Source organism: Physella acuta, unplaced genomic scaffold (assembly GCF_028476545.2).
Source record: "Physella acuta isolate Inbredline_101_S28 unplaced genomic scaffold, ASM2847654v3 ptg000339l, whole genome shotgun sequence".
NCBI classification, from domain to species: Eukaryota; Metazoa; Mollusca; class Gastropoda; family Physidae; genus Physella; species Physella acuta.
This window is the reverse complement of record NW_026731858.1, coordinates 422,069-566,247: the sequence shown is the minus strand read 5'-3', so window position 1 is coordinate 566,247 and position 144,179 is coordinate 422,069. Positions and strand designations below refer to the sequence as shown.

The following is a 144,179-nucleotide window of genomic DNA, read 5'->3' as shown; positions in this document are numbered from 1 at the left end:
TACCAGTGTCCGCCCCCCCCCCCCCCCCCAGAAAATATCAAGTGTTCCCCCGGAGAGAAAAGTCTGGAAGAAACACTGTCTATAGGGCTTAAATTCCTAAATGGTTACCATGGAATTGTCCAACCACGCGTGCTTAACGATAACAACTTGGACGCATAAGTTTAAAATTTAGATCAATGTTTGGACTGGTGTTGTATTCTTGGGAATATCACACGACCAATACGGCGCGAAACTACCAGGCCAATGCCACTTGATTTGTGTATGCTTACTTTTTTTTTCCTTTGTCTAGGCCTAACAAATTATGTCAACTTACTCTCCAGTCTGATGTATCCCAATCCGGGACCCGAACTCGAGACCTTCTATCGCCCGACCACACCGTGCAACACTATGCTAGGAAAATATGTGCGATATTGTTTTGTTTTTTAAAACCAATACATTTTTAAAGTGCTAGATAAAAATAAAATTAATAAAATATGCTTATTTTTGCCAAAAATCTTCTCTTCCTATTACCCCCTCCTAAAAAATCCTGATCATATTTCTAGTTAAAAGTACCTGCAAAAAAAAAAAAAAAAAAAAAAAAAAAAAAGCCGAATCACTGAGTATAATAAATTAATTATCCATTGATACAAGTATATTTGTTCTTGGTCTCCCGGGAAGGGCTCGTGGAAATAATACATTTGATGGCGGGGAAAAATCGTTGCGTGTTGACTCGGCACAAGCTGTGAAACAAAAGATCCACATCGACTCCTCGCCTAGCTCGACTCTCTGGTGGATTCATCTCACATTTTATTAATAACGTTTGGCAATTATTTGCGATTCGGCAGCGCTGATATTCAAGGGAACGATGTAGCATGATTTTTATAGTAGCGAGATCTCTTGCGATTTGATTGGGGATTTTACAGACGGTTTTTTTTTTAGTTTTCTGATGAGATTCGCAAATAAACTCAAAAAATTTGTAAATTTGAGTAGTACTATTTTTTTTTTTAAATTTTTTACTCTCATGTAATGACAAACAATAATATGTAATTTAAAAAGGGGACCAACTTGCACGCTAGGATATGAAAAGCTGTTATGTCAATATACGCCTTTTACATGGACGCACATGACCCGACACCAAGCAAACAAAAGCGTAATTTGGAGCAGGGGGATAACTCTGTCATTATTTGCCAAATTTGATTATCGCGCATTGACTGATTTTATAAACGGTCAATATATTGTCACTGACAATAGCAAGTGATATAACGCCACAAAATAATATAACTTGCTAGCTTAGACACACTGAACCAATGGACCCGTTTGTATTAACTAACAACAATAATAAGGAAAATTAGTTAGAAACATAAAGACGTATTATTTATGACATAGATTCTATGTCCTTCCTCTAAGTTCTAAGCCTATGTACATTGTGTCATCAGGGCGGATCCAGAGGCGTAGCGACCCTTTCTGGCGCCCGGGTGCAAACTTTTATTTTGGCGCCCCCTTTGGGAGCAAATTTTGAATTTGCACCCCCCACTCAAACTATTTATAATGCAAAAATGAAGCTAAAATGAAATTTGTTTTTACAACCCATTTTAGCGCCCCCTAAGGTCGGCGCCCGGGGACATATGTACCCCCCTGCCCCCCCCCATCGCTACGCCTCTGGGCGTATCAAATATAATAAAGCATTTGCATGGTATATAGTTCAGTAAACATTCTTAAATTAGAATGATCCTCAACAGTAAATTGACATATTTTGCTTCAGGATGTTGAAATTGAATACCCAGAAAACTTTGTTTTATTTACAAGTAATAAATATTTTAGTCATTAGGTTATCAAGTAAATTCTTATTAATTCTATCTTTCATGTTATTTTAGCCTTGATTTTTATCTACACTTGAATGAGAATTAATTAAAAATGATTATAATTATTTTTTTTTAAATTTAATGCTGGCTTAATTAGACATGTTTTTTTTAAGTAATACATAATTTAAGAAAGTTTCATGAAAAATGGTAGTAGATTTTAAAATAAACAAAACAATCAAAAAGTTTCTTGAAAACAGTTTCCATTTAATAAACATCAATATCAAAACATATAAATGAGAAGGGATTTTCAAGTTTAGCAAATATAACAACCAAACTTGACAAAAACAACTTGAGACTAGTATTGTTAGTTTTAGACACAGATCTCTACAGTCAGGTCATCAGTTTTATAAAAAGTAATTATGAAGTTGTCAACAGTTCTAGTTTTAGAATGTTGAAATATTAAGGAAATTTAATATAGATCTATAGACTAAAAATAAAATAAAAACTAAGTTAAAAAAATAAATCTAAAATGTTTCACTTATTTATTATTGAGAAAATCGTTTTGCCAATATTTTAATATTCCTGTCTATCAAGAAGTTGTAAAAATCTGTTTTCTTTAAAAACCTAAGCATTTGAAAAATTTGTTTGTGATTAAAATGTTCACAATCATATATACTGAATCTTCTTGTGCGATAAATGATAAAGAAAACACTGGTAATGAATTAAAATATTAAGATACTACAAAAGTTATGAAATAAATAAACCCAAGAAAATCCCTCAAAATAGCATATGATAAATTGTTTAAACTAAAACATTAAAAATCAAATGAAAAAAAAACATAACCATAACAGATGGTTAGCAAATGGGATTTGTGTTACAAAATTACAACATAAAAATAAAGGTAATATAAACAAAACAGTGCTAAAATTTTATTAGCACTGCTCAAGTTTTTTGATTTTGTAGCAAAAAATGTATGAGAATGTTGAGAAAATTAGTAGGTTGTACAATAGTAAAACAAAAGCACCAATAATTCAGAAAATATGTTTGTCATGTGTATCTGCATGTCACACAACAATTACATTTTTAGCCTATTGTTTCTAAGCTGAAATTAGAAATGCAACAGCTGAAAAAAATCTGATTTACAGTTAAATTACTGTCCCTGTCTACAGTGGGTACATGAGAAAGACGTCAGTTATTTTAAATCTTCCCTATAGCAAAAGATTCAGCATGCTAAAATAGTCAGCAGCGATAGATCAAATTTATCCCATTTGTTTTATGTTTAAAGCAGTACAAGACTTTGGTTAAAAAAAAATTAAATGAAGTAAACCAATTACATATTTGTAACTTGGATTTCATGTGAAAAATGTTAAGAAGTATTTATGTAGATCAAGGATTGTCAGTAAAATACATATTATCAAACTAAAAGAAAAGCATAATAAAGGCCTTACTATTTACATCAAATAATTGTTGATTTCACATAATATAGCATAAAGTAAACTCATAAAATGTTATGTAAACTGTTATCACACAACGTTTTTCAAATGGCCATAAGGTTTGAAACAAGTGACTAGAAATTAATTTTAGCACATAGAACAAACTGTACTAAAGTTCAAAAAAAGATTTTAAACTTTTTATATGACAGGCCACAATAAATTGCTAAAAATAAAATAATTTTTAACTTTTTTGGCATAGAGACAACTACAGAGTTTGACAAGAAGTATGTTTACAAGTCAAAAACAATTTTCACAAATGATAGAAGCCAAAACATGATCATAGAAAGACAAACACAATAGAGTTGATGATACAACCAGTACATTCAAAACTTAGGGGATGAATAGTAATACTGTTTAGTAAAAATATGGTATAGGATCATTTTAAAGCTTGCTAATGTAGTTGTATAGTGTTAAGTCTTGTTGTAGGACAAGGTAGACATTTATAGCAGTTTATTAGATAAAAATTTTATCCAACATAAAAAGTATAGTAAAAATATACATACAAAATAATTTAATTAAGTGGCATTATTAATTTGAAAGAAAAAGAATGTCAGATTTTACTTCAACAGTAATACATACATAGTGATCAAATTTATTAATTGCAAGAAAATGATATAGTTTGCATGAGTAAACAGGCTCCATAATTTGTGTATATAATCTTCCTTAATCTATTAACTCAAAGAATCATTAAGTTTATAAATGATTAACTAAGAATACACACATATATTTTCAATGATACTATGTTTAATAAAACATGGAATCACTAGCATTAATCATATTCTGACACAATCATAAAAATTTCAAGTATAGTGGAATGGTGCATTTACAGTTCATTGGCTTAGAGGAAACGAGTGGAGAAAAATAAAGAGCTATTGCAAAAAAATTACTCAAAAAAATTACTCATTTTAAATTTTAACATGAGGCGACTTTTACTATTTTACAAAAGAATATACATTCTGACAATATATAAGTCTTAAAAAAGAGACATTTTAAGAAAATGAAACACAATGTTTCTATAGAATACTCAACAACAGATTACAGGTTGTTAGTTGCATACATTGTATGAATCAACATTTAGTTTAAGAACAATACACAGACAAAAATACATTACAAGTTAACACTTAAAATTATCATTTACACTGAGTACATTTTATATTGACATAAAAATACTTCTTTGTTTTATCAACCTAACTACACAAATAAACTTTGAAAAGCTTTGAAAGCGATATCTTTTTTACTATAATAAAAAAAAAATTACTTCTCAAAAATAGAACAAGGCACAGATGTTTTTATGGCAAGCTAGATGTCATTGTGTTTGCACCTCCCACCGGTGGTTTTATTTGGTTAAGCAGCATTACAAATATTATTCAAGCATATTTCTATAATGCAACACGTTAAAAAAATACTCCATAAGACAAAGTTTTAATTTTTTACATTTAAAAAAAAGTGAAACAAAAAAAACATTTAAAAATTCAGATGAGTACAATAGTCAGTTAACCTCAAAGCTTAAAGCATGACAGCACAAAGCAACAAAATAACTAACAGTTAGAGTTGAAAAATGCATGGAATATATGTAGACTAGGAACAACTAGCACCAAATCCAATAAGCACTGTAAAGAATGTGAACATTGAAGAAGAAACTAACAATATTGTAGTATTCTTAGTATTTTGCAATCAAACTTAATTTGAAATCATACTTCAATTTTAAAACTACATAGCAGTAACAGTTTCTGTCTATCAAATTAAAACTGTATTTGAGAAGAACCTTTTTTTGTGCTGACAAAAATCAATGCATGAAATGAAATCCTGAAAACTGATAACTCATCCAAAATAATGAGTTTTACAACCAATTCAATTAGTTAAGTAATCCTCATAAAAAAACATCCGAAAAGTAAAATTACCAATTATTGCTTAAGATGGTGTATAAACTAACTCTTGAAAATACAAAATTAAGTCATTCTTGCAAAATTAACTACAAAATATTCATTATAAAGCACTAGAGTGTAAAAAAATACACACGTCTAATGAAAAGAGGAGATAATTAGTATACATACACATCTCTAATAATAAAACAGATGTTACCAAAGTTGCAATTTAAATTTCACACTATTAAAAAATCATTAGATAAGGCATAGAAGTGCTGCCTTAATGTCAATGAAATAGATACCTAAAATTGCAAATAACTTTTCATTATGATCAAAATAATTTTGATGCAAATAATAGTGTCATAAGACAACGAAAGTAAAAATTTATTGTTAAACTGACAGTATCTTTCCCAGATAACATATTAAGTTATATTTAACTTGTTTTAAAAAAGGTTACAGAACAAAAGAAATAAGTATTTAGAACAATAAATGTTAGTGAAAATAAAATACAGAACAAGAAAGCATGCTGCCCTAGAATGAATCAATGCATAAACAATGTTATAGCTTCTGCAATATAGTTTCAAATACACATTTTTAAGCAATAGAATCTGGGTGTGAAAAAATTTTTGTAAGTTGAAAATTTAGGTAACTTACAAGCCTCATGAATAACGCCTCTAACTAAATTCCATACAAACTTTGTTTGAGCATTTTCATACCAGCTGTATCAATCAAGGTGGCAACAAATGTTAACAGATTGTCTGAGCAATTAAAGCTGGTTGTTTAACTTTGTTGATTGTAGCGTCTCCATCTGGCAAGCTGATCTGTTATCTGGCCATCAAGTGTGCGTGCTAGCACTATACCAAGAATCTGAGGTTTAACATAAACTTGTAATTGTTACATTGGAAAACTGTTTTAAATATAATATTAGCTTTAACCTTTTTATAAAGTTAAAGATAATTATACACACAGACTAGACTAAAAATGATGCTGGACTGAGCTATGTGACCAAAGATGACATGGATAAAAACACATATCTTTCCTATTAGCATCTAAGGACAATAATAGGATTTACGCACCTAAATTGAAAACAAATTTCAGGCCTATTCAGGAGTTTTAAGGAGCACAAAGATAACTTTAAAAATATCTATTGTGTAATTGGATATGGCAAATAAAAAAAACAACAGGGCTTTCAATTAATATTATTGGGGGTGTTATGCAGTCCAAGTCATTTGAATAATTAGTGTTAAGATATGTACAGCAACCTAAATACAACAGCATGGGCACAATAATTTGATAAAACCTGCTCAGAAATCACTGGTCACTCAGACACATTAAGAGTGATGAAGGGTAGTAGTAGCAGATTAATACATTGTCTAACAGAGATGTACTTTTTAAAAGTCTTTTTTTGGTGAGGATTCCATGAGGCCCTGACATTTTAAGAGGGCATATGAACCCTGTAACAGCTATGAAACTATTACGTTGCTGTTTTCTTAGCCAAAACACTAGCAAAAACATTAGGCCACCTTCCATCAGATTACTATACAGTTTTCTTTTATAATTTATCTCTTTTGATCTTACTATCACTATAATAGCGTACATATATTGGAGTCCTGTTTTTTATTCAGTTAAATAATCTACAATGTACACAATCATTTTTGTCTTCATCTCTCTGTTCTCTCTCTAAGGCCTCTTAGGCTGAACATTGTAATTTTAATCTGCACTATTTTATCTATCACCAATTCAATTCCAACTTACCTGAGGAATGGCAAAACCTATGATAACACCCCCTACGATGGGGAGATTATTCTCAACCACCCTCATCACAGCAGAGACGCAGCCAACAATGTAAATATTATTTGTTGAGCTGTGGGACTGAAAAAAATTGAAGTAATAAAAGAATTTTTAGAAAGATTTTCAAAAATTATATAGAATTATACATCATAATACATGGGTTAAAATTTTGAATAAACGAAAACTGGAAAATAAATGTTTAATATTCTGCTACTACCTTTTCATCCAAAGAGTTGGCTCCACATAGAATGTTAGGGACTCCATTCTAAAATTTAAAGTTGAAAAAGATTCTATACATTAGGAATTTTTTTTAGCAGATATTAAAAAATAAATGCATAATTAGAGTTTTTTTACAGCATATATTGTTTTAAATTAAAGAATTACTAGCATATAAATATAAACAATTTAAAATCAAACTTCAGGGGAGATAAATATTTTCTTTACTAAATAAACATAATTTTCAAAATATTTCTTTAAAAAAGCATGCCCTTCTAAAACGCTTACTGCTATTTTAATACATATATGTTGAACTAATCAATTAATATAACTACTGTCCTACCTTAAACGTATCTTGTTTAGCACAACATGAATGTGGCACAGCGCAGGCTAAAGGACTTTTGTTTTCTTTTGAGCAGTTGTAGTATTGGTTATTGTTCCAGTCTTTGTACCCATCACCAGACATCCCACAGCAACCAAGCTGGTTGATACATTTAAAAAAAAAGAAAATTGTTACTTTTAGTATAAACTATGCACAGTAAGTTTTTTCTGCATTTTGCTGGCTTTCCTGTTTTCTATTCTGTAACATGCCAATAGAAAGAAAGTAATAGTTTATTTTGTACAAAGTGAGCACAAATTTTAAGAATGCCTGAGCATTTTATAAAATGCAGAGGTTCTTATGTTAATTATATCAGAGCAGTTTTATATAAGAGGTGGGGGTGATTACTAAGGGAACTAATTGTAAGGCAGCAATTCATCCTAGGGGTAATTGGCTAGGGAGGCAGGGGGGGATTGTAGTAGACCCTTTAAACTATATTATTGTAAATAATACACTATTAAACATATAACAAAGAACAGCAATCTTACTTCTTCTTGAATCCAATCAACAAGCATTTTTTTGTCTCCTCTTTCAGTATAAAGTGGTATAAGCTCTTCTTTCAATGTTTTAACAAACAGTTCTTTGAATTCACTTGATTTGAGAAAAACATAGACTGCACCACCAACTTGGCCCAGGAAGATTACACATAATGAAATGTAATACTGAGGAAATGATTTTTAAAAATGTTGAAATAGTATGAAAATGATGCAGGTGTCAGTTGGTACATCAGATCACCCACTCAAAGTAGCAACTCTCAGTAAAACAGCATATAAAATGTAAGTATCTTAATGAAACAATGTTAAGAAATGTGTGTGCAAATAATAAACAAGCTGAACTGACAGATATTAGGATAAATTACAATATTTTACTTTTATTTTACTTTTACAAAACAATATTTCACATGTAGATTTAAAACTTAGTTATCGAAAGTATTAAATTATAACACTTACAACTTTAACCAGACATGTATTTTCCCTGAGTGCACCTAAACATCCACAAAATCCTAGTAAAAACATAAGACATCCAATTATGACAGACAGGATTGATAGATCAGTGATAAAATCAAACACTGATCTCACATCATCAAATGAAAATCTTTCTTTTTCAAGATGTGCCCATGTACCAATAGCAAGAAGAGTTATTCCAGCAAGCTGAAAATAAAAGGAATGAGTAAAAATTAGGGTTGAAGTGTATCTAGCTAGATAAAAGCTGCAAAAAAGTCTGTAAATGGAATCTGCAAGATGCTTTATTAGTATTTTAAACTTGATTATTTTTTAATTATTCATATTGTTTTGTGTTTATATTTAAATTAAAGCAACAAGGTTGGTTGAGGCCAAACCAGGGGTTTGTTCTGCTAGGGATATAATTATAATACTACAAACAAGGGGTCAACTGAAAATATCATCTGTGAACTTTTAGGATCATTTAAAAAAAGGGTATAGGCTATATGTATATCCTATATTATAATAATGGACCTCAGAGCGTCCTATAGTTACGTATGTTAGGCCAGTAGTGCGTGTAGTGTAGTTGTTAGTAATAGTACTATTTAATAGAGTACTAGTAGTACTCTTACTGTATGACGTATGACGTAGCGTACCAAGTACTAGTAGATCTACCCTGTCTTGCTTCTAATCTTATCTTAAATCTAAGCCCTAGCCCTAATACCTACATCTAGATCTAATAGTAATCAGGCCTAATCTTAGAATCTAGAATTCTAGACCTAAATTAAAATTAGTAAATTAAAATGTTTAGATAAGCAGATGTAGATAAGATTCTTATTGATTCTATTAAATATGATACATTCTAAATTCTAAGTCATTCTTAATCTTATAATCTACTAGATCTCTATTTCATTTAACAAAAACAATGACATAGCCAATCAGTTCAACGGGTACTGTTTGCGCACTGAGAGTACACTCAACTCATTGACTCAACTGTGAGTACAGTAACAATGAGTGCACAGAGTACATAACTCCCAACTTGAAAATAAAACTTACCCAAAAAGTAAAATTAAAGAAAAACAATATGTATTTGAGAACTGGATTTACAAAGGTGTCTCTACTAGTACAACAGGCCATTTTTGTTTCGTTATAAATCTCTGTCTCATCCCATCAAATTACTTCATAGCTTAAATTAATCTAATCATATTTATTAAGTTGAAAATCTTGTATTGTAAGGACCGACTCGGTCCTTTATCATTTTTTTTTAGTTCGCGTGAACTATTTACATCACTTCCGGTGTCTAGAGCACTCCTCTCCGTTTAATGATAGGCCTATTTATATAGTGGGGCACATTATAGATTACATCAAATATTATCGAATTTAACACAAAACAAATGTAAAATAACAACAATAATAAAATTTTTTAAATGCCCCAAAAATAAATTAATTTAGATCTAGATTCTAGATCTTTATCATAAAAGCATTGGTCGCTAGTGTAGGCCCTAAAAAGCCTTGTCTTTTTACTTTCTCGTATATACGAAGTATAGAGAAAGTCTTGTAATCGTGCGAAAAAAAAAATCGAGATTTTTGCAAATCTCGACGTTTTGTATCTCACTGATACGGAAAAACATAATTTTGCAATCTTGTCCGTATGTCTGTGTGTCTGTGTGTGTGTGTGTGTGTGTGTGTGTGTGTGTGTGTGTGTGTCCGTGTGTAAACACGATAACTTGAGTACCGTTACAGCTAGGTTCATGAAATTTCATATATAAGTATTTAATCAAAATCGTAGATCCGTATCAACTTTTGAGCGATTTCCGATAACCGGAAGTGGTGCTTTTCCTACTTTGAGTTTTTCAAAAGCCAATAACTTGAGTACTATTTCAGATAGATAAATGAAATTTCATACGTAAGTAAAAGATCTAATTCTCTACCTTCTATTAAATTTTGAGTCATTTCCGTTGACTGGAAGTAGTACTTTACGCTACTTCCGATTTCTCAAAAAACTAATGTAAATTTTAAAAGTAATAATAATATTGCGCACTATTATGCGCTTTTTTTATTTCGCGTTCACTTGGTGTGCAATTAATTTGTCTAAGAGATTTTATTCTAGTTTTAAAACTTTAAGTATTTAAAATGGATTAAAAATCATGTCTTTTGCCCGAGTTCCCATCCCCTGTTATTTTATATAAGAATATTCGAGAAAGTTTAGGGGAGATCACTCCCGGTTTATTTTTTTGAGCGACCAAACCATATTAAATGATGAATGAATGAGTTATTAAAATATTAGAGAAGAAAGGGAATACGTTTTTTTTTTCATTACATTTAAACGCTTATTATAGGCTTTTAAAATGAATTAGACGTAAGGGTCAACCATAAATGACGTCACGCTTTTTTTGACGATTTTTCCCTCCCCCTCACAAAAAGCCAGACCCTCTCCCCTAAAATGACGTCACACCACAGCCAACAATTTCCCCCCCCCCCCCCTCAAAATTGCTGTTGAATTTTTCTTAAAACATCGATATTTTTCCAAAATCTTGTCAGAACTCTGTCAACATAGAGTATTTTGATCAAATCCTATTACAATTTATTAAAACCGCTCTCTAAAACCCGAAATAACGGCAAAAACTCGTTTTCGAGTGTGACGAATGACGTCACACAACTAGAGTGGAAGGCTTGGCACAAAAACAGAATTTTGGCGATTCTGCTTTTAATGGGCAGTTTTGTTTTTGTAAATTGTAATTTATGTTGACAGCATTCAGATATTATTTGAGACAGAAATTTATTTTAAAGAGGGTATTCCTTTAGCTTAATGAAATTGACACCACACGACTAATAGAAATACTTAAAAACCCCAATCAGTATGCCTAGCTAGCAATAGAACATATGGACTCAAAATTCCTAAAAGACAGATCTAAAATCTATCTAGAATTTAACCCTTTTGTCCGTGGTCTATTCCCTGGCGTGAAACCAACCATCCGTGACCAACAATTCACAACTGTTGCCTAATTTTGGTATCTGAATGACCACCACCACACTAAATGAAGGGGGAAGTGTTTTGTAATTATTATTATAATAATACTTCTGTTGTCCTCAGAGGCGTAGCGATGGGGGTGGGCAGGGGGGTACATATGTCCCCGGGCGCCGACCTTAGGGGGCGCCAAAATGGGTTTTAAAAACAAATTAAAATGTCATTTTTGCATTATAAATAGTTTGAGGGGGGGGGGGGGATGCAATCGAAAGTTTGAGGGGGTGCAATTCGAAAGTTTGAGGGGGGAGGGGTGCAAATCGAAAGTTTGCTCCAGAGGGGGCGCCTAATTGAAAGTTTGTCCCCGGGCGCCGGGAAGGGTCGCTACGCCTCTGGTTGTCCTAGATGTGCACTGAATCAAGAAAGCTTTATATCCCATATAGATGGGGATGCTTATTAATGTCGCACATTCCAATTTATAAAGCTATAATTTAGCATAATATGAACAAATACATTTAATCACAAAAACACACAAGTACTAAAAAAACCCAGCTATATGACTTGTGGAATTAAGATTTTAATTAGATGCAACATTTTTTTCTGTATTAAAAATGTGTAATGTCTTTAACATAAGCCAAGTAATTACATATTAAAATTGTTTTTAAACATTTGCAAGCAGAGATTCTATGTATGGATTAAAAATCTTAGACAATATTAACACCCTGTAATACAGCATCTCTTTTTTTTCAAGCCATGACAAAAATGCATATTTCACTATGTATGAACTAAAAATTAAGAGATGGTGTATTTCCTATAAGAAAAATAATCTGTAATGATAAATTAAATTGCATGGAACAGGAGGACTGAATATATAGATATATGGTTCAAGAGAGTAAATATGTAACAAAAAACATTTTTACATAGTCATAAAAATAACATAAACTTAACTAGTGGCCTGTAGATGCAAGTTGGTAAAAAAATATATTGTGCATATATTCAATCCATAGTACTTCATATGAGCAACTAATTTTAGATAGTAATTTCCTTAACTAAAAACTACTTTCACCAGATGTCAGCAGTAAAATTGTTTTAATATTGAAAAACCTTAGCTATGATTGTATTCTGATATAGTCCAGTTTGTGAATTATCTTAAATTATTTAAATATTTAAGTAATTAAAAATGTTCAAAGTTAAGAAAGTAGCCAAAACATACAGATTCTGAAAATTTTGTTCAGGAATTTTTTAAATGAATTGGAAAATGAAATTAGTTAATACCTGCCATACTAACAATTAAAATGGTATTGACACATATAAGAAATTGCCCTTTAACATTTAAATAAAAGCACTAATGATCAATTCAAACTTTTACAGCTAGTCATGTTTAAAAAATCATTAATAAACAGACAAAGCTGAGTATTTTATACCAATTATACTAACTTACTTTTTATTTATTGTAAAAATTAATAGATATCAAATTATATGATATTAAAAACAAAAGAATACAAACACAGATGCACAGCATCCATTAAACATGTGTATGACCTTAGGCACAAACCTTCTACATTTTGAATTGCAACATAGTTGTTGTAATGTCAAACAGAAGATCACAGGCTAACCAAACAATCCTAGCAACATACATCATCATACAAGCCAAAGGTGAGAAGAGATTGTATCATCCAGTAGAGAGGTATTCACCATATTTGACTCATACAAAACATGTACAGACAGTCATTTTAGCCTCGGGCCATTATATGAGTTACAGAGGTATACACAACACTTGCTTATAATCACTGTTAATCATTGGTATATACAGTCAATTCACACTCAAAATGTAATTGTGCTAATTAGCAATTATATCATATTGCTTTTAAATAGAACTAGCCTCTTTCTGATGCTTATGTACATATGTGCTGTGATAAACATAAAAATTTTGTCCAACTAGGGCCTAGTTTAAAAAATGTTAATGTACATACTCAAATATGTAATCAATGCAAATAGTGAGACAAAATAACAGACATAAAAGATTCAAGTCACTTTCCCCAATTTCTGCCAACACTTTGCAAAGTATATACACATAACTAACCAACCATTAAACAAAGGATTACACTGGGTAAACACAATCCTTTCAACATTACATTAAGAAAATATGCAGATCAGATATTTAGGATTCTTTTTTGCTGTACATTCATAGTTTATTATTAAACATAAGCTAAAAGTTATCAAAACTTTGCAGGAAGATCTGTACTATCATGTATATAGAGGAACAGAGAAACAAGATGTTCTTTTGGTCATTTAATCATACTTTTTTAAAACAAAAAATAACCTGATCAAGGTTTTGTGGGATAAAAATGTTTAAAAACCTGTTTTTTGGAGTATAGTTATTAAAAATCAAAACTGTTTTTAAAAATTACAATAGGATTTATAACATTGCACTTGAAGTAGATGCAGAGCTGCTCAGATGAAAAGGACAAGGGCCATCAGTCCACTGAAAATATATATGTAAATAAATAAAACTACCTAACTATTATAGTTGCTAGTAATATTTTAAGTTGGATAGTTTGTAAATTATACCTGTATAACACCATGTTCTGGCATCTGAGATGACTGGAAATGATCTTTTAGCAAGGCCTGAGAAAAACTGGTGTGCATGCGATAGCCTTCAGCTTCATTTACTGTGTCTCCGCATTGTCTGTACAGATCTGGAGAAACATGTTTTCATTATGCTAAGATTATAAGAATCTTAATTGTAATGCTTATTGCAAAAAAAAAGAGCAAACTGATCTGTTGAACAAAGGAAATTAAGAATCTATCTGTACCTTTAAGTAGGGAAGATGCCCAAAGCTGAACATGGACATCAGGTATTTTTCCTGCTAATTGCATTGCAGGTGTGACCAAGTTCATGGCTTCCTGTTAATTTAATAAAAATAAATAAAATTATACGAAAAGTGGAAAAATCCATATCAATAATAACAAAGTATACTTAGTCTATCCAGTTGTAAAACAACAATAGTGTGTAAGTTGCCTAAAACAATGTTTTCTAATTAATTTTTTTTTATGATTGAGGAATTCATTTGCAAAAACTGTAATATCACTAGAATAGTTTTGTGGAGAATACTACTTTCTAAGTCATCCAGTTAGTTAATTTTAAGATTTTACAGTTTTTACTAAACTTAAAGTATGTGCTTAATATATATATTTTTAAAAAGTAAAATATTGTAGAACAGCACTTGGATAGCTAGTTTTGTATTTGGACTCCTCATACGAGGATAACAATTGATGATACCGGTAGCTTATAGAAAACAATATTGAAATCAGTATGTGAACAAGTGGATGTGGCAAATAAATTTAAATATTACCTGAGTATTTCCCAAAGATAAAAAGATGTGACCTAACAGGACTAAGGAGCAAGATGTCAATCTATTAAGATCCTCTGCATTGGCCATCTTAAGAGTTTCTCTCAAACAACGTCTGCAGGAAAAAATTAAAACAATAAAATAATTTCAAAATAATGCATCAAATGAAAGTGCCAAAGTCTGATTATTTTACAATAATTTTTTTTTAAATAAAATTATAGATACTATGAAAAGCAATAAAACTTACTTGGCATCAGTAAAATTAGCTTGGAAGAAATACTGCAAGCCTTTAACATAGTATGATGCTGCTTTTAATGTGTGAGAACTGAAATAAAACATTTTCACGCAAGTTTAATTACACAGACATGTAGACTTACTAACTGCTCACCCATAATTGAATTTTAAATGCCCATTTTAAACTGATTCACCCAAACATTAATTAACAAACTATGTCTTTAAAGTTATTTCTGCATAATAAAACATAACACATATATTCTTTATTGGAAATACAATTACAAAATTATAAAAGAACTGCAGTCAATAACATGAACCAGCATTTATGCTACAATTTTCCCCTAAAATTAACATATAAATACTCAGTTATGTGGAAGATTTAAATACTAGGAAGTAACATATAAAACTTATAAAAAGGATTGTGTAAATTTCTGTTTTAAATACTTACGCTGTAGGTATTGTCTCTGGATTAATGGACTCTAAAAGTCCCATTAATTCTGGCTGACGATTTGTCCTCAGGTAGACTATGGCCAAGTTTAAATTAATGAAGTTTATTAAATCAACTCCTCCTGCCATCTGTAAAACAAAATGAAGAAATTTATTACAAGAAGAACAGGTAAAAACATTCCACGAGGTAACCCAATCAATACAAGTTAACAAAATGTTAATAAAAATACATTTAAAATTAAGTCACCTTTAAAGCTGTCTGAAACTGAGCTTCAGCTGCCTCCATACAGTTCATAGACATTGCATATAATCCCTAAAAAAACATTTAGAATTTTATTCCTTTTTTTCCTTTTAAAAGTGAGCTTGTATAAAGTTAACAAACTTAACTGCTATCGGTATCATTTTGTAAAGGTTTTCAAAATTTTACAAAACAAAAATAAACTTACAATCAAAGTGTGGATTTGAGATCCATGTGTAGTGAACAGTCTAGGCTGCTGTTGGCAAACATGACATGCTTGAAATATCTGGGAGAAAAAACAACTACTAATATTGCTGGTCATTAAAAGTCAAATTTGAGTGACATTTTATAACTAATTCTTTCAGTAGTTTGATAATTAAATGCCATATTTAAGAGTTCAATTAAAAACTTTGATAAAATTAACATACCTCATGTATTGCATTTGATTTATTCCCCATGATTAGCCGACACATTATGATGTGTTCAAGAAGCATCAATTGAAAGGATGAAAGAAGAGGATTGCTATCCATAACTGATAATAAACAGGAAATAATAAGCAAAAATGAAAATACAGGCACTTGAATTGAAATGTGTAGTTGCCTATAAAAATAATTTTTAGCCATATTTTCATGTTGGAAAAAAACAGAAGCCGGTTTCAAAACCGTGTTTAAATGGCCAGGCATCTTGAAAATTCTAACTCAAATACCATTATTAATCATCAGGTTGGTAAGCTTAGTTAACAATTAAAAAAAAAACACTAATAATTTTTTATAAAAACTTACATTTAAGTTTTTCAATCTGCATAAGGGCTTTATCTGTGTATTTTTGTGCCTTGTCCATATATCCTGCCTGCATAGAGTGCATGACTGTAACCTGATAACATTAAAAATAATTATTACTTTTCATGCACCATAATGTGAAATTATAAATGCCCAGATAGAACAAAAATGTAATGACTCCATAAATCAAGATGGATAAAGGAGATATTTTGAAAAAAGAAATTAGTAATAGCAGCTACATAATTAATGTGGTCCTGTCTTTTACTTACTAAATAGACTAGTATACACATGTGTTCTTTAGGTAACCATTGAAACATTTCTGCTTCATTTGTCACCACTGGCTCTAAAATAAAAAATATTAACAAATTGTCATAAATTTAATTATTTTAGACATTTTATCATCAATTCATGGAAATTGATATTATAAAAATGTTCTTACCATCATCAGAATGATTATGAGCTATTGTCTGAATACTCTGTTGAAGCTGTTTCAAAACTGGCTTCACACTTTTAACCTGAATCAAACATGTGAACTCTTTAAAGTAAGAAATAATCCATTTGGTCAATCATTAGATTATACTTTTTATTTTCAGCATTTTGAGATTTAACTGTTACGAATCACTTGATATCAATTAAGAAAAATAATGAATACTAATGATGACCATTATTATATCACAGAGAAATGTTAAAAGATTGAGCTGGCCTCTACATTGATATCCTTTTAAGAAATAAAATAGTAATGCTAGATTGCTTACCTGTCCAGCCATCAAATAATGACAAACTTGAAGTACTAAGAAAAACACCTTCAAATATTCTTTGTGTAGAGGGCTGCCTGAGAAGGATTCTATTAACTGACCAGCTTGGGTCATTGCATCATTCACACATGGTATATTTTTACTTATTAGTCCAATCTAGAAAAAAATAATACAGCTCAATACACAACTTACAACTTTTTAATTATTACAATGTATAACTAATAACATATATCATTGAAATGAAAAGTGTACATTGCATACATTTAATGCCCATTTTGGGAATTTGAAGTTAATGGTACCTCCTTCATACATCGGGAATACCCAATCCAAAATAAAGTCAGTTTAATAAAATTCACGAAAAAGTAAAAATCTTTTAGGATGGTGGTTTGATTAAAAAAAAGGGGTTTTAAAATAAATGCAATGGCAAATTTAGAATTTCTCGTACCATGCCTCTGCTCAACATAAACAGGAGTCGAGTATACTCCGATCTGACATTAAGAGCATAATCAGCACCTATCCCCATTATGTTCATAGCTGCTACCCAATCTTTTTCTGCTGTGTGAAGTTGCTGAGGAAAGATAGTAAGGGAAAAATAAATTCAACATCTATTGTTAATAGTTAATCTATGGATTAATATTTTAGACTTCGAAAATAAGTAAAAAAAAATTCTGTAGAACTTACTGCAAGCTGAAATAACAAACGGCAATGCCAGTATGGTGATTGCTGAGACAAATCAATACCTTTGAGTAGTATTGGTTTTGCATTGTGAGACATGTTCTGAAAAATTGTACAAATTAAATGCAAATGACAGTAATAGTTAAAACAATTTTAAAAATTCAATGTGATGTTTTCATCAATCTCATTAGATCAACTGTCCGTCTGATTCTACTTAAATTATTTACAGGCAAATAATTATAAAAATGCTAATGTAATATTGCTAAACCATTTCAAGTACTAAAACAGAAACTGACTAGAGATTTCATATTCTTTTACCTGTTTTTCTGTATAAAATTGGGCAAGTACACTAGCTGATTCAAATCGAACATCGTCTATATGAGGAATCTTTGCATGTGTTAAAGAAAAATTAAGCATAAAAAAACAGCATCATTTAGACTTATGTATCAATTCTTAATAATGTCAATTATATTGAATCTGTATTCTTCAAAGAAATAAAAAACTTGAGTTTTATCAATAGCTTTTGTGTTCAGCAAATATTTTTGCATAGAACAAAGGATACTGTTGATGAAATCGTCCACTGAAATTAAAAAAATATTGATTAAGAAATAACCATAAATAGTATTCAAAATGATTCAATTACCCTTATATAAGCACATAAAAATCTATAAACTTAATTTTTTTTAAAGTAATAAAAGTAATTATTAATTTTTTCTGAGTATGTTAATTTATAACTACTGGTTATACCGTTTTTTTTAAAAAGAAGCACAACCTACAGGATCAACTTAATGAGAAAAACCTGCTTTTAAATTGCTATATCTGAAGCTATTACTTTGTAATGAAAGAGGCTTGTTTAAAAAAAAAATCCTCACTAAGAGGTGAATATAGAAATACATGTTTGGTAAGGCCGACATTCAATAACAATTACTTTTTAAATTTAAAAAAAGCCTTATGGGTTAATTTATGTAGATAGTGAACTCAGTATCAGACGCTAGTAAAACAAATTTCAATACTCTGTTTTAATGATAGTATATTATAAAAGTGTTCATGAGTTAAACAATATTTCATCTCTCCCTTAAGATTATTCTCTGGTCTGACTGACTCTGTATAAATATGTAATGTATAACAATAAGTATAAATTTATAATGCATAATGGAATAGCCTTCTTAAATCATCCTCTTCATAATTTTACCCAATCAAGATAGATAGCTCCAGATCTATCTATTCTATTTCTATATCTAACTCTACTACTCTAGCCTACTCATTTCATGACAGTAGATTATAGAATCTCAGAAATACAGAGTATGGGAGTGCTGACATAAAAACAAATAAACAATTACAATGCATACACCTGCAGACCATTGGCCGGATGAACACATTGATTGTCAGACACTGGTATAAGCAATCATCGGGAAGTTTTAATGCAGAACCACAACTTTTGTCATTATGTTCATTTATAAACACTTCCTTATGATTTCGTTTTCAGAAAATGTGTCTGTTTGCAAACAGTGCTTTACTGGAATCTAGGCCTAATCTAGACTAGATCTAGATCTAGATCTCCAACAATTTTAAAATTTTACATTTTTTTTTTAGTTTAGAAAATTTCTAAATATTCAAATTCAAAGATTAAGTTTTTAGTAGTGTTGTGAAGTGCAGAATTATATCAGGAAATCTAGATCTATACTCCTGCCGCTTCGCATAAAATTGAATAAGATAGCTTATTTAACAATAAATGAATATTAGATCTAATTCTAAGGTCATAACTGTACACAAACAGAACAAACATAAAAATTTACCGCTTGTTCTAAATGAGTTCTTGCGATGTCTGAGTTTTTTGCGTGAGTCAAGAGAATATTTCCTAGCTGCAGATGAGTACGAGCTTCTATGTGAGGTGGAGGATTAAATTTGAAAATAGACTGTAAGCAATGAATGCATAATCTGATATTTGGAGGATTTGATGTTCTAAAATGTTCTGCGAGTCCCAAAAGCGAGACGTACCATGGCTGTTCGCCTGCGGCAGCAGTAGACGCCATCTTTTTTGTTGTGTATAAATGGACGATACTTGTATCGATAGAGATGTATTGTAGCAGTATTTGTCGATACGATTACTCGATACGCTGTTTTATTTATTTTTATTTGAAGAGTCTATAGAAGAGTATTTAATAAACAGTTTGCATTTCATTTCCAATCATGTATTTTTTATGTTAAATAAATATACTGGAATAAAAACTAGTCGAAAGGATGAGTAGGCCTATACCTATAGGGCTTGTAAGTCTCTTTGCTACTCTTACTTAAAATTTGAAATCTCGTTAGCCAGGGTCTGGTGAATTATCAAAGTATAATTATCAGTTTTTACGATTTTAAATAACCTAACAATAGCGTAAGTAACTTTATTTCTTTTTTTACCGATTTAATAAACATATTCTTAATTGGTTTGAAAAATACTAGCTGGCTAGTATGATAAGAAGTTGGTGACCTACTTACAAGCCCTATAATGTCTTTAGAGGCGGAACTATCGTGCAGCCAAACCACACAGGGTGGGGGAGGGTCGGAGGGAAGGCCATGGACCTTCTAATCCGACAATAAATTAAATTTATTTGTGCTTCAAAAAATAAAGCGATAGCTGTAGTCAGTTAATTAATATAAGGGGTCATCCATTTATGACGCCCACATAGAGGGAGGGATCGGGAGGTTGGGGGGGGGGGAATCGACTTTTGAGAACGCGTGTGGACTGGGGGCGGGAGGGGGGTTCGAGCCCTCGTGGAAAAGTCCACATATTGAATTTATATCGAAGTGCTTTCAATTTATAACAAACAAAACTTCTATCCCGCATTTAAAAAGTGAAATTAAGATGACAGTGCAGTGTGTAAACAAAGCACTGAATTTATACCTACACTGGGGGGGGGGGGGGCGGTCATCCATACCATGCAACGTACTTATTTTTAACGACTTTTACCTTCCCTCCTTCCCCAACGTCACTATTCTTCACTAAAAACCAAGACCCAGAACCTAAAATGAGGTCACACCTCAGCCTACCACTTCTCTCCTAACAGGGTTTTTTTTTTTCCTAAAATATTTAGTGAGCATGGTCAATGTTGGGTGGAACTAGATTGATTTTTATTGAAATTATAAAGAAAAATACCTATGTACAGCAAAGTGTTAAATTCTGTTTCTAACATTATTGCATAGCTATTTGTTACACTTTCTGAAATCCTCCTCCAGCCCATCCGGAGTTAAAGTAATTTATGGACGAACTCTAATAAAAATAATAGTACCACTTTGGAAAGCGAGCGATTAAGTAAACAGAAATGGGAGCCATGAACACGAGTAGGTCTTGCGACTTATTAATCTTATAGGTCTAAATGCTAGTATTAAACATTAAAATACATGCAACGGGTACAGAGAATGCTACTGTTAGCACCCCCCCCCCCCCCCACATGCCAATCAAGTAGGTTGATAATGGGGAAAATCCTTGAGAAAAAAATAGTTTTAATATTAGGCCTACTAATAAACATCGAAAATATTCAATCTATATGAAAATATCAAAGCCGTATATCAATACATAGGTACACAACACATGTTATTGAAATAGTAAATTGGTATGGACGTCATAAATGGATGACCCCTAATTGGCAAGTGATTCAGTGAAATAGCGAGCCATCCATTAGTAACGTGACACTTTTTGCCGATCCCCCCCCCCCCAAAAAAAAAACGCACATCGTCACACATAGCCCCCCTCCCCCCAAATGACGTTACACCTCAGCCTACCACCTCCACTTGCAGTTTCTTTTTTTAAACGTCGATTTCTTTCTACTGGTTTCTGTGAATTTTTCGCTTCTGTGAACTGTTTCTTTCAGAGTGAAAAAAAGTTTTGTACCGGTCCCTGGCAATTCTGCAGAAACGAAGTTTTTAATACAAGCCCTTTCTCAGATTAAAAACAAGTTAATAAAAAGTCTAGTGACAATTTAAGCGCAATTTCCTTATGTTAATAAGTAAATCATCCTATAAATATAAACTCCTACACGATGCTCAGTTTAAACCACACGAGCAGAGCTAGTTCCCGCCCCTCGCGAGATCTGCGCGAGTCTGGCCAATGGCAGCGTGTGTAGACGTTACCTCTCACTAGCGACTGCCTCAGCCGGTGTGCTATATTTGTATATTCTTAGTAATCTTAGCCAATACAAATTAGATCTAGAAGAAATTAATTTTTTGTGACCGAACGAAAGGATATTTTTGAAAACTTTCTTCGGCAATATTGTTCTAAATTATGGCAGGAATCGATTGGTAAATGTTTCAAGTCGCTAAGTTGTCTGGTTGCCGAGATATGGGCCAAAAACTGCATTTTTTCGAGGTTTTTTTGGCTTTTCCGGGAAATCCAGGAAGGAATTCCGGGATTTTTTTTGGCCCACAATCATCCTCTGAACTTGCTAACATATTTGCTTTTGGAACTAGTCCTCGATATTGCTTCGTTGAGGAGGAGATACGACTTAAAGCTGCGGACATCCATTCCCAGAAATGTCGAGTTAATAATCGCAATTCTCCAGAATGGAAATTGCGCTAAAAAAACAACCACACCATGAAGACCTTGTTTGATTTAAGGATAATATTAAATGTGTTTCGTTTTTTATTCGTACATCCTAAGTAGGACTCATTTTAAAATTGTATTTTATTTGTTTTGAGGATTTGACTTTAAAAAAAAGATAATGTACGTTTGTCCTTGTCGTAGTCTGGACATCTTGTGACAGTCACAAGAAATGGGCGCATAACCCTCCTAGTCCTAACCATGGCTTATTTCGATTCATTTAAGTAGGACTGCTTTCACTTTACAATTAAAGATTCTTATTTTAGTTTTGTTAGAGATGTGTGAAGATTTCCATGTTGCTCTTAGTCTAAGATTAGCAAATGCCTGTCGGGCTACGTTATTCGTCGTTTGATATTTTCGTCTGTTGCTCCCGACACGTTGACCCATAAGATATACGAAGTTATCTAGTTGTCTATGTTTTGGTTCTCTAATTCTGCTTCACGGTATTGCATATAGTTAATTTTTTATTTAAAAATAAAGTTTATTTTATGTCTCACGATATTTTCACTCTTGCTCAAAGCTATGACTTTCTCCAGTGTGTCTTAGAGTCTGTGGCAGAACATGGCTACATCTTCAGCAAATCCCAAGATCTCGTTTCTTAAAATTTTCGGGCGGGGGGGGGGGGGCGGTAGACTTTCTTTGGGGGGGGGGGCGGACACTGTTAAAAGTATATATTTTCTATATAAATTTCATTTCGTTCGGAATGGGTGGGGGGGGGGGGGGGCTGGCTGAGTCGTCCCCCCCCCCCCGAAGAGATGCCTGGAAGAAACTCTGAATGGTAACTGTTAATGTAACATAAACTTCTGCATGCAGACTTTTTAAAAGTAAAGTCCTTAGCGTCAGTGTATGGCAGCGAATGCTAGAAAGTAATAGTACAGCTTTGACCAAACCGTAACAACGTTACTATGGTCCCGCTTCATGTAGGGACCAACCAATTCAGAGGCGTAGCGATGGGGGGGGGGGGGCAAGGGGGGTACATATGTCCACGGGCGCCGACCTTAGGGGGCGCCAAAATGGGTAAAAAACGAAATTAAAATGTCATTTTAGCTGCATTTTTGCATTATAAATAGTTTAAGGGGGGGGGGGGTGCAAATTGAAAGTTTGTGTTTGGGGGGGGGGGGGGGGATGCAAATCGAAAGTATGAGGGGGGGGGGTGCAAAATTGAAAATTTGCTCCCGAGGGGGGCGACAAATTGAAAGTTTGTCCCCGGGCGCCGGGAAGGGTCGCTACACCTCTGAACCAATTACGTTTGTTTCCAAAAGTAACATATTAGGGTTCGTCCTTGGGGAATTTTCGTAAATATAACCTACATGACGAGGGGGAGAGAGTTCGGAAAGTGTGACGTCACTCTTTTGCACTTTTTAAAAAGTAATGTTAGAAACTGAATTTTATCCATTATTCTGCATATTTAAAAGACTGTTCTTGTTAATTGACAAAATAGGCTAATTGATTAAAGGCTAGATGTTGACCGCGCTCAGTAAGTATTTTAGACAAAAATCAACAATTAAAAAAAAACATCTGGGTGGGGGCAGCCTTTTAAAGGGGGAAGTAGCTTTTTGTGACTATGTGTGATAATTTGAAGAAGGAGGGGGGGGGGGGGGGTGTGTGAAATCGTTTAAAAAGCGTGACTACGTTTATATTCAATATGACTTAAATAGCCTTCTATGGTAGCGCTTCAACACGGCGAATGTGATTTTTACACGCTTTTATTTACTTGCTTCCTGTCTGTCGTCAGTCTGTCGTCATGGATCTAAACGGGCGAGAGATATTTCGGGCACTTCTAACTGACAGATTCGTTTTAAGGTCAAGACTTGAAGACAATGCAATATGACATTAAAGTAGTCATGCAACTCTATTGTATTAAAAAAAATAAAAAAATACTGAAAAAAATTGCATCAAAACGTTTTAATAACAAGTTTTTATGTAATAATGCACTAAAAAGGAGAAAGTAAATGATTTTCTTTAAATATATAACACATATTAGTAAATCGTGCGGCGTCAAAACGGCCAATGACAAAACGGCCCCGTCAAAACGACCCCGACAAATCGGCCCCGACATAAGAGCCCCGTCAAATTGACCCCGTCTAAATGGCCAGCGACATATGGACCCCGTCATAAAGGCTCCCGATAAATAGGCTCCCGTCATATAGGCTCACGTTATATAGGCTCTCGACAAAAGGGCTCCAGTCAATAAGGCTCCCGACATACGTTGTATTACTTAAGAGTGTTGGATAAGCTAACTCTAAAGAATATTGATTTAGGGGTCCCACTGGCAGGTGTCATATTCAATGAGACCGCTTTGACGGGAGACTTAGTCTCTACAGAAACGGTATTGTCAGTGGTCCTTTTGTCTGGAGCCAAATTGACAGGAGCCTTTTTGTCATGAGCCAAAATGACGCTAGCCTATTTGTCGGGAGTCGTAATGATGGGGGCCGTTTTGTGGAAAAAACTAAATGACGGGAGCCTATATGTCGGGAGCCAAAATGACGGGAGCCTATTTGTCTGGAGCCTTATTGACTGGAGCCCCTTTGTCGGAAGCCTATATAACGGGAGCTTATTTTTCCGGAGCCTATATAACAGGAGCCTATTTATCGGGAGCCTTTATGACGGGGTCCATATGTCGCTGGCCATTTTGACGGGGTCAATTTGACGGGGCTCTTATGTCGGGGCCGATTTGTCGGGGTCGTTTTGACGGGGCCGTTTTGTCATTGGCCGTTTTGACGCCGCACGAAGAAACACTGTACGCATAACATGCGTTACACAGGAAGTCAGAGGCGTAGCTATAAGATTGGGCGGGTGGTCGAAGTTAAGAAAATAGACCGCCTCTTGTCTATAAGGACTTAACTGCAGAGGCGTAGCGACCCTTCCCGGCGCCCGGGGACATACTTTCAATTTGGCGCCCCCCTCGGGAGCAAATTTTCGATTTGCACCCCCCCCCCCTCGAACTTTTCATTTGCACCCCCCCCCTCAAACTTTCGATTTGCACCCCCCCCCTCGAACTTTTCATTTGCACCCCCCCCCCTCAAACTTTCAATTTGGCGCCCCCCCTAAGGTCGGCGCCCGGGGACATATGTCCCCCCCCCCCCCCGCCCCCCCTCGCTACGCCTCTGCTTAACTGTTGTAGCTGGTAAAAAGCGCCCTCACCTATTCGAATTAGAGGGGAGGGGGTATTTATAACCAACGTGAATAACTTAATGGAGGGCGGGGGAGGGCGCGAAAATAAATTGGTCGCTACGCCTCAGTAGGGAGTCTTAAAAGGGGCTATCTAAAAAAAAAATACACAGTTGGACTTGAGTACATCATGCTCTGATGAGTATCTGTCTTGAGTCAAGGAAAGTAAAGGCGCATGGGCATAATCTTGATAGTGCTGGCCACATGACTATAATCTCATATGCAGAATGCAGGTCATATGAACAGTTCAACTTCTGCACCATATAGTGCTGTCTGGTTTGGGGGTGGGGTTAAGGGCAGTGTTTCTTCCAGACTTTTTTCTCCGGGGGGGCACTTGAAATCTTCGGGGGGGGGGGGGGCGGTAGACTTTCTTCGGGGGGGCGGACACTGTTCAAAAGTATATATTTTCTATATAAATTATATAAATTTCATTTCGTTCGGGGGGGGGGGGGGGGCGGTAAAAATTTTTCGGGGGGGCGAAGCCCCCCCGAAGAGATGCCTGGAAGAAACTCTGGTTAAGGGGCAGTTTACGATTAAACTTAAAGAGACGACCAACGTTTGTTGTAAGTACGCGACGTTCACTTTCTACTCAAGGTGGCGCTAGTGACCTGCTTACGTCATTGAATTAAAAAAATATTTTTTGTTTAAGGTACTGTAGTTTCTTTTTTGTTAGCGTTTTAAATTGTGTAGTTTTCCTTAACAAAGATAACAGTTTTACCTCCCATACGCTATTAGTGTTTCAAAAAATAGTTCACACAATCATCTATTAACATATTCAAAACGAAAACGAATATGAAAAAAAATGCCATCACATTAGAGACATTTTTAGTTTTGATGTCATATTGATACAATACGTTTATTTAATAATGAGACATTCAACAATTATTAGATCCAACTACTACCAAATGTAACCACAACATCCCTCTCTTTTTCTAAATCTATTTTTAATTTTAATTTTTAATCATGCTTCATTCACGTATCCTATTATACTATTAGCCTATTAAGAAGTTAAATTGGACACTAGAGGTATTTTAGGCTTATTTTATTTTAGAATAAAAAATACGATGATTAGGGTAAGATTGTTAAATAGTAGCACTAGTTAAAATAATATATATATATATATAAAGTTAAGTATTTTTATTTATTAAAAATGCATTTTGAAACACATAATGCGTTTTTGGTGTTTTAATATAACGTACTACACACTAACATTGTTTACAGTATTTGACCAGCAGTCCTAATTAACAATGTGTGACCTAGTTAAATACAATATGCCAAATTGACTTTTTGCATACACAATTAACTTTAAATAAAACAGTAATGGATAATTTTTTATAGTGAATACTTTACTGAATTAAATGTATTTTCTTCTATATTTTAAATATCTGAAATTCTGCATTTTTTATTTTTTTCTTAAAAGTTCAAATGCGTAATGTGTATAATTCAGAACTATCAATTTAACTGCACTTCTTTTGTTGCTCCTGCCAACATGTCGCCATGTTGCTAAATCAATAATGGAGGTCAACGATTGTAATATTCCCTAAATCTAAGTAAATAAATATAACTTAAATTTCACCAACCCCCCTTTACTTCTCTGGTATTTAACATATTAAAAAGTAAGTATATTTAAATTAAATGCTGGATTAACCCTACGCTTGCTACAGTCGAAAAAGCATTTCACTTCCTAACAGACCCGTAGTAAGCAGTGATAGATCTAGTAAGAAAAAGAAATGTGCCAGGATTTCTGGCAGGATGTTGTACAACCCCTCTCGCGTCCCCAGCCCTTGTGTACAGGCAGTGAGTGATGGCATTAAAACGCTGCAGCTAATCCAGTCCTTGTCATCGTTGAAAAACGATTTATGTTAGATTCTATAACAATTTAACTTAAGCCTTTTGGGTACAAATTAAAATTATTCAATGGGTTAGACTGGTAGACTAATATAATAATATAATAATAGCGTGTATTTCAAAAATTGAAAATTCGCTATTTTCGGGAGGAAAAGATACCGATCGACGCGTAATTTTTTACTGAAACTACTTTTTATACTCTGTGTGTGTCTAGCAAAAGTTTATTTAGCCTATTTCGATTTTAAAATTTTTGTGTTTATAAAAAATTTGGATTAACCTGCCACCATTATTTTTCCTCTTACATTAGGTATTCTAAATGAGCCGAAAAATTTAAGCCGGTTTTAAAAAATTTTGGTCGCGTTGCGGCATCGCGCGGCGGTCCGACCCCATAACACATACGCAATTATAAACCACTGATTTAGAAAGAAGAATGGTAGCTCTGTAAGATGGTATAACTTTACCAGCTGTATAATATAATTAAATGCTAAAAATGTTCAATTTAAAATTTTAAAATGTTTTTTTTCCATGAAAAAATAATTTTACAGCCGCCAAAGTTGTATATTCCGAAAGGGCATCCAATTTGCCATAAAACTGTTACGATTTAATGAACACTCCATGTATGGGGTCGGACCGCAGTAAATGAAACCAATGTATACAAATCGCGACGACCCGCATCTAAATTTCGCCGGCTTGAGTCAAGATTTTGTTGAATTCCGGAACACCCGACCTCGGTTCAGAGCAAGATTTTGTGTTTATTCGTTGATTACAGTGGATTTAAAAGCACGTGCAGGTAAGTTGAATGCACATTATATTACTAGCTATATTCTATTTATTTATAATTAACTGCTGCTTTAATACATTTGAATATTAGTGTCCGCTTATCGGTAATTGCTCCACGCTTAAAAAAAAAATTTCCAAAAAATTATCTAGCCTTTTTTAAAAGTCCGTTGTATTTAATTTATGGTCACTGAAATAAAAAAGGAATGCACAATTAAATCAAAAAGATGTTTAAAAGGATGATAGAATTTAATTTGGTTTAGTAAATTATGTTAGTTAATAACATCGGCCGATTAAACTATCCACATTTTGTCGATATTTCAAGCCGACTGTCCGCCATGTTTTTTTTTTACTTTCTCGTAGTGTTGGGTTCAACTATTATATTACCGCAGCGGTTAACAGCATACTTTCAATTTATTGTAGCATTGTTTTTTGTTGTCTTTCCTAGTTTATTAGTTAACTATTCTATATATGTGCAGTAGTTACATTAAATTTTAGAATATTACGATCTTTTACATTTTTAATCTCTAGATTTATTGTACAGACGACTTAAAATAAAATGTAGCCCCCCTTCCATAATAGTTTAGGCCAAAGTGGTTTCTAGATTTAGTCTAGATTCTAGATCTACTTAGATTAGTTAGATTCACCATTGCTTTCATGTTAATATTTAGTAGTAGAACTATCTATAGTGCTTACATTTAATATCTAAAAAGCATTGAGCAGCCTTACTTTTAATATTATTATTCTATTTACAGAGCAAGATATTAGCATAAAAGAAAGTGGAAACTGAAAGGCCTGCCAAAAAATATGTATTGTTTCTGTAAGCACCAACAGGACTCCTGAATACTTTTGAAGGAAACCATATGTCAAATGTTAGTATTGTATGCACTTTGCTTATTATTTATAATGATGTAATGTTACATGATTGATATCTAAGTTGGTATAAAGATATACAGGCCTGCTATATAAGTCAGTATATTTGAAATGCTAATTAATTGTTTTTATTCACAGACATTTTCTCTACTCTGGACCAATGGAAGGATCCCTTACTAGATTCCATAATTTGATGTGTGCTGCCAGTTCACAATCATTTATTACAATGCTACTCCAAACCTTGAAGAAGACAAACTCAACCAGGATATTGACTATTAATTACAATGCTACCCAACCTAATAGAGAACTTTCCCAATCAGGATATTGACCTGTCTTTTTGAACCTGCTCTAAGATTTCTGATAATTGTATAAGTTAGGACCTAGACATTTCCAGAAGTTGACTTTGATCAATAACTAACTAGAAGAAATAAATATACTAGTAACAAGTAAATTTATGCTAAACAAGTCATGATTAGGAACCAGAGTAACAAAACTAGATGAACATCACAACTCTATTAGTTATCTTACTTCGTCAGTTTTTAAAATGCATGGAATTTCTTATTATTATAGTATATAAGTAAAGTAATAGTATAGTTATTTAGTTTTTTTATAACAAATTAATGCTACCATGTATCCTACACAATTTATATTACTTTCTTAAAAGTAAGAACACTTTTTGCAAGATGTTAGGTAATGAAAATTCTTGATTTTGGGCGTTAAGGAAGGATGCCTTGTATTGTTTTGCAGAAGGATTATTTCATGTTTCTGTGTTTATTATATATTAAGAACATCATATGCTTTAAGTTGGTGTAAGATTTATTAAGATACCTTACTTAAATATTTTTAAATCATTTTTTGAAAAAGGATGAAATTTCAAATTTTTATAAACTGACCTTGCTGAATCTGGTCTCGCTAATTACTTTCTTTACTAATTCTTTACCTGCTTGTTTCATATTAACATGCTTTGAATTTCCTTTCTTAGAACATTTATATTATTAATGTGGCTTAATTAGTTGATTTTCTATGATTTTTAAAAATGACTGTAAATTAACTTTTTGTCTCCCTTTTCGTACTTCGTTAAAATTGTGCTTTGGCTCATTTTTATGTGAATAAATTTTCTATTTATATCGGTCTGACTACCTTGAAAAAAATTGGGTTTGCTATTTGTATTACTGGCTGTGTGTGCAAGAAATTTGAGAGTTCTAACTTAGTTATTGTAGAAGTTAGTAGGGGTCTCAAATAGACCCTTTACTGCTCAAAAAGCGAACGCATTTTTTGAGTTTTAAAAAATTCATAACTTTTTTAAAAATGGACATACACCAATAAATTTGGTGTTTCTGTTCTGATGAAAACAGTCTCTATCAGGTGGAAGTGTTAAATTTTATTTAATTTCATTATAAAAATTTCATTTTGAATACCTACTTACATTAAAAAAAAAAGTGTCTCCGATATTGGTAGTACACAACTTGATGACGTCATACGCGTCAAATTATATTTTCGGACTTTTCGTCATTTTAATATAAATTGTTAATGTAGTATTTTATTATGAGTTAGACTTATCAAAATTATATTTACTATACACAACTAGGCCTATTAATAATTGAATAAATTATTAGGCATAGGCCTACTGAAAACTTGAATTACAACCACCATGTAGTAGTAGCAAAATATTTTTTTTTATTATTAGATTTTAACATTTGTGTAAGCCAAGGCCCTACATGTACAACAATTTCATACCAATACCATTGTCTAAAATAGTGAAAATGTTATAATATAGTTTATATAGGCCCTCTACAAAGGTATTCAGCTGCTTCTCATAGTTAGGCCTATAGATTATCAATATTATTAACCTTGCTTGAACACATTATAGTAAGTTATACAAATTCATCAGTTAAGCTAGTGATACTAATTAATGGAACCATTATCTCTCACTATGATTATTTATTCATTCTAAATATTTAATATGTAATTTGGTGTCTAATACATATATTTATTTATTGACTGCTTACTTCCAATTACTGTTGTTGCGCTGTGAATTGCGCAAGTCTAGAGAAAAAACTTCAGCTTAAGCTTATTTTATCCAAACATGTATATGAAGGCTTACTCATTGCAAGTTGTTTTTTTCTAGACATGTATAGTATTCATGTGGTAAGTGCAAACATGGTGTTACTCTGACAGATCCACCAGTATAATTTCTTATACAAGACCTGGTTTCAAATTAAAACAAAAGATAAAAATAAAAAGAACCAAAATGGTTTGCTTTCCAAAAAATATTTATTTATTAGATTTAGATGCAATTATATAAATTTCAATTATCAATGAAAAGTACAAAGTAATAATGGGTTTAAGTTTAAGGTGTGAGTACAACAAAGTGATTTATATAACTATTATAACATGTTTTAGTTGATGCAAATTAAAAAATGATCAGGTTGAATGAAAGTCATCAGTCCAGAAAAGATACAAAAATCTGCAAAGAAAAAAAAAGTTATTTGATTTGTTTACACTATACTGAGTATCAAATTAGAATACCATAAGTAAAATATAAAAAAAAAGATTAAAAACATAATACCATGTCATTACATACCAACCTTTATTTTTTAACAAAAAATTTAGCGCACTTTTGAAAAAATAGAAATTATATACATATTGTAAAGACATAAATATTGCAATCATTGCATGTAACTGTAAACATAAAAATATATAACAAAGGAACAAAGCAAATTTAAAATGAAACATTAATTATTTTTTAAAGCTCAAATTTTTAATAATCATGCTGTCCAAGGATTAACAGCATTGACAAAGAGGGTTTCCACTTCTGTCAACACCACGAAATAGGGGATGGTTTACTGAGACATTCGATCCAGACAACACATCATAGATGGAATTTTCAGTATCTCTGCGTTTATAGCTTCCAACTTTTTCTTCATCTGCTTTATTCGAGATTGAATGCCTGTGTCTATTTTGTGCTGTAACTGGTTTGTGTCGATGACCCTGTCAAACTCCTCAATCAGTTTGAGATTCTCTGCATGAACAATGTCATTCTTTACTGAGATCTTGACCCTTTCTCCTCGTAAAGCATCATCTATCTCCTTCAATACTGTCATTGTCAGCAAATCCATCTCCCATTTAATACTATCAATCTTGGTTCTCAATTCTCTTGCTGAAGATGTCCAGTTGTTCTTTGAAACCTAACCTGCAATTTAGCATATTTTATGTTTGAAATCATCAATAACTTACCCTTTCATGCTGTTTCTGCACCAGCCAATACCTGCTTTGACATCTGTTGTTTTTTTTTCTTTTATATAAAATACTTCCTCTTCCAACACTGGATCTGTGTCTGCTTTCTCTGCAATGATTTAGTATCTTTTCTTAGTTTACTTATTGTAGAAAAATATGAATTATAAAGGAAGTTCTGTGCAACTGTATTTTATAGCTGTAAGTTGATGAATCAAGTCATGACTTAGTATACTAAAATAAACAATTAGTGTTAGAAAAAAGTCTGTTACATTAGTAGTCTATTACAAATTACTTACTTAATCCTCATCACTCCCTGTGGAGTATAGGGCAGCAACAAATCCCTGCCATTCCACTCTGTCCTGGGCGAGCCACTTTAGTTCATGCCAGGTCTTGCCAGCAGCTTGCACTTCTTCTTCCATCTCTCTCCTCCATGTTCCCAGTGGTCTTCCCCTCTTTCGTTTTCCAGTGCCATGTTGGGGGAGTCATCTTTTGCTCATGCGTAGGACATGGCCCAGCCATCTCCATCTCCTCATTCGAACTTCTGAAAATGCATTTGGAAAATTTAGATATTGATATCTAGGCATAAAGTTTATTTTAAAATAAATAGACTAGGCCTACTAGGTTTATTTCACACACAAAAAAACCATTTGTTTTTAAAATTGTGAGTCTAGTAAAAAGTTACTATTGTTTAGAGTTTAGAGTAGAAGTAAGTTAGAACTAGATCTACATTTAATTACTTAACACTAAATAGGTAGATCTATAATTAAAAGTAGTCTATAATTAATAATTAGGTAAATAATTATGATCACTTAAAGTACTGTCACTTATCAGAAAGATCTAACCGTGATTCCGATGGCTGAATGATTTCTCACTCAGATTTCTATCAAAGAGCTGCAAGACCACAGACTGAAAAAAAAAAGTAGATTAGAGATTCTAGAGTCTATATCTAGAAAATTAGATTAATTTTTTAATAGAGATCTAGATCTAGATCTTCTAAAATAATTTAGATTAGGCTTATGCCTTATACACTTAATTGTACTATACTATAGAATATGTATAGAATAAATCTACATCATCTAGAATCTAGATCTATTATTAAATCTAGAGATTCTAGGTTTCATAAATTGATCTAGAATCTAGATTCTTGATCTAGATCTAGTGAGTGATAGTGATCTAGCCTCTCCTAGTGATCTAGTCTAGAGTCTAGCTTGACGATCATCTGGATCTAATCTAGATTCTAGAACTAGATCTAGATCTAGATCTAATTCTAAGAATCTAGACTAGACTCTAGACTAGAATGATAGAATCTCTAGATCTAGATCTGGATTTAGATTTCTAGATAATATAATCTGGATCTAGACTAGAATTTCTAGAAATTCTAGGTCTAGTCTAGCTAGATCTAAATCTAGATCTAGATCTAAATCTACCTAATGACACTATTAAACCTTATTACTTTTTTTCGTAAAATAGTTTTTTTTAATAATGCTATTTTTAAAAAACTTATTAAATATACAATATTTTTAAAATCTTTTTAAAATAATGGCGGCTACAAAGCTATCGATTCAGACTTTGCAGGTACATTTAAACGACTTGTTGGTGGGAAATTAGCCGTTTTCAGACTTAATTTAAAGAAAATTTGCAAAACTCTGTCGAACTACCAAAATTTTAAAAAGAACTGGAATCTAATTCAAATAGAAAAAAAGTGATGAAATTACCTCTATTTTTGACAGCAATATTCCGAAGAAAGAAAAACTAAATTAATAAATATCGTCCGCCAAAAAATTTTCCAATATGTCAAGTAAACCCGAAAGGCAGAGAGCGTCAACGAAATGCCGGTTGGAACAAGCCGTTAGTCTATTTTTAGACTCACGCGCAGCGGTGACGGAAGCCTGGGACAAAAAGCGAAAAGGGAAGTCAGCGCCATTTCCAAAATGGTTGCCCTTAGAAATTACGATGCCGTAATACACGCTAATAATAAGTATAATTTATAATTACTAGGCCTAACAACTAGGCTATCCATATCACTCAGCCATAGGCCATATCATAATAAAAAAGAAATCAGTTGAGTTAGGCCTATTCTTCTACTGACTACTTACTTAATACTTAGTCTATCTCTAGTAAAGTACTAAAACTAAACAGAGACTGAACCTGCCCATACAACTATTAAGAAGACAAATGACAATATTTCAGGAAAATCCATTTTTGACAGTGTAGGAAAAATAGGCTTACTCCATAATTTTTGTATATAGGCCCTATACATATGACAAAGGCCTATACCCTATAGGCCAACTGTTCATTTTAGTTTGACATAGTGGCCTGATGATAAATAACTAATTTTAATTAGTTTCATTTTCAAGCCTGATCTTTTTCTTAAATAAAGATGTTTCTACTTACTTTAGGTGTAGACAGTAGAGTAAATAAAACATCTATGTAATTGCTACAGAGCGGTTTGTTCATTGATCTCAGTTCCATTTATTAGTGTCACATTCTTTTAATATTATATATTTTATTGGTCTTTATCATTTCTTTACAACACTTGGGCTACTAATAGCCAAATATATATTTAAATTTTCACTTTAATCAACAGAAATGTCTGATATGGAGAACACTGACAAGAAGCGTCTATTTGAAGCAACTGAATCTGAAACAGACTTTAACAAAAGTAAAAAGTGAGTTATTTTTAACATTACCTAGAATTTTTGTTTTGTTTAGTAACTTAAAAAACTATAATAATTGTGTATTTAATTAAATGTTTTAAATTCATGCAGCTGTTTTTTTTTATTTAAAAAAAAAAACCCCAATCTTTTTCAGGCTGAAGCTTGACAAAGAACTGAGGGATAAAACTTCTGAAGAAGATAAAATAACTACTGGAATGGAAAAAGAAAAGCCTTTAGATGATTCTGAAATTAAACATGATAAAGATGATGCCATGAAAGATGTTTTAAATGTATCTATAAAAGAAACAAAAAATGCATTATCTGTCCCTGAAATTACTAAAGATTCTGTTGATGAAAAAAGTCCTGGTAGTAAAGAAGTTTGTGAAAATAAAGAAGAAGAACCTGGAGTCCTTGAAATATCTACTAAGAAAGTTTCAAAACTGGCTTCACACTTTTAACCTGAATCAAACATGTGAACTCTTTAAAGTAAGAAATAATCCATTTGGTCAATCATTAGATTATACTTTTTATTTTCAGCATTTTGAGATTTAACTGTTACGAATCACTTGATATCAATTAAGAAAAATAATGAATACTAATGATGACCATTATTATATCACAGAGAAATGTTAAAAGATTGAGCTGGCCTCTACATTGATATCCTTTTAAGAAATAAAATAGTAATGCTAGATTGCTTACCTGTCCAGCCATCAAATAATGACAAACTTGAAGTACTAAGAAAAACACCTTCAAATATTCTTTGTGTAGAGGGCTGCCTGAGAAGGATTCTATTAACTGACCAGCTTGGGTCATTGCATCATTCACACATGGTATATTTTTACTTATTAGTCCAATCTAGAAAAAAATAATACAGCTCAATACACAACTTACAACTTTTTAATTATTACAATGTATAACTAATAACATATATCATTGAAATGAAAAGTGTACATTGCATACATTTAATGCCCATTTTGGGAATTTGAAGTTAATGGTACCTCCTTCATACATCGGGAATACCCAATCCAAAATAAAGTCAGTTTAATAAAATTCACGAAAAAGTAAAAATCTTTTAGGATGGTGGTTTGATTAAAAAAAAGGGGTTTTAAAATAAATGCAATGGCAAATTTAGAATTTCTCGTACCATGCCTCTGCTCAACATAAACAGGAGTCGAGTATACTCCGATCTGACATTAAGAGCATAATCAGCACCTATCCCCATTATGTTCATAGCTGCTACCCAATCTTTTTCTGCTGTGTGAAGTTGCTGAGGAAAGATAGTAAGGGAAAAATAAATTCAACATCTATTGTTAATAGTTAATCTATGGATTAATATTTTAGACTTCGAAAATAAGTAAAAAAAAATTCTGTAGAACTTACTGCAAGCTGAAATAACAAACGGCAATGCCAGTATGGTGATTGCTGAGACAAATCAATACCTTTGAGTAGTATTGGTTTTGCATTGTGAGACATGTTCTGAAAAATTGTACAAATTAAATGCAAATGACAGTAATAGTTAAAACAATTTTAAAAATTCAATGTGATGTTTTCATCAATCTCATTAGATCAACTGTCCGTCTGATTCTACTTAAATTATTTACAGGCAAATAATTATAAAAATGCTAATGTAATATTGCTAAACCATTTCAAGTACTAAAACAGAAACTGACTAGAGATTTCATATTCTTTTACCTGTTTTTCTGTATAAAATTGGGCAAGTACACTAGCTGATTCAAATCGAACATCGTCTATATGAGGAATCTTTGCATGTGTTAAAGAAAAATTAAGCATAAAAAAACAGCATCATTTAGACTTATGTATCAATTCTTAATAATGTCAATTATATTGAATCTGTATTCTTCAAAGAAATAAAAAACTTGAGTTTTATCAATAGCTTTTGTGTTCAGCAAATATTTTTGCATAGAACAAAGGATACTGTTGATGAAATCGTCCACTGAAATTAAAAAAATATTGATTAAGAAATAACCATAAATAGTATTCAAAATGATTCAATTACCCTTATATAAGCACATAAAAATCTATAAACTTAATTTTTTTTAAAGTAATAAAAGTAATTATTAATTTTTTCTGAGTATGTTAATTTATAACTACTGGTTATACCGTTTTTTTTAAAAAGAAGCACAACCTACAGGATCAACTTAATGAGAAAAACCTGCTTTTAAATTGCTATATCTGAAGCTATTACTTTGTAATGAAAGAGGCTTGTTTAAAAAAAAAATCCTCACTAAGAGGTGAATATAGAAATACATGTTTGGTAAGGCCGACATTCAATAACAATTACTTTTTAAATTTAAAAAAAGCCTTATGGGTTAATTTATGTAGATAGTGAACTCAGTATCAGACGCTAGTAAAACAAATTTCAATACTCTGTTTTAATGATAGTATATTATAAAAGTGTTCATGAGTTAAACAATATTTCATCTCTCCCTTAAGATTATTCTCTGGTCTGACTGACTCTGTATAAATATGTAATGTATAACAATAAGTATAAATTTATAATGCATAATGGAATAGCCTTCTTAAATCATCCTCTTCATAATTTTACCCAATCAAGATAGATAGCTCCAGATCTATCTATTCTATTTCTATATCTAACTCTACTACTCTAGCCTACTCATTTCATGACAGTAGATTATAGAATCTCAGAAATACAGAGTATGGGAGTGCTGACATAAAAACAAATAAACAATTACAATGCATACACCTGCAGACCATTGGCCGGATGAACACATTGATTGTCAGACACTGGTATAAGCAATCATCGGGAAGTTTTAATGCTGAACCACAACTTTTGTCATTATGTTCATTTATAAACACTTCCTTATGATTTCGTTTTCAGAAAATGTGTCTGTTTGCAAACAGTGCTTTACTGGAATCTAGGCCTAATCTAGACTAGATCTAGATCTAGATCTCCAACAATTTTAAAATTTTACATTTTTTTTTTTAGTTTAGAAAATTTCTAAATATTCAAATTCAAAGATTAAGTTTTTAGTAGTGTTGTGAAGTGCAGAATTATATCAGGAAATCTAGATCTATACTCCTGCCGCTTCGCATAAAATTGAATAAGATAGCTTATTTAACAATAAATGAATATTAGATCTAATTCTAAGGTCATAACTGTACACAAACAGAACAAACATAAAAATTTACCGCTTGTTCTAAATGAGTTCTTGCGATGTCTGAGTTTTTTGCGTGAGTCAAGAGAATATTTCCTAGCTGCAGATGAGTACGAGCTTCTATGTGAGGTGGAGGATTAAATTTGAAAATAGACTGTAAGCAATGAATGCATAATCTGATATTTGGAGGATTTGATGTTCTAAAATGTTCTGCGAGTCCCAAAAGCGAGACGTACCATGGCTGTTCGCCTGCGGCAGCAGTAGACGCCATCTTTTTTGTTGTGTATAAATGGACGATACTTGTATCGATAGAGATGTATTGTAGCAGTATTTGTCGATACGATTACTCGATACGCTGTTTTATTTATTTTTATTTGAAGAGTCTATAGAAGAGTATTTAATAAACAGTTTGCATTTCATTTCCAATCATGTATTTTTTATGTTAAATAAATATACTGGAATAAAAACTAGTCGAAAGGATGAGTAGGCCTATACCTATAGGGCTTGTAAGTCTCTTTGCTACTCTTACTTAAAATTTGAAATCTCGTTAGCCAGGGTCTGGTGAATTATCAAAGTATAATTATCAGTTTTTACGATTTTAAATAACCTAACAATAGCGTAAGTAACTTTATTTCTTTTTTTACCGATTTAATAAACATATTCTTAATTGGTTTGAAAAATACTAGCTGGCTAGTATGATAAGAAGTTGGTGACCTACTTACAAGCCCTATAATGTCTTTAGAGGCGGAACTATCGTGCAGCCAAACCACACAGGGTGGGGGAGGGTCGGAGGGAAGGCCATGGACCTTCTAATCCGACAATAAATTAAATTTATTTGTGCTTCAAAAAATAAAGCGATAGCTGTAGTCAGTTAATTAATATAAGGGGTCATCCATTTATGACGCCCACATAGAGGGAGGGATCGGGAGGTTGGGGGGGGGGGGAATCGACTTTTGAGAACGCGTGTGGACTGGGGGCGGGAGGGGGGTTCGAGCCCTCGTGGAAAAGTCCACATATTGAATTTATATCGAAGTGCTTTCAATTTATAACAAACAAAACTTCTATCCCGCATTTAAAAAGTGAAATTAAGATGACAGTGCAGTGTGTAAACAAAGCACTGAATTTATACCTACACTGGGGGGGGGGGGGGCGGTCATCCATACCATGCAACGTACTTATTTTTAACGACTTTTACCTTCCCTCCTTCCCCAACGTCACTATTCTTCACTAAAAACCAAGACCCAGAACCTAAAATGAGGTCACACCTCAGCCTACCACTTCTCTCCTAACAGGGTTTTTTTTTTCCTAAAATATTTAGTGAGCATGGTCAATGTTGGGTGGAACTAGATTGATTTTTATTGAAATTATAAAGAAAAATACCTATGTACAGCAAAGTGTTAAATTCTGTTTCTAACATTATTGCATAGCTATTTGTTACACTTTCTGAAATCCTCCTCCAGCCCATCCGGAGTTAAAGTAATTTATGGACGAACTCTAATAAAAATAATAGTACCACTTTGGAAAGCGAGCGATTAAGTAAACAGAAATGGGAGCCATGAACACGAGTAGGTCTTGCGACTTATTAATCTTATAGGTCTAAATGCTAGTATTAAACATTAAAATACATGCAACGGGTACAGAGAATGCTACTGTTAGCACCCCCCCCCCCCCCCCACATGCCAATCAAGTAGGTTGATAATGGGGAAAATCCTTGAGAAAAAAATAGTTTTAATATTAGGCCTACTAATAAACATCGAAAATATTCAATCTATATGAAAATATCAAAGCCGTATATCAATACATAGGTACACAACACATGTTATTGAAATAGTAAATTGGTATGGACGTCATAAATGGATGACCCCTAATTGGCAAGTGATTCAGTGAAATAGCGAGCCATCCATTAGTAACGTGACACTTTTTGCCGATCCCCCCCCCCCCAAAAAAAAAACGCACATCGTCACACATAGCCCCCCTCCCCCCAAATGACGTTACACCTCAGCCTACCACCTCCACTTGCAGTTTCTTTTTTTAAACGTCGATTTCTTTCTACTGGTTTCTGTGAATTTTTCGCTTCTGTGAACTGTTTCTTTCAGAGTGAAAAAAAGTTTTGTACCGGTCCCTGGCAATTCTGCAGAAACGAAGTTTTTAATACAAGCCCTTTCTCAGATTAAAAACAAGTTAATAAAAAGTCTAGTGACAATTTAAGCGCAATTTCCTTATGTTAATAAGTAAATCATCCTATAAATATAAACTCCTACACGATGCTCAGTTTAAACCACACGAGCAGAGCTAGTTCCCGCCCCTCGCGAGATCTGCGCGAGTCTGGCCAATGGCAGCGTGTGTAGACGTTACCTCTCACTAGCGACTGCCTCAGCCGGTGTGCTATATTTGTATATTCTTAGTAATCTTAGCCAATACAAATTAGATCTAGAAGAAATTAATTTTTTGTGACCGAACGAAAGGATATTTTTGAAAACTTTCTTCGGCAATATTGTTCTAAATTATGGCAGGAATCGATTGGTAAATGTTTCAAGTCGCTAAGTTGTCTGGTTGCCGAGATATGGGCCAAAAACTGCATTTTTTCGAGGTTTTTTGGCTTTTCCGGGAAATCCAGGAAGGAATTCCGGGATTTTTTTTGGCCCACAATCATCCTCTGAACTTGCTAACATATTTGCTTTTGGAACTAGTCCTCGATATTGCTTCGTTGAGGAGGAGATACGACTTAAAGCTGCGGACATCCATTCCCAGAAATGTCGAGTTAATAATCGCAATTCTCCAGAATGGAAATTGCGCTAAAAAAACAACCACACCATGAAGACCTTGTTTGATTTAAGGATAATATTAAATGTGTTTCGTTTTTTATTCGTACATCCTAAGTAGGACTCATTTTAAAATTGTATTTTATTTGTTTTGAGGATTTGACTTTAAAAAAAAGATAATGTACGTTTGTCCTTGTCGTAGTCTGGACATCTTGTGACAGTCACAAGAAATGGGCGCATAACCCTCCTAGTCCTAACCATGGCTTATTTCGATTCATTTAAGTAGGACTGCTTTCACTTTACAATTAAAGATTCTTATTTTAGTTTTGTTAGAGATGTGTGAAGATTTCCATGTTGCTCTTAGTCTAAGATTAGCAAATGCCTGTCGGGCTACGTTATTCGTCGTTTGATATTTTCGTCTGTTGCTCCCGACACGTTGACCCATAAGATATACGAAGTTATCTAGTTGTCTATGTTTTGGTTCTCTAATTCTGCTTCACGGTATTGCATATAGTTAATTTTTTATTTAAAAATAAAGTTTATTTTATGTCTCACGATATTTTCACTCTTGCTCAAAGCTATGACTTTCTCCAGTGTGTCTTAGAGTCTGTGGCAGAACATGGCTACATCTTCAGCAAATCCCAAGATCTCGTTTCTTAAAATTTTCGGGCGGGGGGGGGGGGGCGGTAGACTTTCTTTGGGGGGGGGGGCGGACACTGTTAAAAGTATATATTTTCTATATAAATTTCATTTCGTTCGGAATGGGTGGGGGGGGGGGGGGGCTGGCTGAGTCGTCCCCCCCCCCCCGAAGAGATGCCTGGAAGAAACTCTGAATGGTAACTGTTAATGTAACATAAACTTCTGCATGCAGACTTTTTAAAAGTAAAGTCCTTAGCGTCAGTGTATGGCAGCGAATGCTAGAAAGTAATAGTACAGCTTTGACCAAACCGTAACAACGTTACTATGGTCCCGCTTCATGTAGGGACCAACCAATTCAGAGGCGTAGCGATGGGGGGGGGGGGGCAAGGGGGGTACATATGTCCACGGGCGCCGACCTTAGGGGGCGCCAAAATGGGTAAAAAACGAAATTAAAATGTCATTTTAGCTGCATTTTTGCATTATAAATAGTTTAAGGGGGGGGGGGGTGCAAATTGAAAGTTTGTGTTTGGGGGGGGGGGGGGGGATGCAAATCGAAAGTATGAGGGGGGGGGGTGCAAAATTGAAAATTTGCTCCCGAGGGGGGCGACAAATTGAAAGTTTGTCCCCGGGCGCCGGGAAGGGTCGCTACACCTCTGAACCAATTACGTTTGTTTCCAAAAGTAACATATTAGGGTTCGTCCTTGGGGAATTTTCGTAAATATAACCTACATGACGAGGGGGAGAGAGTTCGGAAAGTGTGACGTCACTCTTTTGCACTTTTTAAAAAGTAATGTTAGAAACTGAATTTTATCCATTATTCTGCATATTTAAAAGACTGTTCTTGTTAATTGACAAAATAGGCTAATTGATTAAAGGCTAGATGTTGACCGCGCTCAGTAAGTATTTTAGACAAAAATCAACAATTAAAAAAAAACATCTGGGTGGGGGCAGCCTTTTAAAGGGGGAAGTAGCTTTTTGTGACTATGTGTGATAATTTGAAGAAGGAGGGGGGGGGGGGGGGTGTGTGAAATCGTTTAAAAAGCGTGACTACGTTTATATTCAATATGACTTAAATAGCCTTCTATGGTAGCGCTTCAACACGGCGAATGTGATTTTTACACGCTTTTATTTACTTGCTTCCTGTCTGTCGTCAGTCTGTCGTCATGGATCTAAACGGGCGAGAGATATTTCGGGCACTTCTAACTGACAGATTCGTTTTAAGGTCAAGACTTGAAGACAATGCAATATGACATTAAAGTAGTCATGCAACTCTATTGTATTAAAAAAAATAAAAAAATACTGAAAAAAATTGCATCAAAACGTTTTAATAACAAGTTTTTATGTAATAATGCACTAAAAAGGAGAAAGTAAATGATTTTCTTTAAATATATAACACATATTAGTAAATCGTGCGGCGTCAAAACGGCCAATGACAAAACGGCCCCGTCAAAACGACCCCGACAAATCGGCCCCGACATAAGAGCCCCGTCAAATTGACCCCGTCTAAATGGCCAGCGACATATGGACCCCGTCATAAAGGCTCCCGATAAATAGGCTCCCGTCATATAGGCTCACGTTATATAGGCTCTCGACAAAAGGGCTCCAGTCAATAAGGCTCCCGACATACGTTGTATTACTTAAGAGTGTTGGATAAGCTAACTCTAAAGAATATTGATTTAGGGGTCCCACTGGCAGGTGTCATATTCAATGAGACCGCTTTGACGGGAGACTTAGTCTCTACAGAAACGGTATTGTCAGTGGTCCTTTTGTCTGGAGCCAAATTGACAGGAGCCTTTTTGTCATGAGCCAAAATGACGCTAGCCTATTTGTCGGGAGTCGTAATGATGGGGGCCGTTTTGTGGAAAAAACTAAATGACGGGAGCCTATATGTCGGGAGCCAAAATGACGGGAGCCTATTTGTCTGGAGCCTTATTGACTGGAGCCCCTTTGTCGGAAGCCTATATAACGGGAGCTTATTTTTCCGGAGCCTATATAACAGGAGCCTATTTATCGGGAGCCTTTATGACGGGGTCCATATGTCGCTGGCCATTTTGACGGGGTCAATTTGACGGGGCTCTTATGTCGGGGCCGATTTGTCGGGGTCGTTTTGACGGGGCCGTTTTGTCATTGGCCGTTTTGACGCCGCACGAAGAAACACTGTACGCATAACATGCGTTACACAGGAAGTCAGAGGCGTAGCTATAAGATTGGGCGGGTGGTCGAAGTTAAGAAAATAGACCGCCTCTTGTCTATAAGGACTTAACTGCAGAGGCGTAGCGACCCTTCCCGGCGCCCGGGGACATACTTTCAATTTGGCGCCCCCCTCGGGAGCAAATTTTCGATTTGCACCCCCCCCCCCTCGAACTTTTCATTTGCACCCCCCCCCTCAAACTTTCGATTTGCACCCCCCCCCTCGAACTTTTCATTTGCACCCCCCCCCCTCAAACTTTCAATTTGGCGCCCCCCCTAAGGTCGGCGCCCGGGGACATATGTCCCCCCCCCCCCCCGCCCCCCCTCGCTACGCCTCTGCTTAACTGTTGTAGCTGGTAAAAAGCGCCCTCACCTATTCGAATTAGAGGGGAGGGGGTATTTATAACCAACGTGAATAACTTAATGGAGGGCGGGGGAGGGCGCGAAAATAAATTGGTCGCTACGCCTCAGTAGGGAGTCTTAAAAGGGGCTATCTAAAAAAAAAATACACAGTTGGACTTGAGTACATCATGCTCTGATGAGTATCTGTCTTGAGTCAAGGAAAGTAAAGGCGCATGGGCATAATCTTGATAGTGCTGGCCACATGACTATAATCTCATATGCAGAATGCAGGTCATATGAACAGTTCAACTTCTGCACCATATAGTGCTGTCTGGTTTGGGGGTGGGGTTAAGGGCAGTGTTTCTTCCAGACTTTTTTCTCCGGGGGGGCACTTGAAATCTTCGGGGGGGGGGGGGGCGGTAGACTTTCTTCGGGGGGGCGGACACTGTTCAAAAGTATATATTTTCTATATAAATTATATAAATTTCATTTCGTTCGGGGGGGGGGGGGGGGCGGTAAAAATTTTTCGGGGGGGCGAAGCCCCCCCGAAGAGATGCCTGGAAGAAACTCTGGTTAAGGGGCAGTTTACGATTAAACTTAAAGAGACGACCAACGTTTGTTGTAAGTACGCGACGTTCACTTTCTACTCAAGGTGGCGCTAGTGACCTGCTTACGTCATTGAATTAAAAAAATATTTTTTGTTTAAGGTACTGTAGTTTCTTTTTTGTTAGCGTTTTAAATTGTGTAGTTTTCCTTAACAAAGATAACAGTTTTACCTCCCATACGCTATTAGTGTTTCAAAAAATAGTTCACACAATCATCTATTAACATATTCAAAACGAAAACGAATATGAAAAAAAATGCCATCACATTAGAGACATTTTTAGTTTTGATGTCATATTGATACAATACGTTTATTTAATAATGAGACATTCAACAATTATTAGATCCAACTACTACCAAATGTAACCACAACATCCCTCTCTTTTTCTAAATCTATTTTTAATTTTAATTTTTAATCATGCTTCATTCACGTATCCTATTATACTATTAGCCTATTAAGAAGTTAAATTGGACACTAGAGGTATTTTAGGCTTATTTTATTTTAGAATAAAAAATACGATGATTAGGGTAAGATTGTTAAATAGTAGCACTAGTTAAAATAATATATATATATATATAAAGTTAAGTATTTTTATTTATTAAAAATGCATTTTGAAACACATAATGCGTTTTTGGTGTTTTAATATAACGTACTACACACTAACATTGTTTACAGTATTTGACCAGCAGTCCTAATTAACAATGTGTGACCTAGTTAAATACAATATGCCAAATTGACTTTTTGCATACACAATTAACTTTAAATAAAACAGTAATGGATAATTTTTTATAGTGAATACTTTACTGAATTAAATGTATTTTCTTCTATATTTTAAATATCTGAAATTCTGCATTTTTTATTTTTTTCTTAAAAGTTCAAATGCGTAATGTGTATAATTCAGAACTATCAATTTAACTGCACTTCTTTTGTTGCTCCTGCCAACATGTCGCCATGTTGCTAAATCAATAATGGAGGTCAACGATTGTAATATTCCCTAAATCTAAGTAAATAAATATAACTTAAATTTCACCAACCCCCCTTTACTTCTCTGGTATTTAACATATTAAAAAGTAAGTATATTTAAATTAAATGCTGGATTAACCCTACGCTTGCTACAGTCGAAAAAGCATTTCACTTCCTAACAGACCCGTAGTAAGCAGTGATAGATCTAGTAAGAAAAAGAAATGTGCCAGGATTTCTGGCAGGATGTTGTACAACCCCTCTCGCGTCCCCAGCCCTTGTGTACAGGCAGTGAGTGATGGCATTAAAACGCTGCAGCTAATCCAGTCCTTGTCATCGTTGAAAAACGATTTATGTTAGATTCTATAACAATTTAACTTAAGCCTTTTGGGTACAAATTAAAATTATTCAATGGGTTAGACTGGTAGACTAATATAATAATATAATAATAGCGTGTATTTCAAAAATTGAAAATTCGCTATTTTCGGGAGGAAAAGATACCGATCGACGCGTAATTTTTTACTGAAACTACTTTTTATACTCTGTGTGTGTCTAGCAAAAGTTTATTTAGCCTATTTCGATTTTAAAATTTTTGTGTTTATAAAAAATTTGGATTAACCTGCCACCATTATTTTTCCTCTTACATTAGGTATTCTAAATGAGCCGAAAAATTTAAGCCGGTTTTAAAAAATTTTGGTCGCGTTGCGGCATCGCGCGGCGGTCCGACCCCATAACACATACGCAATTATAAACCACTGATTTAGAAAGAAGAATGGTAGCTCTGTAAGATGGTATAACTTTACCAGCTGTATAATATAATTAAATGCTAAAAATGTTCAATTTAAAATTTTAAAATGTTTTTTTTCCATGAAAAAATAATTTTACAGCCGCCAAAGTTGTATATTCCGAAAGGGCATCCAATTTGCCATAAAACTGTTACGATTTAATGAACACTCCATGTATGGGGTCGGACCGCAGTAAATGAAACCAATGTATACAAATCGCGACGACCCGCATCTAAATTTCGCCGGCTTGAGTCAAGATTTTGTTGAATTCCGGAACACCCGACCTCGGTTCAGAGCAAGATTTTGTGTTTATTCGTTGATTACAGTGGATTTAAAAGCACGTGCAGGTAAGTTGAATGCACATTATATTACTAGCTATATTCTATTTATTTATAATTAACTGCTGCTTTAATACATTTGAATATTAGTGTCCGCTTATCGGTAATTGCTCCACGCTTAAAAAAAAAATTTCCAAAAAATTATCTAGCCTTTTTTAAAAGTCCGTTGTATTTAATTTATGGTCACTGAAATAAAAAAGGAATGCACAATTAAATCAAAAAGATGTTTAAAAGGATGATAGAATTTAATTTGGTTTAGTAAATTATGTTAGTTAATAACATCGGCCGATTAAACTATCCACATTTTGTCGATATTTCAAGCCGACTGTCCGCCATGTTTTTTTTTTACTTTCTCGTAGTGTTGGGTTCAACTATTATATTACCGCAGCGGTTAACAGCATACTTTCAATTTATTGTAGCATTGTTTTTTGTTGTCTTTCCTAGTTTATTAGTTAACTATTCTATATATGTGCAGTAGTTACATTAAATTTTAGAATATTACGATCTTTTACATTTTTAATCTCTAGATTTATTGTACAGACGACTTAAAATAAAATGTAGCCCCCCTTCCATAATAGTTTAGGCCAAAGTGGTTTCTAGATTTAGTCTAGATTCTAGATCTACTTAGATTAGTTAGATTCACCATTGCTTTCATGTTAATATTTAGTAGTAGAACTATCTATAGTGCTTACATTTAATATCTAAAAAGCATTGAGCAGCCTTACTTTTAATATTATTATTCTATTTACAGAGCAAGATATTAGCATAAAAGAAAGTGGAAACTGAAAGGCCTGCCAAAAAATATGTATTGTTTCTGTAAGCACCAACAGGACTCCTGAATACTTTTGAAGGAAACCATATGTCAAATGTTAGTATTGTATGCACTTTGCTTATTATTTATAATGATGTAATGTTACATGATTGATATCTAAGTTGGTATAAAGATATACAGGCCTGCTATATAAGTCAGTATATTTGAAATGCTAATTAATTGTTTTTATTCACAGACATTTTCTCTACTCTGGACCAATGGAAGGATCCCTTACTAGATTCCATAATTTGATGTGTGCTGCCAGTTCACAATCATTTATTACAATGCTACTCCAAACCTTGAAGAAGACAAACTCAACCAGGATATTGACTATTAATTACAATGCTACCCAACCTAATAGAGAACTTTCCCAATCAGGATATTGACCTGTCTTTTTGAACCTGCTCTAAGATTTCTGATAATTGTATAAGTTAGGACCTAGACATTTCCAGAAGTTGACTTTGATCAATAACTAACTAGAAGAAATAAATATACTAGTAACAAGTAAATTTATGCTAAACAAGTCATGATTAGGAACCAGAGTAACAAAACTAGATGAACATCACAACTCTATTAGTTATCTTACTTCGTCAGTTTTTAAAATGCATGGAATTTCTTATTATTATAGTATATAAGTAAAGTAATAGTATAGTTATTTAGTTTTTTTATAACAAATTAATGCTACCATGTATCCTACACAATTTATATTACTTTCTTAAAAGTAAGAACACTTTTTGCAAGATGTTAGGTAATGAAAATTCTTGATTTTGGGCGTTAAGGAAGGATGCCTTGTATTGTTTTGCAGAAGGATTATTTCATGTTTCTGTGTTTATTATATATTAAGAACATCATATGCTTTAAGTTGGTGTAAGATTTATTAAGATACCTTACTTAAATATTTTTAAATCATTTTTTGAAAAAGGATGAAATTTCAAATTTTTATAAACTGACCTTGCTGAATCTGGTCTCGCTAATTACTTTCTTTACTAATTCTTTACCTGCTTGTTTCATATTAACATGCTTTGAATTTCCTTTCTTAGAACATTTATATTATTAATGTGGCTTAATTAGTTGATTTTCTATGATTTTTAAAAATGACTGTAAATTAACTTTTTGTCTCCCTTTTCGTACTTCGTTAAAATTGTGCTTTGGCTCATTTTTATGTGAATAAATTTTCTATTTATATCGGTCTGACTACCTTGAAAAAAATTGGGTTTGCTATTTGTATTACTGGCTGTGTGTGCAAGAAATTTGAGAGTTCTAACTTAGTTATTGTAGAAGTTAGTAGGGGTCTCAAATAGACCCTTTACTGCTCAAAAAGCGAACGCATTTTTTGAGTTTTAAAAAATTCATAACTTTTTTAAAAATGGACATACACCAATAAATTTGGTGTTTCTGTTCTGATGAAAACAGTCTCTATCAGGTGGAAGTGTTAAATTTTATTTAATTTCATTATAAAAATTTCATTTTGAATACCTACTTACATTAAAAAAAAAAGTGTCTCCGATATTGGTAGTACACAACTTGATGACGTCATACGCGTCAAATTATATTTTCGGACTTTTCGTCATTTTAATATAAATTGTTAATGTAGTATTTTATTATGAGTTAGACTTATCAAAATTATATTTACTATACACAACTAGGCCTATTAATAATTGAATAAATTATTAGGCATAGGCCTACTGAAAACTTGAATTACAACCACCATGTAGTAGTAGCAAAATATTTTTTTTTATTATTAGATTTTAACATTTGTGTAAGCCAAGGCCCTACATGTACAACAATTTCATACCAATACCATTGTCTAAAATAGTGAAAATGTTATAATATAGTTTATATAGGCCCTCTACAAAGGTATTCAGCTGCTTCTCATAGTTAGGCCTATAGATTATCAATATTATTAACCTTGCTTGAACACATTATAGTAAGTTATACAAATTCATCAGTTAAGCTAGTGATACTAATTAATGGAACCATTATCTCTCACTATGATTATTTATTCATTCTAAATATTTAATATGTAATTTGGTGTCTAATACATATATTTATTTATTGACTGCTTACTTCCAATTACTGTTGTTGCGCTGTGAATTGCGCAAGTCTAGAGAAAAAACTTCAGCTTAAGCTTATTTTATCCAAACATGTATATGAAGGCTTACTCATTGCAAGTTGTTTTTTTCTAGACATGTATAGTATTCATGTGGTAAGTGCAAACATGGTGTTACTCTGACAGATCCACCAGTATAATTTCTTATACAAGACCTGGTTTCAAATTAAAACAAAAGATAAAAATAAAAAGAACCAAAATGGTTTGCTTTCCAAAAAATATTTATTTATTAGATTTAGATGCAATTATATAAATTTCAATTATCAATGAAAAGTACAAAGTAATAATGGGTTTAAGTTTAAGGTGTGAGTACAACAAAGTGATTTATATAACTATTATAACATGTTTTAGTTGATGCAAATTAAAAAATGATCAGGTTGAATGAAAGTCATCAGTCCAGAAAAGATACAAAAATCTGCAAAGAAAAAAAAAGTTATTTGATTTGTTTACACTATACTGAGTATCAAATTAGAATACCATAAGTAAAATATAAAAAAAAAGATTAAAAACATAATACCATGTCATTACATACCAACCTTTATTTTTTAACAAAAAATTTAGCGCACTTTTGAAAAAATAGAAATTATATACATATTGTAAAGACATAAATATTGCAATCATTGCATGTAACTGTAAACATAAAAATATATAACAAAGGAACAAAGCAAATTTAAAATGAAACATTAATTATTTTTTAAAGCTCAAATTTTTAATAATCATGCTGTCCAAGGATTAACAGCATTGACAAAGAGGGTTTCCACTTCTGTCAACACCACGAAATAGGGGATGGTTTACTGAGACATTCGATCCAGACAACACATCATAGATGGAATTTTCAGTATCTCTGCGTTTATAGCTTCCAACTTTTTCTTCATCTGCTTTATTCGAGATTGAATGCCTGTGTCTATTTTGTGCTGTAACTGGTTTGTGTCGATGACCCTGTCAAACTCCTCAATCAGTTTGAGATTCTCTGCATGAACAATGTCATTCTTTACTGAGATCTTGACCCTTTCTCCTCGTAAAGCATCATCTATCTCCTTCAATACTGTCATTGTCAGCAAATCCATCTCCCATTTAATACTATCAATCTTGGTTCTCAATTCTCTTGCTGAAGATGTCCAGTTGTTCTTTGAAACCTAACCTGCAATTTAGCATATTTTATGTTTGAAATCATCAATAACTTACCCTTTCATGCTGTTTCTGCACCAGCCAATACCTGCTTTGACATCTGTTGTTTTTTTTTCTTTTATATAAAATACTTCCTCTTCCAACACTGGATCTGTGTCTGCTTTCTCTGCAATGATTTAGTATCTTTTCTTAGTTTACTTATTGTAGAAAAATATGAATTATAAAGGAAGTTCTGTGCAACTGTATTTTATAGCTGTAAGTTGATGAATCAAGTCATGACTTAGTATACTAAAATAAACAATTAGTGTTAGAAAAAAGTCTGTTACATTAGTAGTCTATTACAAATTACTTACTTAATCCTCATCACTCCCTGTGGAGTATAGGGCAGCAACAAATCCCTGCCATTCCACTCTGTCCTGGGCGAGCCACTTTAGTTCATGCCAGGTCTTGCCAGCAGCTTGCACTTCTTCTTCCATCTCTCTCCTCCATGTTCCCAGTGGTCTTCCCCTCTTTCGTTTTCCAGTGCCATGTTGGGGGAGTCATCTTTTGCTCATGCGTAGGACATGGCCCAGCCATCTCCATCTCCTCATTCGAACTTCTGAAAATGCATTTGGAAAATTTAGATATTGATATCTAGGCATAAAGTTTATTTTAAAATAAATAGACTAGGCCTACTAGGTTTATTTCACACACAAAAAAACCATTTGTTTTTAAAATTGTGAGTCTAGTAAAAAGTTACTATTGTTTAGAGTTTAGAGTAGAAGTAAGTTAGAACTAGATCTACATTTAATTACTTAACACTAAATAGGTAGATCTATAATTAAAAGTAGTCTATAATTAATAATTAGGTAAATAATTATGATCACTTAAAGTACTGTCACTTATCAGAAAGATCTAACCGTGATTCCGATGGCTGAATGATTTCTCACTCAGATTTCTATCAAAGAGCTGCAAGACCACAGACTGAAAAAAAAAAGTAGATTAGAGATTCTAGAGTCTATATCTAGAAAATTAGATTAATTTTTTAATAGAGATCTAGATCTAGATCTTCTAAAATAATTTAGATTAGGCTTATGCCTTATACACTTAATTGTACTATACTATAGAATATGTATAGAATAAATCTACATCATCTAGAATCTAGATCTATTATTAAATCTAGAGATTCTAGGTTTCATAAATTGATCTAGAATCTAGATTCTTGATCTAGATCTAGTGAGTGATAGTGATCTAGCCTCTCCTAGTGATCTAGTCTAGAGTCTAGCTTGACGATCATCTGGATCTAATCTAGATTCTAGAACTAGATCTAGATCTAGATCTAATTCTAAGAATCTAGACTAGACTCTAGACTAGAATGATAGAATCTCTAGATCTAGATCTGGATTTAGATTTCTAGATAATATAATCTGGATCTAGACTAGAATTTCTAGAAATTCTAGGTCTAGTCTAGCTAGATCTAAATCTAGATCTAGATCTAAATCTACCTAATGACACTATTAAACCTTATTACTTTTTTTCGTAAAATAGTTTTTTTTAATAATGCTATTTTTAAAAAACTTATTAAATATACAATATTTTTAAAATCTTTTTAAAATAATGGCGGCTACAAAGCTATCGATTCAGACTTTGCAGGTACATTTAAACGACTTGTTGGTGGGAAATTAGCCGTTTTCAGACTTAATTTAAAGAAAATTTGCAAAACTCTGTCGAACTACCAAAATTTTAAAAAGAACTGGAATCTAATTCAAATAGAAAAAAAGTGATGAAATTACCTCTATTTTTGACAGCAATATTCCGAAGAAAGAAAAACTAAATTAATAAATATCGTCCGCCAAAAAATTTTCCAATATGTCAAGTAAACCCGAAAGGCAGAGAGCGTCAACGAAATGCCGGTTGGAACAAGCCGTTAGTCTATTTTTAGACTCACGCGCAGCGGTGACGGAAGCCTGGGACAAAAAGCGAAAAGGGAAGTCAGCGCCATTTCCAAAATGGTTGCCCTTAGAAATTACGATGCCGTAATACACGCTAATAATAAGTATAATTTATAATTACTAGGCCTAACAACTAGGCTATCCATATCACTCAGCCATAGGCCATATCATAATAAAAAAGAAATCAGTTGAGTTAGGCCTATTCTTCTACTGACTACTTACTTAATACTTAGTCTATCTCTAGTAAAGTACTAAAACTAAACAGAGACTGAACCTGCCCATACAACTATTAAGAAGACAAATGACAATATTTCAGGAAAATCCATTTTTGACAGTGTAGGAAAAATAGGCTTACTCCATAATTTTTGTATATAGGCCCTATACATATGACAAAGGCCTATACCCTATAGGCCAACTGTTCATTTTAGTTTGACATAGTGGCCTGATGATAAATAACTAATTTTAATTAGTTTCATTTTCAAGCCTGATCTTTTTCTTAAATAAAGATGTTTCTACTTACTTTAGGTGTAGACAGTAGAGTAAATAAAACATCTATGTAATTGCTACAGAGCGGTTTGTTCATTGATCTCAGTTCCATTTATTAGTGTCACATTCTTTTAATATTATATATTTTATTGGTCTTTATCATTTCTTTACAACACTTGGGCTACTAATAGCCAAATATATATTTAAATTTTCACTTTAATCAACAGAAATGTCTGATATGGAGAACACTGACAAGAAGCGTCTATTTGAAGCAACTGAATCTGAAACAGACTTTAACAAAAGTAAAAAGTGAGTTATTTTTAACATTACCTAGAATTTTTGTTTTGTTTAGTAACTTAAAAAACTATAATAATTGTGTATTTAATTAAATGTTTTAAATTCATGCAGCTGTTTTTTTTTATTTAAAAAAAAAAACCCCAATCTTTTTCAGGCTGAAGCTTGACAAAGAACTGAGGGATAAAACTTCTGAAGAAGATAAAATAACTACTGGAATGGAAAAAGAAAAGCCTTTAGATGATTCTGAAATTAAACATGATAAAGATGATGCCATGAAAGATGTTTTAAATGTATCTATAAAAGAAACAAAAAATGCATTATCTGTCCCTGAAATTACTAAAGATTCTGTTGATGAAAAAAGTCCTGGTAGTAAAGAAGTTTGTGAAAATAAAGAAGAAGAACCTGGAGTCCTTGAAATATCTACTAAGAAAGTTGAAAATGAAGACAAAACAGAAAGTGTTAAGGCCATTACTGAGATAGGTATTGAGGATTTGTCTGTTAAATCAAATACAAAGGAAAGTACAGAGTCAAATAAGAAAGATGTAGTCTCAGACAAAAATGTGAAGGAATTAAATGAAAAAGAGAAATCCGATAAAACAAATATTAAAACTGAAGAAGTTGCAATGGATGAAGATTCAGATGATCTAAAAAGAAATTTGAAGAAAGAGTCATCAAAAAGTGATGCTGAAGACCAAACAGATGACACTTCTACTGTTAAATCAGAAGGTAGTGAAAAGGAAAATATGGATATAAAAAAGGAAAAGGCTGATTCCCCAGATGTCATAATGCTATCTGATGAGGACGAAGATTCTCCTGATAACCTGTCACGTCGTTCACGCATATTGAAAAAAGTAAAAGCTTTACAAAACCAGCTGCGTAATGAAGAGGCTACATTAGTACTCCTTAAAAAGTTGAGGCAAAGTCAGATAACTCAGCCTCAGGAAACAGTTATACCACCTCCAATTCCTAAGCCTCAATCTCATCAGCTAAATCAGCAGCATGTAAGGCAGCATGGTGGGCCGCCACCATTGGTCAGAGGGAATCAGCCCAATTCTAAGACCTTACAAAATGTCAGTCAGAGCTCCCAAAACCTGAGGGGGCAACAAATGAACAATAACCAAATATCTCGCTCTCAGCAAGGTCCTCCACCTCTTGTACTGTCTGCTCGTTCAAACAGTGGTCAAACAATGCAGTCCCAACAGCATGGTCACAACAACTCACGTGGTAGTGCTCAGCACAGTATATCAAGAGGAAATGCAAACAGTCGCAGTCAACAACCACAGCAGCAACAACAAGCTGCTCAGAGGCAGACATCAACACAACAAGCACCTCAGCTGCCTCCACCTACACTACAAGACACCCAGACACCTGCACAACGACAGGCTGCTGCTAAGCAAGCGCTAAGAAAACAGCTAGAAAAGACATTGTTACAGATACCCCCGCCAAAACCTCCCCCACCAGAAATGAACTTCATACCTTCCTTGGCATGTCCTGACTTTATCTTATTACTTGGCCTTGAGGAAGTTGTGAATCATATGATAGACTTTCAACTCATTGCACGTGGTCAAAAGAATCCTGATGAGCGTTTTGTTTGTACCCCATTTACTTGTGTGCAGTGTGGCTCAGATTTTACTCCAGTTTGGAAGAGAGAAAAACCTGGATCCAAAAATGTAATTTGTGAACATTGTGTAACAAGCAATCAAAAGAAGGCGCTTAAGCAGGAGCATACCAATCGCCTAAAATCAGCATTTGTGAAGGCTTTGCAACAAGAACAAGAAATAGAACGAATGCAGGCTTCCACCCCAACACCAAGCCCACAACCCTCTGGTAGCAACACCCCTCAGCCACAGCTTCCATCGGCCCCAATGATCTCTGCTGCAAGTGCAGCTGCTGCTGCTGCTAGTGCTGCAGCCGCCGCGGCAGTGGCAAATTACAGACCAAGTGCTGAACAGCTTAGACAGCATCATAACTACCTTCAGGCACAGCAAGTTCAGCTTAGAGGGGGACAGCCTCTTGGTCTTCAAGCTTTCTCACGTGCTCCTTTTTACAATATCCCTTTTGCCAAGCAACAAGATATTCAGCGTCAGTTTCTACTAGACATGATACCTAGAGCAAATATGCCTTGGAAGCAGTAGAGCTTTTGGAGATACACAGCTGCGTGAGCAGTCATTGAAATTAATTTCTGTCTGTGCATACACGTTTGGAATTAGTTTTGGTTATATTTATTTATAACATGTTAGCTTGATAATATTGCAAGTTTTTTTTTTAAACTATTTTTTCATCTCTTTAAATAAAAGAAAAATGTCATCAGTTTGATTTAAAAATAATTTTATAGGTAATATAATTAACCTAGCATGTTTCTGAATTCTAAGTGTTTTTGCATTAACTAATTTAGATTTTTCACAAAGATATTCTACCCTCATGGTATGCATATTTTTTGTTTAACAATGTTTGGCATCAACTTTTTGTCATTATATTGCTTTTGCCTAAACTTTTGTTATTTTTATATTGAGAAAGTCATCATTCATATCCACCTCTTCAATGTAGTATCTGTAAGATGAGTGCACTAAATCTAAATGAACCACCACATCCAGTTAATATAATTTAGACATTCTCTTTTTGGTCACATAATTTGTATAAACTCAAGTTTTGAACTGGAATGTTAAGTGCCAGAAAGGTTGACTTGTGACTTTATTACAAAATATCATACTTCATGTTTTAGGAATTTATTCTTTCCTCCAGTCAATTTTGTTTGTGCTGTGCTTTAAAATCAGTAGCTTAGAAAATTAATATGTAATTTTAATGTAAATCTGTTTTTAAAATGTTTTTTTTTAATGTACATAGTTGTTAAGGGTATATTATTAAAATTTGTATACTTCACAGTGAGAATGACAATGGGTTTTGAAACTGTTTTCTGTTTACCATAAATACTTTTCATGAAGTTACAAATTTTTGGTTACATTAATTGTAATTTGTGTAATATTATATATAAAATGAAACGAAAAGATTAAATATTTTGATCAAATGTTCTCTTATTTTTTTAAAAATTGAACACAACAGTTTATTCTTAAAATTCCTTCCTTGCGATCACCAATTTTACTTTGTTATCAACAAATGCATTTAAATTTAATTGGCTTTGTAACAAACTAAATTATTAGGTTTCTAGTCCTCATAAATGAGAAAATAAAAACAAACTGTCAATACAAAATACATACAAGTAAATACAATTTTTAGAATTCAACTAAACATTTATCAAACATATATATTTAAACATCTGTTTAAAAGTGCAGTACACAAAATCAGTCCATGATTATTAATATTAGTAATAATTCCAAGTTCTATACAAAAAACTCAATGCATTTATTGTAACTGCTTGAAGGTGATCATAAAAGTGGTGTTCATTTCAAGATATTGTCTGCTTTCAAGATACTCAAGACACAAAAAGTTATAGCTAACTAAATCATGCTAAACAAGTTAGAAAATGTAATTACTAATAACCATTTTATGAGCACCTGCAAGGGCAGATGTAAGTACAATAATCTACAGTTAAATACTAATAAATAATTGACAGAATGACTGTTTAGAAAATGGTTAAACAATAGCAAATTCTACTGATTATAGTGAGCATGTGTTGTAGATTTTATAAAGCAATTATATTGGCTAAAATCAACTTTTCAAATCAATTAAAATTTAGATACCTTCAAGAATTTGCTTCAACATTATTCACTATTTTATAGCATTCTAAGAATCTCAAGTTTACAAATCTAAATCACTGAACTAAATAAAAGTAACAAAAGAATACAAGAAAAAAAGGTCAAGAGATTAAGCCCTTTTTATGAAGAACCTTAGCACGCTTCATTTTTTCAAAGGCCAGTTATGCTTACACTTACATATGTAATGGTAGCAGATGGATGAAAGTTATTAAAATATCAAATAAAATACATTTCTGAGAATTGCATTGAGACATCTCTCAGATTTGCTTTGAAAAGTGTAAGTGTTAGGTGGATAATCTTTAAAAACATCCCGGAGAAAATTGATTAAATAACAACCTATATAAAACTATTATTGATTTTATAAAAAAAAACAACCAATATTGAGAATAATAATCAAAAGTATAATAAATCCAGAATTAATTTTTTTTCACTCCATTATTAATTAGTACTGGCCACACCAGAAAATAAGAGACAATGCAACCTATAAATAATTAAGACCTTACATAAATCAAATTGGCTAGACTTGGTGTTAAAAGAAATTAAATGGTACATAAATTTAAAACTGCATGGTTAGATGAGTAAGTGCCGGAACCCAATTTTTAAAATTAGTCTATAAGACGTTAACTCTTTAACAGCTTGTGACAGGTTACCCTAAATCTTTTTAGTGAATTCCAATACAAATTTAAAATCTTTACACTTAAAAAGTGCAGACAAAAACATGCAATAATAAAATGAATTATTCCTCTCCATTCTATCTAAATCTTTACAATTTTATATAATATTCATTAATGCTCTCAAACTATTTTCATTTTCGAGACTAACTTAAGCATAACAATACACACAATTTTAATTAACATCACTTTTTAACTTTTATTTAATCTATTATTCATTATTGAAATGCAAATTAAATACCTCTTGTAGACAAAATGGTTTTTAAAAAAAATGAACTAACAAGTTAACTGTGGCAATGATGAAATCCAAAAGGCACAATTGACAATTAGTGCACTGTCAGATAAATGCATTGACGATTAGTTTAGTCTTGTACACAGAAATACGAAACAATCTACGACAAATTAATATTTAAAACAAAAAAACATTTTCATTTTTACAAATGTGTATTATCACAGTCATAACATAAGGGAAGGGATAATGACAGTAAACAAATGAAGAGTTACATTTAATAGAAAATTAAGGATTTGCATCCTCCAAACACTGAAATAAATAGCAATAGGTATTTTAAAGTTCATCTAACCTATCCTTACACTTTCTTGCACACTGGCAATATAAAAAATATAGGCAATAAATTGCTTAGCAAGTGAACAAATACAATTTCTTATAAGTCATGCTCTGGGATAGAAAAAATTATTTAAAAAATGAAAGTATTCAAAACTATGTGTCAAAGTCTAAGCTTAATATTTAAAATCTAGTAGTAAACCCCAATTACTAATTTGCAATGTGGCTTACCATCTGCGCCGAAATATATATATATATATACGAATATAAAACTAGAATGTTTATTTTGTTAAAAATACAAGGAAATAAGCTAAGTTATTAAGCATAAGCCATTATCAGAATAAGACCAAAAGGAGAATTTTGTTAAAAATTTGCCCTTGATTTTAGAAATAAATGTTTAACATTTTAATTGGGCCTACAATTTTCTGTATTTTAATTAAACATTTGAGGAAATTATCAGTTACAAATTATATCAGTGCCTTATAAATAAACATTTACCTTTTGAACTAAGACTTTTCTTTAAACAAGCCTATAATACATGTTCTACAAAAACAAGGCAAACATGAACATTTTTATAAATAAATCTACAATTACAATAATTACTTCATTTATGTTTTAAGGGAATGTTCTAAATTATTTAAATTCTTTTGAGTTACATCACAATAATACAATATTTAACTCATTTAGTTTCTTTTTAAAAAGTGTACATTTTACATATTAAATAGCTTAAAAGGTATTGTCACCCATATAATGATTGTAAAAGAGTCAAAATAATTTAGAAATGGAAAATATAAAAATATATGGGCACATAAACTGATGCATAATATTAATGTATCTGACTATAAAAAGGTGTGATTATATGTGATTATATGTAAGTAAATGTCACAACTCATTTTCCTTTTGTCCTAGTAGCTAGCATTGTTTGGAGATTCTGCTCTCACAAATAATAAAGCCCTTAGAGTTTAGAATGTTGTTAATGCAGGCTTTTTTAGAAAAGCAATTTAAGTGTTAACATTACATTTTTATGTATAATACATTTAAAAAAAAGAGATGAACAGGTTTAAAAAGATGATGTGGGGAACTTATAAAACATAAATTTTGTGCACTCATCCAAGTATAAATTTAAAAAATATTTATATTTATTTTCTCAGCTTAGATTCTCACATCACACTATATAACAGTTTTTTCACTCACAAGCTGTTTTCCATCAAAACCATGCTCAAACTCGACAGCACAAAGAAACAAAAAAATGGTGCTATTATGCAATTAATATACTAAAATGCATTAAAATTGCAACACATTTGACTTTCTGTTATGACCTTACAGTTTATATTATGTGGACATAATAATACAAATGAAAACATGTCACACACTCTATGTTTTCCCAATCAATACAAACCTTTATCCCAAATATTCCTTTTACAAACAACCAGAAATCCAACATAATTGCTTGAAAATAAATGTATCCAAATTACAATAAAAAAAAAGATTGTTGAATATGTTGCTGTAACATATATACATATGGAAGATTTACAAAAGTTACCAACAGGCAGACAATCCATTCTTACAGTGATTTAATCAGGCACCACAAATAAAGCACCAGTGTCAAGAGAGCTGAAAACATGACTCCTCCAATGCTTTTAATTTTCCAAAATGCAAAAAAAAAAAAAGAAACGGGTGTGACTAGAACGTAACTATTTTCATCAAACTCAGAAATAATTTTAAGAAAACCTATTACTTTCAAGGGTAAAAAACTATGTTAATATCATAAAATAAAAATATCTGATATTTAAAAATACAACCTTTCAAATATTTTATAGATAAAAAAAAAGTCCTGTTAGTCAACACCCTCAAATCCTTGTGTGTTTTCAATGGCAGTCATTAGCTTGTTTCTCAGCTCATGATAGGATGGATAAGGTGGCAAGTCTAGCCTGTTAAAGCTGAAATTAAACAATTTTTTTTCCTTAAATTTCATGGAGAAAATATGAGCTTTTAATTAGTCAGCAAATAGATAAAGTTGATTTAGAAAATACCATACATTTGAAACTTTTGTATAGCAATAATGTTCACAATTAACCAATAACACTCACCATGTGTGAGCTCTAGGGAACTTGTCTGTATCACCCCATTTCTCTATAGTGAACAACTGTGGTCCATTACTGCCGTACAGCTCAGCAAAACCATTCATTGGTACTCTAGAGGTGCCAGTTACAAACTGAAGAAGTCTGGACCTCATTTCATTGTTAAATGAATAAACAGCCTGAAATAAAATAAACATGATTACTAATTTGGAAAACTGAACAATCAATTTTATTAAAAAACATTGCATACAAAAAACCAACAAAGATTTAAGGAGAATATCAACAAATTACCTTCCAAAAGTTTATAATGACTGGATGATTAGGATTATATTCTCCTTTGTAGACAGTGTTTTGCTTCCAATTATTAACATCAACATCTTGTAAACCACACATTAACAGCTGGTGTGTAAAAAAAGGTTAGCATTGAGAAAAAGTAACAAAGAACTAATAAAACCATATTTTCAAAAATAGATATTCTTCTCTAAAAAAAGAGTTTGTCTTTAACTTTCAATAAGACATATTTTGTACAATGACATATTTATGAAATGATACCTCAAGTTCATTCTCATCAAATATCTGTAACAGATCTTGAGGAATAAGAGCATTAAATCCTTTCATAAAAGCTTTCATCTGACTGTCAACTCGTGCAGAAAACCTCCATTTTATAACACAGCTACAATAAAGAAATCAAATCTGAATTAAATGGTATCTTTAAAAAAGTATTGTGCAAGCTGTCTCTTTATGTATAGTACTGTTGTAGTTTATTTGATATTTTAAAAATTTCTTACCAGTCAAGAAATTTGATATTCAAAACATTTTTAATTTTTTTTGAAAGAAAAACTAACAAGGGTAGTCATTAAGGGAATAACTATAAAAAATAAACATAACACACTTGATATACTCATGCTTGTTTTCATTTGTGACAGGAATATTTCTCCCATTAGGTTTTAAGTCCTTCTCTTTTATCTGCAAGAAAATATCAACATTAGAAACACAACATTCAACTAAAATGTTATCAATAGAAAAAGTAAAATTGTGACAACATTCAGTCTTCCATTACAGCTTAAAATTATAAGTGAGAGAAAAATTGTAACATACATATTATTTAAAAAAAAAACTATACAAAAGTCTGTGGGTATATTTTCTGGTAATGAGCACTTACTTCACCAAACTGATCTTCTTCTACAGAAAAAAACATTTCCAACTCAGCTGGGTCATTATCTTGTATCCATATTAAAGAGTTATAATACTCGGAATCCTGAAAGAAAAGTATAATTTATCCTCATTAAAAAAAATTACTAAAAGTTACTTTAGTTACACCAAAAATACTATAAATACAACATAATTTAAAAAAAAAAAAAGATTAAAATGTGCAAATTAAAAACAGCAAGAAATTAAAAAGTTTAACATTAAAAAAAATTATAATGATAAAATAAGCCAAAGACAATGTCATGCTCATTAAAGTACTTACAACAGACTCCATGTCATTCAAAGTAATTGATTTCTTTAACATCATTTTGTAGAAGGGTCGGATGAAAAATGCTTTAAAAAATTTGTCATAATATAATGATTAGTATTAGATATTTTGGTTGAACTGTGAGTCTGAACAGAAATCACAACAAAAAATAATACACAATTAAAATGTCAAAACATGATTAAAATATTTGTGCATAGCAATTCAAAATATTATTGTCATTATTCAAATTATCCCTACCATCCAATAACTTTCCATGAAAAACTGCCATTCCAGCAATCCTTCCAATAAATTCAAAGTATAACAAATGTTCCTCATTCAGAAGCCCAGAGAGTGCATTTATTTGAAGAGTATAATTGTCACTACAAGTGAATAAAAACAAGTAAAATGATAGATCAACATATGTGCAAATGAATTGCATGTATTAAAGTACAATTGAATGAAGACAATAAGTAGCTGTTAAAAAATACCTACAAACAATCCCATTTTAATACACTTAATGGTAATTATTTAAAAGCAATTGGAACATAAATACTAGGTGAAATATGCTTAACAGTTAATACTCTATACCAGGGGTCTCCAAACTACGGCCCGCGGGCCGGATGCAGCCCGCGAGGTCCTCTCATCCGGCCCGTGGAGACTCTTTTGTTCACGGAAAACCCGTTTGTTGGTGATGGCGGAGGAACTTTGCCCAGAAAAATCAAAGACATTTCTGGAAGAAACTGGCCCCCGAACTGAAATTTGATAGCTAATGCGGCCCTCGGACTGAAAAGTTTGGAGACCCCTGCTCTATACTGATGCTATTTTCCAAATTCTAGATAAAAACCTGTCACTGAAATGTTAAGCCTGTTACTCACGTAGCAGAATATTCAAAAAGACCATAATATGGGTTAAACATTTCTTTGGAAAGCAAGTAAAACCATTCTCTGGCAACACCTCCATAATCCAAACCAATTTCACCATCAAATTCAATCCACAATCTGTAGAGAAAAAATTATAATCTAAACTAGTCTGTTGCTCTGATACATCATTTTTACATGACTACATTACACTTCTAATCAGTGAAAGTAGCATGCACAAATATATATATATATTGAAATATACCTCGTCTTAAGCATTTCTGGATTTTTCACACCCATAATCAACCTAAATGAATCTTCAAACACATTTCTTCTTGTCACTTTAATATCTATTTTATTAGGTAGGGAGCTCTGGAAAAGAAAATGTACATACATTTGCTAATGCAATTACTGTAAAAAAATTGCTTAAACTATAAAGATCCCCACAGATAACATGAAACATATTTTCAAGAAATCTAGTAATAAATTAAAAAAAAACACATGGCAGTAATAAAAATGAGCAAAGTAAAAGCTAAAACTTACAGGCTTTCGTAACTTTGATCTGAAGTATTCATATTTACGTTTATAATCTCTTGAATAGGGTATAGCCTACATTGTGAAAAAAACAAATACAAGCATAATAAACATTGCATTAAATGAAAAAAAAACAATAACAATTTATTTACATTGAGATGAAATACGATCTTGGTTTAATATAAAGTAAAAGCAGAATAAAGTGATACTTACAGGACCACCGATCTTTTGTAATCGTGGGTCCTCCCAGTGTGTTGTTTTATTATCTGCATGAAATTAGGTAAGCATGTTATAAGCAAAAAAAAAAAGGATTATGCTACTGATATTACAAAAACTAGACAGTCAATCTTAAGGAATAGTCTAAAATGTTATGAATAGAAAATATTAACTTACTGTGATCTATGAAAAAAACTCTACCATCTACATGTGTTCTTTCTTCCCAACCAGGCTAAAAGAAAATATAGAAAATATGAAGCATGTCGAGAAATACAGATATGTGTGTATTTTAAAAAGTAAAAGCATTAAGAAAAGTACTCATCAATCTTACTGGTAATGGACCAAGTTTATGAAGCAAATCCTCAACAGAAGATGATCGAAACATCGGACTTGGAGATTCTGTGGTTTTAAGAGATCCCCCACGATGCAGATTGCTTTTCCTAGGATCTTCCTTTATGGTCATATCAAAAAGAGAATGAGATTAGTTAAGTGAACTAGAATTACTAATTTAATATAGCATTCTAGATAACAAACATTTAAATAAAAATGCCATAAGCTATGTGTGAATAAAATGTATTACCCAGCTAGTAGCTCTAGTATTGTGATCAATAAAAAATGTTCTGCCATTTGGTGCTATACCTATGGCCCAACCAGCAGGGAGAGGTTCCTCTTCTTGATCCTCACTGCCATTTTGCTACATGATAATAAAATAACAAAATACTGCATAATAAAACAACAAAACACTGCAATGTAAATTATGATATTTCTTTCAAATGTAATGCTAATGACTTGAATTCAACACAAGAAAATTATTTTCTTTTACTTACAGAACCTGGCATACTTCGTCTCTGTAAATTTGAAGTAAAAAGATAATAATCAAAAGATAAGAAATCATCATTTTATAGTTTACAATAGGGGTCGTCCATAAATGACGTCACACTTGTAGGGGGGAGGGGGGTCCGTAATTTTGTGACGGTGTGTGATGAGGGGGAGGGGGGGGGGGGGGTTCCAGATGGTACGACGTCACACTTTTGCTTTATAAAAAAGCAATGTTAGAAAACGAATTTTAGACGTTATTTCGCATTTTAGAAAACTGTTTTAATAAATTGTAATAAGAATTGATTAAAATACTCTATTTTGAATGAGTTCAAACAAGATTTTAGAGAAATATCGATGTTTTAAAAAAAAATTCAACTGCAATTTTGAGGGGGGGTTGTAGGTTGAGGTGTGACGTCATTTTAGGGGGGGGGGGGGGGTTGGGGGTTGGCTTTTTGTGACAATGTGTGACGGAGGGGAGGGGGGGGGGGGGAGGAGGTAAAAAGCGTCAAAAAAAGCGTGACGTCATTTATGGATGACCCCCATAATGTATTCCGTCAAGTATCATAAAACACAACTACAATTTTCTTTTCATGAATGGTTGCAGCAGTGCTCATTAAATTAAGTTTGAATTCCCCCATACTATTTTTAACCAAGAAACATTAAAAACAGAAAGTGATAGATTTTAAATGCAAAGAAATAGATGACTCACCCTTCTCTCCTCCTCTCCATGTAAATTTACTTCACTGACTGAAGAAGTAAGACTTAGTGTGTCATCTTGGCTAATATGTCTACGATTTCTATACAACTGCTGTGCTTCTAAACTACGCTGACGTTGTACATCTATAGCAGAAAGTGAATCTGTTCCTCTGTTTATAAGTAGTGGTTATATAACTATCGGTATATAAATGTCAAAAACAAATGCAAGAGATAATTTAATAGAGTCTACATAACAAAAATAAAATCAAATTATCTTTCATTAATAAAAAGTTAGAAACTCTAACATTTACAAAAAAAAGTCTGCAAATGTTACATTTAAAAATACTTTAGGAGAAACCAATTACCCTGTAGGTCTCTCCCACTGTGTTGTTCTTGTGTTGTGGTTAACATAATAAAATCTACCATTAGCATCAGTACGTTCTTCCCATCCTGGAGGCAGGGTGGATGATCTACAAAATGATAAAGCTGTATGTGTTAATCCTTCTAAAAACACTGTCTATCTGGCATACATTAGATGTTTTATGTTCATGTATGGCCCATTAAAAAAATCTTCAGGAAAACAAACTTGCCATCAAGATTTAAGAAAATATTGGTTTAGTAACACTAAAGATGAGCTTCACAGTTTGCCGAGAAAATTATCAGCAAAGGATGTCACCAGCATACAGTATTTTACAAGCTATAGAGGTACTTAATTATAAGAAACCACTAACTCTGTAGGTCGATTCCACTGTGTTGTCCTGGTAGTGTGATTGACATAATAGACTTTTCCAGATGGATCCATTTGCTGTTCCCAGCCTGGAGGTAATGGTTGGTTTAAGTTTTGATTTGTTTCATGTTCATTTACAGTAGGCCCAGAGGCTCCTACATCTGTGGGTGTGGCTGCTTCAAGCTCCACAACTTCCCAGCCTGGCTGCTTGATGGTTAAACAAGGATAAAGAAATAATAAATAAATGACAAAAATGATACAGTTTTTGAGGACAAAATAAGTGGATAGAATTGTAGAAAATATGGATGGTAAAAGTAAGAAAAATCTGAATTGTAAAATGCTTTTATACCTCATTTGATGTGATTCCTGATGCTGTATCTGTATCATCTATTTCCTCTTCCTCTTCATTTCCACAGTATGCCAAGTAAAGTGATAAATGTCCCCGGACTCTTGAGCGAGAACTATACAAATAAACATATTACATTTTTAGTTCATCCTTTCAAATTTTATAAATTACTGTAAAATACATATTTTAAATCAACCAGCAAAATTAAGTTTTTAATTATAGAGTAAAACAAAGTTATCACAGCATTTGGTTTGCCTGTAGCTGACTAGATATTTTATAAATGGAAATACAAATATTGTACACATCTTGGCGTATTGTTTTACCAATAAGAAAAAATCTCAAGATTCTCACCTTCTTGGTCTAAGGACAAAGTTCTTGCATGTTATATCCCTACCAGCCCTTTCAGTTGAAATACTCATATGGTTGAGATTTAATTCAATTAATCCTAAGAAGTCATCTCGTGTCTGATTGATATAAATAATATTTTGTCTAAAAAATTTTTTTTTTTAAATCATGGACACGAACAAATAATTTTTAAAAGTTTTAGTTTCATTAAAAAACAATTTTAAAAACCACTTACCACTCGATTTGAATCAAATACTTCCAGAAGAATGATACAATTTTCTGGATTCACCTGAATAATAAAAAAATATACATATATAGGCCCTACTGGACAACAATGAAATAAAAAAAAATCTTGAAAAGCCATTCCCCACATTTTACCATTCCTAAAACTAAAAAATGAAATTTTTTTAAAACAAACTATTATGATGGTGTAATGATTTATTAAAATAAACAACTTGAAATTATTTTTAATGATTTTGTATTTATATCAAACTTAATAGACTATTAGTGCAACAATTCTATTAAAATAATAACACTACAAGCAAGTTTAAGTGATTGCAAATATAACAAACACAATTTTTAAAGAACTTTTGAACTTAACAATTCCATAAATAAATCCCCTCATACTAAATGATATTCTTAGACACCCCCCTCCACTCCACAAAAAAAAAAGAGTATTAATAAAATTATTATTTTGGGTGAATATTTTGATAACAACCTAGACCTGTTTACTATAAAGCAATAGTAATATCTACTTACTCGAAATATGAAATCTTCGTACCATTTTGGGTTGAGAGACTGAAATTTAAAAAAAAAATAATAATTATATTACAATTCTTTTTTTTTACAATTCATTTTTTATATTAGGTTTATAAATATCTAAAATTTAAAAATTAGATCTAATTAAACAAAAATTAACTGTTTCCAATTTCTTTTAACAAAATATATGGCAATTGTGTTCACTATCAGCAAAATATAAAAATAATGATAACAGGTGATAACTGGATTGACATTAATAGATTTAAAAAAATTAAGTTGTATATTAATTCCAATAATTTTCTAATAATAATTAATGGTTAAAGGCTTACCTTTTTCACAACATGAGTTTGTTTGGTATCAATAAGGATGCCTTTCTGAATTAATGAAATCTTTACATAAGGATCACTATAAAAAAGGAAAAAACAGAAAGATGTTTGAGACATTTTTCAATTCTAGAAAGAGTTAGTACAAATTTTATTCAATTTGGTGCTTCTTGATAAGTAAATATTTTAAAGACTAGTGATTACAATTTTTCTAAGAAGACAAAACTAGATTTTTAACCTTGCTCCAAAGATGTCTTTTTTAGCTAGATTGACTCCTTCTATAACTTTGATACGTATAAGTTTTACGTCACCATCATCCTGAAATAAATATTAAAAAAAAAAAAAACCTTTAATTTCTTTTTATTTGTTAAACTACAATTGAGTACAAACAAATGTTTAAGTACTTCTAGAAATAATTATCCAAAGTTCAATAAGATATAAGATGTGATTATTTTTAACCATTTATAATGCATGTTCTGTTTAGTTTTCTTAAAACAGCAAGAATATAAGTTTGTTTTCCCAAAAAGCATTGCATATGTTTAGTAAAGAGAGTGGAGCTTAAAATAATAACTGATAAGTAATGGATGTTTTGTCTAATTGGTTTAAAATCTGATAATAGTTAAATACAATCCTGAATATGGTTTACATTCAATAAGTGACAGTGATGGCTAAGTAGATGATCATTGCTAACTTTTAAAAACACAAACTACAACAGGCATAAGTGTAAGGGCGAATATATATAATGTAAAATTGTTCAAGTTGGCTTTTAATGCACTGTGTTCATCCACTTTTTAAAAAATAAAATAAATACTAAAGGTTTTTTTATTGCATAGCCTGTTTCCGCTGAAACACCCAAACAAATGGGCTTTACAGAAAAAAACAACAAATGATTATGAATGCTAATCTGGATAGATTTAGATAAGTGACAACAAGTGATTATGCTGAGAATGTTATGATAGCTACTAGATCACAAAAGCTATAACTATAAATTTGGTAATCTTTGCTTCAGGCTGAAGCTAGTAATGTGAAAGAAAGGTGACTAATACAATTTTAGTAATTATTTTACAATTTTAAGGGATTTAGGCCTATGTTTTAAAAGTTACTAAAATATTTTAAAATAATTTCTGGCCTATTTTGATATAATATTGCATTTGGTTTATTATTTTTTAATTATCTATTATATTGACAAAAAAAGATAACCATATACTTGTATTTAAGCCATATTAACTAATCACCTTTCTTTGACATTACTAGCTTAGTTCGCAGCTAAGCCAGCCAAGTCACATCACGCAAACAATCTGTCTTATTTTCCCCCACTTTCCATTTTCACCAGTCACGCGTTCTTGACCATATTTTGACACTTTCCCTTTTTCACAACCAGTCCCTCCAGTCTTTTGTCTACATGCTCTCTGACCAACTATACCAGTTATTACTCAGCCTATTATAATTATCTGTCTTCAATAGTGGGCAAATGTTTTTACGCATACAAAGTGTGTTTTTACTTTATAGAATTAGGTCACAAGATAAAACATATATCTAATTTATGTTAAAACCCTAAATACATATTTAATAAAAAAAATGTATACTGTTGCGGTTCACTCTAATGTGTGTGCCCAAAAAGGCCTAATATGTCAACCAACACCCCTTTTTTATTGTGTAAGTAGAAAAAACCCCATTTATGATGTTCCATAGATATATAGAAACATATATAGTAATATAGCATAGAAGCTACTTTTAGTGTAGCCTTTTAGCTAAGCATTGATTTGTTCAAGTTTTGCCATTAAGTCCAACCCTTGGTCACTTCATCTGTGGTGGTGTAAAAATAGAAATGTGAGTACCATGCAACATTTAAAAAATTCTTGAAAGAGAAAACAAACGGAGGTGTTCATAAATGAACAGTTTACGCGCAGGCGCAGTGGTTTTGCAAAACTTTTGCATAAAAGTCATGCTGATAAAGTTTCTATGAGCCAAAAATTCTAGTCTAGTCACTTCACTATTCTGTGCTCTATAATTTAATTTTTGGATTTCTAAATCTTGAAGATTTGAGTGATGTGTAGAATAGTGTACTAAGTGTAGTGTTAAGTCTTAAGTGTAGATTTACAAATTTACACAATTAATGGTAATCTATCGTTTTGGGTACGTAAAATCGCCCGCGACTTGCAATGTGAAAACCAGGTGACTCCTTAAATTTTAATAATTATTTTACATTTTGAGGAGGATTTATGTTTTTTAAAATACAAAAATGTTTCCTTGTTTCATTTATGTACCTGTTTTTAAACAATTGAATTAAAACTTTTCCGTAATAAATGAAGACTAGCGATGTTTCCAACAGATGCAACCATTCTTATTTACTATAGCAGCCATCTTGTTTAAGTTTTATTTTTATAAGCATTTAGCGGGCGATTCAGGGGGAAGCCACTCTATTTTACAAATGGCTGCTGTTTAATACTGTTTATATAATATATAGCAAATCTTGCTCTCAGACACTGCTGTTTAAAGTTAATTTCTGGCCTATATCGATATATTTAGCCATTGATTTAGGTTTATTATTCATTTATCTATAATATTTGACACAAACATATGACAATATACTCCTATTAATTAAATTATTAAAAGCCTTGACAATGAGGTAACGTATTCGTACATTAATAGCAGCGGGCGATTTTACGTACCCAAAACGATAGATTACCCAATTAATGAATTATTTAAGATTAGAAGTAGAAGTGACTAGATCTAGATGAGAGTATAGCTAGATCTAAATAAATCTGACTAAATTTAGTAAAGTCTCTACTCTAGATCTAGTGATCTCTAGTCTAGAATTCTAGTAGTAGACTACAAGTTATAAACTGTTATATCATCATCTCAGCAGCACTCATCACTCTGGTCACCTGGTGAGGTGAGGAAGTGAAAGAAATTTTATAATTTATGAACAATTTTATTTTAACTTTATCAGGACATCCCGTTGAAACTTACACAATCGACAGGCAAACCATAAATAGTTTGGCTTGCAGCCATATTTTATAAGCAATGAATAACGACTCGATCTCCTCTACAATTTAGGCTGCCGTTTCCTAAGTGGTCATAATAAAAACATCCTGAAGATGAAGAATCAGCCTTGTCTGATACCCATAGATTGATGACGAAATAAACAAAACATACGAAAACTCCCGTATGTAGGGAAGACAACTGTTTAAAATAGGCATAAGCAAAAATTATTAAGTGCTATAAATTCCAATACAAAAACAACTTGATTCAAAGGGCATTTTTTGCAAAAATTATCTTAGTGGGGTCTTCAAAAAAAATAATTGACTGCTGTGGTAAATAAAGAGAGGGGAGAGGGGGGGGGGGCTACTTTTGAGAGTTAAAGTAGGTTTGTCTGGGCGTATGGTTTTGAAAAATTAGTGTTTGGCAATCCAAACATTTTTTATCTGGCCATTGGCGATCTTATTTACAAACATAATTTGGCCAAATAAATAAACCTAATTTCTAGATCGCGATCTCTATTTGAAATTTTACTATTATTTAGTAATATTTAGACTACGTCGAGAGAATAACATGGAAGCGTCAATCTTTAGTGCTCTTGAGATCATTGCTGATTTCGATGACATATTTCATGTTAAAGATATTAAATGTAAAGAGTTAATTACTAAACATTTACAAAAAATGGATGCATTTAATTTCCAAATTCCAGATTTTGCTCCTGGTATTATATTTTATAATATTTATTTTATTAATTTTATTATTCTATTATATTTTTTAATAGGCTTATCACTTATCTTATACTATTTACTACGAGCAGACCCGCGGCATATCATACGCCGCTATTTAGTTGTTGTTTTTTCTACTTTTCAGTTATTCATAATTTGTGAATTCGACACTACCAACGCTGCCACTGAAAATATTTCTTTAATTAAAACACTATAAGTAGCTCGTTAAGGACGATACCCCCCCCCTCCGTTAAATTAAACTCCACTTAGTTACCCCCCACGTTTAAAATCGTTTCAAACCAAATTATCTGCTCATTAAGGACGATAACCCCACCCCCCCCCCCTCCGTTAAAGTAAACTCCACTTAGTTACCCCTCCTACGCTTAAAATCGTTTCAAACTAAATTATCTGCCCCTAATAGTCGTCACTAAACCCAGCTGTTTGTAAACATTTAGAGTGAACCACAGCTCACCAGACCATGTAGGGGTGGGGCTGGTAGGGAGCACGTTTACAGCTTATTTTCTAGCGTCTCCCAGAAGAGAATTATATATATAGATAAGATATAGAGTATATAGATCTAGGCTAAATTAGTAAATAAAATGATTTTAAGGCAATTTAGGGGTATTAAATTATAAATAGTAACAGTCTTCAACAATAGACTTTTTTTAAAATCATTTAATCTAGTCTATGTATTATGTAACTAATAATGTAGTATAATATTAGCCTAATAAAATTAAGAAAATTAACATTGTCAAATAATGCCATGCCATAAAAATTAAAATAAAATGGAATTATCCTGTAAAAAGAGTGCTGTACTAAAATTTTTAAAGTTGTAGACTATTGTTTATATTTTACTTAGGCACCATGACATGTTTAGCTTAATCATTTGTACTTTTGTAGTTAATGCTTATGTATTTATATTGGTTGTAATCAATTGTAAATTGTTTTTATATTTTCCGTTGCAGGTCTTGACTGGTTGAATGTTTCTTCCCCCTTGTCTATAAAAAACAACCTTAAAGGTCACATCATTGTTCTTGACTTCTTCACATATTGCTGTATCAACTGCATGCATATTCTTCCAGACTTGGAAATTGTAGAGCAGAAATTTCCTCATGAGTCAGGTGTTGCAGTTGTAGGTGTTCATTCTGCTAAATTTTTGAATGAGAAAGTGACAGAAAATATCCTAAGTGCAGTTTTAAGGTACAACATCTCTCATCCAGTAGTGAATGATTCAGATGCTATTTTGTGGCAAGTATGAATTGTCATTATATTTGTTTTTAAAATAATGTATACACAAGTTTTAAAGAATATACTAAAAATAAAATGTTTTAATATTCATTATTGATTTAGATTTCTTTAATTTTTATCCAGATACTTGATCTACCTCCTCAAAAACATTCTTTTTTTTTTTAAATTTCAGACTTTGTCAGTGTCTTGTTGGCCTACTTTAGTATTTGTTGGGCCAAATGGTCAGTTAATCTACTCTTTGGCAGGTGAAGGACACAGGGAAAAAATTTTGAAATTTCTTGAAGTAGCTACAGACTATTACTCCACACATATTCATCCTTGCCATTTACCTGTATGTTTAGAGAAAGATAAACATGCAGGTACAGGTCTCAGTTTTCCTGGAAAAATATATTATTGGGAAGACAAAGATTATCTGGTTATTGCTGATACAGGGAATAATAGGATTGTGATTACAGACTTGTCTGGTGTTGTCCAGGTAGAGCACACCTTTTTATTTGTTAAGAAAGTTTAGTTCATTTAATGTATGACAAAACTGTTTGAAGTGTTTTTCTTATTTAGGTTTTTCTTTTTTATAATAGTGAATAAAAACTATGTTACTTTTTGTTACAATACATTTATTTTAGAATGTTTATTTTAAACTTTAGAGATAAGTCTACATTATCTTTAAAATAACTATTGATTTTTAAGAAAAAAATCTTGTGTTTTTAAGGTTGTTGTTGGTAATGGTAATGTTGGATTAAGAGATGGTGATTTTGAAACAGCTGAGTTTTCGTCACCTCAAGGAGTAACATGTGATCAAGGGTGTATTTATGTTGCTGACACTGGCAACCATTGCCTGAGACAAATTGATTTTAATGTCTCCAAAGTAACGACTCTCTCAGGGACTGGTAAGCAGGGAGTGGACCACGAGGGTGGCAAAGTAGCAAGAGAGCAAGAGATTTCTTCACCCTGGGATGTTGTTTTAGGGACTACACAAGATGGTCAGTAGCTAATGAATGTTTTAGAATATTAGATACAATTCTGTTTCTCTATGGAAATATAAAGTGTAATGCATCTGCTTTTTTCTACACAGGCTTAGCTCCTGTAATTTATATAGCCATGGCAGGAACACATCAGATATGGGCATACTTTCTATCAGATGGTCTATGGTTAAAAAATGAGTAAGTCTTCACATTGAAATTTTTCCTCAGTACATTTAGTGCATTTAAGTATAAAATAGAACATGTCTAGAAGTATTTTGTTAATTTTACTTTCAAAATTAGGGAGTATTTAAAAAATTATCTTATAGCTTGTTGTGATTAGTTTATTTAATAGTAGCAAAGAGCTTTAAAGAACACATTAAATTTTCTTCATTAATTTTCATTTTTTTTTACATCTTTTAAATACTAGAACATTTCCAGCTCGGACCTGTGTAAGGTTTGCGGGTAGTGGAAGAGAAGAAAACAGAAATAACTCCTACCCTGAGAAGGCAAGTTTTGCACAGCCTTCAGGGCTAGCTCTGTGTTCAAAGAACAAGAAGCTTTACGTGGCTGACAGTGAAAGTTCCAGTATTCGTTGGATTTCTTTGGAAAATGGCAAAGTTTCTGGATTTGTTGGTGGAGATAAAGATCCAACAGTGAGTTAAGAAAAATATTTTTGAAGAAATGTTAATCTTTACAAGGTTAACAGAGTAAGTCATTGGTATCTTACATAGTGCAATAGCAAGCAACAAGTTCTTTAAGTTTATAAAGCAGTTGGCAATTTTAAGTTGGTTTTAAAAGAATGGGAAAGATAAATCCTAAGCAAATAAAAAAAGAGGAAAGTAAAAATATATCTAAAGATCAGATGGGTCAATACAGTAGGTGAAGTAGTGTTTCCAGTTTCAAGACCTCAGTATCATAAAGGAAAGTCTGGTCGTTATATTCCCAGCCACCTTTACTTCCCAAAATGTGAGTCAGGCACCAATCAGGTCAGGGACTTCTGGGGCATATCATGGCCTCACGCTTGGCAAAGTGAATCCAAGACTTTTGGGTTGGTTACCCACCCACACAAACAGTGCAAAATTGGAAAAGTTATTTTCAAATCTGTAATAATTTTAATAAAGCTCTGCAATTTCATTATACATTTTATTCTAATGATTTTAACTATTTGATTATATTTATTTGTTGCATAGAACCTATTTGCTTTTGGAGACGCTGATGGGGTAGGGATGAATGCAAAGCTCCAACATCCTTTAGGTGTAGCTTTATTGAATGAAGATCTCATAGTTGCAGATTCATATAATCACAAGGTATTAAACAATTTGTTAATCTTTGCTTTTTTTCAACAACAAACAGTTATAATGACAAAGTTATGATTTTTGTTTTAGATTGATCAAGTATACTGCACAGATCTACAACTATCTTTTTTTAACATATATAATGCATTTGTTTATCGTATGATGCAGTGTAGTCAAATGGTAGACTGCTAACCTGAAAATCTCAAGTTCAGATCGCAGGATGTCCCAGAGTCCACCCAGCTCTGATGGGTACCTGACTTCTGTTGGGGAAAACTGGGCATAGTACTGACCACTTTATCCCTTTCTATGTCAAGTTCAATGTAACTGATGAATTCTATTTCATCTGCCCCTAGTGTCTTATCAGTGACTGGAAAAATATTTATGTCTTTGCTTACATATAAAATAAAAAAGGTTTTTATGTTTAAGTAAATTTTTAAACACAACTGTTTTAAACTTGATATATTACCTAAAATGCATGAATGTTTTGTCTGTTTAGATAAAGATCGTAGATTTGAAAACGTCACTATGTCAGACACTAGCTGGCACTGGTAAACCTGGAGCAGTTATTAAAACAACAGACCTATCCTCTTGTGAGTTTAATGAGCCTGGTGGGTTGGCAGTCCATCCTGCAAGCAAGTTGATTTATGTTGCTGATACTAATAACCATGAAATTAAAGTCATTGATTTATCAGAAAAGACAATATTCAAAGTAAGTTAGTTAATTGTTTGTTTTGTTGTTTTTCATTTTAGTTTAACTCTTTATTTTGTGTCTGATTAAAAAGAACATATGGTTAAAAGTAATTTACATTAGAATGGTGAAGCTGATATAATTTTATTATTTGTACGCAATCCATTTACAAACTATAAATTTAAATAGAAATATATACAGTATATATACACACAACAGTATTTTTTTTGGCAAAAACTTATTCTAATCAGAATTTTTTACTCCCTTGTCTTAAAGTTTTAAAAATAATTTAAATTTTTTTTTGTATTTTTTCTAATTTCCAGCTACCACTTGTGTTTCCTAGAGGTGACAAGGTTATCAAAGAAAGTAAGGATTCTGTTGAACAAAGAGAGGCAACCCCAGAAAATCTGCTTCTTCCCCTTGATGATATCACAATACCAGTCAGCTGTAACTCAGTAACAATCAAACTGCCAGTGACGCTGTTGGAAGGAGAGCACATCAACACTGAAGCACCAAACAGTTGGAGGATCTGTGCTTTAGGTGAGTTTACACATTCAAACTTTGTGTGGAAGCACAATCGTTCATAAAATGTGTACACTTAAATTTGGTAGTGAAAAAAACAAAAAACAAACCACATCTATATTTCATATTGCAGTGTTGCTCCCAATAAAGATTTATGTTGAGTTGTTATTGTAAAAAGTATTATAATAGCAAGCAATCTTGCTGCAGCTTTTTGCTATCCTAATTTTTAATGGTTATGTATATTCTATATAGATGAAAGTGGACAAGCTCTACTCAAGTTACTCTCTGTATCAGAACAAAAAGGGAAACTTCATTCCATTACTTTTGAAACTGGCTCATGTTCTGGGTATGCAAGTTTGACTCTGAAAATCCCTTCACTAGCTGATGTAGGGAGGTTTACTATAAAAATAACTGCCCAGACATTTGCCTGCTTGGATAAAAGTAATGTTTGCTTACCTCCAAAACAAACACATTTTAAACAAGTGTTTTGTTGTGGGTAATAACAGAAAACTTAAATGAAAAATTTGAAGCTTATTTAATGTATCGCTGAATTATTGAACTGTACCACATTTAGCATGTTTTATATAAAGGACATTTCATCTACTGCTACTATATTTGCCTTGTCTTTAAAAAAAAACTGTGTTTATATATTTATTGGCTGCTGGTGCTAATTTTACTATGTTTTATACAATAAATTACCTTTATAAAACACAACTTTTAAGTCTTTGTTTTGTTAAAATTCTATTCATATTTTGGAATAACTAGCATTACAAATTTTGCTGTCTTGAATGTTTAATGATTTATCTCTAGGCAAATCTGATTGTTTAAGCAATCTTCTTCTTTGATCTTAATTGTAATACTGTATGGGATTTCCTTCAACATAATTACATATTACATGTCAACATACTATCTGCCACATGACTCTGACTTCAGCCTGCTTTTTTTTAATGAAATTTCTTTGATAGCATTTGTCAACCAGTAAACAAACAGCAAGGTAGCAGTTATTTAATTTTGGAGTTGTCTTTCTTTTTATAGGTTGCAGCCCCATCTCCCTGGGGTTCAAACTCAGGACTTCTGAGTTCCCAAACATCCTTATCCCGCCCAACCATGCAGTACCCATGTAGATTTACCTCCCTTACCATTAGCATGATGATTAGCACCAAGAGTATTCAGATGGTTCCTGTGTTGATTACCCCCCTTACCATATGCACCGAGAGTATTTAAATGTTACCCCATTTTTTATTTACCTCCCTTACCATTATTCAACTGGTCTTCCGCTTGAACAAGGAAACAGCAGCAACCGTCAATTTCACCAGTACAAAAGTTAATAAAACACTACATCAGACTAAAAAAACAATCAGACTAAAAAAACAACACAAGATTTAAAATTCGAAGTAAAACTTGAAAAATGTGTTTAATTTTTGGCATCATGGTGAGAGTTAGCCATTGCAGTACACAACTTTTAATGATAATACTGTGTATTGTAACACTAGTTGATGTGTGGATTGAAGAATAAATTAAAGAGTTATATTTACAACATTTTGTCTGTTAAGGCAAATGTTAAACACTTCAGAACAATTTAATAATCTTAATTTTGTGTGGCAAATTCGTTCTCTGCAACAATAGATGTAAACTAATTTTTTTGGGCGGTGTCGCTTGGGGTACCTCAGCTTTTTTTTGTGAGCTCTGCTGTTTCTTTTGGGAACCTCTGGTGTATGTTAACTGTTATTTTAAAAAATTACAAATTCCAAAGTTGTAAACATATATTATGATGAAGAATCTCTTTCAATCCAGTCACCTTTTAAACTGCATCAACTTTACAGATGGACAGTGGCGTTACAAAAGAGGGCCGGGTTGGTCTGTATAGGTGGCAACATTTAGAGGGTGACGCCAATTAAAAAATCGCAAAATTTGCAGAAAAAAAAACCAAGGTTTTATCCATTAATGAAAATTGCAAGGAAGGGGTTGACACAAAAACAAAAATATTGAGATGGACTAATGAGGGGGGTTACAGCACCAGGTGACACCCCTCCTAGTGACGCCACTGCAGCTGGAGGATTGGAAACGATATTTCAAAATAATTTTTTTTTCTGATTGGGGTACCAGGGGCTATGGTCTATCTGCATAGCTGGTGTTTAAGCATATTGGTACTTGCAACTCTCTCATGAAGAGAGCCATTATTTTAGGTTGCTCAAAAGCTATACTGTTGGAGATAATTGCTTCAAGCCAACCTTAGACTGGCCACTTGGTACCTCAACAGGCTAATTACATTGGATTTTTAAACTGTTTTTGGATTTTGTGGACCTTTTCAACTAAGCATATCGAGCAAATTGAGAGTTTTGATTGACAACACATTCACATCCAATACGCAGAGGGTACGTGGCGCTCTCCCATTGGTCGGTTATAAAAACGAGTCCTCGGCTGCTAATCTTCATGCATCTTCCTGGCACTCGCCTCAGTAAGATGATGTGGAACTGTTGTTGTTGGCACAATCCTCCAGGGGCGATGGTAGCTGTCAGAGGTAAGGAAATACAGGTTAGATATTAATGTATTGGTATCTGTCAGAGGTAAGGAAATACAGGAACAGGTTAGATATTAATGTATTGGTATCTGTCAGAGGTAAGGAAATACAGGAACAGGTTAGATATTAATGTATTGGTATCTGTCAGAGGTAAGGAAATACAGGAACAGGTTAGATATTAATGTATTGGTAGCTGTCAGAGGTAAGGAAATACAGGTTAGATATTAATGTATTGGTAGCTGTCAGAGGTAAGGAAATACAGGTTAGATATTAATGTATTGGTATCTGTCAGAGGTAAGGAAATACAGGAACAGGTTAGATATTAATGTATTGGTATCTGTCAGAGGTAAGGAAATACAGGAACAGGTTAGATATTAATGTATTGGTAGCTGTCAGAGGTAAGGAAATACAGGTTAGATATTAATGTATTGGTAGCTGTCAGAGGTAAGGAAATACAGGTTAGATATTAATGTATTGGTAGCTGTCAGTCAGAGGTAAGGAAATACAGGAACAGGTTAGATATTAATGTATTGGTAGCTGTCAGAGGTAAGGAAATACAGGTTAGATATTAATGTATTGGTAGCTGTCAGAGGTAAGGAAATACAGGTTAGATATTAATGTATTGGTAGCTGTCAGAGGTAAGGAAATACAGGTTAGATATTAATGTATTGGTAGTAGTCAGAGGTAAGGAAATACAGGTTAGATATTAATGTATTGGTAGTAGTCAGAGGTAAGGAAATACAGGTTAGATATTAATGTATTGGTAGTAGTCAGAGGTAAGGAAATACAGGTTAGATATTAATGTATTGGTAGCTGTCAGTCAGAGGTAAGGAAATACAGGAACAGGTTAGATATTAATGTATTGGTAGCTGTCAGAGGTAAGGAAATACAGGTTAGATATTAATGTATTGGTAGCTGTCAGACGTAAGGAAATACAGGTTAGATATTAATGTAAGTATTGGTACCTGTCAGAGGTAAGGAAATACAGGTTAGATATTAATGTATTGGTAGCTGTCAGAGGTAAGGAAATACAGGTTAGATATTAATGTATTGGTAGCTGTCAGAGGTAAGAAAATACAGGTTAGATATTAATGTATGTATTGGTAGCTGTCAGAGGTAAGGAAATACAGGTTAGATATTAATGTATTGGTAGCTGTCAGAGGTAAGGAAATACAGGTTAGATATTAATGTATTGGTAGCTGTCAGATGTAAGGAAATACAGGTTAGATATTAATGTATTGGTAGCTGTCAGAGGTAAGGAAATACAGGTTAGATATTAATGTATTGGTAACTGTCAGTAAGACGTAAGGAAATACAAGTTAGATATAAATGTATTGGTAGCTGTCAGAGGTAAGGAAATACAGGTTAGATATTAATGTATGTATTGGTAACTGCCAGAGGTAAGGTAATACAGGTTAGATATTAATGTATTGGTGGGTGTCAGAGGTAAGGAAATACAGGAACAGGTTAGATATTAATGTATTGGTAGCTGTCAGAGGTAAGGAAATACAGGTTAGATATTAATGTATTGGTAGCTGTCAGAGGTAAGGAAATACAGGTTAGATATTAATGTATTGGTAGCTGTCAGAGGTAAGGAAATACATGAACAGGTTAGATATAAATGTATTGATATTTGTGAGAGGTAAGGGGATACAGGTTAGAAATTAATGTATTGGTAGTTGTCAGAGGTAAGGAAATACAGGTTAGATATTAATGTAAGTATTGGTAGCTGTCAGAGGTAAGGAAATACAGGTTAGATATTAATGTATTGGTAGTTGTCAGAGGTAAGGAAATACAGGTTAGATATTAATGTATTGGTAGTTGTCAGAGGTAAGGAAATACAGGTTAGATATTAATGTATTGGTAGCTGTCAGAGGTAAGGAAATACAGGAACAGGTTAGATATAAATGTATTGGTAGCTGTCAGAGGTAAGGAAATACAGGTTAGATATTAATGTATTGGTAGCTGTCAGAGGTAAGGAAATACAGGTTAGATATTATTGTATTGGTAGCTGTCAGAGGTAAGGAAATACAGGTTAGATATTAATGTATTGGTAGCTGTCAGAGGTAAGGAAATACAGGAACAGGTTAGATATTAATGTATTGGTAGCTGTTAGAGGTAAGGAAATACAGGTTAGATATTAATGTATTAGTAGCAGTCAGAGGTAAGGAAATACAGGAACAGGTTAGATATTAATGTATTGGTAGCAGTCAGAGGTAAGGAAATACAGGTTAGACATTAATGTATTAGTAGCAGTCAGAGGTAAGGAAATACAGGTTAGATATTAATGTATTAGTAGCAGTCAGAGGTAAGGAAATACAGGAACAGGTTAGATATTAATGTATTGGTAGCTGTCAGAGGTAAGGAAATACAGGTTAGATATTAATGTATTGGTAGCTGTTAGAGGTAAGGAAATACAGGTTAGATATTAATGTATTGGTAGCTGTCAGAGGTAAGGAAATACAGGTAAGATATTAATGTATTGGTAGCTGTCAGAGGTAAGGAAATACAGGAACAGGTTAGATATTAATGTATTGGTAGTTGCCAGAGGTAAGGAAATACAGGTTAGATATTAATGTATTAGTAGCAGTCAGAGGTAAGGAAATACAGGAACAGGTTAGATATTAATGTATTGGTAGTTGCCAGAGGTAAGGAAATACAGGTTAGATATTAATGTATGTATGTATTGGTAGCTGTCAGAGGTAAGGAAATACAGGAACAGGTTAGATATTAATGTATTGGTAGTTGTCAGAGGTAAGGAAATACAGGTTAGATATTAATGTATTGGTAGCTGTCAGACGTAAGGAAATACAGGTTAGATATAAATGTAAGTATTGGTAACTGCCAGAGGTAAGGAAATACAGGAACAGGTTAGATATAAATGTATTGGTAGCTGTCAGACGTAAGGAAATACAGGTTAGATATAAATGTAAGTATTGGTAGCTGTCAGAGGTAAGGAAATACAGGTTAGATATTAATGTATTGGTAGTTGTCAGAGGTAAGGAAATACAGGTTAGATATTAATGTATTGGTAGCTGTCAGACGTAAGGAAATACAGGTTAGATATTAATGTAAGTATTGGTACCTGTCAGAGGTAAGGAAATACAGGAACAGGTTAGATATTAATGTATTGGTAGCTGTCAGAGGTAAGGAAATACAGGTTAGATATTAAAGTATGTATTGGTAGTTGTTAGGGGCTTTTAATAAAAGAATTGGTAAACAACATGGCGCGAAACATGCGGGGATGCGATAGAAATAAAGCAATCCAATATAAATCGCTAGATGTAATTACAGAGATTTGTAATGACCAAATAAAAGCTACAGTTCTGAGCATGATGTCTAGCACAATGCCCAGACACATTTAATTGAGGACTGCTCTTCTTTATGAAACTCATCAGAGATGGAAGAAATCCAGCTAGTTATAAGAATATGAACTCGTGTATAGTAATAGCTAATGTTCATCTATTCTCTAAAACACAATAGATACTTAGGGCGTTAATTACAATTATGCTTTACATAATTTCCCCTTGAATATGAACACTGAAAAAAAAATATTTACGAAGGTTAAAACCATCCGATGAGTCATAGCGCAGTAAATACTTTTTTTGATTCAACAACACTCTTTTTATTTCTCCCAACACCAAACAGAAAAAAATCCAGTCAATCAATTAATTTAAAAAAAACCCACCTGGTTCGACCTTTTTAGTCCATTTAACCTATTCTCGTCAAAGCTATCTGTACATGACAATAGGTTCTACAAAGTAAACTTGTCGTTTCGAACTTTGTGATCCATTGAGCAGATTAAGTAGAGTTCACCTGTTTCTGTGTTTCTGTAAATTCGGCATATGAAGGGATAGTATGGTCAGCATTATGCACAGCCGCCTTTACTTTCCCTAACGTGAGTCAGGTACCCATTAGAGCTGGGTGAACTCAGTGAAGTCTTACAGACTCAAGCCGAGTGTGTGGATTGTCACACAGAGCAATATAACTACTTGTTCTACATACAATAACAACCATACATCAAGTCGCCATACAAATTATCAGAACAATATAACTAGTTGTTCTACATGATCCAAGAACTATACACCAAGTTCCCAAACAAACAATCAGAACAATACAGACAGTTGTTCTACATTATCAAAGAACTATACATCAAGCCGCCATACAGACTATATTCGACAGACTCTCACGTAAAATAAGACTTACATTGACCGGGAGTAAACAGACATCCGTCCTGGAAGTTCGGGTTGGTGTTTCTGCCGTGTCCGCAGATCTTCTCCGTCAGGTACCGGGGGAAGTAGTTGTTGTCCAGCACGGTGGTGTGGACACAGGTCGTACACAGACTGACGTAGTTGGTCTGGTCAATCAGGTTGCCTTGTCTCTGACACGACTCGCCAGACACGGTTATTCCTGCATGTAGGGTTACGTTTATTTTATACAACAAATGGAGATGAACTTTTGTGTCACTTACGCTGTTTGTACAAGGCCGACTGCTCGTACTACTTTAATACATTTTCTAGCAATCGATTTTCGAACGTCTGTCATTCGGGCAATCACATTTTTCATGCAATCACATTTTCATGCAATCACCCACTTGAGCAAAAGGCCAAAGAGCCAGTGTTTCTTCCAGACATTTTTCTCCGGGGGGGCACTTGAAATTTTCGGGGGGGGGGGGGGGGCGGTAGACTTTCTTCGGTTGGGGGGGGGGGGCGGACACTGTTAAAAGTATATATTTTCTATATAAATTATATAAATTTCATTTCGTTCGGGGGGGGGGGGGGGGGCTTTGCCCCCCCGAAGAGATGCCTGGAAGAAACTCTGCAAAGAGCATGTCTTTTAAAAAAAAGTAATAGTCGTAGAGCTTTTGCTTAGAAATATCAATGTTATAAATTGTAGGAGATAGTGACAGTAGTCCTTGTCTAGACGTTTCCAATCTGAAAGGCGCGGACTAATAATGATAACAAAATTGATATAGTAACAATAAAAATTAATGTTATAACGGTAACAATGGCAGGCATAGAAGCCTTTTTTTCACATTGGTCTATTGCTAACGGAGGCGCGAAGGTTTTATAGAAGTGTATAATTTATATGAATAGAAACAATTTTCAGATATATGAGTTTATGTCAAAAGATTAATTTCGTCTCAGTGGACTGTTCAAAATAATTATTAATTTCCTAAAGAAAGGACCAGCAATAAAAAAAAAACAACAACAACTGAAGTATTAAGTTCTGTTGAATATAGGCCTAAGTGTTATCATCCCTTGTTCTAAACCAGAAAAAGGTTGATTTACTTGAACACTTTCAGTGCGATCTTAATTTTGGCTATTTAGGTTAGTGTTTGAAGTGGTGCGGGTGGGAGGGGGGGGAATTGTCATCACAATGATATAGTCATACTTTCAATAAGTCATTAATAAAGTCATGCCCCAGAGAGATAATTTGAATACACTGGCATAGCACCATCAGAAATGAGGTACTATGGCAACGGACAAATCAACAACCAGCTGAAAAAGAGATCCTCCAGAGAAAATGGAGATCGATTTGCCACACACCCAGAAAGCCTGTATCCAGCATAACAAGACAAGCCCTCACCTGGAATTCACAGGGCAGGAGGAAAAGAGGCAGACCAAGAAAGACCTGGAGACGTGACCTGGAAGAAGACACCAAGAAGATTGGATACACCTGGGGACATTTGGAGAGACTAGCTCAGGACAGAGATGCCTGAAAAGCTCTTGTCAGCGGCGTGTATCCTATTAGGGCAAGAAGCTAACCTATCTACCTTTTAAAGATAGTATTTTTAAAAAAATGAAATAGCATATCCTGTTATGAAATCCATTACAAGCTGCAACTCTTGTATACATTTTAAAACTACTTAACCGTTAATATCAAAACAATAAGAACATACTTTTATGAATAAAGTAAAATATACTACAATAAGAATACTGACCTGTAGCGCTTCGTTTGGTCCGTGACTTCATTTGATTCCAATTCGCCATTGTATCTAACAGTGGGTCTTGCACCGGCTCAGTGACATTGGCCGAGCTCAACAGCTCTTCAAGATAATTTACGCTGGCTATCAGAGCTTGTAGGCTTCCAATGACCTCAGTGATGTTCTGCTTTAGATCTTGCTGCAACCAGGTTAAATTATACCTCACGATGATGTCTTCTGCTGACGCGTTCCAGGTCGAGCTCAAATATTTGTCGTCTGGAGATAAACCTGACGATTTATCCTGTGTTGGGATTTCATTTGAAGCTTCAGAACCAGGTAGTTTTCCATTGTTTAAAACTTGGTGTAGCCCTGTCTTTAAAAGTGACAGGGAACTATGGAAACCGGAGACAGTGTCTTGGAGAAGACGATGCAACTCTACAATGTGGTCTGATCTTTCTTTTACCGTGTTCACTGTTTCTAACAAATCGTCGATGGCCTCGTCATACACCGTGTTGTTTAAATTATTGACGTTGTTGTCGGTATTGTAGTTGGTGGTAGCCTGGTTATTGAGTTGGTTTGTTCTTGTATTTGATAGGTACTCAGTGCGGGAGAGTTGTTTTTTAAACTGTGATCCCACAAAAGTCAAATTTTCTGCTTCCCGCGCGAGCTTGACACACGAGTATGTCAGGGCGTGAACATCGAATTCGTTGAGAACTTTCAAACTTGTGTTGACTGGGCACACGTTAGCTCCAAAGGTTGAGCTCATTGTGTCAAGTAAAGAAAGAGCTAAAGACGATATGTCTGTGAGGCTGACGAGAGAGAGATACTGGCGGACGTTTTGACGTAGATGATGGTGGTGTTCGCGTAGATGATGCAGGACGTTGTCTAGTTTGGAGATAAGTTCGGCCGAGTTTTGATTGAACTGTACCAATCGTTTAGAAAATAAAAGAAATAGTTCAATTAAACGATATTTGATAGAACTGAATCAATCGTTTAGAAAATAAAAGAAATGGTTCAATTAAACGATATTTGATAGAACTGAATCAATCGTTTAGAAAATAAAAGAAATGGTTCAATTAAACGATATTTGATAGAACTGAATCAATCGTTTAGAAAATAAAAAAAATGGTTCAATTAAACGATATTTGATAGAACTGAATCAATCGTTTAGAAAATAAAAGAAATGGTTCAATTAAACGATATTTGATTGAACTGAATAAATCTTTGTTTTAATTTTTTGTTACATTCTTCATCTATTTTTCTGAATAATTCTTTAAAAAAATAAAAGGAATGATGATCAAATCCAAGACGTGATTAATTTGAAAAAATCATTCAGAAATTTAAAGAAATTGATAAACTCATCAACTATAATGTTCGATTAAACTATTTGAATCATTCAGAAAATAAAAGAAATTGTTAAATTCACAAAAATAATGTTTGATTAAACTAGATAAGTCATTTAGAAAATAAAAGATAGTGTTAAATTAATGGTTATTTGATTTAAATAAAACATATTTTTTTAGAAAATAAAAGAAATTGTTAAATTAAAAGATATTTGATGGAACCGAATAATAATTTAAAAAATGTGGTTGAAATAAACTTATTCAAATAAAGAGTTATGGGTCGTCTTTAAATGACATGGCACCTCAAGTTAAGTAAATAAAGTTCCCCTGTTAGACATAAAGATCTATCGGGCAGATGAAGTAAAGTTCATGTTTCTTGACCTCGGCATCTGGAGGTATGGTGGTGTGGTCAGCACTACGCCCAACTGTCCTTACTTTCACTAACATGAGTCGACTACCCGTTACCGTAATTCCCTAGGTGTTCTCTTAAACCGTAAAATTCGTACTTCAGCTCAGTGGCGTAGCGAGGGGGGGGGGGGGGGGGGCGGGGCGGGGGTGGATGAGGGCCGCACCGGGTGACACCATTTAGGGGGGGGGGGGTGACACCAAGGCAAAAAATAGCAAAATATAGAGAAAAATGATAATTCCACTTAATTAAGTGATTAATTCGAGTGTTAAATAGTTTTTTAAGAGCAAATTTGACAATGACAAATCCCGACAAGGGTGGAGGGGAGGGGGGTGCGAATCGAAAGTTTGAGGGGCGGGGGTGCAAATCGAAAGTTTGAGGGGGGTGCAAATCGACAATTGAAAGGTTGATCCGGAGAGCGCACGAAATTGAAAGTTTGTCCCCGGGCGCCGGGAAGGGTCGCTACGTCTCTGACACCCGACCTCGCTACGCCACTGCTTCAGCTACACACACGGATACTCACCCACGGGGAATTCTCTAGCCCCGACAACCTCAGATGTCCCGGGGGTTCGGCAGACATCAGATCACTGATGATGTTTCCCCCCTCATTGCGCAACAGTCGGACCAAGTGCTGGGCTGTCAGATCAGACTTGCGTAGTTGTTTCTCGTTGCATGGTAAGTTCCGCTCTACAACTTGTGGACTGTCCTCATAGCAGAGTACCCCGGCTATGTAGGAAGGTATTAGATTGTCGTATGGCTTATTATGTTAAAGAAGTAAAAAATTGTTAGTCTGTTTTTTTTATAATTTTTTTTCTTTTTTTACAGATACAGTATTCAAATATTTGTTTTCCATTGCTATGTAATTACATAAAATAGGATCATAATTTAAATGTAATTACCTAAATTTGGATCGCCAGTTTCCGAGCTTTCGCCTGAAGTTCCTGTGCTCGTGGAAGAAGACCCTTGTTGTGTTGATCCTGCTTGTGACCCTGCTTGTGACCCTTCTTGTGACCCTGCTTGTGACCCTGCTTGTGATCCTGCTTGTGACCCCGATTGTGACCCTGCCTGTGACCCCGACGGTGAACCTGCTTGTGACTCTGCTTGTGATCCCGATGGTGACCCAATTTGTGACCCCGATGGTGACCCAGCTTGTGACGCCGATAGTGACCCCGCTAGAATGGTTCTCAGCGTGGTGGTGTCTTGTGCCACAGGGTGAATGCTGGGCGCTTGGCTGACATGAACAGAGCCCGCGCCCCCACTGTTGTCCAACGAAATGCTCACCGACGCCGACTCGTTGGCGACTCCAACATCGACGCTTACAGACGTCTCCGGCTTCTGCGGAACAGCGCCGGCGTTGACGGGATTAACGGCAACATTGATGCCGGTATTGAAAGGATTAGCTGCAACATTGGAGCCTGTGTTAACAGGATTAACGGCAACATTGGCGCCGGTGTTGACAGGATTAACTGCAACATTGGCGCCGGTGTTAACAGGATTAGCAACTACAAGGGAGACATGTTGGGTGGGGATAACGGGTATGTGTATTGCTGCTTCGGCCTGATGACCGTGTTCCTGGGCAGATGCTACATCTAATTTTGGAGCTGCGAGAGTAAAAATAGGCAAATGGAATACGACACAAATCTTGTATATATATACATATATATATATATATATATATATATATATATATATACAAATCTTGTATATATACATACATATATATATATATATATATATATATATATATATATATATATATATATATATATATATATGTATATATATATATATATATATTATATATATATATATTAATATATATATATTAATATATATATATATATATATATATATATATATATATATATATATATATATATATATATATATATATATATATATATATATATATATATTATATATATATATTAATATATATATATTAATATATATATATATATATATATATATATATATATATATATATATATATATATATATATATATATATATGAGGATAAATAAAAACCCATTAAAATTTTTAAAAAATTATAATTAACGATTACAAAGTCAGAAAATTCGATAAAAAGATATTTCTGGACTGTTTTCTGTTACAAAAATTAGCCTGTTGACTCTATTAGAGCTAGTAGAAGAAGGATTAAATGATGATATGATAAATTGATCAATATATATGTTAGTCTGAACCTTGAGACCTCCACAAAAGTTTTTTTTTTCAAGATGGCCACTGTAGCAATGGTAAAAATATTTTCAGAAGAGTCACAGTTGTATGCAAATATTTTCCCTTAAGTACCACACCAATAAATTAAAAACGGCTTATTAATGAAGGAGTTTATTCGGAGCCTAACCCTTATGTAGCTGACGATGTGTACAAGAAAACACACTCACAATACGAAGCAGTCTCCACGAGGAAATAATTATCATTAAAAAAGTTTAAAAAAACCCACGTTTTCTGATTGAACTAAAAAGTAGAAAATAAATGCTATACATCACAATAATGCAAGCGATCACTCTACTATAAGCGATGAAAAACGTGCGCGCCGAAGTAAAAGTTTTTTATCGGTCATTGTTAATATAAGATGTAAAAGTTATATTACTATTGATTAGATAATACTATTGACTTTTATTAGGGAGCTTGTAGAGAGTCAACAGTATTAGAAACTGTAAGAAAATCACGGCGCCCCACGTTTTTCATCGCTTATAGTAGAGTGATCGCTTGCATTATTGTGATGTATAGCATTTATTTTCTACTTTTTAGTTCAATCAGAAAACGTGGGTTTTTTAAAACTTTTTTAATGATAATTATTTTCTACTTTTTAGTCTTTGTCTGTTTGTTTGCTTTAAAATCTTGCTAAAGATGTTATCTTTTCGCATTCACTTTTTTTTTGGGTAAACGAAGAGAACTCGTAAAAAACACGTGCCTTGAACCCGTGTCGAGTGGGTTAGCAATCGTGTGCCCAACCACTCGACCATATCGTCTCCCCCATACTGGCCACCAGTTGTTACGTTCTGGTTGTTTGTACACAAACACCGCGTGACAACTACTCAGTAAGCAAAAAGAGGGAGAGTACCGAACCTTGTTTTCATCAAATTACAATTACTGGGTTATGTCCCTTTCCCCCCACGTTTTTTGTACAATTATATAGCGGTCTAAAATGATCAATAAAATGTTTCCATGTATCTATTTAGTAATAATAACAATTGAATATTCTATTGTCATCGGAAACAAAGCTTCCCTGAAAATTTCAGCGCGCTAGCTAACTGGGAAGTCCCCGAAATTTCGATCGCAAGATTTGATTGGAAAGACGCGAAAGCAAGTTAAAGAAAACGTGGGAAAAAGTAGACAAGGGATGAGAATCCTGGAAACGTGACTTGCAGTGCCACAGAAGAAAGATGGGTTACGACAGGGACTAGTTGGAGAAACAAGCACAAGAAAGATGGGTTACCATTGGAGAAACTAGCACAAGAAAGATGGGTTACGACAGGGACCAGTTGGAGAAACTAGAACAAGAAAGATGGGTTACCATTGGAGAAACTAGCACAAGAAAGATGGGTTACGACAGGGACCAGTTGGAGAAACTAGAACAAGAAAGATGGGTTACCATTGGAGAAACTAGCACAAGAAAGATGGGTTACCACTGGGGACAGTTGAAGAAACTAGCACAAGAAAGATGGGTTACCATTGGAGAAACTAGCACAAGAAAGGTGGGTTACCACTGGGGACAGTTGGAGAAACTAGCACAAGAAAGATGGGTTACCATTGGAGAAACTAGCACAAGAAAGATGGGTTACGACAGGGGCCAGTTGGAGAAACTAGCACAAGAAAGATGGGTTAACACTGGGGACAGTTGGAGAAACTAGCACAAGAAAGATGGGTTACCACTGGGGACAGTTGGAGAAACTAGCACAAGAAAGATGGGTTACCACTGGGGACAGTTGGAGAAACTAGCACAAAAAAGATGGGTTACCACTGGGGACAGTTGGAGAAACTAGCACAAGCAAGATGGGTTACCACTGGGGACAGTTGGAGAAACTAGCACAAGAAAGATGGGTTACCACTGGGGACAGTTGGAGAAACTAGCACAAGAAAGATGGGTTACCACTGGGGACAGTTGGAGAAAGTAACCCAGGATGGAGTCTCGTGGAAGCCTGTTGTCAGCAGCTTATATTCTAATAGAATAACAGGCTAACTGCCACTAAAAGGGGAACATTGTTTGTATATAGAATTAATGACTTGGTGTTAGTTTGTAAAGGTTAAAATAATAAGCAAAACGGGAGATTTAACGTTCTGAATTTAGAAAATTGAGCTGAGCAAGAAAGTAAATGTCTACAAATATCATAATTACAGCTCTATAAAGGTAACTGGAATCAAGTACTTACCAGCCGAAGAAGTGTATCGAAGGATTGTTAATACAATAAAGATAATTTGCCATTTCATTTGAAGTTGTCTTTCCATTCTTGTATTTTCTGCTTCACCGATTGTACCACTCGCACCTAGCCCCTCAACCTCAGTTTAGTTTGAAACTGGTCTCCACAAAATCCTCTTTTAATTCAATCTATATATAGACAAAACACCAACTCGAACCAAAGCCCAAATAGCATGTTTGTGTGAGTGAGTGTGTGAGTGGGGTGAGGGGGGGGATGTTAAAGCTTCGTAAAGAAAACAAATATTGTATAGATAATTGATGAGAGCAGTTATTTTAACTTGATCAAACATTGACGGTGAGCAGAACCGAAGCTTCCTCGTCCGCTCTCCCCGCTGACCTAAGTGTCCTAGTTGTTTCAGTGCTGACCTAGAATACTTAATTTGATGTAGCCATAAAGAGCTAATGGCGTTTTAAAACATTTTTAACCAATTAAATCTTTGTTTTCGATGGGCCGTGTTCTTAAAAAAGAATAATTGACGTTATTTTTAAAAATTTAATTTCTTGTTTTATTTTAAAATAATTACTAATTACATTTAAACTCTCAGAAATGTGTTTTTAAAATAAAAGATTTTTTTTTTAAGCGCGACTATTTTTTTTTGGAATTTAAAAATAACTTTAAGAAACTTGCATAATACTGCATCTCTGTTAATATTCTGATAACTGCAGTACACATGTTTCTTTAAAAAAAAACACACTGTATTTTGCATTACTAGTTGAAATGATAAAAATAAGTTGGATAATGTTTGAATGAATAAGTATTCATAACTAGCATTAACTTACATGAACAAGACTGCGTGAATACAAAGCAGAACATCGCTGATGCTTAAATGATATATTTCCAAAACATTCTGCGAATTGAGACTGTTTTATTTCTTATAAAACAAAAACAATTTAAATATAACTTCTACATGCAAACATTTCATTGTTAATCTTTTACTTTCTCTTCCACCCTCTCCTTCGCCCTCTCCTCCGCACTCTCTGTCATCCTCTCCTACACCCTCTTCTCCACCCTTTCCACCCTCTCCCCCACCCGTTCATCTAATTAGAGTATCAGAATAATTTTCTCACGTTTCCAACCATCCATGTTGAGTTTTTAATCAATACACCCAGGCCAATGATTTTGTTTTCTACAAGTCCAGAGTTGCTTCTTATCAGAAAGTCAACAAGTCACTGAGTTTAATTACAACTCCTTTTGGCTATATCGAAAACAATTTCTTTAATGGATACTTGCCTGTTCCGTTTTCATATAACCTTGTGGATTGTTTTGGACATTCTGCAACGTGCATTGTTGTGTAGTACGTTGTAGTATAGTACTTTGTTGTGTAGAACGTTGTTGAGTAGTACGTTGTAGTATAGTACTTTGTTGTATAGTAATTTGTTGTATAGTACTTTGTTGTGTAGTAGATTGTTGTGTATTGTACGTTGTTGTAGTGTAGTACTTTTTTGTGTAGTATTTTGATGCGCAGTACTTTGTTGTGTAGTACGTTGTTGTGTATCGTACGTTGTAATGTAATGCTTTGTTATGTAGTACTTTTTGTGTAATACGTTGTTGTTGTGTAGTACTTTGTTGTGTAGTACTTTGTTGTTCAGTAGTTTGTTGTAGTGTAGTACTTTGTTGTTCAGTAGTTTGTTGTAGTGTAGTACTTTGTTGTTCATTAGTTTGTTGTAGTGTAGTACTTTGTTGTGTAGTACTTTGTTGTCTAGTAGGTTGTTATGTATTTCGTTCTTGTGTAGTAGGGTATTCTGTAGTACGATGTTCTGTAGTAGGTGTTTTTGTAGTGTGTTGTTGTATAGTACTTTTCTGTGTAGTACTTTGTTGTATAGTAGCTTTTTGTGTAGAGCATTGATGTAGAGTGCTATTGTGCAGTAAGTACACTGACCCAGATCGATGAAGGAGAAACAAGTGACATTCAGATAAAAAAATCATTAAAGCGATTATTTAATAATACTGTCGCGACAGCCGAGAATCACGTAGGCATGAAAGCGATACCAAGGGAAACAATCGAAATAAAGTTATCGATCCTTCGCTCATTTATATAAAGGTAACACGAGGATGAAACGTGCACATAGTATTATATAAAGATAAATTAGTTATCTTTTATACTTAGTATATTGGGACGGTGGTAAAAATCAATATAAAATAACACTAGTTTAGATTTATTTGTCTCTTATAATATTTCATTTTTTTCCTGTTAGAATGGTTGAATGATTACACTTTTAAATCATCATGAGCCGAGGGGACTTAATGATTTTTCTAATATAGTTGCTTCATGTGTTTTCTATTAAATGAAATGATTTCAAAGTCAAAAGACAACGACATCACATCACACCAACCCAACCATCCACGCCCAATTAGTAATGTAATCGCTAAATTAAAAGTGGGTCAAAATGAACTCACAATGATTTGCTACAAACCCACAGACGGACAAAGTGACAGACAATGTGAACTAAATAAGATCTTATAAAAACAGAACATCTGCTCAATAAAATCAATAAAACATTAAGAACGAATTAATTAATAACGTGCACGAAATTAACACTCAAAGTTTTACAACACAATGTATTTCTTGAATGGAATATTAATACTAAAAGTTTTACAACACAATGTATTTCTTGAATGGAATATTAATACTCAAAGTTTTACAACACAATGTATTTCTTGAATGGAATATTAATACTCAAAGTTTTACAACACAATGTATTTCTTGAATGGAATATTAATACTAAAAGTTTTACAACACAAGGTATTTCTTGAATGGAATATTAATACTAAAATTTTTACAACACAATGTATTTCTTGAATGGAATATTATTACTAAACGTTTTTCAACACAATGTATTTCTTGAATGGAATATTAATATTCAAAGTTTTACACAATGTATTTCTTGAATGGAATATTAATACTCAAAGTTTTACAACATGCACAATGTATTTCTTGAATGGAATATTAAACCATTGAAGAGATTGACCCAATAGATCGTTAGACCGCTGTGTCAGGATGACCTATAAAAGTATAGTACTGGTTATCTTTCCATAATAATTTACTCGTGTAAACTGGGCATCATTACGCCTGTGAATAATTAAGTCTAATTTGCCAAGGTATTAATTAATTTGTAGTTACAGAATTATAAATCGCAGCAAAATAATTCTGAAATTCCGCGCTACGTCATGGAAAATTTAGTCCAACTTTTTAATTACTCAGCTCTCATTATTTATTTCAAACGGGGACATGTATCATGTATGAATGATCTATTTTTTGTGTTATGGTTGCCATGGGTCACACGTGACATAAACATAGATGTGTCCATTGTGTCTGAGACTTAGGACAAAGTACGAAGAGGTGAAGCATAGGTGTGTCCATGACTACGGGGACGTGTGTCTAGGACAAAGTTCGAGGAGGTGTGTTTAGTAAGCATAAGTGTGTCTATAACAAAGTAAGAATATAAGCATAGGCGTGTCCATGACAAAATACGAGGAAGTATTATGATGAGTAGGGACGGAGTGGTCTAGTGGTAGAGAGCTGGACTGCTAACCAAGTAAGTAGGCCGTCCCTGAGTCTACCCAACTCTGATGGGTACCTAACTCACGTTAGGGAAAGTAAAGGCGGCTGGGCATAGTGCTGACCACACTATCTCTTTATGTGCCGAGTTCACAGAAACAAGTGAACTCTACTTGACTTGCCCTATAGATCGTCAGGGTTTGAAAAGAGAACTTTACTTATTATGATGAGTCTTAGATAAAATCAGATAATTTAATTAGGCCAATTTTTCATTTTATTGTCTGCAACTGGGCCAAAACAATGTAACTAAAAAATAAAACACCCACCAATATTTAAAAAAATTAAATTTTAAAATTTAAAAGGTCCGAATACCTAACTAAGAATTACGATTTCTCGTGGTCTGTTTTACTATCAAAAATATTAAAACAGAAATAAATTGTAAAGAGAGGTTTTGTAAAGTTGATATGAAATGTGTAGACCCACTAGGCTACTTGCAGACTTTTGATAACTACTGAGGTTTCCAAACTTTACAGAACTGAAAACAAAAGTTTTCCTGCCTGAAAGAAACTCTAATATACACCCTTGAATTAAGCCTCGATCTCACTATGAAATACAATCCTATTTTAAAATCTTTAACTATTTTTAATTGTACGAAAGTGGACCATTTATCAGAAAACAAGGCCTTAACAGACAACGATGACGCACATACATCATTTAAAATGTAAGAGAGTTAGTTCAGAAAAAAGTAAAACACAGTTTAAAAATCTCATTTGATTTCACTTGATACGTGGCCTGATTAAAAACGCTTAGATTGGTAAATATTTAATGAGATATTTTGTTTTTCCTCAACCACGGCCCAGTTGTCGGTCAGTGTGATATGTTCCTTGTCTCCGAATAAAGATGGCGAGCAGGTTTCATTCACAGTCTGTTCAGCTAATATTGACACTGAAACAACGCCCACACCATTCTGAGCATATATACATTTGTTATAACTTTTATTATTTTTACAAGCTTTTAATTTCAATAAAATAATTCATTTAACCGTAAAAGCGTTGGTTGATCATATGTTTTACAAAGATTTCTTTAGAAAAATGGTTGGTTGGGTTCTCTCTGGAAATGCTCTCTGCACTGTGTTAATTTTTCTTCAATCAACGTTAGATTTAGTGCGTGAGTCTCAGTTTGTGGGTTCGTGTAATGCAACGATGTCGTTCAAAATTTTTTATCCGATAAGAATGCCAGGAAATCTAAATTTTAAAATAATTATAAATACTAAATTAGTCATTTAAACTTTATTTAAAGATTATTTAGAGATAACTAGATTTTACATGATCAGTCGTGCTAGCTGTATTCACGCATCTTAGTCACGGAGTGGACTAAGGGGCAGATAATTATCGTTTAGAGTGCGAACGAGATACAAGGCATATATGTTTTAGTTGCGTGTGTCAACATAATTAAAGTTAAACGAATAAAAAAAAATAGGGCTTAAAGGTGGTTCTGAGTGTTATTAAAACTAAAATATCTGTTTACTCTTGTATCTTTACAATTTTTAATTATTAAATACTAAAAAGTTAAAAATAAAATTAGTTTAAAAAAAGTGTTATTAATAATTTCCTTTTAAATGCACTAAAAAATTAGGAAAAAACTTTCCCGTTTTAGTAAAAGCATTGGTCACTAAAATGTGTAAAAGGTTTCTAGAGATACCAATGCTTTTACTAAAGAGAGTTTTTTTCCCCTTTTTTTCAGTACATTTAAAACCTTATTATTATAATTGTTTTTTAACACTCGTTTTATCTATCATCAGCTCACACTTGTTTGAATTTATCGATTATCAACATTCCAGCAGAACAGAGAATCCACACTTGTATCGGGGAAAAACACACTTCTCTCCCCTTAATGGGTGGACTATTTTTTTTTCTCTTAAGATCAGCTGACTCCTAACCAAGGGAACAGCCAACTAATAGTACAAACCGTTTATGGCATAAGAAACTTACTAAGTATAAAATTGAATTTAAACCCACCCCACCGTCCACCGATGTAGTCTGTACAAGTGTTTGTTTGAGGCATCTCTCCGGGATACGTCCACCGCCCCGCCCCCCCCCCCCCCCCCCCACCCCCATCGCTGGATGAAATAGAAAATACATGTAATTTAAACAAAAAAAAATACTTTAACTACTGTCCACCCTCCTCGCCCATCCCGAAGAATTTCAAGTGCCCCTACCCCCCTCTCCACCACAGATAGTCTGAAAGAAACGCCTGCCCATAAATATGTGACGTCATATATTACCTCTGATGCTTAGGGCCTACACACAGAGGCGTAGCGACCCTTCCCGGCGCCCGGGGACAAACGATTTGCACCCCCCCCCCTCAAACTTTCGATTTGCACCCCCCTCAACATTTCAATTTATTTTTCCAACCCATTTTGGCGCCCCCTAAGGTCGGCGCCCGGGGACGTATGTACCCCCCCCGCCCCCCCCCCCCTTCGCTACGCTACTGCCTACACATTATGACTAAAATATCGCGGCCTCTTGTGATAATACAACTTTTTTTTTACTACACTTTAAGACATACAAATCTCAAATGAACAAACATAAAAAAGAGAAATTCAATTTTAATTGTAAAAATATTTGAGAATCTAAAAATTGTTTTGATTTATAGTGGTTTTCCAACAAGTTGTTTTAAAAATATTTTTTTTACCAATATGTGATATGTTACTATATTTAAATAATAGCCAAAAATATTTTTTTAAATAAAGCAAGTTAAGAACTAATTAATTTCCTGTTCAAAACGTAAAGACACATATTAATAGTATAAATTTTACAGTAGTATTAACAAAAATGTAGTAAGATACAATAGGAAGACATTGATTCGTTGTTTAACCTGCCAGCCAAGTGTTGCTGTTATTGTAAAACATCAACTTCTGCAGTTACTTACAAAACAAACATTAGTATAATCTTAGATTACATGATTTTTTTCCCAAAACGTTTATGAATTACTATATTTCTTAGATAAACTTGAACAAAAAGTAAGAAAGTAAATTTTGTTGTTTAAAACTAAAATACCTAAACATCTCTACATGCACTCTTAGCATAATATGTACAACCAGAAACTTTGGCACATATGGAATAGTGCAGTTGATTTGTAAAGGCATGTTAAGAAAGTTAAATATATAATCTACATTTGAATGAATGCTGATTAATGGCATAGTGTAAAGTTATTTCAGCCTTTATATTTGATCTAAACAAAAAGAAAATAAATTCATGCAAATTTTGAAAACAAAATGGTGAATTTAAAATTACTTCACTGTAAATACATTGTTTATTTTTAATTTTAAACTCAGAATCTATTAACTGTAATAATTATAAAAGATTTTAAAAATACAAAATAAACACCTTTCAAAAAGCTTTATAGAAAATAAAAGCTATAAGGCAACTTTGTAAAAAATACATCAATATAAAACATTAGCACCATAAGAAGTGAAATAATGGTAGATAACCTTAAATAATAGCACCGTTTTTAGACAAAAAAAAGTATATGCATCACTTGTTTTCTGTTGATGTAATTAATGCCTTATTGAACATTAGTCTGAAATACAAGAGAAACTTTAATAAATTACTTATTAGAATTAGGTAAAAATGTATATAATGCATGCAAATTATACCTTTTTTTAGTTAAAATGAGATTTAAACATTGTTGGGTAAAATCAATCTAGTAGCTGTAGTAACATTATTGAGTCATGAACTCAATATTTTTTTTTTAAATTAATAGGTTATACCTTAATTTAGTTGATGACCTTGATCCTAGCCTTGGCTGTGTCTTCATTATGTGAGTTAATTGCTATGCAGGTGTAGTCCCCTTCATGACGCTTCATCAGCTTCTCAATCTGGAGCCAACCTGTGACCTGGTACTTACCTGGCCCACCCCTGGAGGCGGTGACAACATGGCTGTCATCACCTGTGAAGTACCACATTCAAAATTATATTCTACTTATCTAGTAAATAATATATCAGTAATATAAGTTATATTTGTAAAAATAATTAAGGCATAATGAAGGTATTTACTTGGTTTAGTAAATATGGATATATATTATATATGTTCAACAAAGTTAATCTAGTTACAAAGAGGTTTCATTACCTGGCATTTCATAGGTTTTGCCATTTGATTTAGTAACATTCCACTTAATGATGGGTGTGGGGAAGCCAACAGCCTCACAAGTTAGCACAATATTGTCATTTGTTGCATTACGGACGTATTCAGGCTTGGTCACAATTGTGGCTCCTTAAACGAAACAATAGATTGAATTTGAAACTAAAAAATTAAAAAGAAACTCTAAAACAAGTAATTAAATTTTTTTTCTTATTGCAAAACATTTTTATCACATTTAAAAAAACAACTAAAATCTAGATATGTAATGTTTTAAAAAAACCTATTGTTTTGCACACTTCTGAAATAATGTTTCACAAGTTTTTAAAAAACTGGATGCAGCTAACAATTTAATGTCTGACCTGGTTCACAAGGTCCAACAGATTTGACCTCAAGAGTGTCCTGTTTGTTCTCTCTGACAGCAGCAGCAATCATCTGGCACAAGTTGCTGAACAGAAAGAAATACATGATAAGTATATACAGTACAAATGTTGTAGACTAATAAACAATGGAATTCTTGTAAAGTCTGGTTAGTTCCTGTTTCATATTCTTAAATACAATACACTCTTAAGGGGAAATAAATAATTATAGGCCTATATGATTGTACACATGCAAAAATATTCACAAACACCTACACATATACTTGTATACATTCATATATGTATATATATATATATATATATATATATATATATATATATATATATATATGCCTCTATAGGATCTTCTTTGAGTAAAAAATGCATGTATATAATGCCTACATATAACCTCATCAGTTTGTTGTAGATATTTTTCCACTTTGAATTACCCATATGTATGTCCATTGTTGGCACATACAATTTCCTCCCAGAGACACTGACAGATGTTGCCTCCAATGGTCTCTGTACACTTGAGACCATCACCACATTTGCCATATTTCAGTGGACTATCTGGCATATCACACTTTTGGCCTTCAAACCTGGAAAACATTATTTTTTTAAAAAAAAGGGGAAACAACTTTATAATATTTACATTTTGAATGTGAGTAAAATATATAAACAACAAAAAAGAAATATATAAAAAGCACAAGTAATAAATAATACAACAAAACAACTAAGACAATCTCAACACTTTTGTAACACTATTAGATAAACTTACCTAGAGCAAATATCACAGCAATGACATTCAGGATCCAAATCGAAACCAGCCAAACAATCTGTTCTTTCAATGACAGGGCAGTTGGCACATTTGTATGTGCACTTATCTGCTATAACTGCCACTGCCAAGGACAGCGCCACTAAAATAATCTTCATTCTTAATGTTTTCCAATTTCAGCACCTAGAATTCAATAAAAAATTTTGCTAGTTAATTAGCTAAAAAATGAAACCTGGGATAATAATCTATAGAACTACATTGGCTACATCAATTATAGCATAAAGTCCAGACAGTGTCCAGTAACGACGTGGTATAATGTTTAATATACCAATTATGAAAAGTCTGAAACGAACTTCGATTCTATAGTAGTTATCTTATCCATACAAAACTAGCGTAATGTTGTTTTTTTTTTACAACAAAAAGCTGAGAAATAATTTTTCCTTTTTAATATGGGGGAGGGTTTTAAGTGAAAGGAAACGCCCTTAAATTAGAAAAAAAATGATTCATCAGCATGCCACATCACATTCCGGAAACAAAACTCGGCACCGTTGCTCAACTCAAAGACTCAGAAAATAATAGATGGACTTGTAAACTAACAGTAAATGTTACCACTTATTTTATAATTACATTTAAATCTATGTTAATATGATATTTATGCAGAGGATGGAGGTATGTAAAACTAAAAGAAACCTGAAAGTAAGTGAATAAATTTACCTATTTACTGGACTCAGCAGTTCTGTGTTACGTCTTGAAGTTAGGCTTGCTGGGTACTGAGAATGTAGGCCAGTAGTCGTACGTGGCGAGTTAAAAATAGACATCTGCCTGTGCTCACCGTTTTCGTTTTAGGGTGCAGTCTTTCCTCACGCAGGCCTTCATACTCGCCCCGATGATTCTCAAGCACTCCTGTCTTTTCGCTCAGCGCGCAGATAACCCGGATATAACAGTTCACACAGTTTGAGAACTAGCACTTCTTCATATCATGAAGTTATTTTGTTTGCTAACCAGCGCAGTGAAGGGTGTAAACAGCTTAGCATAGAATGATAAGTCTCATATTAGTCATATACACATGCAATAGATTTGTCTATGAGTTACATAGAATGATAGTAATGGTAGAATCTGAACAACAGTAACGAGATGCGAATAACAATTGGAAATGGTTCATTCAGACATGGGTAGGCCTTTACGGAGCACGAGACCCTCTATGTGTTGATTCATTAACGGCGATTTAACGGGATTAGCTCCTCTCCCACGCAAACACTCACTTTCAACAACACAAATTCACACGCTATTATAACTGTATAGGGCTACAGGGTAGTCTATATAAAAATAAATAAATACAGAGTCACATTCATACTAACATATATATATACACACACACACACACACACACACACACACACATATATATATATATATATATATATATATATATATATATATATATATATATATATATATATATATATATATATATATATATATGTGTGTGTGTGTGTGTGTGTGTGTGTGTGTGTGTGTTTGTGGGTGTGTGTTATATACGTATGTCAGCTTGGCATAAGCCGCCCACATTAAGAGCCAACATACTTTAAAAAAAAATTAAATTTTAAATTCTAAATTTAAAACAGCATTGTCGATTGTGGGCGTCCATCTTAAGTAGATGAATTTGGGTTGGGTTTGTCTAGATATAGTCTCACGTACTTAACTCTAGGTTAAACTTCGCACGGTCAGTGCTGTGTTAAAGAGCGATATGTGCAAGGGGGGGGGGGGGTAAGGCGCATTGTTTATCTTAAGGCTGGAGATTGTGCTCGCGCGCGTAATGATTCTGTGGTGTGCAGCGGCTAGGAGTAGGGGTGATGGGGAATGATAAAGTGGGGCATACAATACTAATCAGAATATTATAAACAGTCCTTTTCGGCTCATTATACAAAACTATAGGCTATTAGTTTACCAAAGCAGCATTTTATTTCCTTAAAACCTTATTAACGTTGTTGATATTACCTAATTTATATTAATAAAGTGCCAGCAGAGGCGTAGCGATGTGGGGGTGGGGGGGGGGGGGGCGGGGCAGGGAGTACATATGTCCCCGGGCGCCGACCTTAGGAGGCGCCAAAACGGGTTGTAATAACAAATAAAAATGTCATTTTAGCTGCATTTTTGCATTATAAATAGTTTGAGGGGGTGCAAATCGAAAGTTTGAGGGGGGGGGGGGGGGTGTGCAAATCGAAAGTTTGAGGGGGGTGCAAATTGAAAATTTGCTCCCGAGGGGGCGCCAAATTGAAAGTTTGTCCCCGGGCGCAGGGAAGGGTCGCTACGCCTCTGAGTGCCAGAGAAGTTCTCTTTCTTACAGTGTAGCCGAACTCAGTGGTAAAAATCAGACTGACACACGAAAGATAGTTTCCGAGACTACGACTTTAGTCATACTAACAATATAGCAATATATTATTTCAAAAACCTTTATAATAATAGGGTTTTCAATGCACTAAAAATAATAAAATAAAATAAGTGTATTTTCCGTAGGATATAAATTAGTTAGTGATGTAGCAAGGTCTTTTGTCACCCAACAATGAAACTGAAGGTGTCACCCACCCCCTCTAACAATGTTGCGTTTTTCGTTTGGTGTTGCCCCTCTCCTTGACTACTGTATTGTTTTAACTGGTAGTAAAACACATTGTTTTGAAAGTAAATAATGCGATCTTTCGATTTGGTGTCACTCGATAAATTGTGTCATCCGATGAGGACCGCACCCCCCCCCCCCCCCCCGGCACATACTACGCATTGTGACGCTACTGTTAACTCAAAAGTAATAGGCTACTTAGTGTATGCGTACATTATATTCACCCCGCCAGTTAAATTGGTTAAAACGCGCGAATCATCTAAGTGTTTGGTGATAAACATCTATAAGCAGCTGGGTACTGAAGTAACATTTCAATCTCAGCATTGGGCCTGAGGTTAGTCAGGTCTCAGATTTTTTGTTTTTGTTTACATTATCCCCGCTCAGCAGTGTTTCAGTAGTCGTAGAGGTCTAATTTGAAACCAGCCAAACTCTTTAGTCACATACATGCACAGAAATGTTAAACATACACCTACAGAACATGTTAAACATACACCTAGAACATGTTGAACATACACCTAGAACATGTTGAACGTACAGCTACAGAACATGATGAACATACACCTAGAACATGTTAAAGATACACCAACAGAACATTTCTAAGATACACCTAGAACATGTTAAACATACACCTAGAACATGTTGAACATACACCTAGAACATGTTAAACATACACCTAGAACATGTTGAACGTACAGCTACAGAACATGATGAACATACACCTAGAACATGTTAAAGATACACCAACAGAACATTTCTAAGATACACCTAGAACATGTTAAACATACACCTAGAACATGTTGAACATACACCTAGAACATGTTGAACATACACATAGAACATGATGAACATACACCTACAGAACATGATAAACATACACCAACAAAACATGTTAAATATACACCTAGAACATGCTAAACATACACCTAAAACATGTTGAACATACACTTAGAACATGTTGAACATACACCTACAGAACATGTTAAAGATACACCTACAGAACATGTTGAACATACACCTACTAAACATGTTAAACATACACCTACATAACATGTTGAACATACACCTAGAACACGTTGAACATACACCTAGAACATGTTAAACATACACCTACAGAACATGTTGAATATACACCTACAGAACATGTTGAACATACACCTAGAACATGTTAAAGATACACCTACAGAACATGTTGAACATACACCTAGAACATGTTAAAGATACACCTACAGAACATGTTAAACATACACCTACAGAACATGTTGAACATACACCTAGAACATGTTGAACATACACCTACAGAACATGTTAAAGATACACCTAGAACATGTTGGACATACACCTAGAACATGTTAAACATATACCTAGAACATGTAGAACATACACCTACAGAACATGTTAAAGATACACCTAGAACATGTTGGACATACACCTAGAACATGTTAAACATACACCAAGAACATGTTGAACATACACCTACAGAACATGTTAAAGATACACCTAGAACATGTTGGACATACACCTAGAACATGTTAAACATACACATACAACATGTTGAACATACACCTAGAACATGTTGAACATACACCTAGAACATGTTAAACATACACATAGAACATGTTAAACATACACCTACAGAACATGTTAAACTTACACCTACATAGCATGTTAAACATACACCTACAGAACATGTTAAACATACACCTACAGAACACATTAAAGATACACCTAGAACATGTTGAACATACACCTACAGAACATGTTAAAGATAAACCTACAGAACATGTTGAACATACACCTAGAACATGTTGAACATACACCTAGAACATGTTGAACATACACCTACAGAACATGATGAACATACACCTAGAACATGTTAAAGATACACCAACAGAACATTTCTAAGATACACCTACAGAACATGTTAAAGATACACCTACAGAACATGTTAAACATACACCTACAGAACATGTTAAAGATAAACCTACAGAACATGTTAAACAAACACCTACAGAACATGTTAAACATACACCTACAGAGGATGTTAAACATACACCTAGAACATGTTGAACATACACCTACAGAACATGTTAAAGATACACCTACAGAACATGTTAAACATGCACCTAGAACATGTTGGACATACACCTACAGAACATGTTAAAGATACACCTAGAACATGTTGGACATACACCTAGAACATGTTAAACATACACATACAACATGTTGAACATACACCTAGAACATGTTGAACATACACCTAGAACATGTTAAACATACACATAGAACATGTTAAACATACACCTACAGAACATGTTAAACTTACACCTACATAGCATGTTAAACATACACCTACAGAACATGTTAAACATACACCTACAGAACACATTAAAGATACACCTAGAACATGTTGAACATACACCTACAGAACATGTTAAAGATAAACCTACAGAACATGTTGAACATACACCTAGAACATGTTGAACATACACCTAGAACATGTTGAACATACACCTACAGAACATGATGAACATACACCTAGAACATGTTAAAGATACACCAACAGAACATTTCTAAGATACACCTACAGAACATGTTAAAGATACACCTACAGAACATGTTAAACATACACCTACAGAACATGTTAAAGATAAACCTACAGAACATGTTAAACAAACACCTACAGAACATGTTAAACATACACCTACAGAGGATGTTAAACATACACCTAGAACATGTTGAACATACACCTACAGAACATGTTAAAGATACACCTACAGAACATGTTAAACATGCACCTAGAACATGTTGGACATACACCTAGAACATGTTAAACATACACATAGAACATGTTGAACATACACCTAGAACATGTTGAACATACACCTAGAACATGTTAAACATACACATAGAACATGTTAAAGATACACCAACAGAACATTTCTAAGATACACCTACAGAACATGTTAAAGATACACCTACAGAACATGTTAAACATACACCTACAGAACATGTTGAACATACACCTAGAACATGTTGAACATACACCTACAGAACATGTTAAAGATACACCTAGAACATGTTGGACATACACCTAGAACATGTTAAACATATACCTAGAACATGTAGAACATACACCTACAGAACATGTTAAAGATACACCTAGAACATGTTGGACATACACCTAGAACATGTTAAACATACACCAAGAACATGTTGAACATACACCTACAGAACATGTTAAAGATACACCTAGAACATGTTGGACATACACCTAGAACATGTTAAACATACACATACAACATGTTGAACATACACCTAGAACATGTTGAACATACACCTAGAACATGTTAAACATACACATAGAACATGTTAAACATACACCTACAGAACATGTTAAACTTACACCTACATAGCATGTTAAACATACACCTACAGAACATGTTAAACATACACCTACAGAACACATTAAAGATACACCTAGAACATGTTGAACATACACCTACAGAACATGTTAAAGATAAACCTACAGAACATGTTGAACATACACCTAGAACATGTTGAACATACACCTAGAACATGTTGAACATACACCTACAGAACATGATGAACATACACCTAGAACATGTTAAAGATACACCAACAGAACATTTCTAAGATACACCTACAGAACATGTTAAAGATACACCTACAGAACATGTTAAACATACACCTACAGAACATGTTAAAGATAAACCTACAGAACATGTTAAACAAACACCTACAGAACATGTTAAACATACACCTACAGAGGATGTTAAACATACACCTAGAACATGTTGAACATACACCTACAGAACATGTTAAAGATACACCTACAGAACATGTTAAACATGCACCTAGAACATGTTGGACATACACCTAGAACATGTTAAACATACACATAGAACATGTTGAACATACACCTAGAACATGTTGAACATACACCTAGAACATGTTAAACATACACATAGAACATGTTAAACATACATCTACAGAACATGTTAAACATACACCTACAGAACATGTTAAACATACACTTACAGAACATGTTAAACATACACCTACAGAACACATTAAAGATACACCTAGAACATGTTGAACATACACCTACAGAACATGTTAAAGTTACACCTACAGAACATGTTGAACATACACCTAGAACATGTTGAACATACACCCAGAACATGTTGAACGTACACCTACAGAACATGTTAAACATACACCTACAGAACACGTTAAAGATACACCTAGAACATGTTAAACATACACCTACAGAACATGTTAAAGATACACCTACAGAACATGTTAAACATACACCTACAGTACATGTTAAACATACACCTACAGAGCATGTTAAAGATACACCTACAGAACATGTTAAAGATACACCTACAGAACATGTTAAACATACACCTAGAACATGTTGAACATACACCTACAGAGCATGTTAAACATACACCTAGAACATGTTAAACATACACCTACAGAACATGTTAAACATACACATAGAACATGTTGAACATACACCTAGAACATGTTGAACGTACACCTACAGAACATGTTAAACATACACCTACAGAACACGTTAAAGATACACCTAGAACATGTTAAACATACACCTACAGAACATGTTAAAGATACACCTACAGAACATGTTAAACATACACCTACAGAACATGTTAAACATACACCTACAGAGCATGTTAAAGATACACCTACAGAACATGTTAAAGATACACCTACAGAACATGTTAAACATACACCTAGAACATGTTGAACATACACCTACAGAACATGTTAAACATACACCTACAGAACATGTTAAACATACACATAGAACATGTTAAACATACACCCACAGAACATGTTGAACATACACCTACAGAACATGTTGAACATACACCTAGAACATGTTAAAGATACACCTACAGAACATGTTAAACATACACCTAGAACATGTTGAACATACACCTAGAGCATGTTGAACAAACACCTAGAACATGTTGAACATACACCTACAGAACATGTTAAACATACACCTAGAACATGTTAAAGATACACCTACAGAACATGTTAAACATACACCTAGAACATGTTGAACATACACATAGAACACGTGAACATACACCTAGAACATGTTGAACATACACCTCGAACATGTTAAAGATACACCAACAGAACATTTCTAAGATACACCTACTGTGATCCTAGATTAACTATCTTATAAAGATGTTCCAATTATATTGGCTAGCAAGTTGCCTATGAGTTTCTAGCCCAAACTGTGAAAGCAAGTGAAGATGACACTAGGTTGTGTACCGGGTACACACAAGTTAGTTACTTATTTTCTCCAGCAGGTACCGAGCTATAGAACCCAAGGACAGTAGAAAATTAACCAACATTTAAAAAACCCAGAAACAACTCAAATCAGTCATGACAAATTATACACTTTAATTGTAATAACTGGAGAGAATAAATTTTTATTAGTGGTTCTCAACCTTTTTTGGAGGTACCTGAGGTGGATTGTAATGACTGACGAGAAGCCGCGTTGGTTGTTAACAGCCTTTATTATGTACAGACGCCATGATGCGAAGAGAGAGAAAGCAGGTGGCGAGAGAGAACTATTTATAGATAACAACATGTAAGGGACATCACTCAAGATAACAATATAAATATAATACTAATACAGAGAGTGAGTTCCCTTGACCTCACAATTATTTCAATCTATTACATCCCTTTACCCTTAGAACACAATAACACATCTCTCAATAGAACAATTGATAGTATCCTAAAATCACCAATTATATTGTAACATGAACACTATGGTAGATTACATCCTTACAAACAATGCACAATATGCTACAACATAATCAAAATACAAAACAATAATGTCAAAGTCCTTTTGACCTTTAGAATCATAGGTCTAACTTATTTGGGACTTTGATTGTCCTGCCTGACCTTCTCAGTGGCTTTTGATTTGGTGACTCAAGATTCTGACCATTTGGATTCTCTATCTCAGGAGGTCTAGGATTTAAATCATTAACTCCAGAATTTACATTTTCTGACTCTAGACAACTTGGTTCACTCATATCAACAGAACTTGGTTGTGGAACAAATTGAGTTGGTGTGAACTGTTCAGCTTTAGTGGGATTGACAGATTCACACTTATTATCTGCACAAGTTATTTTTAACTTTATAAGACACAGGTCCTGTACATTGAACAATTTGACCTGGTATCCATTTTTCCTTTCTCCCATGATTTCTTAGATACACATTCTTATTAACACCAAATTCTCTTTCAATGAATGTTTGTCATGATTTAATGGAACTATTTTTGAATTGGCATCTGAAAGTATTATGCTGTTATTCAGATCCTTGACTGACATAGATTTCTTTGATTGATCAATTTCCTCAGGTAACCTGATAGTGCTTTTTTGGTAACCAAAAATACTGTTTATGAGTAATATTCTGGACCATATCACTTTGCAACTGTGATCCAGTATTTGAAATGGGTGTATTAAATGGCAAAAATCTTTTTTTTCTTTTGATGTTACCCTTTTAGTTTCTTTTAGTTTCTGTAAGTGCTAATGATGTTAGCAAAGTTGTTTGATGATCACATTCCTTCTTACTAATGTATTCTCTTTAAAACATTTGAAATTGCCATAACACCATAATCATTTATGAAGTTACAAATACTTTGTTTAGGCAACTCTGACTGATAATGGACTGCATCTTCTCCATCTTTTATATTATCTTCACAAAGGTTTTTATTTCTTATTTTATATGGCTTTAAGTCATCATTCACTGACTCTTCAGGCCAACCATTCTTACAGTACTCATATACTTTTATTAAGCACTCATCTTTTTGTGTTTCTCTTTTAATATCATTCACATTTATATTGGAGTTATCCATGATAGTGAAGAGAACAAATACATCTTCTGGTACATAGCTCAGGCTTTGGTTTTTTTAAAGGTAATCTACTTAGACTATCTGCACTATTCTCAGATCCAGGTTTGTATTTCAATTCATAATTGTATGCAGTTAGTGTGATAGCCCATCTTTGAATTCTTGGTGAGGCATGCTCAGGTAGGGTTTTGTTTTCTCCAAATAAACCTAGCAATGGTTTATGATCTGTAAAGATGGTGAACTTCCTACCAAACAGAAACTTATGAAATTTCTTAACACCAAAAATGATGCCTAAGCCTTCCCTATCTAACTGAGAATAATTTTTCTCAGCCTGGTTCAAAGATCTACTGGCAAAAGCAATGGGTCTGTCACCCTTCTCATCCATGTGGGACAAGACTGCTCCTACACCATCTGGTGAAGCATCACATGTTAATATAAGTCTTTTCCCTGGGTCATAGTGAGTTAGTAAGGTGTCAGAAGACAAAGCCTCTTTTGCTGTATTAAAAGCAGTATCTTGTTGTTTACCCCAGTGCCAAGTTGCATTTTTCTGTAGCAGCTTGTACAGTGGTGATAGTTTACCAGACAGATTTCCTATGAACTTTGCATAATAATTTATCAAGCCCAAAAAAGCTCTTAGTTGTTGGGTATTTTCAGGTTTGGGTGCTTCCTTAATGGCTTTTGTTTTCTCAGGTTGAGGTCTGATGCCTTGCTTGCTCAATATATAACCAAGAAAACTAATTTCTGTCAACATGAATTGACATTTATCTTTGTTTATCTTTAAACCTTTTTCACCAACAATTTTTAATACTTTATCAAGTGTTTTAAGATGTTCAGTGTCATTCTTACCAGTTATGTACACATTGTCAAAGTACACACAAACATTTGGAATGTCCTTAAAAATACTGTCCATGACAGCTTGGAAAATTCCAGGGCTAGATGATATGCCAAAACATAGTCTTTCATATTGGTAGAGTCCTTTATGTGTGTTTATTGTCGTATAGACTTTTGAATCTGGATGCAGTTCTAGTTGAGTGTAAGCATGACTAAAGTCTAATTCAGTGAATTTGTCTCCTCCTGCCAAATTCAAAGAAATTCCCTCAATGTTAGGTATAGGGTACCTATTTAGCTCTATTTGCTTATTCAGTGTAGTTTTATAATCTCCACAAATTCTTATAGAACCATCCTTCTTTAACACTGGCACAATGGGTGTCGCCCAATCGGAATAGTCTACCTTCTTTATAATGCCATTAGATTCCAATCTACTTAGCTCATTTTCAATTTTATTCCTCATTGCATAAGGTGGAACTCTAGCTTTGCAGTATCTTGGATTTGTGTCTTTAATGCTTAACTTCACTGTTCTATCATTTAGTAAACCTGAATTACCAAAAACACATTTATTTTCAGATATAACTTTATCTAGTGAAGTAAGACTAGATTCTTTTACATTCTTCAATGAACAAATACTCTCCCAATTTAACTTAAGATCACTTAACCAGTTCCTACCTAGTAATGGCGGTCCATTTCCTTCAACCACAAGAAGAGGAAGTTTAACACTTTGACCATTATAACTTACATGAACCATACACTCTCCTATTACCGGAACATTGTCACCAGTGTATGTTGTTAGACACTTGTGGCATGGCTGTAGAGGCACTGATCCTCCTGTGACAGCGTCAAAATCTTTCTTTGTTATGACTGTTAGAGATGCTCCAGTGTCAAGTTGGACGCTGATGCTCTTACCGTTGATATAAACTTGTACATTGATGGGAGCATGACTTATTGATTTAACAGAGAACAGGTTGAAATCCGGCTGCAAATCAGTTTGAGCATTTTCACAGGTAGAGTGGTTCATTGGTTGGGTTAGGTAGTCTTGGTGAGAGTTAACATAGTGCTGCCTTTGGTTGCGGTACTGTCTTGACTGGCTAGATTTAGCAACAGACGAAGACTTTGCAAAGCAGGCCTTGGCAATGTGACCTTGCTTACTGCACTTATAACAAGTTGCAGACTTGAACTTGCATCGATGAGATGCATGGGGACCTTTGCATCGATGACATTTTTGATAATTATTACTAGATTTAGATCTAGGATTTGAACGAGCAGGCTGTTTAGCATAAGTTGGAATGCTCTGTTGGGGTTGATGTTTATTGACTAACCTGCTGTTTACTGCATGGATCCCTGAAGGCGTAAGAGATTTCGCCGCATCTGATGACTGCTGGAATGAAGTTGCAAGTTGTATTGCTTTTTCTAATGTTAGATCTGACTCGAGCAGCAACTTTCTTTGAATATCAGGACTGTTTACACCTGTCACAAACTTTTCAAATATTCTGTCAGACAGCGTGTCTCCGAATTCACAGAATCTACTTAAATGACGTAAAGCAGCAACATATTCTGATATTGACTCGTTTGGTTGACGAGTCCTACTGTCAAATCTAGCTCGACATAGAAACTTTGATGGTACAGGCGCATGGTGGTCTGTTAGCAATTTGCTCAGCTCGTTAAAGCTCTTGGTAGTTAGACTAGCTGGTGCGCATAAGTCCTTTAGTAGCCTAAATTGTTGAGGCCCTATGACTGTTAACAAAACAGCTCTCTTTTTGGCTTCTATCGTCACGTCGTTAGCTTCTAGGTAAAAGCTTAACCTCTCTAGGTAATCTTGAATGATTTCATCATTCGCATCAAATTCTTTTATTTGGCCATACAGCGCCATAATTCTAGAAATAATTAGCTAATAAGCTCTAGCAAACCTCTTTTTTGCGTAAGTAGGTGCTCTTTCTAGTAGATGTTTATCCTTCGTCGCCAAATGAGGTGGATTGTAATGACTGACGAGAAGCCGCGTTGGTTGTTAACAGCCTTTATTATGTACAGACGCCATGATGCGAAGAGAGAGAAAGCAGGTGGCGAGAGAGAACTATTTATAGATAACAACATGTAAGGGACATCACTCAAGATAACAATATAAATATAATACTAATACAGAGAGTGAGTTCCCTTGACCTCACAATTATTTCAATCTATTACAGTACCAAATCTCATCAGTTTCATTTACGCATTCATCGAACACTTCTTTTAGTTCTATCGTTCGCGCAGACAAAACACGATCGTGAATCATATGACAAGTCGGGTGTGTGTCTTGACCTCCGCCGAAACATTTGATACTGACTCACTGAGCCCCTGGGGTTTGATCGTACCCATGTTAAGAACCACTGATCTATACAGATGAGTGGTTCGTGACGGTTCATGCCTGAAGATTTGAGGAATTTTAAATACTTATATTTAAAGGGGTTGTAACGATCGCAAGTGAGATGGCTTTATGACAAAGACAAGCGCTTTTGTTTGTTTGTCTGTCGCTCCGCTAGGCGCATGGAAAAAAAATGACATTCAATGCATTCCTTAAACAAGACACTTTATTTATGTTTTATGTAAATGTCTGGGTGATCGGTCTTGGTGGACAGGTATTGGTAACTTCGTTAAGCTCTTACGTTAAGAAAGGCGGTTGTTGTTCTCAATTGGTATGTTTACATTTTTATGTAATAAATACCCTACTTTGTGACAATGTCATGAAAATTTACTCAATGAGTGATTTTATATTTAAATTCTATTTTGTTCGGGAGGGGTGTGTTAGGCGTGCTTCGGCGGGGGTGGGGCAAAGTCCCCCAAAGAGATATCTGAAAGAAACTCTAGGATCAATGGGAGGAGAGTGGCGACGAATCAGCATAGACCTGTTAAGCTCCATGTTTTAACGAGAGGTGTAGCTAGGGGAGGGCGGGTGGGGCGTCCCCCCACCCCTTGCGCCGACCATGGTGTGGCGCCAAACGGGGTAGAAAAAAAAAAATGCCCAATCTGGTAGTATTACAGCAGTGGCGGAACTAGAAAAAAAGGGCCACCCCGCAAAGAAATTTTTTGGGCCCCATATATGTATAATACATATATATATATATATATATATATATATATATATATATATATATATATATATATATATATATATATATATATATATATATATATATATATATATACATATACATATATATATATATATATATATATATATATATATATATATATATATATATATATATATATATATATATATATATATATATATATATATATATATATATACGAAAATACCAACACAGAATTCTCATTTTGGGCTTGTTCGAAAATTTAAAAATTAAAATCACTAAAAATACTTAGTTTTTATTAAAAAGTAAAAACAAGTTACAACAGCTCATTTGTGTGACTGCTATTAGTCTGTTTTGAAATCTCTGTTTTAACATGTTTTATTGTTTGCTATGATGCCTCCATGAGTAAGACGGTCGAAATAATATAAAGCATGAAAGCTGTGTATGTGTAATGGTTTCTCGCCTTATGTTTATTTTTATGTTTTTTTTAATTATATTATTAGCTTTAAATGCATTTCCTTTTATGCTTTGTTATTCTTTATTATGTATTTTTAAAAAAAATAATAATTAAGAGAAGTAATTGCTTTTTAATTTGTTTAGTGCAAATTTATTAAAAGGTGCTTAAGAGCACACATATTTGACTATTTAAAAAAGGGAAACAAGTCATGGAAGTGGTTTCAACAATTGCGTATCTTTCACGCGATGGGTCTATTTTCAAAAGAATTTTGCCGACAACAGCGTGTGTTTGATTGTAGGAGAAATGGGACTTGAGATGGTGTCTATAGAATAAAGATAATCCAACCGCAGCTGCAGTATTCTTTTTACAAAACAACCATGAAGTCAAAAATGAAAGAAGATTATTTTTTTTTAACTGTAAAAAAATGGATTATGGTCGGCTGCGGGCCCCTAAACGTCCCGGGCCCCCCCGCAATGCGGGGTCTGGCGGCACTGTAGTTCCGCCCCTGTATTACAGTCGAAGTTTTAAAAACAATAGACTGCATATGGCTTTACGGACTAATATAAACGTTTTCTGCATCTATTGTGTGACACTAAAATAAAAACTGTTGAGAAGGGGCGCTTTTTTTTAGTCAACGTGATTAACTATTTATAAATAGGGGTTGAGGAGGAAAAAAATTCGCTCCCGGCGCCGGAATAGGTCGCTACGCCTCTGGTCAAACATTATTTCAGTGGGGTTTAGATGTAAGACTAACCACTAGTTATTAGCTGAACCCCTTCACTTAATGCTTATTTAATTGTTGGTTGTTTTTAATCTCATATTTATTAAAAATTCGTTTAATCCAATGCGATAATTTCGGTTTTATTGACTAATAGCTAGGCCTATTAACGTTTTATTAAAATGGGACGGTTATTGTAAACGCGATATTATTTTTTAAAGTCATGTACCGGAAGTTAAAACAATTTCCTTCTATACGTGTTTTCCAAAATGTCGGACAGAACTAAGAAAGAAAGCACCCCTCCTCCTTTGCTGCTAATGCCAGCTGGGGGCGGGTTGACGCTTAATCCACCTGATCAGTCCAATATTTTTATGCCTGTTGTTCAGTCAGTTCCCACTATGATAGATCCCGGTCAGTATGACTTGTAAAATATTACTTTGTCCAATCGGTCCTCTGTCCGCCCTGTTCTGAAGTTGAAAGTCTAAAATAAAAATTATAAAAATAAAAATAAAAACAACTAGCCTAGGCCTAAAATCTAAACTGAATAGGTAGCCTATTTAAAATTTAATTTATTAATTTCATCTTAAACTCATTTCTGATGGAATTTTGTTAGTTAGGGCCTAACTAATTGTTAGCATCTAGGCCGCCGGCGCCAGGCCTAGATCTACTCTATGAGTATTTTAATTTTCTAGATTCAAGTAGTTTAACTTTGTAGATTCAATCATTATGTGATGATTAAGGGTACCCAGTGATTAATCAATTCAATACAATACGTCCTAAAATGTTCTATGATTACAAAATCTCACACATTTTAAAGTGGCATTCTCCAAATTAAATTTATCCAAAAACAATTATCTAGATCTAGATCAAAATTCTATTTCTAAGTATGAAATGATAAAGACTCAGCCTAAATTTATCTTAAAAACCATCTGCTTTTTAAAAACTAGATCTACAAACAACTGAACTGATAGATCTATATTTGTAACAGAGAGATCTAATTTTTTACATTACTTTAGGCTACTTATTAATAAACCTTAATTAGGCCTAGGCCTACAAAAGTATAAAATAAAGAAAAGTGAAACGTATAGATCTAGGCCTAAATAATCTCTTGTAATGTATTTGTAAAAAGTGTATATGGTCATTGATATAGGCTATATTCAAGTCAGTTGTTTTTTCACAGAAGAAGAAGCTGAAGCAGACAGTTTTGTAGGACAATCATCAGGTCCTCAAACAAAGCCTGGGATACCTAACTATTTCCAGTCAACAACAAGTAGTGGACATGACCCATTTTCACAGATAGGACATGCAGCTCCGCCCCCTTCAATAGCATCTACATTTTCTCCCGCAAATGTTATATCTAGGAGTGCAACGCCACCTTCATCTAATCAATCACCGTTAACGTCTGCGGCAACGATAGCTACACCACCTGTTTTACCAGCTAACTCAAGTATGTCAGGTTTATTTTACATTTTTAATGTTCATTATATTTATGATAGCAATAACAAATACTTAAATTGGCTGAGGTGTAAAATGTATTTAACGTTTTTCTTTAAATATTACAGATACTGGCAACATTTACAGACATCAGGGTGGCCGTCCTCAATATGCTCAACCACCAACAAGCTTCTCTCCCCTTACCCAGCCCACACCACAGCCCCCTTCTGCTATGCTGCCTCCCATGACATCCCCATCTAATTCTTTCCCTCCTCACAATCATTCTATGAACAGCCCTCCTTCTGGGCCACCCTCTGGCTATAGTTCTCCAGCTGGGCAGGATGCTGCTGGACAGTACACTGGAGGGTTGTACTATCAACCTGTCAGGCACCATTGGTGCTATCAGCAGAATCAGGACGGCATGGAGATTTGGAGACCATTTTCTGTGGTGGACAGTACACAGCTAGAGTTGGCCTTTAACGCATGTAATATTATTATTTATATTAATAGCTTTAAATATTAATATAATTAATATAATTATAAAATTTTATTTGTTATTGTTTTTAAGTCAATTATACTTTTTCATAGTAGTCAAAATACAGTATTTATTGTAACTTCTGTGTTTTGTAGGCTTGCAAGAGTCTTCCAACCATATTGTAAACACAAATGGTGGTCGCTATGATGTCAATGTTGCTCAGCGAAGGCGCACACCAGTTTATTGGGTGGGTGAACCTGTTCCAGTTAGGAGGTGCTCATGGTTTTATAAAAGAGAAGGAGATAATAGATATATTCCTTATGATGAAGAATTTGCTTTCAAATTGGAGGTAATTTATAAAACCTGATTTAAAGGAGAAATAAACAAGTATTGAAATAGGTTTAAAATAATTATAAAATAGTTGGTGCAAGTAAAAAAATTTCTAGGAAATTTTGCTTGGATTTAAATTAAATTTATTTGTTGTAATCTTTTGTTTTTCTATAGAATGAATATAAAAAAGCAATGGAGACCAATGGCTGGCACCGCAGGCTGGAATTTCCAGGAAATGTTGTGATTGTGATGCACAATGCTAATGTTATTGTTCAGTTCCCAGCTTCTTCTGCCCCTGATGAATGGGGAAATGTGCAGGTAGGTCTTGTCTCCCTTTCCCATTGTTCTTTTACTTAGCTTTGTACTTTAAACAGCAGTGTTCTGTAAATACTACAATTTTTGAAGCTAGAAAATAATAACTTAGCCTTTCTAACTTAAATGCATGAGAAGTATAGTCAATAGTGTGCTGCATATTTGGTGAAACATTGATTGCTTCGCAGGAATATTTCTAGAAGCTGAAAAGCACTAAATGAAAAGGAATGTAGTTTTTTTAAAAATAAATCTCAACAATAGTATTTAGTTCAAAGATTTATTTTAACTTCAAGCTGACTTATCTTTTGATTCCTTTTCACTTTGTCAATTAGAATGTTTATTCACTAACGGTGAGTGTTAATCTAGTATACAAAATTGTCTGGCCTTTTTTTCACTCAACCATTGATAAATGTATATAGAGCTTTGTAAAAAAAAGTTTTCTTTTTTACTTTAAAAAAAAAATCTGAAATACCTTTTTAGTAGTAATGAATGTTGTTTTAGCATGCTTCTTTTGGCTGTACTGTGCTTTAAACATTTAACATAAAATTCATTGTGTTACAAAATATCTACAAAATCTATTGTGTTTGTTTAATGCAGGGGTCTCCAAACTTTTCAGTCCGAGGGCCGCATCATCTATCAATTTTTATTTCGGGGGCCAGTTTCTTCCAGGCATGTCTTTGATTTTTCTGGGCAAAGTTCCTCAGCCATCACTAACAAACGTTTTTTCCGCGGACAAAAAGATATCCGCGGGCCGGATGAGAGGACCTCGCGGGCCGCATTCCTCCCGCGGGCCGTAGTTTGGAGACCCCTGGTTTAATGCATCATAATGATCCAAAGAGTGAACATTTTAGGGTATTTGTAGCATGAAGTTTATTTTTACAAACCCAGATCTTATGATGCACAAACTGTATTTAAATGTGAAAAATCATATTATATATTTTTTTTGCAACTACAATCGCTTATTCTGTATATAAATAAATAATATTTCTGGAATGTACTTTACTTAATTTATTCAAATTTATCAGGAAAAATAGTTTAAAAATGTTAGTTGATTTTTTCATTGTTGTAATAAACAATAAACTAATTTTTTAAAGTAAATTTTTTACTAATCAGTTGTTTCTTAATTTCAGTAAACATTTTTGAAGTTTCTTATTAACAGTTGAAATATTAATAAAAAGTTAAATCTTTAGTTATTATCTGCTAAGTAGTTTTATTTTATTTTGGACAGCTGTGTATTTCACTTAATTTTAAGTGAGCTTAAAAATTGTAAAAAACATTTGTGTTTCTATCTTATTTAGTGTGATAAACATTCTACTGTTAAAGTTGTAAAAATAAGTATAGCATGATGGATTTTTAGTGTGTCTGTTTAAAATGTTTATATATTTTATCTTTCCAAGGGAGATCAAATGAGACCAAGAGTGGTGAAAAGGGGTGTTGATGATTTTGCCACAATTGAATACGGTAATAGAACATTTTTTTTCGTTATTTATATAATAATACATTCTCCTAAGACTAATTTGTGCAAATGCTGTTTTTTTTTTTTGCTTTAATAATCTTTTAAAAAAAATTTACCCACACAAAGTTGTCTCTAAAGTTCAAATAATTCAACATCAGCTTCATATTGGGGAAAATAATATTCATTTGTATCTTTGTTCATATAGGAGAAAGAAAAGAAGTGGATCATCTTGTGTTTTTTGTTCCTGGTATTGAGGATATGTCCAGCAAAAAAGGGAGCTCAGTGGAGGCATTAGGTTAGTTAAGAATTCATATTGCTGCATAATTTATCCCCCCCCCCCCCCCACACTGTTTCAAATTTGAAATTAAGTTGATGTAACGTAGATTTTCTTTGAGGCATTGAAATTATTGTTTTATTTTACTGGGATTAAAAAGGTGCAACTGGGTGGGGGGGGTTCTGGAAAGTAGCAGATCAATAAATTGAGTTAGAAAAAGTTAATTATTTTAATAACTTTATCACCATCAAGTCATTCTTTGCTATATTTGCTATTTGAGTTTCAAGGTAATATAAATTTGTTTATTCACTATGAATATTGTTTTCATGATTGTCTCCCCTCCCCAGTGGATGGTTTCCGCAGCATATCATTGTCCCTTGTACAGTCCCACTTCACTCAAGCCTTTCAGTCTCAGTCAATCAACAGGGTGGAGTTTCTCCCCATTGTCTGGACACAGGCTTTCCAAGATGGTGCTTCAGCCCCTAAAGAGTAGGTCTCATTTTTTACTGTTTAAAAATTAAAAGCCCTTGATAAGCCCTCAAAACCTTACTCAACTATTTGAAAGTTTTTTAAGCCAAATTACAATTTTGTTTGTTAGATAGTATTAAGTTTGAAAATTAAATTTAAAAACACGACAACTATCATATAGTCTATTTTGTATTGTATTGTATTTTCCTTTATTCTTAGTAATATTATATTAATATCTACTTAGCTACAAAAAACAACTAGCTTTAAAGTTTAGAGCTTGGAAATGGCTAACTTTTTTTGGTGTTAAACTAACTGAAATTTGTTATAAATTAACTGCTGTTAAAAATATCTTTGCTTTTAAAAATTCTTACAGCAAAATTAGCAGTGTTACATTACCAAGCACCTCAAAGTTGCGACACTTTATCAACAACACCTTAGTGGACACCATGTTTTACACAAGTCCTTTGTTTTGCCAGGTAACAGCATAATCGTAAGGAATAGAATAGTTTGACTTTTAATTAGGTTTCTTTAGTTTCCATTTACATTTGGTTTTATAGTTTATATATATTTGTACAAACAAAGGGTAGTGATTGTCAGATGGAGTTAGGACAATATTTAACCACACATTATTTTACCATCAGAAAATCTGTGAAGCTGTGGGTATTGAGATGAACAGAATGTTCCAGATATTTTTGGAGAGAAATACATCTTTTAGTGGAGATGTATCAGTAGCAGGACACAGTCTTGGTAATGTATTAACATCTTTCACAAGTTTTATTTATCTTACTTAATTAACATAAACACTTTTAATAAATGTAAGATACCATGATTGACCTACAATTTCAGAACTTAAAAAAAACTAGTTTCATTTTATTTTTCTCACTTTATCATAGGTTCTGTAATCTTGTTTGATCTGCTGTTAAACCAAAGACAGCCTGGAGATGTACTGTCAAACAGTGTAGAGCCTAATGCCCTAACACAGGTTAGTCAAAGCTTTTTTTATATCAATGATGTTCTTGTTAAATCATACTCAAATAATGTAGCAATAAATGATACATTTTGGGTATTAAAATGCAGGGTCATTTATTATTTATCAAGTATACATACTAATAATGAATATACACATTCAGATTGGTATCCACTTAGTTCTGTTTTTTAAAACAGTTTTAAATTTCCTGACATCTTAATACAGCGTAACAGAATAAGATTTTAACTTGAAAGTCCATTTTTAAAAAAAAATTGTTTATGCCCACCTATTTTTTTCATCATTAGTCCACTCCAATAGATTCAGCCCAAGAAGTGAATGGCAAAGAGGATTTGTCACCAAGTGATGAGGCAGAAAGTAATGAAGTGATAAGCCTTGAGTCACTCCTGTCAAAGGTGGGCTTACAAGACAAGGCAGATTTGTTTCATGCTGAACAGATGGATGTTGAGTCTTTAGTAAGTCTAACTTATATTTGTTTTATAAAATAACACATCTTAAGTACTAAATGATCCTGAACTATTTCTATGCCTTGAATTTTTGTAAATCACGCTAATTTTAGTTAGTTTTCTGTAAGATAAATTCCAGATTAATAACTTGTTGAGTTTCGTATCAGAAAGAATTAAAATCTATTTAGATTATGTGCACTGAACAAGATCTGAAAGACATTGGTCTTCCTTTAGGACCTAGAAAGAAGCTTTTGGGATATTTGAAAGATGAAAAAGAAAAGAAGGTAAAAATTGTTATTATTACTTTTTGTATAGAGTATAATATTATTATATAACTATTATATAACCTCTTTAATGAAGGTTATTTACATTTTCTGTCTTTTTAAAATCTTGTTTTATTAGCATAATTAGCATGTGTGCTCTAATACCTAATAAAATTAAATTGAATTGTGATGTGAAACAGAGTTATGCACATATTTTGTATCTATTAATATGATTTTGATATTGGTCTAAAGGATTTAAAAGAAAAAGAACAAGCTGAAAAGAAAATTAGGGAGGAAATTGAGAAGGCTCAAAAACTTGCCAACCTAGCAGCTGCTTCTAATCAATCAAAAATTCTTGCCCAGTAAGTTTTTATTTTATAATCTGTTGCTACAGGTATTTTGATAATAAAATAACTAGATGAAAATTGTAAAATATGTTATGTTCTAAATCCTATTAGAGATAAAGAGATTGTGGCCAAGTACATACAGGGGCAGAGTGGAGCGGGGCAGTTGAAAGTCTCATACCCACAGTTGGACTTCACACCTAGTGCTCTGTTTGCTCTAGGATCTCCTATAGCTGTCTATCTATCTCTGAGGGGTGTTCAAGATCTCGGAGAGTTCTTTCAGTTGCCAACATGTCCAAGAGTGTATAATATTTTCCATCCTGTAAGTTTATTTGATAATACTACACTTGTCTATGCCATATCTAAACAGCACTTAGATCTTTCTGTTTAGCTTTTAGTAGAAAACTGATAACATCAAGTTTTAACTATAATATTTATAATTACTGATAAAATTTCCTAATAAAGATTTAATGATTATATAAAAATCTTCTTGAAGGAAGTGTTTTATATTGAACTATAGGTTATTTCATCACTTTTAATTACAAGACTTCACTGGTCTGTACACAATTTTATAATAATTGTAAGATGTTGATTTTAAAAAAAAGATTTCTACACAGTTTTCATTTATTTTATTTTTGTAATCTATTTGCAGTTTGATCCCATGGTAAGTACTTTTTTTTGCATTTCAATTTCAGTGTAACATAAATATTTTTATTGCTACTCAAAATCTTTGATTAATCCACCATGAAAACTAATTAAAAAAAACATTTCCTAGGCCTACAGACTTGAGCCTTTAATTAGGTCCAATACTGCTACAATAAAGCCAGTTTTAGTACCACACTACAAGGGTAGAAAGCGATTGCATTTAGGTTTGTATGTTTGAAATTTTATTTGGTAGCTAAAAAGTAAATTTTGACGTCACTAAACATTGTAACTGGATTAAAAAAATATGCTTAAAAACAAATACTAAATAGATCAGTAGGGTTATAATTATTTTTTTTGTTATGAAATATTTGTTTAAAGATAATAAGTGTCTTGTCCATAAAATCTTAATCTCAGAATTTAAGGAAGCTGTGACAAGGTATGGAACGGACATAAAACAAAAGATAATAGATTCCTTCAAGAGTACATGGAACACAATCAATGATTTCGCTCGTGCACACAAAACTGATGCATCCAAGTCTATGGAAAAAGAAGTTCAGTCAGAAATGGATCAGATGATGTCACACATAGCCCAACAACAGGCTGAGGATGATAGAGCATGTATGTATAGTTTTTTTATACACCTTATTTCTGTTTTTAAAAAGAAAACGTATCAACTTAAAAATAAAGTTTTTTTTGGGGAATATAGTTTTTCTTAGATTTTCACATTAATTTAAGCAGTTTACTTTTTGAAATTAATTGCTGTTGATATGGCCAGTATTAAATTTTCAAATAAGTAATCTGTTTTTTTCATTTGTGTGATTTTTATGGAGACGATTGTTTTTGTTCTAGCTGTTTCATCTATGGCTGAAGAAGAAATTCACATTGGGCAACTTAATGAAGGCCAAAGAGTTGACTATGTTCTACAAGAAGGACCTTTAGAGAGCTTCAATGATTATTTATTTGCTCTTGCCTCTCATTCTTGCTATTGGTAAGTTCAAATCCCCATTGCCTTTTTTGATAAGAGATATACTTTTATATGAAATTAGTCTTAATTATAGTATCAATAATCATCCTTAAAGTAAAGTATAGATCTATACTTTCTTGATAAATATGTGGAATAATTGTGAAGCAGATAAGCGTAATAGATTAATAAAATAGAAATATACTGTATACACCGAGATTTTAGCTTTTGATCTTTAGAATATGGCAGACTGTGTTTCTTTGTGAAATTTAGTCATGGTATATATAGCAGTCATAAATTCTTATAACCTCTTGTTTTATAACTTATAACTAAGTAAAATACTTTTGAAAAACTTTATAAAGAGATTTAAATTTATTTTTTTTGCAGGGAATCTGAGGATACTGCTTTACTTCTGTTAAAAGAAATTTATTCCCCACTGGGATTCAGACCTACAATGCCCGGCGCAGATGGTGGAAAATCTCGTGAGACATCTCTGCCACCGCGTCACACACCAACACTCCCATCGACCAACAACTACCAGGCACCCACTAGTCTCTACCAGCCAGCACCAGCTTTTTCACCCCCGACCTCAAACATTCAAAGCCCCCAGGCAGTGCCCTTTATAACTCCACCCACACAATCAAACTACGGACCATCTCCACCCACTCAATCAAGTTTTGGGCCACTTCCACCCACACAGTCAAATTTTGGGCCACCTCCACCAATGTTTGGTTCCCAGGGCATGCCTACATATCCTTCTCCTGGGGTGAGAAAATCCCCATATGTACCCCCAGATTTTTCAAACCTTCCCGCTAACCAACCAGCTGCACCATCTTTGCCACCCATGGGCCCAGCTATAGCAGGGGGCTATCGTAGAGCACAAACATGATTGCTTTCTCCTTAATGTTTTTAAAATAGAAATTATCTCACAGCCTGACTAGAAATAACACACCAAGCATTCAAAAAACCATTTAGTAGCTTGTTCAGTTAAAAATTCTTTTGCTAATTAGACCAACTGTGTAGGCCTACTATATTTTTTTTATTGTTACTGAAATTAATGATCACAAATGTAATATGTTATTATTAATTTACAAATGAAGGAGCCCATCTATGTTGAATAGTTAAAAGCTATAAATTTGTTTGGGAACACCAAACATGCAATATGTTCTGTTTTAGCTTATATTTACAGTCAATTAATTGCAGGAAACTATTTTTATTATTGAGCTGTAAATGTGAAAATAATTCAGTTTAACATGATTATAAGAATTGCAATAAGTTATGAAGTTAAAGTTGGTAAAAATGTGTGGCATAATGGTATGTGGTGTGTGGTTTAAACAAACAGAAAAAAGCTCCATATTAAACACTTTCAGAGTAAGGTTATAAAGATACTTTTATTTACATGTAAATACAAAACTTGTTTAAAAATCACACTACTTTAGCAGTTCACAAAATTTTATTTATGTTGGAACTCAAGTTGAGAATTTTCACCAACTGGATTTTTTTTTCTGTTTATTGTAACAGTGGTGTAATAATATAGAACTCTGAGAACAATTCGTCAACTCAAAAATGTATAAAAAAAATATTTCTTGATAGTGTGATCATTTTCATTTTATTTGTATATAAATGGACAAACCCTTTTTTAATTTTGAAAACAAACATTTTTGTGTTTAAATTATTGTGTAATAGTAACCCCTTTTAAAGAATTATTTTAGGCAGAAGACTCAAGATCTATGTAATAAATTTAAGTTCTAGTCAGTTATTGTTTTTTTTTGAAAGTCTAGTTCAATTTCATACCTTTCTTAGTAGTGTTGTAGTTCTGGGCTAGGTTTATTTCTTAATGAATAAAAATAATTTTTTTTTTGTTTTACTTAAAATTTTCCAAACTTTAAAATACTTCATTGCTCGTTTTTTAGAATTGAATCTGTTGTATAACAAAAATGAGATAAAGCTAATGCAAAGTACTTCACATCAATTGTGATATCAGTTTGAATAATTTATAATTATCAAATATTGCCTCAATTTGAACCTACTGTATTTGGATGTATAGATAATCTTATAAACTAGATCTATAGGAAAATAGAATATTACACTTTTATAAACTATCCACAGTCTAGTCTTCCTGTACTATTTGTTTTATATTGGTAGGGAATTTAAAGCAATGTAATTTTTCTATAATTTTAAATCTTTTTCTTTAAAAAAAAAGCGAGCCGATTTATAATTAGTTTTCAACATGAGACTATATCATGATCTGATTTTTTAATGACATATTTATATAACCACATAAGTCAGACATGAAACTGTTGAGATATAATTAATAAAACAAGATCAATTATATCTCTTTATCTTATTAACATGTCATGTTAAATTTGTATTTATTTAATGGATGAATGCAATGTTTTGTCTTTTTTCTGTCTGTGATTCTCATTGGTAGTGGTATACATTTTTTGTGATTGATTAAAACTCGGAAAATTGTTTCAAACTAATTTCTAATACTCTCATTAAGGTAAAATTTTGAAAAGTCTGTTATTAAAGATAGATATTGAGCACAATGTTGCATTTTTCTTGGAAATATCGGAAAATAAATAGAATATAAGAATTTATGAACAAAAATGTGTTGTCTTATTTATTTCTCAGTCTCTTATTCCAGTTAAATGTCTAAACTACTCTAAACAGTCCAAAAACAAATAGGCCTGATATATTATCACAAAGCTTAGAAAGGTCAACCAGTGAAGTAGAAATTAAAGCCTTAGAAAATTAGTTTAAAATTAAAACTGAGTGTTCAAATAACAATAATAAGTGGTTACTTTCTAGTTTCTAGTTACTGTTATGACTTGTGTATTACAGTAATACAGATCTAAGTAGGCCTATAGCCTATAGTATATACTATATTTGGACATTATTATTAAATTATTAAAAATAATCAAGATCTATAAAGTAAAGGCCTATATTGTGTATATATAAATCGACATATGTATAAGTTTATATGCAAGTTACATTTATTCGAAATTTTAAAAATAGGCTAGATCTAATATGTTAAAAAAATGCATAGATTAGACCTCTAATAATATTTAGCCCAAAGTACTGTCGAATACCCCTTTGCCAGTTTAGGCGTAGGCCTATGTTTGATAGACGAAATATTTATATTCCTATTACGCAAAAGAGCTACACATTCTTCTGTTGCTAGATTCCGGCGTCACAATGGCGTTCGAACCACTTTGGGAAGATCGAGATGTTCGCTTCGATGTTAGCGCTAGGTAGAAATGTCTTTCAGCTAGCTATCTATCCTTTTAGTAATCTTTATTTAGATCTATATAATATATTATTTGATTAATATTTATTTAATTAGGCCTAAACATTAAAATAACAAACAATCCAAAAACAAAAAACAAAATAAAAAAACTATCTCAGACACAGGCTGTCTAGTGACTAGTGTCTAGTCCAAACTGTAGCTACTAGTCTAGATTCTAGATCTACTAATCTAGCTAGCACTAGTGGCTCCCTTGGACTTACTTAATGGCATGTACTTCGTCTTAAAACAGCTAGATCTAGAACTTAATAATAAAAAAAAGCGTAGGCCCTAGAGACGTTGGTATAAATAATAAACTATAGCCTATAAAAAATATATATAGGCCATAGGCCTAATAATTATTAATTAACAAGGCCTATCCTATGGACTAGAGTTACATTCTATAGTTATATATAGTAGTCCTATATCTTAGTTTACTAGAATATCTACCTAGCTCTCAAACACTTAAAAAAACATTTAAAAAATCACTCGATCTTCTAAAAAACTACTACTAGATCTATATTCTATAGGCCTATCTTTATTAATTAAAATATAACTATTAATACTATACTCTTCTTTATCTCCTGCAAGTAGTAGAAAACAAATATTAATTAAATACAACATTAACTACTACTACCACAAAATCTAGATTCTAGTACCACTACTTGAATTTACTAGTAGATCAAGTACAAGTTGACTGCTACTAGATTTAGCACTTCTACTACTACTAGTGATTACTGCCACTGCTACTTAACAAAAAATACTTAAGAAAATGCATTTAAACCCTTCAGCTGTCTGCCTGTCGTAATTATGCTACTGCTTGATGACAAGGAACTATTACCCACTACATAAAAATAATTATTAATTATTATCCTGGCTTCTTTGTTAAGTTTGTAAAAATTGTATGCATTTGCTGATTCTTTTTTATTACTCTTTTCAATAGTCAAATGAAACTAAGAGCTGGTGAAAAACTCATTGACAGACTGGATGCGGTAGAAGATACAAAAGGAAACAATGGGGACAGAGGTATTTTAATAGTATGAACATTTTTGAATGCTTATGGACCTAGTTAAATCTCAGTAATAAAAAAAAACTTAGCAAAATGCCTACTGACTCCCAACATAATGCCAAACACATTCAGTATTTAATAACACAAATCCCAATATAATCCTATCCCAATATTTTTATCAGGTACGGATGATTGATTGATAACAAAATGTTATAAATTTACTGAAACTTTAAATTACTTAAAAATTTCTCAATGTTTTACAGGACGACTGATGGTAACAAACCTGAGAATAATCTGGCATTCCATAGAGATGCCAAGAGCAAATCTAAGTAAGTAAAAAAAATAATTTTGAGTGTAGCAATCATTTGATGAAAATAATGTTTAACATAAAAAAAAACTTTTTTTTCCAATTATTTTTTCAGCTATAGGATTTAACTGTGTTATTTCAATATCAACCAGAACAGCCCAGTCTGTAAGTTGTTATTATATTGTCATTTATTTGAGATTTTGATCATCATCTCTAAAATAGAGACTTTATGCATAGAGTTAGAAGATTATTATGTTATCTGTTATTTAGTTATACAGCTCCTCTAAAAATATTTTTCCTTGCATCTTCTGTTTTCTGTAAACCAGTCCTAATGACGTTGTAACATATTACTCATTGTACAATTACATTTCCATTTTAGATAAATACTATAATGAATTTTACTTAGCATTGGATCAATTTCTTATGATGAAAATTTTATTAAAAATCTTTACCACTGAGATTATTTTTACTTGGAGGATGTACAAATCTGACAAATTGATTTTATATACCCTGGCAGAAACTTCGAGGTACAGTTGAAGCTTTGTACATACTCTGCAAATGTGGCTCAACTCGTTTCGAGTTTATTTTCACAAATCTGGTAAATCTTCATGTTTGTATTCGTAAGCTTGTTAAAAAAAAGTTGAATTTTCAAAAATAATAAAAGGTAATTTTGATTTATTCTGTTTAAAGGAATAACAAGATTACTTAATCAATTTAATGTTAAGTTAAGTTTGTAAATATTAACAGTTTTGCTACATGCTTTTTTTAAAGGTTCCTGGCTCACCCAGGCTTTTCACTTCAATAATGTCTGTACATAGGTATGACATTTTTTTACTTCTATTATCTTATATAACACATATATATATATATGCCCACTTTAAAGCATAACAGCCACTCATTGTATAAGTTCTGTTGTTAAAGATCTACCCTACATGCTATAAACTAAAGTTTATAGTCACTTGTACTTTAGTATTAGTCTAAAGATTATTTTTTATCCGCTGTAGATTTCAATAAAATTTGACTCCTTGCATAAAATTTACTACTGTCTGGGTTATGTTCATTCACATATTTCTCAGGTACAATATAGCCACATATTTTTCTCGATTATGTTAATCTTTCTGTTAGCTCTTTGTAAAAAAAGTCACTACCTCAAGCCAGTGGTTTGAAAGAAGCACTCCTTAGTTATGTAACTGGCTTAGGTTAGATATGAAAGGTTTTAATTCATTAAAGTTTTTGTTTTACTACTAGAGCTTATGACACGTCCAAAATGTACAGAGATTTAAAATTGCGAGGTGCTCTAATCAAAGACAAACAGATCCGTCTGCTGCCACAAGAGCAGGTCTATGATAAAGTCAATGGTGTCTGGAACTTGTCCAGTGATCAGGTACAGTTTGATTTGTACCAACAATAAAAAAAGGCCGATTCTAGTCGGAATAAGATACGCATGCGATACGCATGTGCAATGGAGAGAAACTACGACTTAGCGGCGATGTTTTCGATGGTACTGCGCAAGCGTGTGTTTACAACAGCAGAACCCTAATAGGCTAATACCAACCCTAATCCTATCCTTAACCCTATCCCTAATCCTATCCCTAACCCTAGCCCTAATCCTATCCCTAACCCTAGCCCTAATCCTATCCCTAACCCTATCCCTAATCCTACCCCTAACCCTCATTCTAGCCCTAACCCTAGCCATAGGTCACTGCGCATGCGCAGGACTATCTTTTGCCGAAAAATCTTATTCCGAGTAGACACTTCGTAAAAAAAATTATCTTTCAGTTTTTTGAATACGGCAAATTAGAATAAATTTTTTTCTTCTCAGGGAAACCTCGGCACATTTTATATAACCAACGTGAGGCTCATGTGGCATGCAAATATCAATGAGGCATTTAATGTCAGCATTCCATATCTTCAGATGGTAAATAGGCTGTTTGTCTACAATTTTAAAATAGACTTGCACAACCAGATGATTTTTTAAATATGTTAATCACTGTTTAGGAATTCTAATCTGTAAAATTATATTTGTAATGTTAGTAAATAGAATATTATAATGTAATTTTTAATTTCGTTTAAGAAAATAAAAATATTAACACCTTGAAAGTTGTAAAAAGATGATAGATATAAAGAGCAGCTTTGGTAGTGAATAGTTTCAGAGTATAGATAGCAATCTCATCACTTTTTATAATCCTTTAAGATAAAATATATGGGATGGAGTGGTCTAGCGGTAGAGAGCTGGACTGCTAACCCGTAAGTCTCGAGTTCGATTCCGGGTTCAAGTCAGTAGACCGTCCCTGAGTCCACCCAACTCTGATGGGTACCTAACTTGTGTTAGGGAAAGTAAAGGCGGCTGGGCATAGTGCTGACCACACTATCTCTTCATATGCCGAGGTCACAGAAACAAGTGAACTCTACTTCACTTGCCCCATAGACCGTCAGGTTTGAAAGGGAAACTTTACTTTTTTTTTTTTTTTTTAAGATAAAATATATGCTTAATATTTAGATTTGGTTAGGCTATCTAGTTCATCTTTGTTAAGCCTCTTAAAAAAAATAGAAAAATGTTTAGTTGTTTGTCAATCGTACAAATATTTTCAGAAAACAGTCAAGGTGCGAGACTCCAAGTTTGGCATTGCTCTTGTTGTGGAGACCACACAAATGGTGAGTTGTCTGGGAATACATAATTGTACATTTTATGAGAGTACAGAAAATAAGTGATTAATGTTATCAAACTAGTATCTAAATATAATTTACTGAAGCTCTGGCGTTTTGTGAGAGAATTTTTCTGTTATTGGTCTTTACTAACCCGATTTAAGAGGGAGATTCAGTGTAAGCAGATTGTTGATAAGCATGTTTGAGACTGGTTGACCCTGTGCCGCTAAACTACTTGCTTTGAATGTTATGAACATTGTCATAGAGCACGCAAGTATTAATCTTAAAGTCTCAAATTTGGTTCCCTCTGAATGGAAGAAAAAAAATCTTCATGTTTATTGTGGGTCTAGGATATCCCCCCCCCCCATCAAGTTAATTACCCTGCCCCCCATCCTGAGGAACTGTAACCCCAACCCCCAGCCACAAACCTTTGGCCAACCCTAACCCTAAGTGGGCGGGAGGTAATTGACAGGGAGTGGGGGTATAATGTCCTGCTCCGTATATTGTTAATATTGTTATTCTAAAGTGAAAGCTCAATGAACACCTTGTATTGTAGAGTGGAGGTTATGTGCTGGGGTTTCGTATAGATCCTGTTGAGAAACTACAAACTACAGCCAAGATGATACAAAACCTACACAGAGTCTACAGTGCTTGTCCTATCTTTGGGGTGGAGTTTGAAGTGGATGATAAGGTAACATTTGCAACAGTAACAAGTGCTGGTTTTATATGGAGTGGATGATAAGGTAACATTTACATCAGTACCAAGTGTTGGTTTTTTTTATAGAGTGGATGATTTGGTAACATTTACATCAGTAACAAGTGTTGGTTTTATATATTGGTAACATTTACATCAGTAACAAGTGTTGGTTTTATATAGAGTAGATAACTGGTTACATTTACATCAGTAACAAGTGTTGGTTTTATATATTGGTAACATTTACATCAGTAACAAGTGTTGGTTTTATATGGAGTGGATGATTGGTAACATTTACATCAGTAACAAGTGTTGGTTTTATATGGAGTGGATAATTGGTTACATTCATTGACTGTCAGAGATGTTTTAAGGATCTGTTGATGAAATTAAAGGACAGGGTTGCTTTTCTAGAAGGTTCCCTTTAAATCCTAATGACAAGTCTAGATTTTATTTTGATGTGTAGTATCTAAGTAAGAAAAAACATTCAATTTATTATTTTGGTTAGAAAACAGCAAGCTTCTCCACCAACTATATGTCTTTGTTAATAGCTGTGCTTATAAGTTAGTTACTTTTTTACTGTAGCTTGTAGATAGTTTGTAGTCTGTAAATGTTGTTGTAGTTGATGCTTGAAGTCATTGTTTGAGAAGTGGCCAGATTTTTCATTAAAGTGGGTAGAGACCAATAAACACGAACAGAAAAGTTTCCTAAATTATGTGTAACTAACATGTTAGTGAGAGTGTATATATTATTTCAGCCTCAGACTACAGATCTGGTGACCAGGGAAGTTGTCCAGGATGATATAGAGGTGGAGAATGATGGACAAACTGATGCCTTTGCTGTAAGTACTTCTACAAGAACTCCAACTTTTGAACTTTTTGTGTGTTATAGTTTAGTTTTGCTACTAGCCCAAACTAAACTAAATAGTGTCCATTCTAGGCAAGGGAGTGAATCCATCCATTTATTTTACAACCTTGATGTAAAGAAAACACAATTGTCCATGTTTCAGGCTTACTTTGCTGATGGCAATAAGGACCAGGATAGAGAGCCAGTCTACTCAGAGGAGCTTGGGCTGGCCATAGAGAAGTTGAAGGATGGGTTTACAATAGCTGGTTTGTGGGAGGTCATCCCATCTCAGTAGTTGAAGGATGGGTTTACAATAGCTGGTTTGTGGGAGGTCATTCCATCTCAGTAGTTGAAGGATGGGTTTACAATAGCTGGTTTGTGGGAGGTCATACCATCTCAGTAGTTGAAGGATGGGTTTACAATAGCTGGTTTGTGGGAGGTCATACCATCTCAGTAATTTATAACTCAACTATTGGAGGTCCCCCCCCCCCATCTCAGTAATTTATAAGTCAACTATTGGAGGTGCCCCCATCTCATTTATATGTCAACTATTGGAGGTCCCCCCCTTCTCAGTAATTTATAAGTTAACTATTGGAGGTCCCTCCATCTCAGTAATTTATAAGTCAACTATTGGAGGTGCCCCATCTCAGTAATTTAAGTCAACAACTGTGATATGTTTGTTACAGTTTTTCAATCTTAAAGAGAAAGAAAAACTGTGGCTGACTAATTTGTTTCATATGTGATAAATATTTTTATATTCCTGCAATGTATAATTTCTAAACCCAAAAGCAACATCTGTTACAACAGATACAACATTTACCATCTTTTATCTGAAACAATAGATTGTTGTTGTGTTTCTGTGAAGTTGTACAAAGACCTTTCTAGTCTCTTGTGGGTTGTTCCTGATAGGCGGAGAAAATAATGAGCCATAGAACTAATTAACAAATAGCTCTGTCTAAGTAAAAATTTGATTAAACTCGTTGTTTAATATCATCAGGCTATTATTAAAACAATTGTATTAATAATTAATGTTTTTTTACAGTTTTTAAAAAAAAAACATTTTGATAAATATAAGTAAGTGCAGAATTTTAAATAGGACAAACTTACAAGACTAAAATTATCTTAAAAAATATTCACCGGAAAAACAATTAATTATAAATTTTACGAGGCACAGCTAAGTCATCCCATATTTGTTGTAATCATATTATATCTCATTGTAATATTTTGTAATTAATAATGCTACTATCATGACAATTATTGTTTTTGTATTTTGTTCTAATTTGTTGCTCTAGAGAGCATGTATTAATTTGTATGAAGAAAGAACATCAAGACAATATTTGTTCTTGAAACAGATTTGCTTGACTCAGTCCACTGTGCGTTGAATTTAAATTAACACTTATATTTTTAGTTTAGAGATTAAAGCATTTTAAAATTAACCCAATAAATGGGACGGTGTGGCCCAGCTTTAGATTTAGAGCGCTAGGCATGAACGTCTGGAGTTTGAATCCAGGTTTAAGTCAGTAGAATGTTCCTGAGTGCACCCAGCTCTGATGGGTACCTAACTCATGTTAGCAAAAGTAACGGCAGCTGGGCATAGTGACCACATTATTACTTCATATGCTGAAGTCACAGAAACAGGGTCTACTTCACTTGCCCAATGGACTGTCAGGTTTGAAAAGGGAACTTAACTTATTTCTACTTAATGAATAAAAACCTAATTTGTTGATATTAATTTTAGTGTCATTTGTGAACTAGCTTTAAGATTTCGGAGAAATTAAAGACACTTAATTGATCTGTTTTAAAACACAAATTCATGTTAGGTATACATCCCTCTATAGATCATAACAAGTACTCTAATTAATTTATCAGTCGTTAATTTTCAAAATCATTACAAAAATAGATTAAATGATGAGGGTGTATAAATACATGTATCATTTGAGCTCAGCAATAATCATTTTTGAGGACCCTTGAACACGTTTTAGCTTAACACTTGATGACTTGGGGTGGCATCTTGTATTGATGTACGTTTCAGTAGCTGGTGCCAGATTTATGTGTGCCAGATTTATGTGTGTCAGTAGCTGGTGCCAGATTTATGTGTGTCAGTAGCTGGTGCCAGATTTATGTGTGTCAGTAGCTGGTGCCAGATTTATGTGTGTCAGCTGGTGCCAGATTTATGTGTGTCAGATTTTTGTGTGTCAGTAGCAGGTGCCAGATTTATGTGCGAGTGGATGTCCATAAAACTTGACCCTCTGTTGGAAGATGTCTACAGACTTAGTTGTAAAAATATATCTGATCAGATAAACTCAAGCGTGAACGAGGAAGAAACAAAATAAAAAACTAAGATCAATTGAAAAAGATCAGTTTTTAAATGAAACAATGTTTAATAAGCTTTTAATTTTAAGTGAGAGCCTCAAGAGTTTTTAAACTGACATTTAAAAAAAAAAAACTCCCAAAAAAATTAAAGGAAGACATGCATTTTTTAAACTGGTATTTACTGTAAGCTAGACATCACTCATCATCTTAGCCTAAAGTCTTATCTGAAATACAAACCCTTCATAATTAAAAGTATGTTACTTCGATTTACACTAGCCTGCTTAAAGCTATACAACCAATCTATCGATACAAAGTTGCTGTTATTGATTATATGACGGCCATCAAAAATTGAGTAAGCAAATAAATGTCTAAAGAGGATGCATGTACTTCATTTAGTAAATTTATCCATGACTTTCATTGGCAGATTGTCTAAAGCTGATAGCAGAAGGATGAAAACAACGATTCATGGCAGTGTTATTTTTAGTATAGAGCCGTATGAGGTCATTATCACGAGTTTACTAATTACGTATTTTATATGGATAAGGGTTCGACTTATGTAAACATTTTAAAACTGATTTATCTACAGATTGAGGTGTGAGGAAAAAAATGCGTTCTACCTTGTTTCAGTAGTTCAAAGATTGGCTTTACATTTAAGGGGTGTAGATGCTTTACCTTTGATTGTGTGGATGTTTTTACATTTAATATGTGAATGCGCTACAATTATGGTGTGATAACTTTACCTTTAGTCTTTAGTGTGTTCAAGATGATACATTTTTCCCTTTTTGCAGTCGGTGTGTCCCCCCCCCCCCGGGTGATAGCTTTAATCTGTGCACACTTTAATAACATTGTAACAATGTTATCTATAGATCTATAGTCGGTTATTAAAACAGTTGAGTGTAGCTATTTTCGGGATCATCTCCTTGTATTCACGACGCCCATTGTGTGGGCCTAGAATTCTATGTGTGGTTCCTTTACTGTGTGGTTGTGTCGCCACGGATGTGTCACCTATGCATGTGTTATCATCATAGCATGTATGAAGCTTTCTGTTTACTGTATATTCTAAATGTATTATTGTTTTGTCAACGTGGGTGGAAACAAACAAATCTGGGGTTCTCTAAAGTAGAAGAGTTGTAATGGTGTTACAGGTATAAGAAAATACCATGTAACATACCTAAAGCACTTAGGAAATTATAATTTTTAAATAATAATTAAATAGTAAATAAATAAGCAACTCGAAATAGATTTGAAATTTATTTACTGAAATGTACCCAAACGACAGCAACTCTACTCTTGTAGCATTATAAATTATAATACAGATCACAGATTTCCCCTATAGGAAGAAGTTTTTCTGAAAGGTACAAGGAACATGTTGATTCAGATATTACGTGTGCTTCTTAAAATGGCAACTCGTATCTCACAGTAAAATAAGGCACTCAAAATTTCTTTCACAGAGGTGTAGTCAGGGTATGGCTACATGTTGGGCTTAAAAAAATGTCTATATATATATATATATATATATATATATATATATATATATATATATATATATATATATATATATATATATATATATATATATATATATATATATATATATATATATATATATATATATATATACTATTTGAAAACTAAAAGCACAGAAAGGGATTCTATACAAACTATATATTTGTTTCGTCCAATTGGGGAGAGAGGGGGGGGGGGGGAAATCAACTTGCTGCGGGGTGTGGGTGATGTGTGTGTGTGTGTGGGTGGGGGGGGGGGGGAGTAATGCTTTAAAAAATCCTACTCAGCCTGGGACTTGAGAGACCCACACCTGATGTTTCAGATCTATCTAGGGCGCTAGGCGTGTACCTAAACTTTTGCAATTCACGCTGTTATTTTCTAAACTGACTCATTTCAACAACAGCTTTCAACACACACTGAAGATCGATGAAAAAAAGAACTTGAAAATTGCGAGCCACACGCCATACCAGCTCTACTTTCGATTTCCCCTACTTTGCCTGTGATTTAACTCTAGCTTTAAACTATTCAATATTGACAGCTGGCGACAGATGTTTTGGAGATTGTCGGCAACAGCTCAGATATTAACAGATTTTACAGTTTAAAAAAATTGAAAAAATATTTAAGGGCACAGCAGCTGAATATTTATTTTGCTGTAGTGTGTTTTTAAAAAAAAACTGTTTTAGTGTTTAGGTCTGAAATTAGTTTTGTTGTGGTGTGGTTGTTTTGAAGTAACATCACACGCTCGACTTTTGGGTACTTTGTTATTGTCTTTCGATTAAAGTTAACTTTTTAGTTTAATTTTTAAACGTTAACGAATAGGTCCATTGAGGAGCCGACACAGAATATATTTTTATAAAATGTCACTAATTAAAACGGTACAAAGAAAAATGGTACAACCGGTAACGGTACAAAGGAAAATGGTACAAATGAAATAGATTCTTGTGACAATACATTATGCACGAAAATGAAGCTATTTTAAAAATCAAATAAGGTACAAAACGGTACAAAGAAAAATGGTACAACCGGTAACGGTACAAAGGAAAATGGTACAAATGGAATAGATTCTTGTGACAATACATTAAGCACGAAAATGAAGCTATTTTAAAAATCAAATAAGAAAAAATGTACATATGAATAATATGAATATTTTTCATTAAAATATGTTCAATATAAATAAATAAAAAAATTGTGTTTGCAATTGGTTTTTTGAAGAAATAAAAAAAAAACAACAAACTTTACAGTATCTTTCGGTGTTAAAAAAACCACAAATTGTTAAACCACTCTTAAATTTTTTGTTTGTTTGGACGCCTTAAAAAATTACAGGAAGACATGGTTATTCAATATCTCAGTTCCCCAACATCTGTGTCAAAATGTCCAAATTCACAGAGTACTGCATGCGAATTAGATCAGTTGTACTCCTGACGTAGCATCTTTGACTCTTCCTCCCTGAGCTGGGAGTAGCCACGCCTGTAGTTGGCGTACAGATGGCGTCGGTACTTCTTCAGGCCCACGTAGGCCACCGCCACCAGCCCCAACACCAGCACTATCGTCATGGAGATGAGACCCAGCAGCATGGTCCGGTCTGTGTCCACTCCGTACGTCTGGTTACAGCAAGTCATTGGAGGGTGGGGAGGGGGGAAGAAAGAACAGTAGATAGAGAGATAAAAAACATCTACACAACCCACATGCCTATGATAATAGATATCTAATTATAATAGGTTAAAATCAAGTATAACTTAAAAGTGTCGGATAATTTATTGTTGGTGTACCTATACATGAAGCATATACTGCTCATGCGATAGGACAGACAATGACAGACAATGACAGACAATGACAGGCAATGACAGACAATGACAGACAATGACAGACAATAACAGACCATAACAGACAGTGACAATGACAGACAATGATAGACATTGACACTTAATGACAGACAATGACGGACAATTGCAGACAATGACAATTACAGACAATGACAGACAATAAAAGACAACGACAGACAATGAAAAACAATGACAGACAATGACAGACAATGACAGACAATGACAGACAATGACAGACAATGACAGGCAATGCCAGACAATGACAGACAATAACAGACAATGACAATGTCAGACAATGACAGACAATGTCAGACAATAACAGATAATTACAAACAATGATAAACAATGACTAGCTTAAAGTTCAGTGCTGGTAAATTGGTGGGATTAAATTTTAATAACGTTTTTACTCCATCCAACCCAAAGCTGTTGTAAACAGATAGTCTACAGCCCCCCCCCCCTCCCCTAACGAAATGGAATTTATATAGAAAATGTATATTTTTTAGTGTCCGCCCCCTCCCCGAAATTTTGTCCGCCCCCTCCCCCCCCCCCCCCGAAAATGTCAAGTGCCCCCCTTCCTCCCCGGAGAAAAAAGTCTGGAAGAAACACTGGTTGTAATAAGACAAACAAGGGAACACTAATCTATCCCAACTAACCCAGGGCTGTTATAGGCCTACTAGAACAATCAATAAGCACCAATATATCCCCACATGTACATGAACCCTCTACAAAATGAGGCATGGTGCAAATTAATTTTTTTTTTATTTGTTCGCATCTAAAGCATGTAACACTGATGAGATTTTTTGTAGCGCGTTAAAAAAATCCTGAAAAAAAAGAACTCGCGTAATAAAACAACTCTCACGTTACAGTTCATAAACCGTTTCCATCCCTCAAACCGGATGCTGGACGCCGCCCATATTTCAATGGCTGTCTAGATTTATTATGTCATTAGACATATACAGTGTTAAGTCGACTCAAGTTAGTTATTAAAAAACAATTGCAGGAAATAACTCACATTTTCGTTATTGATTTCCGAGTTATCCCCAGCGTATTCGTCTTGGTTGAAAACTTTAGGGTTGACCTCCTCGTTATTTATGAAGGCTGGGGTTGAGATCTCGGCATCTCCGAAAGCTGGGGTTGGCTGTTGGGTGGAGAGGTCTTTGTCCAGCTTCTCCAGCTCTTCAACCAGCTCTTCCAGCTCTTGCTCGTAGTCCTTGCTCAGGTCGTCGGAGTAGTCGCCGTAGTAGGAGGGCGTGGTGGGCATGAGGGTCTGACACTGGTAGGTGATGTTGCACTTCAGTACCATAGAGCTGGCGTTGGTGGAGATCACTCTCCAAGCATCGTAACTTTGGGTACAGAAAGTTGGGGGTAGAGGCGTTTACAGTTGTGTAATGAATTAAAGAGTATACGAGATTTTTTTTTTATAATTGTATGATAAATATATAAGTTGAGGCATTTGTAACTGTTTGATAAATATAAGAGTAGAGTCGTTTATAATTGAGTAATAAATATACGAGTAGAGGCGCTAACAGGCTATACCAGGTTAGGCGTTTTGTAATTGGGGGCGTCCATAAATGACGTCACACTCGTAGGGAGGAGGGGGGTCCGTAATTTTGTGCCGGTGTGTGATGAGGGGGAGTGGGGGTCCAGATGGTGCGACGTCACACTTTTGCATTATAAAAAAGCAATGTTAGAAAACGAATTTTAGCCATTATTTCGCGTTTTATAAAACTGTTTTAATAAATTGTAATAGGAATTGATTAAAATACTCTATTTTGACAGAGTTCAGACAAGATTTGAGAAAAATATCGATGTTTAAAAAAAAATTCAACTGCAATTTTTTGGGGGGTTGTAGGCTGAGATGTGACGTCATTTTAGAGGGGGGGGGGTTGGCTTTTTGTGACGATGTGTGACGGAGGGGAGGGGGAGGTAAAAATCGTCAAAAAAGCATGACGTCATGTATGGATGAGCCCTTGTGTAATAATATACGAATACAGTCGTTCAAATTCATTGTGTGATAAATAAGGAAGTAGTGGGGTAATGCAGCTGATTTCTAATAATCCCTTTTTGGGAATGTATTGAATACAATTTTGATAGGATTTAGCTGACCAGTCGGCTACACCCAGCAACTGTTAGATTTTCAGTGCTCAACTTTGAAGTTATGAATGTTCTATGTTACATTACTTTACTGCCAAGTGTCGACTTACCTTTCCAGTAGAACCCTTTGGTCAAAGTAGCACACATCGTCCGCACAAAGGTAAGTTTTGGTCATCTTGAAATATGATGGACACACACAAATTACAATTTTGTTATCAGGGGGTAGGAAGATAATTATCATCTTTAAATTAATTAACCAAAAAGACAACTAATGTTTACTGTAACAATCTAGTCGGAGACAATATCTACATGAAAAAAAACATCTTTTTTTGTATTACATTTTTAATGACTTAGACATATTTAATTATTAGAGCCACTTATCATAATCACGATAAATAATATAAAAATATAATGTAATGTAATATAAAAATTTCATAGAAATGCTTTTAAATTATATAAATAAACTTTTCACATACTTTAAATTATTTCTCTTCATATTTCAACCCCCCCCCCAATGTTTATAGAACGACAACGGTACACACAGTTGATGAAATAAATAAAACAATTGTTTTAAAGTAACAAATCATGATATAGTCACAACCTACCTGAACTTTGTATTCATTGCAGTCATCGTGGGCCAAAGCTTCTTTTTGCTGGTGGTGTGGTAGGATAAGATGATTTAGGATAAGGCCACATTATGGGATGTGTTGACATTACAGAATGAGGCCACATTATGGGATATGATGACATTTTCACATGATGTGGCCTGATTCTGTAATGTCAACATATCCCATAATATGATGTCATTAAAGAATGAGGCCACATTATGGGATATAATGACATTACAGAATGAGGCCACATTATGGGATATGATGACATTACAGAATGAGGCCACATTATGGGATATGATGACATTACAGAATGAGGCCACATTATGGGATATGATGACATTACAGAATCAGACCACATTATCGGGTATTATGGGACGGATAAGCCTAGCGGTACATAGCAAGACCGCTAACCCGAAATTCTCGAGTTCGAAACCGGGTTCAAGTCAGTAGACAGTCCTTGAGTCCACCTAGCTCTAACGGGTACCAGGTACACCAATGCTGTTGTGTAGCTTTCTTTCTATCCAGACCTCCACCAGAGATACAAGGCATCACAAGCGTGAACCACAATCACATGGTGAGCTGATACATAGCATTGTCTTAGTTTAGGAGATTTTAAAAAGTTAAATATCTTATCCTAGTGACGAGTTGATACATATCATTGGCTTAGTTTAGGAGATTTTAATTAAGTTACGTCTTCATCTTTTCCTAGAGACAAGCTGATAACTGCATTGATATATATATATATATATATATATATATATATATATATATATATATATATATATATATATATATATATATATATATATATATATATATATATATATATGTTAATATGAAAAAGAAATGAATGAAAAATGTAATTAAAATCCAAACAAAGAGTAGAAACAGAATAAATCTTTACCGTTCCGTTAGGGTGGGTCAAGTCGGCATATGTAACGTAAAGTGCTTCAAGTGTTCTGGCACAGCAGTCCTGAGTTCCTTCACTACACAGTCCACACAGCAAGTTGATGACATTGGTCAACAACGTCAGTTCCTGCATAAGGGAAACGGCTGAGGGCTCATTGTATGTATGTTTAAGAATATAATTTTTTTTTTAAATTTAAAAAAAAATTAATTAATTAATTTTTTTTTAGAATATAATAATATTTTTTTATGCTTATATATGAACAAAAGTTGACTAACATGAGCAAGTAAATTAAATAAAATAAATAAATAAATAAATATATATATATATATAATATAAACATATAGTGTTTATATATAAGTGTTACCTTTTCATCGCAGTTTTCCCGTAATCTCATCATGCTGTTCAATGCAGACCACACTTCAGTGTAACAAAACGGCCCTCGGTCATCAAATTTCTTCAGATGAGAATAACATTAAACTATACAACACATTTCTCAGATGAAAGTAACAAAACTACAGAGTTATTACCCTTGGTTGGGTTACTTCCCTTATTTTCTCTTACCACAGTAAATAAAATTAGTTGGTCAACACACGAGAGTGAGGTAAATGGGCCATATTTTAAACTGGGCTAATGTGACTCAATGTTTGGATTTTATGAAATCTTTTTAAAATTTGTATTTGACTCCGGATTTTTTAAAAATAAGCTAAATGAGCTGCGCTACATACATGATCCATGTGGGTTGAAGAAGTAGAAAAACAACTTCTCCAAACCGATGGAAAATTCAATCAATAGTAATATTACAACCAGCAATCATCCAATCATTGGCAGTACAATCAATAATCATTCAATCTTTGGCATAGCAACCAAAGTCATTCAACCTTTGACTACAAAAAAAAAAAAAAAACAACAACATCCAACCATCCATATCACAACCTACCAACCATGGACTTGACAACCCCACCAACCATCCTACCATCGACATGACAACCCACCAATCATAAACATGACACCCCATAAATCATGAACAAGACATCCCACCAACCTTGGACATGACAACCAACCAACCATGGACATGACACCCCATAAATCATGAACAAGACATCCCACCAACCATGACCATGACAACCCACCAACCATGGACTTGACAACCCCACTGTCACAGGCCTATCTCCTACCTTTTATATTATACATACAAAATAAAAAAGCAAGCCTTCTTTTGCAGTTTTTCATATTTATTTTATTTTTACACAGGCTGCGTGTTCACTACGCCATCTTCTTGCCTCCTCCACTTGTTCCCCTCGCGCATGCGCACAGTCATTCTCTCCCTGATGCAACACCCACACTCCCAAGATACAATCTACCAAATATTTCACTGTTATACCCACCAACCATCCTACCATCGACATGACAATCCACCAATCATAAACATGACATCCCACCAACCATGACCATGACAACCCACCAACCATGGACTTGACAACCCCACCAACCATCCTACCATCGACATGACAATCCACCAATCATAAACATGACATCCCACCAACCATGACCATGACAACTCATCAACCATGGACTTGACAACCCCACCAACCATCCTACCATCGACATGACATCCCACCAACCATGGACATGACAACCCACCAACCATGAACATAACAACCCACCAACCATGAACATAACAACCCACCAACCATGGACATGACAACCCACCAACCATGGACATAACAATCCACCAACCATGGACATGACAACCCACCAACCATGGACATGACAACCCACCAACCATGAACATGACATCCCACCAACCATGAACATGACAACCCACCAACCTGAGTGTATCCACTAGACAGACACCAGCTTCCCCGTCCACAGTCCGTCTGAAGCAGCTTCACAACGTCCGGCTTGAAGACCGACTCCAGCAGATACCTCACCGTGGTGTTGCCTTCAAACGGAACATCCCCAGGGTAGTAGTCTCGTAGGTCCGCCACATGCTGACAGTCCACCGATATTTGCTGACCTGGCGTTGTACTCACAACATTCTCCGCCTCAGTGTCCGAGTTAAAAAGCTGCCCGATTTTTTCTACAATATACGAGGCGAGATCGTCTGCTTCCCCGTCAGTACCGGAGTCGATGTTGGTGGAGTTGTCTGCGACGGGAGACGCCTGCTGGTCTGGAGTGTTCGTGTCGGATTTGGCAAGCCCCGGGGTCGTGTCGTTCGGGAGTGAGGGTGCGGCGGTGGTGTTTGTTTGAGAACCCCCGACCACATCGGTTTCTTGGCCGTTTAACAGAATGGTCAAACACAACACCAAACACACTCTGAACACAACGTAAGCCATGGTTAAACTTCTCCAAATCTTTCACCTTAAACCATTCACAATTCACAATATGTTATAATTTAAAGAATATTTCTTCACGATTTAATCAAGAAAAATTTAAAACTAATAATATCCAGTCTAATAACGAACGGTAAACGTATTCCAACTGTATATCAACACAGTATTAAAAAAGACCAACGCTTAAAATAAGGCGAGGGTAAAAATATTTTGAATCGATTTTTCAATCCATATGCAACAAGCTGTCCTACACCATCTGCAACTTTGCGACGAATGTATCAATACACACCACCAACTTCTTTTCTTAGTCGTATTTTATAAACCTCACGTGTTTGATACGTGATTGGCTTATGCCCCCCCCCTCTCCTATTTACCCCCACCACAACACATTGTGTATTTACTAACACCAGTAATTACCGAAGTACACAGCCATTATAAACTGAAACGTGTACACATGTTTTTTCCTGAAAGAAATAGAAAATATACACATAATTAATTGACTGTAAGATGTAATAATTGTATAAAAGGAAATTCAAAACAAGTAAAAAGTAAAAAAGAAAATATTTCGAAGCCTCAAACAATACTCAACTTCAGATGAAAAATCGGTTTTACAGTGTAGTGAGTTATTTTATGGGTTAGAAACGAATTATCCTTTGATAGAGAAGGCTCAAAGGTAAGCCAAGGTTCAGGTTGATAGATGATGTGGAGACAGGCCTAGGGCAACTTGGTGTCTCAGGTGTTGATAGATGATGTGGAGACAGGGCTACGGCAACTTGGTGTCTCAGGTGTTGATAGATGATGTGGAGACAGACCTACGGCAACTTGGTGTCTCAGGTGTTGATAGATGATGTGGAGACAGACCTACGGCAACTTGGTGTCTCAGGTGTTGATAGATGATGTGGAGACAGACCTATGGCAACTTGGTGTCTCAGGTGTTGATAGAAGATGTGGAGACAGACCTAGGGCAACTTGATGTCTCAGGTGTTGATAGATGATGTGGAGACAGACCTAGGGCAACTTGGTGTCTCAGGTGTTGATAGATGATGTGGAGACAGACCTACGGCAACTTGGTGTCTCAGGTGTTGATAGATGATGTGGAGACAGACCTAGGGTAACTTGGTGTCTCAGGTGTTGATCGATGATGTGGAGACAGGGCTACGGCAACTTGGTGTCTCAGGTGTTGATAGATGATGTGGAGACAGACCTGCGGCAACTTGGTGTCTCAGGTGTTGATAGATGATGTGGAGACAGACCTACGGCAACTTGGTGTCTCAGG

General features: G+C 33.7%; 11 protein-coding genes and 2 long non-coding RNA genes across 15 annotated transcripts; 4 read left to right on the top strand and 9 right to left on the bottom strand.

Annotated features, from left to right (window-relative positions):
* Window positions 1-4,749: 4,749 nt before the first annotated feature.
* Window positions 4,750-9,725, bottom strand: LOC131941015 (tetraspanin-33). The gene is made up of 7 exons (XM_059299977.1): window positions 9,523-9,725; window positions 8,476-8,676; window positions 8,014-8,187; window positions 7,490-7,627; window positions 7,148-7,195; window positions 6,900-7,011; window positions 4,750-6,011 (listed from the first exon to the last, which is right to left on the bottom strand). Exons 1-7 carry the CDS (start codon window positions 9,601-9,603, stop codon window positions 5,920-5,922), a joined length of 846 nt encoding a protein of 281 aa, XP_059155960.1. The 5' UTR covers window positions 9,604-9,725; the 3' UTR covers window positions 4,750-5,919.
* Window positions 9,726-11,988: 2,263 nt separating this feature from the next.
* LOC131941006 (MAU2 chromatid cohesion factor homolog) lies at window positions 11,989-19,976 on the bottom strand. The gene is given in 18 exon segments (XM_059299969.1): window positions 11,989-13,916; window positions 14,003-14,130; window positions 14,248-14,338; window positions 14,788-14,899; window positions 15,032-15,160; window positions 15,467-15,594; window positions 15,713-15,778; window positions 15,912-15,989; window positions 16,132-16,235; window positions 16,486-16,576; window positions 16,752-16,825; window positions 16,922-16,997; window positions 17,238-17,393; window positions 17,683-17,805; window positions 17,919-18,014; window positions 18,231-18,299; window positions 18,475-18,492; window positions 19,709-19,976. Coding segments are annotated over 18 exon segments (1,842 nt in total). The 5' UTR covers window positions 19,946-19,976; the 3' UTR covers window positions 11,989-13,850.
* An 11,575-nt stretch (window positions 19,977-31,551) lies between these two features.
* LOC131941007 (uncharacterized) lies at window positions 31,552-34,353 on the bottom strand. The gene is made up of 4 exons (XR_009386605.1): window positions 34,116-34,353; window positions 32,697-33,306; window positions 32,401-32,509; window positions 31,552-31,630 (listed from the first exon to the last, which is right to left on the bottom strand). It is a non-coding gene; the product is annotated as an uncharacterized LOC131941007 (long non-coding RNA).
* A 1,127-nt stretch (window positions 34,354-35,480) lies between these two features.
* On the bottom strand, window positions 35,481-38,500 carry LOC131940993 (MAU2 chromatid cohesion factor homolog). Its single transcript, XM_059299938.1, has 7 exons — window positions 38,229-38,500; window positions 36,994-37,011; window positions 36,750-36,818; window positions 36,438-36,533; window positions 36,202-36,324; window positions 35,757-35,912; window positions 35,481-35,516 (listed from the first exon to the last, which is right to left on the bottom strand). Exons 1-7 carry the CDS (start codon window positions 38,463-38,465, stop codon window positions 35,481-35,483), a joined length of 735 nt encoding a protein of 244 aa, XP_059155921.1. The 5' UTR covers window positions 38,466-38,500.
* An 11,571-nt stretch (window positions 38,501-50,071) lies between these two features.
* LOC131941003 (uncharacterized) lies at window positions 50,072-52,873 on the bottom strand. The gene is made up of 4 exons (XR_009386604.1): window positions 52,636-52,873; window positions 51,217-51,826; window positions 50,921-51,029; window positions 50,072-50,150 (listed from the first exon to the last, which is right to left on the bottom strand). It is a non-coding gene; the product is annotated as an uncharacterized LOC131941003 (long non-coding RNA).
* A 628-nt stretch (window positions 52,874-53,501) lies between these two features.
* Window positions 53,502-56,599, top strand: LOC131940998 (transcriptional repressor p66-beta). Its single transcript, XM_059299960.1, has 2 exons — window positions 53,502-53,589; window positions 53,732-56,599. Exons 1-2 carry the CDS (start codon window positions 53,510-53,512, stop codon window positions 55,710-55,712), a joined length of 2,061 nt encoding a protein of 686 aa, XP_059155943.1. The 5' UTR covers window positions 53,502-53,509; the 3' UTR covers window positions 55,713-56,599.
* A 1,547-nt stretch (window positions 56,600-58,146) lies between these two features.
* LOC131940996 (E3 ubiquitin-protein ligase NEDD4) lies at window positions 58,147-70,831 on the bottom strand. Of its 2 annotated transcripts, none has more exons than XM_059299955.1 (26): window positions 70,656-70,831; window positions 67,921-68,000; window positions 67,689-67,764; window positions 67,360-67,398; window positions 66,836-66,889; window positions 66,607-66,719; window positions 66,259-66,370; window positions 65,914-66,116; window positions 65,548-65,652; window positions 65,196-65,352; window positions 64,495-64,515; window positions 64,248-64,361; window positions 63,999-64,118; window positions 63,845-63,899; window positions 63,665-63,717; window positions 63,461-63,526; window positions 63,183-63,289; window positions 62,936-63,058; window positions 62,319-62,440; window positions 62,076-62,146; window positions 61,767-61,862; window positions 61,497-61,570; window positions 61,157-61,277; window positions 60,896-61,003; window positions 60,614-60,783; window positions 58,147-60,463 (listed from the first exon to the last, which is right to left on the bottom strand). In XM_059299955.1, exons 1-26 carry the CDS (start codon window positions 70,695-70,697, stop codon window positions 60,361-60,363), a joined length of 2,505 nt encoding a protein of 834 aa, XP_059155938.1. In that variant the 5' UTR covers window positions 70,698-70,831; the 3' UTR covers window positions 58,147-60,360. The 2 variants fall into 2 exon arrangements, with proteins under 2 accessions (XP_059155938.1, XP_059155940.1); XM_059299957.1 differs by having other exon boundaries at window positions 65,914-66,113.
* A 307-nt stretch (window positions 70,832-71,138) lies between these two features.
* Window positions 71,139-76,761, top strand: LOC131940997 (NHL repeat-containing protein 2). Of its 2 annotated transcripts, none has more exons than XM_059299959.1 (10): window positions 71,139-71,313; window positions 72,355-72,641; window positions 72,810-73,112; window positions 73,347-73,617; window positions 73,710-73,797; window positions 74,027-74,252; window positions 74,790-74,906; window positions 75,391-75,603; window positions 75,906-76,122; window positions 76,357-76,761. In XM_059299959.1, the coding sequence occupies exons 1-10, from the start codon at window positions 71,238-71,240 to the stop codon at window positions 76,602-76,604; spliced, it is 2,046 nt and encodes a 681-aa protein (XP_059155942.1). In that variant the 5' UTR covers window positions 71,139-71,237; the 3' UTR covers window positions 76,605-76,761. The 2 variants fall into 2 exon arrangements, with proteins under 2 accessions (XP_059155942.1, XP_059155941.1); XM_059299958.1 differs by having other exon boundaries at window positions 71,140-71,385.
* Window positions 76,762-77,534: 773 nt separating this feature from the next.
* Window positions 77,535-88,742, bottom strand: LOC131940992 (uncharacterized). The gene is made up of 6 exons (XM_059299937.1): window positions 88,703-88,742; window positions 87,200-87,901; window positions 86,824-87,026; window positions 84,570-85,473; window positions 82,832-83,035; window positions 77,535-78,616 (listed from the first exon to the last, which is right to left on the bottom strand). The coding sequence occupies exons 1-6, from the start codon at window positions 88,740-88,742 to the stop codon at window positions 78,417-78,419; spliced, it is 2,253 nt and encodes a 750-aa protein (XP_059155920.1). The 3' UTR covers window positions 77,535-78,416.
* An 8,094-nt stretch (window positions 88,743-96,836) lies between these two features.
* On the bottom strand, window positions 96,837-100,365 carry LOC131941001 (insulin-like growth factor-binding protein-related protein 1). The gene is made up of 7 exons (XM_059299964.1): window positions 100,234-100,365; window positions 99,523-99,702; window positions 99,194-99,343; window positions 98,748-98,833; window positions 98,377-98,520; window positions 98,018-98,196; window positions 96,837-97,844 (listed from the first exon to the last, which is right to left on the bottom strand). The coding sequence occupies exons 2-6, from the start codon at window positions 99,675-99,677 to the stop codon at window positions 98,024-98,026; spliced, it is 708 nt and encodes a 235-aa protein (XP_059155947.1). The 5' UTR covers window positions 99,678-99,702; window positions 100,234-100,365; the 3' UTR covers window positions 96,837-97,844; window positions 98,018-98,023.
* A 14,027-nt stretch (window positions 100,366-114,392) lies between these two features.
* On the top strand, window positions 114,393-124,297 carry LOC131941002 (phospholipase DDHD2). Its single transcript, XM_059299966.1, has 21 exons — window positions 114,393-114,546; window positions 115,316-115,582; window positions 115,698-116,054; window positions 116,200-116,393; window positions 116,549-116,692; window positions 117,019-117,036; window positions 118,084-118,147; window positions 118,348-118,437; window positions 118,764-118,905; window positions 119,258-119,360; window positions 119,526-119,631; window positions 119,778-119,866; window positions 120,157-120,324; window positions 120,504-120,599; window positions 120,831-120,940; window positions 121,037-121,244; window positions 121,575-121,586; window positions 121,698-121,791; window positions 121,982-122,185; window positions 122,417-122,555; window positions 122,916-124,297. The coding sequence occupies exons 1-21, from the start codon at window positions 114,405-114,407 to the stop codon at window positions 123,415-123,417; spliced, it is 3,249 nt and encodes a 1,082-aa protein (XP_059155949.1). The 5' UTR covers window positions 114,393-114,404; the 3' UTR covers window positions 123,418-124,297.
* Window positions 124,298-125,717: 1,420 nt separating this feature from the next.
* On the top strand, window positions 125,718-131,781 carry LOC131941000 (Bardet-Biedl syndrome 5 protein-like). Its single transcript, XM_059299963.1, has 12 exons — window positions 125,718-125,782; window positions 126,758-126,840; window positions 127,087-127,152; window positions 127,246-127,295; window positions 127,648-127,728; window positions 127,902-127,948; window positions 128,379-128,514; window positions 128,953-129,048; window positions 129,723-129,785; window positions 130,333-130,467; window positions 131,225-131,308; window positions 131,477-131,781. Exons 1-12 carry the CDS (start codon window positions 125,727-125,729, stop codon window positions 131,606-131,608), a joined length of 1,029 nt encoding a protein of 342 aa, XP_059155946.1. The 5' UTR covers window positions 125,718-125,726; the 3' UTR covers window positions 131,609-131,781.
* A 4,352-nt stretch (window positions 131,782-136,133) lies between these two features.
* On the bottom strand, window positions 136,134-143,200 carry LOC131940999 (uncharacterized). Its single transcript, XM_059299962.1, has 7 exons — window positions 142,400-143,200; window positions 140,935-141,024; window positions 140,565-140,696; window positions 139,655-139,702; window positions 139,160-139,224; window positions 137,968-138,298; window positions 136,134-136,733 (listed from the first exon to the last, which is right to left on the bottom strand). Exons 1-7 carry the CDS (start codon window positions 142,904-142,906, stop codon window positions 136,539-136,541), a joined length of 1,368 nt encoding a protein of 455 aa, XP_059155945.1. The 5' UTR covers window positions 142,907-143,200; the 3' UTR covers window positions 136,134-136,538.
* Window positions 143,201-144,179: the final 979 nt, after the last annotated feature.

Bases quoted from the DNA above. Each gene is read 5' to 3' on its own strand.
- LOC131941015 (XM_059299977.1), bottom strand. From the start codon at position 9,603: ATGGCCTGTTGTACTAGTAGAGACACCTTTGTAAATCCAGTTCTCAAA. The intron at 7,196-7,489 runs GTAGGACAGTAG...TTTAAATTTTAG, and splicing joins CTAAACAAGATACGTTTAAG to AATGGAGTCCCTAACATTCT. The intron at 7,012-7,147 runs GTAGTAGCAGAA...AATTTTTTTCAG, and splicing joins CCAACTCTTTGGATGAAAAG to TCCCACAGCTCAACAAATAA.
- LOC131940993 (XM_059299938.1), bottom strand. From the start codon at position 38,465: ATGGCGTCTACTGCTGCCGCAGGCGAACAGCCATGGTACGTCTCGCTT. The intron at 36,534-36,749 runs GTAAAAGAATAT...ACAATTTTTCAG, and splicing joins AATTTTATACAGAAAAACAG to AACATGTCTCACAATGCAAA. The intron at 35,913-36,201 runs GTACGAGAAATT...ATTTTTTTCTAG, and splicing joins TTATGTTGAGCAGAGGCATG to ATTGGACTAATAAGTAAAAA.
- LOC131940998 (XM_059299960.1), top strand. From the start codon at position 53,510: ATGTCTGATATGGAGAACACTGACAAGAAGCGTCTATTTGAAGCAACT. The intron at 53,590-53,731 runs GTGAGTTATTTT...AATCTTTTTCAG, and splicing joins GACTTTAACAAAAGTAAAAA to GCTGAAGCTTGACAAAGAAC.
- LOC131940996 (XM_059299955.1), bottom strand. From the start codon at position 70,697: ATGGCTGCAAGCCAAACTATTTATGGTTTGCCTGTCGATTGT. The intron at 67,399-67,688 runs GTAAGCCTTTAA...TTTAAATTTCAG, and splicing joins AAACTCATGTTGTGAAAAAG to TCTCTCAACCCAAAATGGTA. The intron at 64,516-65,195 runs GTGAGTCATCTA...TCAAATTTACAG, and splicing joins ATGGAGAGGAGGAGAGAAGG to AGACGAAGTATGCCAGGTTC.
- LOC131940997 (XM_059299958.1), top strand. From the start codon at position 71,238: ATGGAAGCGTCAATCTTTAGTGCTCTTGAGATCATTGCTGATTTCGAT. The intron at 72,642-72,809 runs GTATGAATTGTC...TTTAAATTTCAG, and splicing joins CAGATGCTATTTTGTGGCAA to ACTTTGTCAGTGTCTTGTTG. The intron at 73,798-74,026 runs GTAAGTCTTCAC...TTTAAATACTAG, and splicing joins GGTCTATGGTTAAAAAATGA to AACATTTCCAGCTCGGACCT.
- LOC131940992 (XM_059299937.1), bottom strand. From the start codon at position 88,742: ATGATAATTATTTCCTCGTGGAGACTGCTTCGTATTGTGA. The intron at 87,902-88,702 runs GTGTGTTTTCTT...TTACTCTCGCAG, and splicing joins GAGACTGCTTCGTATTGTGA to CTCCAAAATTAGATGTAGCA. The intron at 87,027-87,199 runs GTAATTACATTT...CTTCCTACATAG, and splicing joins AACTGGCGATCCAAATTTAG to CCGGGGTACTCTGCTATGAG.
- LOC131941001 (XM_059299964.1), bottom strand. From the start codon at position 99,677: ATGAAGATTATTTTAGTGGCGCTGTCCTTGGCAGTGGCAGTTATAGCA. The intron at 98,834-99,193 runs GTAATTCAAAGT...CTTTCTGTTCAG, and splicing joins AACAATGGACATACATATGG to CAACTTGTGCCAGATGATTG. The intron at 98,197-98,376 runs GTAATGAAACCT...GGTACTTCACAG, and splicing joins CAAAACCTATGAAATGCCAG to GTGATGACAGCCATGTTGTC.
- LOC131941002 (XM_059299966.1), top strand. From the start codon at position 114,405: ATGTCGGACAGAACTAAGAAAGAAAGCACCCCTCCTCCTTTGCTGCTA. The intron at 116,055-116,199 runs GTAATATTATTA...TGTGTTTTGTAG, and splicing joins AGAGTTGGCCTTTAACGCAT to GCTTGCAAGAGTCTTCCAAC. The intron at 121,792-121,981 runs GTTTGTATGTTT...TCTTAATCTCAG, and splicing joins TAGAAAGCGATTGCATTTAG to AATTTAAGGAAGCTGTGACA.
- LOC131941000 (XM_059299963.1), top strand. From the start codon at position 125,727: ATGGCGTTCGAACCACTTTGGGAAGATCGAGATGTTCGCTTCGATGTT. The intron at 127,949-128,378 runs GTATGACATTTT...TTTTACTACTAG, and splicing joins TCAATAATGTCTGTACATAG to AGCTTATGACACGTCCAAAA. The intron at 129,786-130,332 runs GTGAGTTGTCTG...CTTGTATTGTAG, and splicing joins TTGTGGAGACCACACAAATG to AGTGGAGGTTATGTGCTGGG.
- LOC131940999 (XM_059299962.1), bottom strand. From the start codon at position 142,906: ATGGCTTACGTTGTGTTCAGAGTGTGTTTGGTGTTGTGTTTGACCATT. The intron at 140,697-140,934 runs GTAACACTTATA...TCCCTTATGCAG, and splicing joins GGGAAAACTGCGATGAAAAG to GAACTGACGTTGTTGACCAA. The intron at 139,703-140,564 runs GTAAAGATTTAT...CCACACCACCAG, and splicing joins TGACCCACCCTAACGGAACG to CAAAAAGAAGCTTTGGCCCA.